Source organism: Globicephala melas, chromosome 3 (genome assembly GCF_963455315.2).
Source record: "Globicephala melas chromosome 3, mGloMel1.2, whole genome shotgun sequence".
Classification (NCBI taxonomy): Eukaryota; Metazoa; Chordata; class Mammalia; order Artiodactyla; family Delphinidae; genus Globicephala; species Globicephala melas.
The window spans coordinates 153,173,748-153,317,926 of NC_083316.1; the positions used below are offsets into that span (position 1 = coordinate 153,173,748).

Genomic DNA, 144,179 nt, shown 5'->3' on the forward strand with positions numbered 1-144,179 from the left:
GGCATTCCCATAAGGTGAACAGCTGATTTCTCAGCAGAAACTCTACAAGTCAGAAGGGAGTGACAGGATATATTTAAAGTGATGAAAGGGAAGAACCTACAACCAACATTACTCTACCCGGCAAGGATCTCATTCAGATTTGATGGAGAAATCAAAAGCTTTACAGACAAGCAATATCTAAGAGAATTCAGCAACATCAAACCAGCTCTAAAACAAATGCTAAAGAAACTTCTCTAAACAAAAAATGGAGCTGGAGGAATCAGGCTCCCTGACTTCAGACTATACTACAAATCTACAGTAATCAAGACAGTATGGTACTGGCACAAAAACAGAAAGATAGATCAATGGAACAGGATAGAAAGACCAGAGATAAACCCACGCACATATGGTCACCTTATCTTTGATAAAGGAGGCAGGAATGTACAGTGGAGAAAGGACAGCCTCTTCAATAAGTGGTGTTGGGAAAACTGGACAGGTACATGTAAAAGTATGAGATTAGATCACTCCCTAACACCATACACAAAAATAAGCTCAAAATGGATTAAAGACCTAAATGTAAGGCCAGAAACTATCAAACTCTTAGAGGAAAACATAGGCAGAACACTCTATGACATAAATCACAGCAAGATTCTTTTTGACCCACCTCCTAGAAAAATGGAAATAAAACCAAAAATAAACAAATGGGACCTAGTGAAACTTCAAAGCTTTTGCACAGCAAAGGAAACCATAAACAAGACTAAAAGACAACCCTCAGAATGGGAGAAAATATTTGCAAATGAAGCAACTGACAAAGGATTAATCTCCAAAATTTATAAGCAGCTCATGCAGTTCAATAACAAAAAAACAAACAACCCAATCCAAAAATGGGCAGAAGACCTAAATAGACATTTCTCCAAAGAAGATATACAGACTGCCAACAAACAGATGAAAGAATGCTCAACATCATTAATCATTAGAGAAATGCAAATCAAAACTACACCAGTCAGAATGGCCATCATCAAAAAATCTAGAAACAATAAATGCTGGAGAGGGTGTGGAGAAAAGGGAACCCTCTTGCACTGTTGGTGGGAATGTAAATTGATACAGCCACTATGGAGAACAGTATGGAGGTTCCTTAAAAAACTACAAATAGAACTACCTTATGACCCAGCAATCCCACTACTGGGCATATACCCTTAGAAAACCATAATTCAAAACGAGTCATGTACCAAAATGTTCATTACAGCTCTATTTACAATAGCCTGGAGATGGAAACAACCTAAATGTCCATCATCGGATGAATGGATAAAGAAGATGTGGCACATATATACAATGGAATATTACTCAGCCATAAAAAGAAACGAAATTGAGCTATTTGTAATGAGGTGGGTAGAACTAGAGTCTGTCCTACAGAGTGAAGTAAGTCAGAAAGAGAAAGACAAATACCGTATGCTAACACATATATATGGAATTTAAGAAAAAAAATGTCATGAAGAACCTAGGGGAAAGACAGGAATAAAGACACAGACCTACTAGAGAATGGACTTGAGGATATGGGGAGGGGGAAGGGTAAGCTGCGACAAAGCGAGAGAGAGGCATGGACATATATACAGTACCAAACATAAGGTAGATAACTAGTGGGAAGCAGCCGCATAGCACAGGGAGATCAGCTCGGTGCTTTGTGACCGCCTGGAGGGGTGGGATAGGGAGGCTGGGAGGGAGGGAGACGCTAGAGGGAAGGGATATGGGAACATATGTATATGTATAACTGATTCACTTTGTTATAAAGCAGAAACTAGCACCCCAGTGTAAAGCAATTATATTCCAATAAAGATGTAAAAAAATAAAAAAATAAAAAATAAAAACACTCTTTTAGAAGTAAAAAAAAAAAACAAAAAAAGAAACTTCTCTAAGTGGGAAACACAAGAGAAGAAAAGGACCTACAAAAACAAACCCAGGGCTTCCCTGGTGGCACAGTGGTTAAGAATCCACCTGCCAATGCAGGAGACACGGGTTCGAGCCCTGGTCCAGGAAGATTCCACATGCCACAGAGCAACTAAGCCCATGCACCACAACTACTGAGCCTGTGCTCTGGAGCCCCAGCTACACCTCCTGAGCCACTTGATACAACTACTGAAACTCATGTGCCTAGAGCCCATGCTCCACAACAAGAGAAGCCACTGCAATGAGTAGCCCATGCACTGCAACGAAGAGTAGCCCCTACTCGCCACAACTAGAGAAAGCCCGTGCAGCAATGAAGACCCAATGCAGCCAAAAATGAATAAATAAAATAAATAAATTTATTTAAAATAATAACCAAAACAATTAAGAAAATGGTAATAGGAACATACATATCGATAATTACCTTAAGTGTGAATGGATTAAATGCTCCAACCAAAAGACACAGGCTCGCTGAATGGATACAAAAACAAGACCCACTGTCTACAAGAGACCCACTTCAGACCTAGGGACACATACAGACTGAAAGTGAGGGGATGGAAAAAGATTTTCCATGCAAATGGAAATCAAAAGAAAGCTGGAGTAGCAATACTCATATCAGATAAAATAGACTTTAAAATAAATAATGTTACAAGAGCAATCCAAGAAGAAGATATAACAATTATAAATATATATACACCAACATAGGACCACCTCAATACATAAGGCAAATCCTAACAACTATAAAACAGGAAATTGACAGTAAGACAATAATAGTGGGGGACTTTAAAACCTCACTTACACCAATGGACAGATAATCCAGACAGAAAATTAATAAATAAACACAATCTTTAAATGACACAATAGACCAGATATATTTAATTGATATTTATAGGACATTCCACCTGTAAACAGCAGACTACACTTTCTTCTCAAGTGCACATGTAACATTCTCCAGAATAGATCACATCTTGTGTCACAAATCAAGCCTCGGTAAATTTAAGAAAATTGAAATCATATCAACATCTTTTCCAACCACAACGCTATGAGATTAGAAATCAATAACAGGGAAAAAACCATAAAGGACACAAAGGACACGTGGAAGCTAAACAATGCGTTACTAAATAACCAAGAGATCATTGACGAAATCAAGGAGGACATCAAAAACTACCTAGAGACAAATGACAACAAAAACACGATGACCCAAAACATATGGGATGCAGCAAAAGCAGTTCTAAGAGGGAAGTTCATAACAATACAATCCTTCCTCAAGAAAGAAGAAAAATCTCAAATAAACAATCTAAACTTGCACCTAAAGGAGCTAGAGAAAGAAGAGCAAGCAAAACCAAAAGTTAGTAGAAGGAAAGAAATCATAAAGATCAGAGCAGAAATAAATAAAAGAGAAACAAAGAAAACAATAACAAAGATCAATAAAACTAAAAGCTTGTTCTTTGAGAAGATAAACAAAACTGACAAACTTTTAGCCAGACTCATCAAGAAAAGAGGGAGAGGATTCAAATCAATAAAATTAGAAATGAAAAAGGAGAAGTTATAATGGACACCGCAGAAAAACAAAGCATCCTAAGAGACTACTACAAGCAACTCTATGCCAATAAAATGGACAACCTGGAAGAAATGGACAAATTCTTAGAAAAGTATAACCTTCCAAGACTGAACCAGGAAGAAACAAAAATATGAACAGACCAATCACAAGTAATGAAATTGAAACTGCAATTGAAAATCTTCCAACAAAGTCCAGGACCAGATGGTTTCACAGGAGAATTCTATCAAACACTTCAAGAACTAACATCATCCTTCTCAAACTCTTGCAAAAATTGCAGAGGAAGGAACACTCCCAAACTCATTCTACAAGGTCACCATCACCCTGATACCAAAACCAGACAAAGATAATACAAAAAAACCCCAAAAAACAAAATTACAGACCAATATCTCTGATGAATATAGGTGCAAAAATCCTCCACAAAATACTAGCAAACAGAATCCACCAACACAGTAAAAGGATCATACACCATAATCAAGTGGGATTTATCCCAGTGATGCAAGAATTCTACAGTATACACAAATCAACCAATGTGATACACCATACTAACAAACTGAAGAATAAAAACCATATGATCACCTCAATAGAGGCAGAAAAAGCTTTTGACAAAATTCAACACCAATTTATGATAAAAACTCTCCAGAAAGTGGCCATAGAGGGAACCTACCTCAACATAATAAAGGCCATATACAACAAACCCACAGCAAAATTTTCATTTTCATTGGTGAAAAATTGAAAGCATTTCCTCTAAGATCAGGAACAAGACAAGGATGTCCACTCTCGCCACTATTATTCAACATAGTCATGGAAGTCCTAGCCATGGAAATCAGAGAAGAAAAAGAAATAAAAGGAACACAAATTGAAAAAAAGTAAAACTGTCACTGTTTGCAGATGACATGATACTATACATAGAGAATCCTAAAGATGCTACAGAAAACTACTAGAGCTAATCAATGAATTTGATAAAGTTGCAGGATACAAAATTAATGCACAGAAATCTCTTGCATTCCTATACACTAACAAAAGATCAGAAAGAGAAATTAAGGAAACAATCCAATCACCATTGCAAAAAAAAGAATAAAATACCTAGAAATAAACCTACCTAAGGAGGTAAAAGACCTGTACTCAGAAAACTATCAGACACTGATGAAAGAAATCAAAGATGACACAAACAGATGGAGAGATATACCATGTTCTTGGATTGGAAGAATCAATATTGAGAAAATGACTATACTACCCAAAGCAATCTACAGATTCAATACAATCCCTAACAAATTACCAATGGCATTTTCCACAGCATGAGAAAAAAAAAATTTACAATTTGTATGGAAACACAAAAGACCCCAAATAGCCAAAGCAATCTTGAGAAAGAAAAACGGAGCTGGAGGAATCAGGCTCCCTGACTTCAGACTATACTACAAAGCTACAGTATTCCAAGACATCATGGTACTGGCAGGAAAACAGAAATACAGATCAATGGAACAGGATAGGAAGCCCAGCGATAAACACATGCACCTATGGTCACCTAATCTATGAAAAAGGAGGCAAGAATATACAGTGGAGAAAAGGCAGTCTCTTCGATAAGTGGTGCTGGGAAAACTGGACAGCTACATGTAAAAGAATGAAATTAGAACACTCCCCAGCACCATACATAAAGATAAACTCAAAATGGATTAAAGACCTAAATGTAAGGCCAGACACTATAAAACTCTTAGAGGAAAACATAGGAAGAACACTCTTTGACATAAATCACAGCAAGATCTTTTTTGACCCATCTCCTAGAGTAATGGAAATAAAAATAAACAAATAGGACCTAATGAAACTTAAAATCTTTTGCACAGCAAAGGAAACTATAAACAAGATGAAAAGACAACCCTCAGAATGGGGGAAAATATTTGCAAATGAATCAATGGGTAAAGGATTAATCTCCAAAATATATAAACATTTCATTCAGCTCAATATTAAAAAAACTAACAACCCAATCAAAAAATGGGCAGAAGACCTAAATAGACATTTCTTCAAAGAAGACATACAGATGGCCAAGAGGCACATGAAAAGCTGCTCAACATCACTAATCATTAGAGAAATGCAAATCAAAACTACAGTAAGGTATCACCCCAGACCCGTTAGAATGGGCATCATCAGAAAATCCACAAACAACATGCTGGAGAGGTTGTGGAGAAAAGGGAACCCTCTTGCATTGTTGGTGGGAATGTACATTGATACAGCCACTATGGAGCACATTATGGAGGTTCCTTAAAAACCTAAAAATAGAATTACCATATGACCCAGCAATCCCACTACTGATCATATAGCCAGAGAAAACCATAATTCAAAAAGACACATGCACCCCAATGTTCATTGCAGCACTATTTACAATAGTCAGATCACAGAATAACCTAAAGGCCCATCGACAGACAAATGGATAAAGAAGATCTGGTACAGACATACAATGCAATATTACTGAGACATAAAATGGAATGAAATTGGGTCATCTGTAGAGATGTGGAAGGACCTAGAGACTGTCATACAGAGTGAAGTAAGTCAGAAAGAGAAAAACAAATATCGTATATTAATGCATATATGTGGAATCTAGAAAAATGGTGCAGATGAACTGGTTTGCAAGGCAGAAATAGAGACACAGATGTAGAGAACAAATGTATGGACACCAATGTGGGGAAGGGGTGGTGGTGTTGGTGCTGGTGGTGGGATGAACTGGGATATTGGGATTGACATATATACACTAATATGTATAAAATAAATAATAAGAACCTGCTTATAAAAATAAAATTAAATTAAATTAAAAAAAATTAACTCAATAATGATCAGTGATGAGACATCCCTGGCGGTCCAGTGGTTAAGGCTTCCAATGCCGGGGGCACAGTTTCGATCCCTGGTCAGGGCAGTTCTGCATGCTGTGCAGCTCGGCCCAATAAAGAAAAAATTAAAATTGATCAGTGGCCAATCAAAATTGATCAATATAAAGAACTCTAAGACTCACAACAACAACAAAAAACAAACAATCCAATTAAAAATGTGCAAAGGACTTAAACAGAAATTTATCCAAAGAAGATAAAGAAATGGCCAATAAGAACATGAAAAGATGATGTTTGCCACCAGTCATTAGGCATATGCAAATTAAAACTATAATAAAATACCATTTCATAGACATTAGGATGGCTACAATAGAAAAAAAAACAAGAAATAACAAGTGTTGGTGAGGGTGTGGAAAAATTGGAAGCCTCATACATTGCTATATTTATATAGCCGTCCAGGTCCTCTGGAAAACAGTCCAGGCCCTCTGGAAAAGCAGTTAGGAAGTTCCTCAGTAAGTTAAACATAGAATAACCATTTGACCCAGCTATTCCACTCCTGGGTATATATCCCGATGAAGTGAAAACAGGTACTCAAATAAATACTTGTACATACATGTTTATAGCAGCACTATTCACAATAGCCAAAAGGTGGAAACAGCTCGCATCAATGGATAAGTGGGTAAACAAATTGCAGTATATTCTTACAATAGAATGTTATTCAGCCATAAAAAGAAATGAAACACTGACATATGCTACAGCATAAATAAACCTCCAAAATACTACGCTAAGTGAGAGAAGCTGGCCAATACAAAAAATGTCGTATAATGTATGATTCCATTTATATGAGATATCCAGAATAAGCAAATTCATAGAGACAGACATAACCAACTGCAAGTCGCCAGGGGCCGGGGAGGAGGCAGGATTAGGGAGGGGCTGCTTAGTGGGTATGAGGTTTCCTTTTGGGGTGATGAGATGTTCTGGAGCTCGATAAAGGTTATGGTTGCACAACATTGTGCTGCTGAATGGTTTGCTTTGAAATGGTTATTTTTATGTTATGTGAATCTCATCTCAACAATAATTTCTTAAAAACTTTATTAGATGAACAAAAGAACAATCATTTCCTGAGGGTTGGAAGGTGGAGGGATTAGCAGCCCACAGTCTGCACAGGGACTGCCCCGTGCAGGGCTCAGGGAGGCCATGCAAGGGCTGGAAAAGGACTGGCCAGTTGACGGTCCTATGAGGGGGGAGGAGCTGAAGGCCCATGTCCCCTTCCCACCCCACACAGCCAGCTGACCTCCAATGTCCCATCCTGGTTGGAGCCTGTGGTTGACTCTCTGGGGAAGTGGAGGGTAATGGGACTCATACCACCCAGGAGAGAACAAAGGGAATTCCCAGGACGGGACAGCCATGAGAACCCCTTCACTGGAATGGAGCAGGACAGAAGTCTTGACAAAGCCATCTCCATAAACAAATCTACATCCCATAGAGGACCCTGGTGATGAAGCTTTCCACTGGAGAGTTTGGGAAGAATCAGCAATTAGCAGCAGGGAAAACTCCACAAATAAAACATGAGGAACTTGTGTTTAATATCAGAAAAAAAATTACAAAAAATGTTTTTAATGTAACCTCATTAAATACTTTAATTGCCCTTCTCATCTCAGATGTAACATATATTTGCTTGCCCTGGCACTAAGAAGCAAAGGTGAGAGCCAGTTAGGCACACAGTGATGGTGGTGTGGCTCTGGTGAAGAAGGTCATGGAGGTTTAGATCCCAGCACACCCTGGCTCTGTAATTCCAGGTCAACTCTTCAACCATCTTCCCTGGCTGAGCCCCGGCCCTCATTAATTTATTTGATCCAGAAGGTCAGATAAAGCACTAGAAAAAGTCATCTGCCCCTAGTGAAGCCGCTTTTAGGATTGGGGTGCCATTAGATGGGTTTTGGCCAAGAATGCAAGGAATTCTGTCTTGCTTCAGCTGTCCATTTGGGACCCCCAAGGAAGCAATGGCAAAGAAAAGCAAAACGCCAGTGTATTTTGGGTCCTGAACTCATAGGTCTGGTATGCTGGATTGGAGCCCAGAGCCTAGACTGCAGGTCTAAGGAGCTGCTTCCCTGGTCTTGTAGCTGTGAGAGAGAAGAGCCAAGGCACAGAGAAGGTCAGCACTGGATGAACAACATGCACCAGGAAAAAGAGGAAGAGCAGTGGGCTGACTACTGAGGGGACCCACCATCAAACCATCCAAGGCAGGGAACTGGCTGGCAGGAGCCATCTTTTGGGGGAGGCAGTGGCTGGGGTGGGGGCAGGGAAGCAGAGGGTCCGAGATCTCTTTCCCCTGTAGGAAGACTTGGTCCATCTTTTTCTTTCTTCTGTAACCCACTCTTTCTCACAGCTAAGGGTGTGACCTACTGGGCCTGGGGCGGTGTCAGGACCTACTGATCCTGGCCATTAGGGACATGGCTGTGGCTCCTGGTATCCTAAAGAAAGCTGCTTAGATGCAGCCCGAGAGCCGTGAAATGGGTCAGTGATTACGTCGACTCTGAGGACCTACTAACACCGAAATCTGCCATGTTCCAGTTCTGATTGGGAATCATGCTCAGCTGTGTTGTCCAAGCTCTATAGACAGGGTTGCTCTTTGACAACCAGACGACAAAGGGGTCTGTCTGAAGCCGACAATGCCGCGACCTGCAGTCTGCCATTTGTAGGAGTGTAGTCCTTTCTGCAATCCCCACAACAGAATGTCAACTGAAGAAAGTCCTGACTGAAATCCCCACGGCAAATGGCGGTCTGACCTCAGCCCTCCTCGGTCTTTCCATGTGGCCCTCCTGGGCCAGAGACCCCCCTGTACCCACCACTGCTGGCCCACAGTGGGTCTGGGGCACTTCAGCTGTGGGTGGACCTCAGCAGTCGGGGGCCCCTGGGAAAAACTGACACTTCTCCCCAACCCCAAGCTGGCATGAACCATACCTGCTCTTGCAAGTCCCATGTCCCCAAGTCTCAAAGGGACAAGAGGGCATATAAGAACTTTCCGGCACCAGCCAGCACCACCCTCCCAACACACACACACACACACACACACACACACACACACACACACACACACACACACACACACACACACACACACACACACACACACACACACAGTGAGGAAATTTTACTGACAATTCTCAGCTGCCCCAGCCACTTCTCCTTAGGGCAAATATTCTCCATCCCAAGCAGAGGTGGTGCTCCTGGGAGGGGACATAGAGCAGGGGACTCCACGTCCCTGTCTTGGGCTGAGAAAATGGCAGGAGATTCATGTTGATATGGGGAAGAGGAAGGTGGGGAAAGACAGAATCTCCTCAGTTTGAAACTGGGAGAAACCTCTCAGCTGTGTCCACATTTTCCTTACCCGCCTTGTGCTATCGTCCTCACTTACCCCAGAACCAGTCTCCGCTTTGGGAAGCCCTCAGGACTTGGTTCATGGCGCCTCGCCATGGGCCCCTGACAGTGGTTCTGCTTGTCCCCCTCTTCCACTCCAGCCGGTCCTGACCCTTCTGCCTCCGCACCTGGGGCACCAGGCTTCTCATGCTGGTCCGTCTAGTGCCCTGGAGGAACCAGGACATTCCTCTGCTTACCACCTCCCAGGGCTCCCCATCCCTCTGCGCACGAAGTCTTGCTCATCCCTAAGGTCTTCAAGCCCTGTGGGGTCTGCCCCACCTGAGCCCTCAGGCCTCCTCTCATGCCCCTGCCCACCCCAGTTTCTTTTCTTTACCCAACAACACCAGGCTCTCCCACCCTTAAGCTGGTGCAAGCACGGGCCCTAGTATGGGAACATTCGTCTGCTCTCTGCTTCATTCTTTAAGGCACAGCCCAGATGTCCCTTCCTCTGGGAAGCCTGCCCTTGCTTGCACAGAGTTCACCTTCTCTCCTTCCACTCTTTTTTTTTTTTTTTTTTTTTTTGCGGTACGCGGGCCTCTCACTGTGTCCTCTCCCGTTGTGAAGCACAGGCTCCAGACGCGCAGGCTTAGTGGCCATGGCTCATGGACCTAGCCACTCCGCGGCATGTGGGATCTTCCTGGACCGGGGCACAAACCCGTGTCCCCTACATTGGCAGGCGGACTCTCAACCACTGCGCCACCAGGGAAGCCCTCCTTCCACTCTTAAGCCACCTCCTATGTCCTTCTGTCCAGCCACCTCCTTGCTGGGCACCAGCTCTCTGCTTATACAGCTGCCTCTCCCAATCGGCCAGGCCTGCCTGGATGCAGCACAGGCCAGCTGTCAATGAGGGAGGGAGTGGGTGGCCAGGGATGCTGGTTAGGCTGTAAAGGCGCCCTGGGCACCTCCTGTAGGGGACACGCATTCAGCAGGCCTCCTTGGGGCCCCAGGTCCAGGGGGGCAGTTCATCTTGTGGATTTAAAAAACTATTCACAGCCTAATGTTTCATTCAGTGGAAATTTTTAGGACTTAAGCCCAGGAGGCAGCATCTCAAGTAACCCTGAGAAAACTGCTCTGAGGAGGCGAGGGGGGGAAACCTGGTTATATAGAAGTTTTGCAACAAAGGGCAGGTGGTCTGACCATCAAGAGTTTATTGTAAATTAAAGAAAACCAGATATCCCAAGTTGAGGAATTTAGCGCTTTTCTATATATGGGAAGATGCAAGAGTCTGAGCTCACTGAAATCATTCCTTTGATATGTGCCTCAGCTATCTGGGGCCAGTATCCTGTATTTTCACATCCTGAGTTTCCTCAGGGCTCACTGTAGGAGTGGCTGCAGTCTGATGGCTGCTAGATGGCAGGTATTCTTTCCTTCCTGATTTTCCTCAGGGCTCACCAGCTCACATTCCTGGTGGCTGCATTTGCTGATGACTATGACATCTTTTGTTTAATGATATGGCAGGAAATATTCCATTTCTCAATCTCTACTTGTGTTTGCAGCTGCTGCTTTCTTCGTGAACTGCATAGCCAAGCCCGTGGCCCCACCTTCGGCTGCCCTCTCCCCTGCCGTGGAGACCAGGGCTGGGGCTGCGGCCAACCACTTTCTCAAAGACTTCAACCCTCTGAAGTTCATCCTGGCCAGCCTCCACTGGAAACCCAGTGGAGCATCTCGTGGAGGGCTCCAGGAAGTGTGTGGCTGAGCTGGACCCTGAGGCCATGGGGGCCCTGAAGGCTCTGTGGTAATGTGGGCACCCTCCCCGTGCCAGCAGCCCCCGCCAGCCATCCTCCAGCAGAGTGGAAGTACTTCACTCCTCAAAATCCTACAAGAGGCATCTGGGTCCTATGTCAAGGAAACCTCATTTCCCACCCCCAGGAGAAGCTAGCTGTTCCTGGGCAGGAATCAGGATGATGGTCATATCTGAACGGCAGCGGGGGCTGTGGAGGCCCGGAGGGGTAAGGTACTGGACGTACCTATCACAGGGATGCTGCCCATGCCTGTCCCAGCACAAAGTATGTGTCATGACCCACCTGGGAACCCTCCCTAGAGTTGCAGCTGTACCTTCCTCCCTGAGGTGCTTCAGGTGTCTACGGCCTCTCCTCACTCTCCCAGTGGCAGTGGCTGGAGGGGGAGCACACTCAAGCTTGGCTTCTCCTTTTCAGGGTGCCCTGACATTCTCTGGCTGAGCTGAGGCTGGACTATCCCAGCCTGTGGACAAGATGCTGCCACCTACAGGCTGGGGACCTGCTGCCCAGCCCTGAGCATTCGTACCCTTCCCCTATTCTCTCAATACACATGGATAAGAGCAGCTTTGGGGTTGATGTCTTCTCACCTTTATGCTAATTCTCGTTCCTCTCCCTGCTGTGAACAATAGTGAAGGAAGAGGGGCCTCAGCCTGGGGCTAAGGCTGTGTTGGTCCCTACACCTCAGGAGGTACACCATGCCCTCAGATTATGTGTGTGTGTGTGTGTGTGTGTGAGAGAGAGAGAGAGAGAGAGAGAGAGAGAGAGAGAGAGAGTGTGTGTGTGTGTGTGTGTGTGTGTGTGTGTGTGTGAGAGAGAGAATTATAATTGACATGTGGTAGGTGGCATAGAGCCAATAATGAAAGGTGACAGGGATCAGGCAAGCATCTGTATTAAACTGGATTTGAAAATTAACGAGGAAACTTTTTCCCTGTTAGGCTCATTATTTTTTAAATTAATTAATTTGTTTTTATTGGAGTATAATTGTGTACAATGTTGCATTAGTCTCTGCTGTACAGTTAAGTGAATCAGCATTACGTATACATATATCCCCTCCCTTTTGGGCCTCCATCCCACCCCACCCCACCCTGATCTCACCCCACCCCACCCAGATCCCACTCATCTAGGTTGTCACAGAGCACCAAGCTGAGCTACCTGTGCTTTATAGCAGGTTCCCACTAGCTATCTATTTTACACATGGTAGTGCATTTATGTCAAACCTAATCTCCCAATTCATCTCACCCTCCTCTTCCCCACTGTGTCCACAAGTCCATTCTCTGCATCTGCATCTGTATTCCTGCCCTGCAAACAGGTTCATCTGTTTTGTTTCTAGATTCCACATATATGCATTAATATACGATACCTGTTTTTCTCTTTCTGACTTACTTCACTATGTATGACAGACTCTAGGTCCAACCACATCTCTAAAAATGACCCAGTTTTGTTCCTTTTTAAGGCTGAGTAATATTCCATTGTATATATGTACAACATCTTTATCCGTTCGTCTGTTGATGGGCCTTTAGGTTATTCTGTGATCTGGCTATTGTAAATAGTGCTGCAGTGAACATTGCGGTGCATGTGACTTTTTGAATTATGGTTTTCTCTGGCTATATGCTCAGTAGTGGGATTGCTGGGTCATATGGTAATTCTATTTTTAGGTTTTTAAGGAACCTCCATAATGTGCTCCATAGTGGCTGTATCAATGTACATTCCCACCAACAGTGCAAGAGGGTTCCCTTTTCTCCACAACCTCTCCAGCATTTGCTGTTTGTGGATTTTCTGATGATGCCCATTCTAACGGGTGTGAGGTGATACCTCATTGTAGTTTTGATTTGCATTTCTCTAATGATTAGGTGATGTTGAGCAGCTTTTCGTGTGCCTCTTGGCCATCTCTATGTCTTCTTTGAAGAAATGTCTATTTAGATCTTCTGCCCATTTTTGGATTGGGCTGTTTGTTTTTTTAATATTGAGCTGAATGAAATGTTTATATATTTTGGAGATTAATCCTTTGTTCATTGCTTCATTTGCAAATATTTTCTCCCATTCTGAGGGTTGTCTTTTCATCTTGTTTATAGCTTCCTTTGCTGTGCAAATGCTTTTAAGTTTCATTAGGTCCCAATTGTTTATTTTTATTTCCATTACTCTAGGAGGTGGGTCAAAAAAGATCTTGCTGTGATTTATGTCAAAGAGTGTTCTTCCTATGTTTTCCTCTAAGAGTTTTATAGTGTCTGGCCTTACATTTAGGTCTTTAATCCATTTTGAGTTTATCTTTATGTATGGTGCTGGGGAGTGTTCTAATTTCATTCTTTTACATGTAGCTGTCCAGTTTTCCCAGCACCACTTATCGAAGAGACTGCCTTTTCTCCACTGTTTATTCTTGCCTCCTTTTTCATAGATTAGGTGACCATAGGTGCGTGTGTTTTATCTCTGGGATTCCTATCCTGTTCCATTGATCTATATTTCTGTTTTCATGCCATACCATGCTGTCTTGATTACTGTAGCTTTGTAGTATAGTCTGAAGTCAGGGAGCCTGATTCCTCCAGCTCCGTTTTTCTAACTCAGGATTGCTTTGGCTATTCGTGGTCTTTTGTGTTTCCATACAAATTGTAAAAATTTTTGTTCTCATTCTGTGGAAAGTGCCATTGGTAGTTTGATAGGGATTGTATTGAATCTGTAGATTGCTTCGGGTAGTATAGTCATTTTCTCAATATTGATTCTTCCAATCCAAGAACATGGTATATCTCTCCATCTGTTTGTGTCACCTTTGATTTCTTTCATTAGTGTCTTACAGTTTTCTGAGTACAGGTCTTTTGCCTCCTTAGGTAGGTTTATTCCTAGGTATTTTATTCTTTTTGTTGCAATGGTAAATGGGAGTGTTTCCTTAATTTCTCTTTCTGATCTTTTGTTTTAGTGTATAGGAATGCAAGAGATTTCTGTGCATCAATTTTGTATCCTGCAACTTTACCAAATTCATTGATGAGTTCTAGTAGTTTTCTGGTAGCATCTTTAGGATTTTCTATGTATAGTGTCATGTCATCTGCAAACAGTGACAGTTTAACTTCTTCTTTTCCAATTTTTATTTCTTTTTCTCCTCTGATTGCCATAGCTAGGACTTCCAATATATGTTGAATAAAAGGGGCAAGAGTGGATATCCTTGTCTTGTTCCTGATCTTAGAGGAAATGCTTTCAGTTTTTCACCATTGTGAATGATGTTCACTGTGGGTTCATTGTATATGGTCTTTCTTATATTGAGCTAGGTTCCCTCATTGACCACTTTCTGGAGAGTTTTTAACATAGATGGGTGTTGGATTTTGTCAAAAGTTTATCTGCATCTATCAAGATGATCATAATGGTTTTTATTCTTTAATTTGTTAATATGGTTTATCATATTGATTGACTTGTGTGTATTTAAAAATCCTTGCATCCCTGGGATAAATCCCACTTGATCATGGTGTATGATTCTTTTAATGTGTTGTTGGATTTTGTTTGCTAGTATTTTATTGAGCATTTTTCCATCTATGTTCATCAGTGATACTGGTCTGTAATTTTCTTTTTTTTTTGTAGTATCTTTGTCTGGTTTTTGTATCAGGGTAATTGTGGACTCATATAATGAGCTTGGGAGTGTTCCTTCAGCTGCAATTTTTTGGAAGAGTTTGAGAAGGATGGGTGTTAGCCCTTCTCTAAATGTTTGATAGAATTTGCCTGTGAAGCCATCTGGTCTTGGACTTCCGTTTGTTGGAAGATTTTCGATGGCAGTTTCAAGTTCATTACTTGTGATGTTTCCTCATATTTTGTATTTCTTCCTGCTTCAGTCTTGGAAGGTTATGCCTTTCTAAGAATTTGTCCATTTCTTCCAGGTTGTCCATTTTATTGGCATGTAGTTGCTTGTAGTAGTCTCTTATGATCCTTTGTATTTCTGCAGTGTCCTTTATAATTTCTCCTTTTTCAATTCAAATTTTATTGATTTGAATCCTCTAGCCTTTTTTCTTGATGTGTCTGGCTAAAGGTTTATCAATTTTGTTTATCTTCTCAAAGAACCAGCTTTTAGTTTCATTGATTTTTTGCAATTGTTTTGTTCATTTCTATTTCATTTATTTCTGCTTTGATTTTTTTTTTTTTTTTTTGCGGTACATGGGCCTCTTACTGTTGTGGCCTCTCCCATTGCAGAGCACAGGCTCCGGACACACAGGCTCAGTGGCCATGGCTCACAGGCTTAGCCACTCCATGGCACGTGGGATCTTCCCAGACCAGGGCATGAACTCGTGTCCCCTGTATCGACAGGCAGACTCTCAACCACTGCACCATCAGGGAAGCCTTCTGCTTTGATTTTTATGTTTTCTTTCCTTCTACTAACTTTGGGTTTTGTTTGTTCTTCTTTCTCTAGTTGCTTTAAGTGTAAGCTTAGTTTGTTTATTTGAGATTTTTCTTGTTTCTTAAGGTAGGATTAAATTGCTATAAACTTCCCTCTTAGAACTGCTTTTGCTGCACCCCATGTTTTGGGTTGTTGTGTTTTTGTTGTCATTTGTTTCTATGTATTTTTTTGATTTCCTCTTTGATTTCTTCAGTGATCTCTTGGTTATTTAGTAGCATATTGTTTAGCCTCCATGTGTTTATGTTTTTTTACAGTTTTTTTTCCTGTAATTGATTTCTATTCTCATAGTGTTTGTTTTTGTCAGAAAAGATGTTTGATATGATTTCAATTTTCTTAAATTTCCTAAGGCTTGATTGTGACCCAGGATGTAATCTATCCTAGAGAACATTTCATGTCCACTTGAGAAGAAATTGTATTCTAATGCTTTTGGAATGGAATGTCCTATAAATATCAATTAAGTCCATCTGGTCTAATGTGTCTTTTAAGGCTTGTGTTTCCTTATTAATTTTCTGTCTGAATGATCTATCCATTGGTGTAAAGTGGAGTGTTAAAGTCTCCCACTATTATTGTGTTACTGTTGATTTCCCCTTTTATGGCTGTCAGCATTTGCCTTATGTATTGAGGCTCTCCTCTGTTGGGTGCATAAATATTTACAATTGTTATGTTTTTCTTGGACTGATCCCTTGACCATTATGTAGCGTCCTTTCTTGTCTCTTGTAATGGTTATTTTAAAGTCTGTTTTGTCTGATATGAGTATTGCTAGTCCAACTTTCTTTTGATTCCCATTTGCATGGAAAATCTTTTTCCATCCCCTCACTTTCAGTCTGTATGTGTTCCTAAGTCTGAAGTGGACAGAATATATACAAGTCCTGTTTTTGTATCTATTCAGCTAGTCTGTGTCTTTTGGTTGGAGGGTTTAAGGTAACTATCAATATGTATGTTCCTATTACCATTTTCTTAATTGTTTTGGGCTTGTTTTTGTACGTCTTTTTCATCTCTTGTGTTTCCCACCTAGAGAAGTTCCTTTAGCATTTGTTTTAAAGCTGGTTTTGTGGTGTTGAATTCTCTTAGCTTTTGCTTGTCTGTAATGCTTTTGATTTCTCCATCGAATCAGAATGAGATCCTTGCTGGGTAGAGTAATCTTGGTTGTAGCTTTTTCCCTTTCATCCCTTTAAATATGTCCTGCCACTCCCTTCTGGCTTGCAGAGTTTCTGCTGAAAAGTCAGCTGATAACCTTATGGGGATTCCTTTGTATGCTATTTGTGCCTTTTCCCTTGCAGCTTTTAATATTTTTTCTTTGTATTTAATTTTTGTTAGTTTGATTAACATGTGTCCTCAGCACGTTTCTCCTTGGATTTATCCTGTATGGGACTGTCTGTGCTTCCTGGACTTGACTATTTCCTTTCCCATGTTAGGGAAATTTTCGACTATAATCTCTTCAAATATTTTCTCAGGCCCATTCCCTTTCTCTTCTTCTTCTGAGACCCCTATAATTCAAATGTTGGTGCGTTTCACGTTGTCCCAGAGCTGAGACTGTCCTCATTTCTTTTTATTCTTTTTTCTTTATTTTGCTCCACAGTTTTATCCACCATTATATCTTCCAGCTCACTTATTGGTTATTTGGTCTCAGTTATTCTGCTTTTGTTTCCTTCTAGTGTATTTTTCATTTCAGTTTTTGTGTTGTTCATCACTGTTTATTTGTTCTTTAGTTATTCTAGGTCCTTGTTAAACATTTCTTGTATCTTCTTAAGCAGTGCCTCCATGCTATTTCCGAGATCTTGGATCATCTTTACTATCATTACTCTGAATTCTTTTTTGGGTAGATTGCCTATTTCCTCTTTATTTATTTGACCTTGTGGGATTTTACCTTGCTCCTTCATCTGTAACATATTTCTCTGTTGTCTCATTTTGTCTAACCTATTGTGTTTATGTTCTCCTTTCTGCAGGCTGCTGAGTCATGGTTCCTCTTGCTTCTGTTGTCTCTCCCCTGGTGAGTGAGGTTAGTTCAGGGGTTTGTGTAGGCTTCCTGGTGTGAGGGACTTGTGCCCATGCTCTGATGGGTGGAGCTGAGTCTTTTCCCTCTGATGGGCAGGGCCACGTCAGGTGGTGTGATTTCAGGTGTCAGTGAGCTTAGTACGACTTTAGGCAGCCTGTCTGCTGATGGGTGGGGCTCTGTTCATATCTTGCTTGTTGTTTGGCCTGAGGCGTCCAGCACTGGAGTTTACAGGCCATTGGGTGGAGTTGGTTCTTGATGTCGAGATGAGGACCTCGAGGAGACCTCACATTGATTAATATTCCCTGGGACCTGAAGTTCTCTGTTAGTCCAGTGGCTTGGATCTGACACTCCCACCACAGATACTCAGGCAGAAAGAAAAAAAGAAAAAAGAAACAAACAGAAAAGAGCAGAACAATAACGAAGAATAAAAAATAAAATACAATTAGAAAAATAAAAAATATATTAGGAAAAATAACAACAAAAATGGAACAACAACAGAACAAAACAGCCACAACAGCAAGAAAATAAAGAAAATTTTAAAATAAAAAATTAATTAGAAGATAAGAATAAAAAATAATAAAAACTAAACTAAAAAAAGATAAAAAAATTTAAAACTCCCTGGTGCCTCCTTTATCAGTGTCCTTGCCCCCACAGTGAGCTACAGCCAACCAACCCCTGCCTCCTCAGTAGGCCTCCAAGACCTCTAGGTGGGTTTCTGGATGTGCTGTGTCAGCCCCACCTCTGCATGTGTTTCTCTCACCAGCATCTATTCCTGAAGTTGGACTGGAGCACATGTGCCTGTGCAGGACAGCTGAGATGCAGGCCTCCACAGGCATAACTGCAGGGGCTGGTGCAGCCGGACTAGGACTTGGAGGGGGACAGCTTTCAGCCCGCCAGGACCCACATGGCCAGAGACCCTGTCAGGGGCATCACTCGGGCTGCCAGTTCCCACAAAGCCAGAGGAGGCTTTGGTGGGGGTGGGGCTCAGGCCCAGGGCCCACTCTGCCAGAAGAGGCTTTGTCGGGGTGGTGTGTGGGCTCTTGGGACCTGCAAAGCTCACATCACAGCAGCTTTGTGGGAGCTGGTACTCAGGTCCACCAGGACCCATGTGGCTGGAAGAGGCCCCAGCTGGTGCGGGGCTCAGGCCTGGGACCCACGCAGCTGGAGGGGACCCAGGGGGCGGGGCTTCAGCCGGAAGAGGCCTTGTCGGGGTGGGGCTCAGATCTGGGACTCAAGTGGCTGGAAGTGGCCTTAGCAGGATGGGGGGTGGGGGGGGTGTGTTCAGGCCCTGGACTCCATCACGCTCACCAGGGCCCGAGTAGGCAGGGGAGATGCTGGCTGCATCCTCTCAGATCCCCCAGTCCCCCAAAAGTCCCTCTCCATCCCCGCTGATACCCCACCATGAGTGGCCCCCTCTGATCATGGGAACTTCTCTCCCCCAGGCCACCTCAGGGGTGCTGGTCCTGTCCCGCCTCCACTTTTCTTCCCCTCCTCCTTCTCTTGCACGTCCTACCTGGTCACACACGGATTCCTCCCATCCCCTAGGATGTCCGAGGTCCCCCACCAGCTCGTAGGTGCTCTACTTGTGAGGAGATGCGAACTCCACATCCTCTTACTCCACCATCTCGACTGTGCCCCTGCATTCTGTAATAACTTTCAATGTGATAACTTTAAAACTTTAACTTTTATAATCTATAAAAATACTGCATCACTATTTCTGTACACCTGAAACTAATATTTATAATATTGTAAATCAACTATACTTCAATTAAAAAAATTTTTTAAAGTAACATATAAACTTAACTTTGCTTTCAGTGATGGTATAATCAGCAGAGAGGAACTATTTCAAGTAACACAAAAGCACAGTAATTTGGAACTCTGCATCCTGTACCCCAAGGACAAGAAGAACTGTAAAAACGGAAGTTTTCTGGTTGGTGTCATTGCCATACTGAGGTCATTCTTTGCATATTCTAAGTCAAATGAGTAATTATGTTAGTGTCATTGAAACCTGAGATTTCTGGCAAAGTTGAAAGAAGATACTGATATGAGATGATTAGAGTAAAAACCTTATAGCTCAAGATTTGAACTGGAAGTATAATTTGAACTGGAAGTATAATTATCCTGATGTATTTTATCCTTAGGGGGAAAAAACCCCTCTTATCTCTGTCGCCTAAAAGGACCAAGAAACTGACTAATCCTGTAACATGACTAATGAGAACTGTGGCCTCTAGATAACATTTCCCACTAAAGGAACCAAGAATCTTTGGAGGAATGCCTAGTTCCAGGCCTGAAGCAGGAAATGTGAAAGATGAACCTGGAACATCTTTCCATACAGAATAGAAGGAGGCTACCAAACACTATTGGGATTGTGCCAAAAATACACAGGGACCAGTCTGAATAAAGCTCCCACTGGCCAAAGATGGGGTAACTTGAACATCAGTAGTGGTAGTAAAAACAATGGATGAAATTCACTAAATATGTTCAAATCCATATGATTTTGATACAGGGGAAAATAGTCTATGTGGTAACCATTAGAGACACAGGAAATTAACTCAATATTCTGAAAACTGGTATTTTTTAAAAGAATGCTTATCACTTTGAAATATGTACTGAAATATTTACAGATTAAAAGATATGATGTCTGGACTTTGCTTTTAAATAACCTAGGGTGTGCACAACATGTGGGATAGTTGAAACAAGATTAGCTATGTAATGGTAATCAAAGCTTGGTGATGGGTGAATCGAGTTCATTCAGTTGTTCTCTGGACTTCAGTATACATTGGAAACATTTCAAAATACAAAGTCAAAAAAATTAAAAGATTAAAAGTGAGAGAATATACACAACACATATAACTGATAAAAGGTAAGTATCCTGAGTATGTAAAGAATTACGTATCAATCAGAAAAGGACAAAACCCTCAATAGGCATAAAATCATAAGAGGAATCTGAAATATAATTGAAACCACAATGAAATATTATTATATCCACAAGACTGCCAAAACTTAAAAATCAGACAAAAACAAGCATAGGCTAAGTTGTGGAACAATGAAAAAACAAAGTGCTCGTGGGAGAGTAAATGGGAACAAACACTTTGAACAGAGTTAAGCATACCTAGTAAGTCAAACATGTGCATGCTCTATCACCTAACAATTCCAACACTCAAGTTTATACTCCAGAGAAGTTCTTGTACTCCAGGACCTACCAGAATTCTCAGAGCAGAATGATTTGTAAGGGTTGGGGGAACGTGGAAGAAAACTAGAAACTCAAAGACACTTGCAAAGAATGAATAAATATATTTTGGAATATTCACACAATACAGTATCATACTACAGGGAAAACAAATTAACTACAGATATTACAACTGCATGCATTAGCATGAATTAATCTCAAAAACATAGTGACCAAAGAATTCAAGTTGCAGAAAAAATCATACAAAATGATTTCATTTATGTATTTTTGAGATAATTCATATACCATAAAATTCAGCCCTTTAAAGTGAATTCAGAGGTTTTAGAATATTCAGTGTAGTGCAATCATCACCACTACCTAATCTCAGGACATTTATATCAGCCCCAAAAGAAACTATACCCATTAGAAGTCACTCTTCATTGGAGAAATGTTTATTCAAATCCTTTAACCATTTTTAGATTGGGTTGTCTTTTCACTGTTGAGTTGTAAGAGTTCTCTACATAATCTGGAAACTAGTTTCATACATGATTTGCAATTATTGGGTTGTCTTTTTTTTTCCTTTGAAGCACAAAAGTTTTTAATTTTTAGAAATTTATTTATTTTTGGCTGCATTGGGTCTTTGTTGCTGCTCGCGGCCTTTCTCTAGTTGTGGCGAGCAGGGGCTACTCTTCATTGCAGTGCACAGGCTTCTCATTGTGGTGGCTTCTCTTGTGGAGCTCAGGCTCTAGGCACGTGGGCTTCAGTAGTTGTGGCAGGCATGCTCAACAGTCGTGGCTCATGGGCTCTAGAGCACAGGGTCAGTAGTTGTGGCGCACAGGCTCAGTTGCTCCGCAGCATGTGGGATCTTCCCAGACCAGTGCTTAAACCCGTGTTCCCTGCATTGGCAGACGGATTCTTAACCTCTGTGCCACCAGGAAAGCCCAGAAGTTTTTAATTTTGATAAAGTCCAGGTAATCTATTTTTATCTTTGGTTGCTTGTGCTTTAAAATGTGTCTTATCTAAGTTAATTATTGCCTAATCTAAGGTCATGAAGATGTTTACCTATGTCTTTTCCCAAGGGTTTTTGTAGTTTTAGCTTTTACATTTAGATTTTTAAAATTCACTTTGAGTTAACTGTATATGGTGTGTGGTAGAGGTTCAACTTCATTCTTTTACTTGTACATATTCAGTGGTCTAGCACCATTTGCTGGAGACACAATTCTTTTCCCTATTGAGGTGTCTTGGCACCTTTGTTCAAAATCAGTTAAACAATGTAAGAGTTTATTTCTAGGCTCTCAATTCAATTCCATTGATCTATAAGCTTTCCTTGTGCCAACACCACACTGTGTTGATTACTGTAGCTTTGTAATAAGTTTTGAAATCAGGACGTTTGAGTCTTCCAAATTTGTTCTTTTTCAAGATTAGCTGTTGGGGTCCCTTAGGTTTCCATATGAATTTTTAAGATCAGTTTGTAAATTTCTGCAACAAACAAAAAGCCAATGGGATTTTGTGAGGGATTGCATTCACTCTGTAGATCAATTTCGGGAGTATTGCCATCCTAACAGTATCAAGTTTTTCAATCCATAAAAATGAAATGTCTTTCCATTTACTTAGGTCTTTTTTCCATGTTTTATAGTTTTCAGTGTACAAGTCTTGCATTTCTTTTGTTAAATTTATTCCTAAGTATTTTATTGCTATTGTAAATGAAATTGTTTTCTTAATTTGGAATTGTTCATGGCTAGTGAGTAGAAATACAATTGATTTTTGTATACTGATCTTATTATCCTGTAATCTTGCTGAACTTACCTGTTAACTGTAACAGCTTCTAAGATTTTCTTTGTACAAGATTATGTCACCTCCAAATATGGTTTTACTTTTTCCTCTCCAATCAATTTCACTGTTATCTGATTCATCAGCATACATTCGTTCATGGTATTCCATAATAATCCTTTCTATTCTGTAGGGTTGGTAGTAATGCATCCTTTTCATTTCTGATTTTAGTAAATTGTTTTTTGTTCTGTACAGTATGGTTAAAGGCCCATCAATTTTGCTGATCTTTCCAAAGAACAACAAATGCCATATGGTTTTACAAACAATAAAAAATGCCTTTTATTTCATTTTCTTGCCTAATTTCCCTGGCTAGAACACCTAGTAGAATGTTGAATAGAAGTGATAAGAGTGCACATTTTTTTTTTCTTCCTGATCTTAGGGGGAACCTACCATTAAGTAGGATGTTAGCTGTGGGTTCTTTGTAAATGCCTTTATCAGGTTGAGGAAGTTCTCTTCCATTCCTCGCTTGGCAAGTGCGTTTTTATTTTTAAATGAAGCATTGTAAAATTTTGTCAAATACCTTTTCCATGTCTAATGTGATAATCCTGTCATTTTGTCCTTTAAACTATTGATATAGTGTATTACATTAATTGGGGATATTAAGCCAAGCTTGCATTCCTGGGATAAGTCCCATTTGGTCATAGTGTCTGATCTTTTAACATTTTGCTGGATTGTTTTGCTAGTTTTTTAAGAATTTTGCATCTATATTCATAAGTGACATTAGTGTGTGGTTTTCTTTCCTTGTGATAGCTTTGTCTGGTTTTGATATTAGGGTAATATTGGCCTCATAGAATGAGTTAAGAAGTGTTCCTTCTTCAGGTTTTTGGAAGTTTGTAAAGAATTGATATTCTTAGAATTCCACCAGTGAAGCCATCTGGGCCTGGGCTTTTCTTTCCATAGTTTTTTTTCATTACTAATTTAACCTCTTCACTTGTTTTAAGTTTACTCAATTTTTTCTATTTCTTCTTGAGTTGGTTTTGGTAGTATGTGTCTTTCTAGGTATTTGTCTATGTTATTTAATTCATTAGCATAGTATTCCATAATAACCCTTCTTCTGTAAAGTTAGTAGTAATGTCCCCCTTTAATTCCTGATTTTAGTAATTTGGTTTTTTTTTTTTGCGGTACGCGGGCCTCTCCCATCGCGGAGCACAGGCTCCAGACGCGCAGGCTCAGCGGCCGTGGGTCACAGGCCCAGCCGCTCCACGGCATGTGGGATCTTCCCGGACCGGGGCATGAACCCACGTCCCCTGCATCGGCAGGCGGACTCCCAACCACTGCGCCACCAGGGAAGCCCAATTTGAGTGTTTTTTGATTTTGCTGATCTTTCCAAAGAACTAACTTTTGTCTTGCTCCTTTCTCAATTGTGTTCCTTTTCTCCATTTCATTATTTTCTTTCTTCTGCTTGCTTTGGGTTTACTTTGCTCTTTGTCTTCCAGTGTCTTAAATTGGAAGGTTAGGATTTTTGTTTTGGTTTTAATAAATCTATGTATTTATAACTATAAATTTCCCTTTAAGGAGTTTTTGCTGCATCCCACCAGGTTTAGTATGTCTTTTCATTTATTTCAAAGTATTTTCTAATTTCACTTTTGAGTTTTTAGACCCATTGGTTTTAGGTGTATTGTTTAATTTCCACATATTTCCAAAGTTCTCAACTTTACATCTAACTTCATTATGATTGGAGAATAGACTCTGTATGATTTTAGTTCTTTTAAATTTTGAAGCTTGTTTTATGATGTAGCCTATGGAATATTGAATAACGTCCCATGTGCACTTGAGAAGAATGTGTATTCTGGTGTTATGTGCTCTACACGTTAGGTCTAGTTGCCTTATAGTGTTGTTCAAGTCTCTTATTTTGTTGATCTGCCCAGTTGTTCTATCCACTGAGAGCAGGGTATTAAAATGTCCAACTGTCATTGTTGAATTGGCATCATTCCCTTCCAGTCAGTTTTTGTTTCATGTAGCTTGGGGTTGTTTATCATTGGTGTTGCTCATCATTATAGACTGCGCCCTTTTATTTCTAACATATTTTGTTTTCAAGCCTATTTTATCTATTAGTATAGCCACTCCAACTTTCTGATAGTTTATTTGCATTTGCATCCTTTTCCATCCTTTTACTTTCACTATTTGTATCTTTAAATCTAAAGTGTCTCCTGTACACAGCACATAGTTGGATCATGTTTATTTTTATCCAGTCTGATCCCTTATTTTTTGACTGGATTAATCCATTCACATTTAATGTTATTATTAGACTTAAGCCTACCATTTAACTTGTTTGTGTCTCACGTCTTTTCTGTTCCTTTATTCCTTATATACATTTTTTTGCATTGACTATTTTCTAGTGTAACATTTTCTTTCATAATTTTTGCAGTTTCATAATTGAGTTCACAGTTGAAAAAGTAGACTCAAATATCCAAATTGCTCCAAATATTCTTCTTTTCCCATAACTGAATCAACTACTGAAAAAATCATTAAAACATTTTTTTGGATCCATATCAACAAAGTGTTTTTATATGAACCTATTTAACATTTTAGCAAAAGGTTATCAATTTCTCTCCAAGTTAAGAACTTTTCTGCTCAAGTTAAGTACTAATTCTTGTGTCAACTCTAGATTAAATCAAATTCAAAGGGAGGGGTATTTACATAATTTCAAAAGCAACTCTAAGCTTATTCAATATCAACTAAGTGTTTTTCAAATTTTCCTGATAGCTTTTGCAGCAAATTTACAAAATGCTAATTACAATGAAAATTTATGTCAGAAACTATGCAAAATCAGCATTTCTGGATCCGTATCATGATGCTTCAATTTCAACATAAATTTTTGTACCTATCTGTGAAGGTGACAAGCTTTTCTTTTCCTTGGAGTTTTAATTTTGGTTTACTCATATACAGTGTGATATCAGCAAGAAAGTGTGTATTACACTGACATGTTTTGCTCTTGATTACTGAATACTTGGCATTCCTTTTGTTGCAAGAAAATCTGAAACTGGAATAGAAACGTAAATCATTGTTAAAAATTCTTAATTCAACCAATGAGCATTAGTAAGGAAGACAAGATTGTTAAATTGTCTTTTATCACAAACTGGTTATGGTTCCTGGATTTGAACCTATATACTGATCAATTTTAACAATAGTGACACTTTTCAAAGAGTCTGTTTCAGAAAACTTATTTGCAATAAGCATCACTAGGTGAAACAAAACAGTAAGAGAAATCCAGGCTCATTAAAAAATTCCAAGAGATCCAGATTTTTGACCTAACATAGCAGAAGCACTTTCTGTAGTGATAGTAACTTTTTTCTTTGTATCTAGCAAAATTCTTCTGCAGATGTCAAAGATGCAAAAACATGCCACAAGTGATTTTTTTTTTTAGGCTGAGAATTCATATTTTTTTGTAAAATTGGAACTCCTTTAATACAAAGCATACAAAGTATTAACTGGGCAGTGTCTTTTACATCACAGCTCATCTAAAGATAATATAGTTTCAGTTTTTCAATTCTGAATCAACTAATCTTTAGTACTATTAGAAAGGTCTTATATTCTATAGGTAATTACTGGCTTAACTGAAGATATTTCATTTTTGTAAAACACTGTCTTTTGTCATTGTCTTAATCCACCCTCCACAACACTGCTAGAATGACCTTTCTAAACACAAATTGGGTAATGCTACTCCCATTTAAAACCCTGTGTGGTTCTTTACCACCACCTACAGGATAAAGTTCATACTTTAGTACATGGTTCAAAGTTCAAAGGTGCCCACCGTGTTCCAGACACTCCACTAGTGCACTTCCCACTGAAAGACCCTCATCATGTTCAAAATCCATTCCATTCATAGCTATACACATTTCACAAAGGCATTTAATACATCTCCTATTATTCATCCAGTAAACAAGTTCTTAGTCCTTCAAAACCAGTTCTACAGTCACCTGGAAGGCTTTATAGACCCATGTAGACAGAGATTTGCTCCCTCCATACCTGGTGTATCTTCAGCACATTATAACACTAGATTATAATGACCAATGAACAACCTGAAGTCAGAGAACATCTGATAAATCTCTATTTCCAATCTAAACATAGTGTCTGACAAGAAGAAATTCTAAATAAGTATTGATCAGTATGGTGACTAGGAAAAGTAGATTAAGGACAACTCTGATTCATCGCAATGGACTAATTACATATAGTCCTCCCACTCATCAGGTCTGTTCAAAGTCACCACTAGCAAGCATCATGTTAATGGGGAGGGGAGATGGTAACTCCCTATATAAAGCTCAGAATGTGAGCATATACCCCTCACACCTACATCATTGCCCTGAGAAGGAGCCACCTGCATCAGTATGAATATTAAAAGGAAAGCAAGTCCTGCATTTTACAGCTTTCTTCTCCTTGAATTTGATCACACCAGCGTCCCTTTTCAATGTCTTTCATGGATCAGGCTTTCAAGAATTACACAAAGCTTGGGAAAAAATAGTACTAGCAGGACTGCCATGAAGCGGAGATACTGAAATCACCAGGGCTATAGGGTTGGCAGTCAAAAGGCATTAATAGGGCTTCCCTGGTGGCGCAGTGGTTGGGGGTCCGCCTGCCGATGCAGGGGACGCGGGTTTGTGCCCCGGTCCGGGGGGATCCCGCATGCCGTGGAGCGGCTGGGCCCGTGGGCTGTGGCCACTGGGCCTGCGCGTCCAGAGCCTGTGCTCCGCGGCGGGGGAGGCCACAGCAGTGAGAGGCCCGCGTACCACAAAAAAAGAAAAAAAAAAAGCCATTAATAAATTAATGAAGCAGTCATGCTGAGTTGGCTCTCTGGGACCCCACAGCTTAAATTCACTTTGCTAGTAAGCCTGAAAAGTATATGGCAGTAGGAGCTCTTGAGACACCACCTCCAGTCACATTGGTGTAGCGAACAAAGTGTCTTACAACAGGCCCAAAATAATTTAATAGCTTTTGAGATTAGAGTGAACTGAAGTGTGCAGTTCAAAGAAAATGAGAAAATGGACATCTCCCTACTCATTTGATTTAAACTGTCAATGTTGCTAAAGTAACTGCAGAAACTGGTCTTCAAGTCACCTGGTAATCCAGCAGTCTTCTCAATTCCTAGCTATAGACTAGCTGGTTAGACTCATTTGAGGAACAATCTATTTAGAACATTTTTCATTATTTGGAGCAAATTATTAACTTACAGAAATAGCCTAAAATTCTTGTAAAATTCTAGTAAAAACTATCTTCTAAGGACTCTTATAATATATAACCTGTATATTAAAATTGCCTTTAAAGTATTTATGAAAGCTTATTTTAAACTCAATTTAAATTTGAATACATAAATAACACTCAAAGAAGGGAATTCTCAATATATATAACATTTTTACCTAAAACCTGAAAACTTTATTGCATATATATTTCAGTTCATGTTTCCTTAGATACTTGTTCCTCTACAGAACTAGAATTTATAAATATGGGCATATTTCATTAACTTCTACAACATTTTTTTGGCAATCATAAGGAAGAACAAGACTTCTGTTAGAGAGATAAAATTATATATTAAGGATTAGGTAGAAAATGCCTACTTTAAAAACTGGACATCTCAGCAAACATTCATTTTATCTAATTGTGCTGTGATTTTAAAGGATTTTTTTTCCAGCATCTATATAAAAATTTACATTTATTTGTTAAAGAAGTAGTTTCTAAAAATAGACTCAATGCTCTGAAGAGTTGGGAAGTCAGACAATTTTAAAGTTTATATATACAACAAACTATACATGTAACAATTAAAACATTTAATGAATTAATATAACCCCACCAATACAATGTTTGCTACTGTATTAAAAGCATTTATTCAAAATATGTCAACCTCCTTCCAAAGGATGAAAGACACATGAGCCCATTTCTTATACTATGAGGTACATGGTAACAACAAAAAAAATCCTAAATACAAAAGGATCATCAGTTGCCTAAATATAAAATTGAACTTTGGCAAAGATATGAGTGTTATACAGAATACCACAGCCAATAAGGAGATCCTTAAGTTTACACCATCTCCCTATATCATAGCACTGTCCCCGTTCACTCTTCCCTTTCAAAGGGTGAGTTATAACCCTGTCCCAGATGACTCAGAATTTTAAATAGGTGGTTTGCTGATTAACACATATTTTCTCAAACCTCAATACTACAGCTATACAAATTACACTTTAAAAATATTTGAAACAGGTAATTGAATTTATTGGTTGACTATGAGTAGGAAAATACATCGGTAAAGAAAAGAGACCCTGTATATAAATATAATACTAGCTAGTTACAATTTGACCAAGAAGGTTCCACTGAAAAGAAGAGTAAAAGCCCTTGTTACCACCAGTCCATATGTCATATTCAGTTTCCCATTACCCTTATCGAAGAGCTGCCTAGGCAAATGGGACATTCTTTGAGCTTAGTGCAGATAATGTGCTGGGTTTTGTTACATGAATGGTAAACAAAACTTAGTCCAGTGCATTACACAATTTAATGTATTGTAAATAAAGACTAGATATTCTATTTTAAACACTACTTCAACATACTGGTTACTAAAATTTATGTAACCAAAAAGAAGAGCAAAGTGAACATCTCAAAATACTGTTTACAAGTAGGGGAGAAACACTTGCTAAAGGTTTTCTTTGAAATATCTGCAGCATTTGTACCGGGTATTCTTATTGGTTCATTAAAAGAGCAAATTGCTATAACTGCTTTGCTTAGGTTGGCTTTTATACTTATATAGCATGACCCCAAAACCTTAAAAGTCACTATGGAAACGAATTCTATAAGTTTAAATAGTAAAAAATGGAATACTAAAATTGGAGTTTATTATTGAAAACCGGAAATCTTTTAAGAGCTTTGAAATTTTAATTTCAACATTTAGAAGTGCATTCTACCCAATTTAATAATGTCCTTAGGTTTCAAAGTGCTAACTCAAAATAAGTTTTCCTGGCTGTCACCAAATCAAGTAAAAATAAAAGCACATTTCTTGGAGATGTTCCCTGCCTATCTTCTAGGACTATTAAAGTTGCAATCAACAATTTATTTCTACAACTTTAGTTTAAATTATGCCATAAATTAATTTTGATGAACATTGTTTAAATTCTTAAAGCATAAATAATTATCACTAATACAGTAAACTGTACTTCAAGAGATTTACAAGGAACTGAGCGCCTCCAAATTTCTGATCATTAAAAACAGAAAATATACCCCGAATTTTCTGTAAAACATTCATAAAATGGATTTATCCAGTAAGAATACTGAAATTACATTATGGCAACACCACATTAAATATATTTGTTACAGAATTTTTGAAGAAAACCTATACTGTGAAAACATACTAGTTTTTATTGCATTTTAGGGAGTACGGATTATTGGAAATTATTCAGGACACAGAAGATACTTAAAACACAAAATCTTGCTTATCAGTCTATTTTGGTGTGACCATTTATTCCCTGTAGACTTAAAATATTTTTCTCTCTTTTAAAGGTTACAGTTGTAAATCTACACTCTTGGTTCAATTTATCACTATCTAATAAGGTGGAGAAGCTGTTCAAACTGACCCACAGAAGGTAGTCTGCCACAGAATGCAGTCTGCCTAGAAGAGGCAAGAACAAATATTTTCAAGATGTAACAGGCCATTATATCTTACTATGCTGCCCCCAAATTCAAATATTTTGTAGACAGTAACAAACACAGATGAAAACATTTTATGTAAAGCTCAAACCTTTAGCATCTAACAAGTGCACTCTAGTTCCAGCATCTATGAAAAGAATATATCCTCCATAAACAGAGTAAGTGCTTCTCCCCTTCCCCTTCCATAAAGCTCTCTGGACCTGTTATTATATAATGCAGATCATAAGAAAAGCAGTTTCCTTCATCTCATCAGTCCAACCAGCTCCAGCTTGCCCTTGCTGGAAATTGTCATGATGCACATTACCAACACAGTGTTTAGGATAAATGAGTAAACACACCTTTTATTCACACTTTACAAACAAAACAAAAAACCCAAAAAGAAACCCCATAAAAGTTATGCATTGGTTCTATATCAGTAATACCAGCTTTCCAATGTACTGACTATAAACTGGATGTGTTCGGTGCCAGCACAACTTAAAACAAAAAGCAAAAAATAAAAAACCATCACAACAAAATGTTTAAAAAAAAAAAAAAAAAAAAACTTCAAAGGAAAAACCAGGTCCCAGACAAAGATTCAAGATCAAAACCTTTTGGAGAATTTTTTCTTTTTTTTTAAAGAAAAAGAAAAAAAAAAAAAAGAATCATTTACTTAAACAGTATGAGATTTTATTTTCTCTTAAAAACAGAATAAGCACATTTAAGTGCTAAACATTTTTCATAAAATTTTAAGTCATTATCCAAAATGACTCACTCTCTGTATAAAAACTGTTACTAACATTCAACAATTTCTTTTCTTAATGCTCACATACATGGTGTCCTTTTGCTCCCCTGCCTGCAGTTGAAACAAAAGCAGTTAGACCAAGTTCCCTGTGAATTCATTTGATTTTTTTGAGAGAATGAATGAATGAGAACAGAACATATAGGAGTTAACTTTGCAAAGTTAGAGCTGGCTTTAATCTCTACTAACAGCACTATGGGCAAAATACAAGGTATAATATAACTTTTATCTTGGTTGACATGTTAAAATGACTTAGTCACTTTTAAAATGATCTGAAGTATTGTCTTAGGGACCTGTTTTGAAAATACATCTCATTTATTTTATACTGCTTCATAAATGGAAAATTACTTCTTTTTTAAAGGAATGATTTCTAAAAAACATGGAAACTAAGGAATACATAGAAAACAAAAAGAATTCACATGATACTAGTACTCTGGGTGATGAACAGCACTGTGCAATGACACCAAGAAGCAGTGCTTGGGTCTGGTGAGTAAAGACCCAGGGACCCACCCTATGAACATGTTCCAAAATGTGATATTCAATGCTTCACAATGGAAAAAAAGCCACAGCCCATACAAAAGCATTTTCATAAAACTCTGACAAATGTTAAACAGTATTTAAAAATATAAAAGAGGATGCACAGATTTTCTCTGCATGCACAGGCAGTGCTTGGTGAGAACAAATTCAGGCAGGCACAGTGGAGATAGGACAGGAAGTGTCTCAAAAAGGAGTTAAGAAGCTGTCCCTAAGCAGCTGTAATTCTGTAACTTAAAAAAGCTGAGGATTTAAAAATATCAGAATGTACATATATCAACCATTACATTCAGTCCATAATGCCTACAGATCATTCACTGCTCAGCTTATCTGTCCTGGTAGATAGTTTTTTGTAAAAACCCAGGAATTCATGGGTAAGTTGCCTCTGGTCCAAGAAAATGTCCTAAACTTTAAACAGATTTAGATTTAAAGAGCAATGTTCTCAATTTAAAAACAAAGTAGTACAAAAGGGCTAACAAAACCCTAACAGTGCAAATCATCAGCAGAGAAAGTCTGTTGCAACTTCTTTTACAAGCTGGCCTTTATAACACATGAAACAGGTAAAAAAAACTTAGCCTTAGATTACAATACAATCATTTCCAAATCTGATTTTTTTAGTACAAAATTTCATAAATCAGGTCTTCTGTGGATCATATACAATCATAAAGGCTAAATTTAAATTCTATATTTTACAAACAAGTCTGAAAAAGGAGGGAGTAAAGTATGGAAGAATGATCTCTGGATGTTATTACTGGCCTCAAAAAAGTAGTGCTACAGATTTCTGTGCAAAGAGAATATGCTGTTCAAACATTTTCCTATTTCAAGGCATGAAAATATTATATTGGATAGAAGAAACAGGAAAATTACTTGTAACAAATTAAAGATAGGTGCAAACACACCAGTCCCTGTCTAACAGTATATAAAGCATATCGGGCTCAGAATTTGTCTGTTTGCTAGCACCTGGCTTTCATACTATATCCTTATCAAATAATCAGATTGAAAACTCAAATCATCATTAAGGAAAAAAAATCCCTAGTGGCCATACCTCACTCCCCTATATTCAGATTTTTTACGAGTTTACGAGTGAAACTGAGGTCATCCTCTGAAGGTACTTGACTACCTCCTGCCAGGAAGGTGAATGCCGTTAACTTGGGGCAGGAAAGGCAGTAAGAGCTCCAGTTGTGCAAAAAGTGAGAAGTGGTCAGAGGGGATGAGTGGGTGTGGGCAGCCGCTGATATTGTTCTCAACTAGCCAATGGTGGTCCAGAGGTCCCAGGATGCCTAAAGTGTTCAGCTGAGGTTTAGAATAGAAGATGTAGTCAATTATACCCTGAAAAACAGAAGGCAAAAAGAAAAAAAAGACAAGGCCCCACATAAGATAACACTTGAACACTGAGAACTTTCAAGACATATCCTTAGAGTCAAACAAAGAAACTTATTAGCCTGTAGGAAAAGGCAATACTACATAAACCAAATGGCAACCCCAAATGTGAGAATGAAGAAAGTTTAGGGATGATAATCATTCTTCCTCCTATCTGGATCTTTTCAAAATCTTTAACAAGACCTAAAGAATCCTTCATGATAGGGCCTCTGCTTCTCTTTCCTAACTTAATTTGTGACACTTTTCCTTGCTCACTACTCCACTGCCATACTGGCCCTTTTTGGGGAGTAGGGAGGTGCGGTGTGAAGTGGGTACATTCCTTGTAGGCGCCAAGCTCTTTCCTGCCCCAGGGCCTCCACACATGTCTGGAACACTTTCTTCTACTTGTCAACTGGCTAACTCCTTCTCAACCTTCAAGTGCCAAGTTTAATCACTTTCCCAAGGCCTTCCTGAATCCTGCCCTCACCCACTTAATAGCTCCTACCACCTCTGATTCTTTTCCCTTGCTAACGCACTCCCCCAAGGTGTAACTATATACTCATTTGTGTGGTTGAGATCTATCTCTCCCACCAGAACATGATTCCACGAGGGCCAGGCTGTCTCTGCTCTCAACAACCTCAACAGTACCCAGACACAGCACCTGGCACACAGCTAGGTTACTCTTGGTTTGCTCCCTTCCTCCCTATAACTTCAGACTCTCCTTTACATGCTCCTGGCCAAGAACATTTAAGCATGTTCAAGAGTCTTCTTCCTAACTTTCTATCAGGAACAGGAACAAGAGGAAAAAAAAAAAATCCCTAATCTCTCCCACCTTTTAGTTATCACCCTCACCTCTTCTTCAATCAACCTGCTTGAAATAAGAATCTAAAAGTTGGTTTTTCCTACCTCATTGCTCAGTTATTCTCCAACTCATCATATTCTAGTTTCTCTGACTACTAGCTCTCAAGTGAAACAACTCTTATCAATATCTTTCTGAAGCTTAACACACACACCTCTTTCCCTAGAAAGGCTTTCTTTCCTTGCATTTAAGTTCCTATACTGTCCTGGTTTTCCACCTCTCTGGTTACTGTCATTTACATGTTAGTTTTCCCCAGTCTACTCCAGTCTCTCTTCAACTCTACACACTCATCTGTTCCCAGGGTTAAATCATTATCTACAGTACTGTGGATCCTCCAAAGCCAAATAAAAAAAAATTGTCAGTTTTCAACAGTTTCTCAAAGGAGTCTAAACAACCTCCCCTCTAAAATTAAGAACCAGTTAACACAAGTATTTACACTATTCTAATAGACAATCTAACCTGAATGATTATTTTCTCAGCAGGTTAGAAATGGAAAATTAGGATTTTAGAGAGCGTAAATGCAAAAGGTGGCTAAAAAGGACAGTTGAACACAAGTCCTAAACAACCACAGATAATAAAAATGAGGAGAATTACTAAGGAAAAGGCTCCATATTGTAATCCATTAATTGTGTAACAAGGCATATAAATAATATATATATTAGAAATTTTAAAATGGCTAATAATAAAAGACATTTTGGTTCTCAAGTAGTACAGTTTCAGTTAAACTGAAATAGAGATGGAACAAATTTGACAGCAAATTAAATATGATGGCCCTGCATATCCAGCTGTTAGTAATGAGCCTATAAAAAAAAAAAATTGCCCCAAAAAGGTGACAGTTAACTCAGGATTTACTATCATTATTTCATCTGATTTCTTACCTTGGAAATGATTCTAATAGGTATCTATAAAGTACGGATGGGACTCTAATCACATGGAATTCTACATTAAAAGTAATAAAAGAGGGCTTCCCTGGTGGCACAGTGGTTGAGAGTCTGCCTGCTGATGCAGGGGACACGGGTTCGTGCCCCAATCCGGTAAGATCCCACCTGCCGCGGAGCGGCTAGGCCCGTGAGCCATGGCCGCTGAGCCTGTGCATCCGGAGCCTGTGCTCCACAATGGGAGAGGCCGGTAATAAAAGAATGCTGCTGTCAACTAGTTCGAGATGGCTTAATTCCATTCTGAGCATTAACATTTAAAGCCATCATAAAGTTATAAGACACTTTAAAGAAATGAAGGCTTTAAAAGTTTATTATCTCAAAACTCACCTTAAAATCAAACGTGTAATTTGTGTAAGGCATCAGGCCACTCTCATAGGCACTCTTTAACTTGAAACCATGAGTGATCCTTCCATTGGTTGTCCCATTTTTCCCATTACAGCTGAAGTTTGTAAGACTTTCATTATATCTCAGTTCCTTAAAGTCTTTATGATTTGTTTCTACTCCACCAGTGCTCAAATATTCCACAACACCTATAATGAAAATAAAATGTACTTTTTGCACTGTCAAGTATAATACACAGTGTACAACACATAACTAAAAACATAATTCGGTAGTAAAGTTTTAAATCACACATATTCCCACTTTCTAAAATGTTTCACTGTTTTTCACATTTGCCAAAACTTGTATAAACCCATTTTTACATGGTTTTAATCATAGTATACTGAATATTCTATACTGTATCACATGAACTGATGTTCATATGTCTTCTCAATTATTTTTTTTTAATGATTGCATAATACAACTGGGCTGATGTATAGTATTTGTTAAGCTAGTTCCTTATTTTTTTAAATTCATGTTATTTCTACCTTAAAAAAAAAAAGAATACTATAATCAACATCTTAGTATGTAGGTTTCTGCTATGCTTAGTATAAAATACCAAGATTAGGATTCATCGTGCCTAAATATACATTGGGTTGGCCAAAAAGTTCTTTCAGTGTTTTCCGTAAGATGGCTCCAGTAGCACTTAAGTTCATTCGAAACAATTTTGTTAGATTGTGACAGCAGTCATATCAGTGTGCATTTAAAAAGAAACTTCTCAAAATTGGTGAATTTTTGTGTAGCCATTTTAATACTGAAGATGGAAGAAAAAAAGCAACGTTTTCAGCATATTATGCCTTACTATTTAAACAAAGTTAAAAATGCAACTGAAACGCAAAAAAATTTGTGCAGTGTATGGAGAAGGTGCCGTGACTGACTGAACGTGTCAAAAGTAGTTTGCAAAGTTTCGTGCTGCAGATTTCTCAATGTTTAATGCTCCACAGTCGGGTAGATCAGTTGAAGTTGATAGCAATCAAATAGAGACATTAATTGAGAACAATCAACGCTGTACCACGCGAGAGATAGCCAACATACTCAAAATATCCAAATCAAGCGTTGAAAATCATCTGCACCAGCTTGGTTATGTTAATTGCTTTGATTTTTGGGTTCCACATAAGTGAAAAAAACCTTCTTGACCAACTTCCGCGTGCGATTCTCTACCGAAATATAATGAAAATGTTCCGTTTTTAAAACAAATTGTGATGGCTGATGAAAAGTGGATACTGTACAACCATGTGGAATGGAAAAGATTGTGGGGCAAGCAAAATGAACTATCACCAACCACACCAAAGGCCGGTCTTCATTCAAAGAAGATGATATGTATATATAGTGGGATTGGAAGGGAGTCCTCTATTATAAGCTCCTTCCGGAAAACCAAACGATTAAATTCCAACAAGTACTGCTCTCAATTAGACCAACTGAAAGCAGCACTCGACAAAAAGCGTCTGGAATTAGTCAACAGAAAACGCATAATCTTCCATCAGGATAATGCAAGACCGCATGTTTCTTTGATGGCCAGGCAAAAACTGTTACAGCTTGGCTGGGAAGTTCTCATTCATCAGCCATATTCAATAGGCATTGCACCTTCGGATTTCCATTGATTTCAGTCTTTACAAAATTCTCTTAATGGAAAAAATTTCAATTCCCTGGAAGACTGTAAAAGGCACCTGGAACAGTTCTTTGCTCAAAAAGATAAAAAGTTTTGGGAAGATGGAATTATGAAGTTGCCTGAAAAATGGCAGAACGTAGTAGAACAAAACGGTGAATACGCTGTTCAATAAAGTTCTTGGTGAAAATGAAAAATGTACACACACACACACACACACACACACAGAGCCAACTCTGAAAGAGTTACAGAGCAACTTCAGCATCCCTGGACAGTATTTTTCCAATATGCGAAGCATACGATGGGTTCTGCAAATATTTAACTTTCATTTAATTAGTTAACAAGACTGGACATTTTCCCATGTGTTTGCTATTAAAATACTGTATTTTGCAACATGGAAATAGGTCCTAAGATCTGCATTATTTGACAAGAGTCTCTCTTGGCCCCTCAGATACTTTGTAGCTAAAACGAGGATGCAAGGCATGTAGAGAAATTGCCGGTAATCCCCAGATGGCTTTGAAAGAAGAATTATGGATCTTAGACACCTTTATTTCCCCGAATTTTTTTTTTTTTTTTTTTTTTTTTTTTTTTTTGCGGTACGGGGCCTTCTCACTGTTGTGGCCACTCCCGTTGCGGAGAACAGGCTCCGGACGCGCAGGCTCAGCGGCCATGGCTCACGGGCCCAGCCGCTCCGTGGCATGTGGGATCTTCCCGGACCGGGGCACGAACCTGTGTCCCCTGCATCAGCAGGAGGACTCTCAACTGCGCCACCAGGGAAGCCCTGAAAACGAATTTTAACATAGTTTCTAACTTATTATCTATTCTCTCATCTATTGTGATAGCAGTGATGTGCTACTGAATTTAACCACTCCGAGCGTGTGAATGTGTGTATGTGTGAATGTGCGCATTCTTGCATGCATGTAAGTCCAAGGAAAAGTATTCTTGTGTATGTATGTGAGAAAGTATAAACAAGGAGCCAAAAGACAAAAAGAAATACTTAGTTTGATATTACAAGGACTATGGCTTTTACTCACTGTACTAACTATGGAAAAGTATTTAAGAATAAGGCTTTCTGTATTCTTCTACTTTGTGATTAAAAATCAAGATTCTTGATCTTTTTTTGTTAAAATCACTTGCCTGATCTGTGTAAATAAAAAAAAATCTCAATTTCCACCTGAGGTGTATTTTTCTAATCAAGCCCATCAAAACTGGAGATCCTTTAATATACGGTCAAATTTAAACTGGATTTTATTACCACATGCTGGAATCCCAAAGAGTCTGTCTTAATAACCTTTTCAGAGTGTGCATTACATATAACCTGGGGATAATGAAATACAATTATATATTCTTTAATAAGTTACTTCAAGTTATCACCTACGTGTTTACTGAAGATGATTAACATCCTTCCTCCTGAGGTTTTTCATAATACCATTTCATTTTCAAAATGGTTCCCCTACTCCACAACACATTTTTTTTAACCTGATTCATAGCTGCCACTATAAATTGAATTTTCATTTTGACTAAATTTGGAATTATAAGAAACAACACATTACAAAAACATTTTAAGTCAGTAAGCATTCTATATAAAATAGCATTGTTTTGTTTTGTTTTGTTTTTACCAGAGTCCGGCAAAGAATTAAGATCTGCACACAACACCAGTGGAATAGTTCCAAATTCTCCCAATGCACTGGACTGGAGGCTTCTCGAGGCTTTATCAATGATGTTCTTCACTTCTGAGAGGAACATCATTGTTTGAACCAACTTCACATCAGAGTATTCAGGGTCCCAGTGCATATGAGCATTAGCCACGAGAATAAGTTGTTTTTCTGTTCCAAGATGTGGCTTTCCAGCTATATTAGACAAAAAGAAAAGAAACAAACAAAACCTGTCCATAACCCCATATATGCTCACAGGGTCTGAAAGCAAGTAATATCTCAGAATCTTGGGAATAATAAAGAAGTCTAAAATTTAGTTAACAATCTCCCACCTGATGACTGAATCTACCCTACAACAAACCTGAGAAATAGACATCTAACCTCTCGGTTGAGTACTTCCAGAATAGGGTATTCACTACTTGAACAGAGACAGCCCATTCTATTTGGGACAGCTTGATTTTTAAATAGTTCCATCTCCTTAAAACTTCTGGTCTTCTAGATGTCCTAAATTGAGCATCATAAAATTAAATTGACACCCTTTTTCTTAAGATATGTTTAAGATAGTCATTAAGTTCCATCTTTCATCTTTCTATCCCTCAGATTAAATATCCCCATTTCCAACTGTTCCTCAAGTGACAGAAGTTTCAGTTCGTAGCATGAAGGTCACTCTAAACACACATTTAATTTGAAATAAGTGGTCCATTTCTCCAAAACTCAAGACCTTTAAAATAATGACTAAAAAGGTCAGGAAGAGAAGTCAGCATACAGAATATCCCTGTTGCCAAGAAATTATGTAAGTGTATGGAGTTCTTCTCTCTGAGCAGTCATTTTAACTAATATTTACACTTCAGCATTTTATGTGAAAAATTCTTGAGGAGAAAAGAAAGCTGTTTTTTTCCTTTGGCTTTAAGCCTTTTAAGATTTGACATAGTTTTCTGGGCAATGCTTCCTCATCTTGAGCTTTGCGGTAGAGATAAATGGATATAAGGTTTTAGAATCTAAGATTTAAATTCTGAGTTTCTTCAGGTGTTAGACAAGACTATTAATATGTAACAAATTTTTTGTTTTCTATTAAATTTTGGAGGTCAATTTCATAGGAAGTGGAAAAGTCACTCACATGACATTTCAATCAATTCCTTTCGAAGTTCTAGCAGTACAGCAACTCCAATGTTATCTTTTGTCATGACTCTATTCAGCATAGCTTCAGACCCTTCTGAATTTGCCATTGCTAGCTGATTAAATTCAACAGTGTGTTTCTGAACCAAAGTAAATCTAAAACAAAAACAAACACACACACACAAATATAAAACTGAGAATACCAAGACATTAGCTTTGTGGAAAATGCAATTTTCCCCAACTTCCTTAACAGATATGATGGCATGTAAATTACATTATGGAAAATAATAATCCACACTTAACACCAAGCTTCCCATGTCCATTTAAGTTGTTCTCAGTCTGTTACGGATACAAATAACATTTTGATAAACTTTTACAACTTAAGAAAATGTAGTCATCTTCTGTTTAGGTTTCACATTGGAAAATTCCATCTTATAATTTTAAAATAATTCTCTTCCTAAGTACACGCTTAAGAATCTCTCCACCATCCCAGAGGGAATGCAATTACAAGGTGTTTCAAGTAACAACTGGAGTTAAACCCTAGCAAACACCTGAAGAAACAGCAGCACTTTCAACATGCCCTCCAAAACACTATTTCTGATGAATCAAAACAAAACCCTCTAAGTCAACAGTACTGTTTTCTTGAGTAATAATGAAACGCCTCATTCTCTTATTTGCCAACTAATTTCCATTCCCTTGGCCCCCATCCTGCAAACAGAGAAAGTTTTCTTTTTAAGAAATAAGATGACTGGGAATTCCCTGGCAGTCCAGTAGTTAGGACTCTGCACTTCCACTGCAGGAGGCAAGGTTCGATGCCTGGTCTGGAAACTAAGATTCTGCATGCCACGTGGCTCAGCAAAAAAAAAAAAAAAAAGAAAAGAAAGGAAGAAAGAAGATGACTTACTTTTCTGTCTTAAAGAATATTGCACAGCCATCAACATGTTTTCTTTCTTGTTCTGACATTGTCCTAGCTCTAGATTTAGGACTAAAGAATCCATTATAGCCACGTTCTTTCAGTTCTACCAGAAAAAAACTGTAATACTGTTCTGTTTCAACCTCCTGAAAAATTGTAAATAGCAGAGTTATTTCATAAGACAAAAATCAGTCCTATGCATTACCTTTATATGTACAGTTTAAGAACTTAAAAGAATTTCAAAGGACTGATCTGCAGAATGAAGAATTACATTTTTTCGATGTAATTTATCTGAAACCAATCAGAACACCTACCTGTCATTTTACAGGTACCAGTTGATAAGGTTAATTCTTTATTGTTTAGGAGTAAAGAATAGAAAGACATATACCCCTATGCATATATTTTTCCTTATATTTTAGAATTGGCGTAGAACAAAAATCAGAGAGGTAACAGGAACTCCACAGATCAAATTTCACACCACAAGGAGAGTGACTTGCCCAAGGTCATGTAAGTTATTATGAGAGTTGGACTGAGAACTCAGTTACTGTGCACCAGGTTCAATGCCCTTTCTACTTTGACCTAACTATTCAATTACCACTGGTAGTAAAGCAAAATTATACCTTGATAGTGTTACAATTTTAGTAACATTGTCACCCAATTAAAAAATAGTGTACAGGAGCATCAGGGCGGAAAAAGTAAACATTTAGCTGTCATAGCAAACACTTAAAACCCAGCTTAACCCATCTGCTTAATTTGGCAGCACACTGCTACAAAGCACAGCAGGCAGTGAATGCTCCCAGAATTCACTAAATACAGAAAAAGTCCATATTTTAATAACTGCTAAAGCTAGGACTTCATATGTGTCAGTGTAATGCGTTCCCAAGCTGTTCCTTGCTTGATCAATGTTGGGGCATTTCTGCAATTTAAACAAGTGCTCTTCTGATGACTTACCTGAAGACTTATGACATCAGCATTGCAACTCAAGATTTCTTGAATAATGGCCTTTTTCCTGTAGTCCCAATTTAGTGCCCATGATGGACAGTAGCCATATAACTGCCGGGTCGCATATTTATCACAAAGAACATTATAGCACATGACAGAAAACAAGGCTGTAGGAAAGATAACTTTACTTATTCACACACGTGGCAGAAAAAAAAAAACATAATTAATTTCAATAGTTTTCACTTAAATGCTAAGTTTGACTTTATTTATTCAATATATATTCACTGAAAAACTACTATATGCCAGACATGGCATAAGTAATGTTAGAAAATAAATGAAGGACAGATACGTGAACAAATTATAATATAAATAAATAATGTGTTTCCTGCTACAGAGGTACACACAGAAGGTTCAAAAACTAACAGAATACGATCTTAAGTCCTTCAGCCTCTAAGACCAGGGCTCCTCATTTCTATGTTCCCTCCACCACTTCAACTATTGTTAATGTAGAATGTGGAAACCCGACAGGTAGTTTTCTTAACAGGCATCTCTACTTTTCTTCTACAGAGCAACTACTATTAATTCACATGAAAGAAAAGGGGTATTATAGACCAAATCCTGTTGCACACATCACAGAAGTGCTCAAACTATTTTCATACAATTTTAAAAGGAGATTAGAGGTCATTAGTTCAATTTCTCTTTTAAGTAGGTGTTTTGGCTATCTTAAACTTTTGTATTATCAAATACATCTGGAACACAGTACAGTTTGGAAACTTACAGTATAGAAAGATTTTCATGTATTTATTATAACTGAATTTGATCAATACTTTAGAGCAGAGTTCCTCAACAGCAGCACCTCTGATCTCTAGCCACAAGATGCCAAGAGCACTTCTACCAGTTGTTAACAATCAAAAAATATCTCCAGGCATTGCCAAATGTCTTCTGGGGCATAAAATCGCCTCTGGTTGAGAAGTACTGCTTTATACCAAACTTTCCGTAGCATAGTAAAGAGGCCAGGTAATCAAGTCTTCGTTATTATCTCCCAAACCAAATCAACCTTAAGCATTCTACTGTAACACTGCCCAAAATCTAAAGCATACCAACAATACTATTAGGTTTACAAAGAAAAAGTAAAAATAAGATTTAAATAATTAGGCTACCAACCAGTTGGCCGTGTTCTGTCTGGTTCTTGTAACATAATCCAAGATCTTGGAGGTGGTTGTTCTGTTGAAACTAGTTGAATATAAAACACAAAATTAAACAATATTCTTACATGTCTTTCTAAAAAAAATGGTTTAATCAAATGACCACTTACTTCTTTTTGCAGTACCTGCCAAATTATCAAGCAAATAGTTCAGTAGCCTTCTTGTTCCATCTGGTTCCAGATAGAGGTTCAATATATCCTGGGTAAGTGGATTTCCTGGAAATGTTTTTTAAATAGGTAAAATGAAACCAAGACAAATACTAAAATATTTCAAAACTGAAAAATATACCAAAATTATCAGATCATCTATAACAATGTATATTAACTATATATATTAACCATATATAACTGTATATAAAAAACTATATTAACTCAACATACCAAACTAGAATATTATTTTTTTTCAGCTTTTGATGTGAAGAATAAAAAAGATTCATACCACATTCTACAGAAGTATCCAAAAAATGATTATTAATGTACTGATGTCAATCTAGAAGATATCTAATAGTGCTCTGCATCTGACCCTGCCTCATCAACACTTTCATAATGATCAAAAGAGAGTAAAACTGGATTGGGGAAGAGTTGGAAGAAGGACTAGGCAAAGGAAAGGTGAGAACCAATATAATGAATCACAGAATCAAAATTTAAGAACGCTACAAAGTTAATAAGAAAACATCCTAATGACAAATGCTGTCTAGCACTTAGATTTTTTAAAATTCTAATGAATAAAGTAACAGGATGGGACAGACCTGGTTTAAGATTAAGCCACTAATGAAGGGGAAAACCCCAGGGCAGTGATCCAACAGTAAATTCAATCACTGTTTCGTAAGTGCCAAAAATGAAAGCTAATGCAATGATTTACATGTATTGTTAATAGTCTCAAATTCTCTCAGAAGGACTTCTTATGTACAAGGAACAGCATAGTACACTGTTTCAAAAGCAAAGTTCCTACCCATGCTCCATTTTAAGAAAGACTAATAAATTCTATAGATGGAAGATAGGTAAAATGATGAGAGATCTTAGCCATTCCAAATTTAAAAAAAAAAAAAGGTATGGACTATAAGAATGATCACCACACAGAGAAAAAAGTATTTTTTTCCTTTTCTCTTGTGAAAGAGTAGACTCAAAAGGCAGAATGAGGACCAAGCTCAGAATAGAAGTGTTTGTTAAACATTAGAATTATTTAAGATGAAATGCCCTGACCTGTGAGGTAGTGAAGTATCCTTCATTAAAAGCTGGATTACACGGATGGGAAGAATCCTAAGTTAGGATTTTAAGAACTGTAAAGGTAAAAACATGCTCCTATAAGTGCAAGGTATATATTTGTAGGAAGACAAGTAACAATAGTATCATTCCCCATATGTGTACAGTTCTTTACAGATACCAGAGTCCTAAAATTTTCATTTAGTCACAATCCTATGAGATAGGTAGCTATAACCTCAAAGTTACCAGGACCCTGTTAAGGATATCTTGAGAAAATGAAGTCAACCAAAAAACTTCTCAGTACCAGGTAAGCATCCCATTCTAACTAGACCTACATTACTGCTGTTATTTTTACTACTTTCTAGTGCAAAAAATATTTAAAGGCAACTGCTGAGTACTTATAACTATGTGATCCTCCCTTCTAAGATCTTTCTATAAAATTAAAAACCATCCCCAAACCCAAACATCTATTTTTGACTCTCTAATAAATGCATGAAGCCAAATGGTATATTTCCCACAACATCTGCTTGTTCTTTGGAATTCCTTTAAATTTAATCTACTTTTCATTGCCTGGAAAAATAATACACATAGGGTAAACTTAACAAGTACAATACAATTCTGGAATTAAAACATGATACTGAGTCTCAGAACTAAGGAACAAAAGTGAATGAGAGAAGTCGTTTCTGGAAAGATGAAGTAAACATACTTTTCCCTATTTCTCCTGCTGAATACAACTAAAATCCCATTAATTATGTGTAAAGAAATGTAAGACTCTGAAATGTGGTAAGAAGGCAGAATGTTCAGAGACTTCAGGACCTGAGGAACAACACAGTGGTGAATTCCTTGGGTTTACTATTTGTCTCATATATCCCAGACACAGAGCTAAGAAGCCAGCAACACAGAAACACCTGTGGGTACAGAAAAAAAATTCCAACAAACGCCAAAGGGCCAGGAAAGGGCAGCCTAACAAAACAAAACTTTTAGATAGTAACAGCTCTACTACAGCTAAACACCAAAGAAACATACATGGCATCCTCTCTACTCATGCCAGCAAAGACCAAGCAGGGAGCTTAGACTTACACCCTTATGAGGAAGTAAGGAGGTACCCCAACACCCCTAGCAGGGTAGGGTCAGAGAAGGCCAAGAAGGTAGCTGGGACTTTTATCCCCTCCAGGCAGTAACAAGCACCTCCTCCTCCACCCTGTAGTGTCTGCAGAGACCAAGAAGGGAAGCCTGGACTATCACCCCAACCCGCAGTAATGAGGTGCTCCTCCACCTCCCTTCTGGAGATGACGTCAGAGGAGGCTGAGTAGAGTCAAGACTTTTACCATCTCCCAACAGTAATGAGGTCACCCCAATGCAGTGACTATGGAGACCACATAAGGAGCCAAAACTGCCACCTGTACCCAGCTGACCCTCAGGTGTCAACAAAGGCTAAGTGGAATCTTAACTCCTACCTCCCCTGGCAGTAAGGAGATGGTGTTCTCCATTTTCCCTGCCACAGCAGTGATAGAGAAAGCCAGCAAAAAAGGTTTAAATAAGATCCAGAGTCTTATAACATAATGTGAATATGTCCAGCTTCAAGTGAAAATCACTAATCATACCAAGAACCAGGAAAATTTCAAACTGAATGAAAAAGATAATAGATTCCAATACTGAGATGATAGAAACATTAGAATGATCTGAGCAAAACAGAGAAGGCATGATAAAAATGCTTCAATGAAAAATTACAAACATGCCTGAAATAAAATGACAAAAAAATAAGAAGACTCAGTAAACAAAGTTTTGGTAAACAAATGAAATGTAAAAACCAAATGGAAATATTAAAACTGTAAAATAGGATAAATGAAATAAAAAACTCAGTTGGATGGGTTCAACAGCAGAATGGAGGGTCAAAGGAAAGAATCAGCGAACTGGAAGGTATAACACTACAATTATGCAATCTGAACAACAGAAAGGAAACAGATTGAAAAAAATAAATGAACAGAGAGCCTCAGGGACCAGTGGAACTACAACAAAAAATTTAACATTCATGTCCTCAGAGCAACGGAAGCAGAAGAGTACAGGGCTGAGGAAGTACTAAAGAAATGGTGAAAGTTCCCCCAATTTGGCAAGAAACCTAAACCTACAGATTCAAAAACTTCAAACAGGACAAACCCAAAGGAATCTATACCAAGCAACATCATAATTAGACTTCTGAAAACTAAAGACAAAGAAAAAAATCTTGAAGGCAGCCAGAGAAAAACAACCTTATCTGTAGGGGAAAAACAATATGAATAACCACAAATTTCTCATCACAAACCAGTAGAAAGTGGCATGGTATTTTTCAAGTGCTGAAAGAAAAGACCTGTCAACCCAGAATCCTATATCCAGCGAAAATATCCTTCGGGAATGAAGGAGAAACAAAGACATTTTCAGATGACAGAGAACTAAGACACTCTGTTGCCAGCAGACCCTCCCCTAAGAGAACCATTAATGAAAGTTCTCTAAATGGAAAGGAAATGATAATAGAAGGAACCCTGGAATATCAGGAAGGAAAAAAAAAGATTATGGTTTAATAAAAGGGGGGGCAAATATAATAGGCTTTCCTTCTCAAGTTTTCTGAATCTTGTTTGGCAGTTAACTGGGGGAACAGGCAAATAAAAGGTCATAAAAAGAGCTATGGTTTTTATATGTCACTCAAACTGGTAAAGTAGTAACACCAGAAGACTATGATAAATTAAGTTTATATACTGAAATACCTAGAGCAACCACTGAAAAAGATAATTCAAACACATCACAGACAAATTAAAATGGAAATGTAAAAAGATGCTCAAATAACCCATAGGAAAGCAAGAAAAAGAAAACAGAAAAACAAAAGCAAGGAGAACAAACAGAAAACAAAAAATAAAGTGGCCGATGTAAGCCCCAATAAATCAACAATTATAGTAAATGTAAATGGTCTAAATAGACCAATTAAAAGACAGAAAATTGGCAGTGTGGATTTAAAAACATGACCCAACTATATGCTATCAACAAGAAACCCACTTCAAATATAACAATATAAGCAGGTTGAAAGGAAAAGGATGGAAAAAAAATCATGCAAACATTAGTCAGAGGAAAGCAGGAGTGACTATATTAATATCAGATCAAGTAGATTTCAGAGAAAATCACCACACTGCGAGTGGCCTTATGTAATGATAAAGGGCCAATCCCCCAAGAAGAATTAGCAATTCTAAATGTGTATCTATCAAACAACAAAACTGCAAAATATTTTAAGCAAAAACAATTCCATCCAAAAACTGATGGAACTGAAAGGACAATAGAGAAGTCTACAATTACAGCTGAAGACGTCAACACCCCTCTCTGAAAAATTGATAGAACCAGACAAAAGTCCACAAACCATCAATCTAATAGATATCAGACAAATATATTAGATCTAACTATTTATACATCATCTACACAGTAACAGCAGAATACAAAACTCTTGCCCAATGCCCAAGGGACAAATACTAGGATAGATCATATCCTGGGCCATAAAACCAAACATCCACAAATTTAAAAGAACTGAAATTATGTAGAATGTACTCTTCAACCACAATGGAATGACACTAAAAATCAGTAACTGAAAGACAATAGGAAAATGTGCAAACACTTGGAAAATTCTGACTGATCCATGGGTCAAAGAGGAAGTCTGAAGGGAAATTTCAAAATGCACTGAGCTAGTGAAAATAAAATTTGTTGCTGGACACAGCTAAAGCAGGGCCAAGAGGGAGAGTTACAGCACTAAATGCATACATCAGAAGAAAAAAGTCCCAATTCAATAATCTAAGCTTCTACCCTAACAACCGAGAGAAAAAGAGTAAAATAAACCCAAAGAAAAAGCAGCATAGAAATACTAAAGAGCAGAAATCAGTGAAACTGAAAACAGAAAAATGGAGGAAAAAAATTTTAAAGCTGTTTCTTTGACAAGATCAATAAAACTGACGAACCTTTATCCAAGACTGATAAAGAAAAAGAGAGACAAAAATTACTAATATCAACAACGAAAGGGAATAAGGGTATCACTACAGACCCTACAGAAATCAGAAGGATAAGGGAATACTATAAACAACTCTACATACATAAATTTAACAACACAGATGATATGGGCCACTTCCCTGAAAAACACAAATCATCACAACTCACCCAGTAGATAATTTAATAGCACTACACCTAGTAAAGGAAATGAATTCATAATTTTAAAACTACCAGAAAAGAAATCAACCCAGACTGTTGCACTGAAAAATTCTACTAAACATTTAAAAAAGGATTAACTCTAATTCTACAGAATCTCTTCTGGAAAACAGAAGATGAGGGAACACTTTCAAATTCATTTCATAAAGCTAATATCACCTTGATACCAAAACCAGGCAAAGTGAGTATAAAACAAACAGAAAACAAAACTACAGACAAATATCTCTCATGAATACAGTCAAAAATCATTAAAATATTAGCATACACTTACCAGCAATAAACAAATTGTACACCATGATCAAGCGGATTTTATTCTAGGAATGCAAGCCTGTTTCAATATTCAAAAATTAATTATCAGGCTAAAGAAGAAAAATTATATATCACATATCAACTGATGGAGAACAAACATTTGACAAAATTAAATACCCATTCATGATTTAAAACTCTCAGAAAAAGAAGGATAGAAGGAAAAATCCTCAAATTGATAGGGCATCTACAAAATACCCATGCTAACATTATACTGAACAATGAAGACAGAATACTTTCTAAGGTCGGGGAAAAGGGGGGATCTCTGCTCTCACAAGTCTTATTCAACATAGAGCTGCAAGTTCTGGTTAGTGCCATAAGGCAAGAAAAAGGAAAGAAAAGCATACATATTGGAAAGAAATAAACTTCTCCCTATTTGCAGGTGACTAATTTTCTACATAGAAAAAAATTTTTTAATTACTAAAAAACCTACAAAAAATAGAAAAACCAACTCCTAGAACTAGAATTGGGTTCAACAAAGTAGAATGATACAAAATCAAGCCTTGGTAAATTTAAGAAAATTGAAATAGTATCAAGTATCTTTTCCGGCTACAACGCTATGAGACTAGATATCAATTACAGGAAAAAAATCTGTAAAAACTACAAACACATGAGGCTAAACAATACACTACTAAATAACCAAGAGATCACTGAAGAAATCAAAGAGGAAATCAAAAAATACCTAGAAACAAATGACAATGAAAACACGACGACCCAAAACCTATGGGATGCAGCAAAAGCAGTTCTAAGAGGGAAGTTTACAGCAATACAATCCTACCTCAAGAAACAACAAATGTCTCAAATAAACAAACTAACCCTACACCTAAAGCATTAGAGAGGAGAAGAACACCAAAAAAACCCCCCAAAGTTAACAGAAGGAAAGAAATCATAAAGATCAGATCAGAAATAAATGAAAAAGAAATGAAAGAAACGATAGCAAAGATCAATAAAACTAAAAGCTGGTTCTTTGAGAAGATAAAACAAAATTGATAAACCTTTAGCCAGACTCATCAAGAAAAAAAGCGAGAAGACTCAAATCAATAGAATTAGAAATGAAAACGGAGAAGTAACAGCTGACACTGCAGAAATACAAAGGATCATGAGAGATTACTACAAGCAACTATATGCCAATAAAATGGACAACCTGGAAGAAATGGACAAATTCTTAGAAAAGCACAACCTTCTGACACTGAACTAGGAAACTGAAAATACAAACAGACCAATCACAAGCACTGAAATTGAAACTGTGATTAAAAATCTTCCAACAGGACTTCCCTGGTGGCGCAGTGGTTAAGAACCCACCTGCCAATGCAGGGGACACGGGTTCGAGCCCTGACCCGGGAAGATCCCATATGCCGCGGAGCAAGAAAGCCCGTGCGCCACAACTACTGAGGTCCATGCGCCTAGAGCCCGTGCTCCACAACAAAGAGAAGCCACTGCAATGAGAAGCCCGCGCACCGCAACGAAGAGTAGCCCCCGCTCACTGCAACTAGAGAAAGCCTGTGCGCAGCAACGAAGACACAACGCGGCCCCCCAAAAAAATAAAGAAGTTAAAAAAAAAAATCTTCCAACAAACAAAAGCCCAGGACCAGATGGCTTCACAGGCAAATTCTATCAAACATTTAGAGAAGAGCTAACACCTATACTTCTCAAACTCTTCCAAACAATCCCAAACTCATTTGTGGAGGGAGGAACGATCCCAAACTCATTCTATGAGGCCACTATCACCCTGATACCAAAACCAGACAAAGATGTCACAAAAGAAGAAAACTACAGGCCAATATTACAGATGAACATAGATGCAAAAATCCTCAACAAACTACTAGCAAACATAATCCAACAGCACATTAAAAGGATCATACACCATGATCAGGTGGGGTTTATCCCAGGAATGCAAGGATTCTTCAATATACACAAATCAATCAATGTGACAAACCATATTAACAAATTGAACGAGAAAAATCACACGATCATCTCAATAGATGCAGAAAAAGCTTTCGACAAAATTCAATACCCATTTATGATAAAAACCCTCCAGAAAGTAGGCACAGAGGGAACTTACTTCAACATAAGAAAGGCCATATATGACAAACCCAGAGCCAACATTGCTCTCAACGGTGAAAAACTGAAACCATTTCCACTAAGATCAGGAACAAGACAAGGTTGCCCACTCTCATCCCTATTATTCAACATAGTTTTGGAAATTTTAGCCACAGCAATCAGAGAAGAAAAGGAAATAAAAGGAATCCAAATTGGAAAAGAAGAAGTAAAATTGTCACTGTTTGCAGATGACATGATACTATACATACAGAATCCTAAAGATGCTACCAGACAACTACTAGAGCTAAGCAATGAATCTGATAAAGTAGCAGGATACAAAATTAATGCACAGAAATCTCTTGCATTCCTATACACTAATGATGAAAAATCTGAAAGAGAAATTAAGGAAACACTCCCATTTACCATTGCAACAAAAAGAATAAAATACCTAGGAATAAACCTACCTAAGGAGGCAAAAGACCTGTACGCAGAAAACTATAAGACACTGATGAAACAAATTAAAGACGATACAAGCAGATGGAGAGATATACCTTGTTCTTGGATTGGAAGAATCAACATTGTGAAAATGATTATACTACCAAAAGCAACCTACAGATTCAATGCAATCCCTATCAAATGACCAATGGCATTTTTCATAGAACTAGAACAAAAAATTTCACAATTTGGGGCTTCCCTGGTGGCACAGTGGTTGAGAGTCTGCCTGCCAATGCAGGGGACACGGGTTTGTGCTCCAGTCCAGGAGGATCACACGTGCTGCGAAGCGGCTGGGCCCGTGAGCCATGGCTGCTGAGCCTGCGCGTCCGGAGCCTGTGCTCTGCAACGGGAGAGGCCACAACAGTGAGAGGCCTGCGTACCGCCAAAAAAAAAAATTTTTTTTCACAATTTGTATGGAAACACAAAAAAACACGAATAGCCAAAGCAATCTTGAGAAAGAAAAACGGAGCTGGAGGAATCAGGCTCCCTGACTTCAGACTATACTACAAAGCTACAGTAATCAAGAGCGTATGTTACTGGCACAAAAATAGAAATATCAATCAATGGAACAGGATAGAAACCCACGCACATATGGTCACCTTATCTTTTTTTTTTTTTTTTTTGCGGTACGCGGGCCTCTTACTGTTGTGGCCTCTCCCATGGTGGACCACAGGCTCCGGACGCGCAGGCTTGGCAGCCACGGCTCATGGGCCTAGCCGCTCCATGGCATGTGGGATCTTCCCAGACCGGGCACGAACCCGCGTCCCCTGCATCGGCAGGCAGACTCTCAACCACTGCGCCACCAGGGAAGCCCAGTCACCTTATCTTTGATAAAGGAGGCAAGAATATACAATGGATAAAAGGCAGCCTCTTCAATAAGTGGTGCTGGGAAAAATGGACAGCTACTTGTAAAAGAATGAAATTAGAACACTCCCTAACACCATACATAAAAATAAACTCAAAATGGATTAAAGCCCTAAATGTAAGGCCAGACACTATAAAACTCTTAGAGGAAAACATAGTCAGAACACTCTATGACATAAATCACAGCAATATCCTTTTTGGCCCACCTCCTAGAGAAATGGAAACAAAAATAAGCAAATGGAACCTAATGAAACTTAAAAGTTTTTGCACAGCAAAGGAAACCATAAACAAGACCAAAAGACAACCCTCAGAATGGGAGAAAATATTTGCAAATGAAGCAACTGACAAAGGATTAATCTCCAAAATATACAAGCTGATCATGCAGCTCAATATCAAAAAAAACAAACAACCCAATCCAAAAATGGGCAGAAGACCTAAACAGATATTTCTCCAAAGAAGATATACAGATTGCCAACAAACACATGAAAGGATGCTCAACATCACTAATCATTACAGAAATGCAAATCAAAACTACAGTGAGGTATCATCTCACACCTGTCAGAATGACCATCATCAAAAAGTCTACAAACAATCAATGCTGGAGAGGGTGTGGAGAAAAGCGAACCCTCTTGCACTGTTGGTGGGAATGTAAATTGATACAGCCACTATGGAGAACTGTATGGAGGTTCCTTACAAAACTAAAAATAGAACTACCATACGACCCAACAATCCCACTGCTGGGCATATACCCTGAGAAAACCATAATTCAAAGAGTCATGTACCACAATGTTCATTGTAGCTCTATTTACAATAGCCAGGACATGGAAGCAACCTAAGTGTCCATCAACAGATGAATGGATAAAAATGTGGCACATACATACAATGGAATATTACTCAGCCATAAAAAGAAACAAAATTGAGTTATTTGTGGTGAGGTGGATGGACCTAGAGACCGTCACATAGAGTGAAGTAAGTCAGAAAGAGAAAAATAAATACCATATGCTGACACGTATATATGGAATCTAAAATAAGAAAAAATGGTTCTGAAGAACCTAGGGGCAGGACAGGAATAAAGACACAGATGTAGAAAATGGACTTGAGTACACTAGGAGGTGGAAGGGTAAGCTGGGACAAAGGGATAGAGTGGCATGGACATATATACACTACCAAATGTAAAACAGATAAGCTAGTGGGAAGCAGCCACATAGCACAGGGAGATCAGCTCGGTGCTTTTTGTCCACCTAGAGGGGTGGGATAGGGACGATGGGAGGGAGGTGCAAGAGGGAGGAGATATGCGGATATATGTATATGTATAACTGATTCACTCTGTTATACAGCAGAAACTAACACACCATTGTAAAGCAATTATACTCCATAAAGATGTTAAAAAAATCAAATAGTGACAATACCAAACACTGATAAGGATGCAAAGAAACTGGATCACTCATTTATTACTGGTAAAAATGTAAAATAGTACAGCAGTCTGGAAAACAACCTGGCAGTTTCTTAAAAAAAACTGACCATGAAATTAACCTATGACCCAGCAACTGCACTCCTGGGCATTTATCTTAGAGAAATAAAGACTTACATTCACACAATAACCTGCACACAGAATGTTAACAGCAGCTTCATCTGTAACAGCAAAATACTGGAAACCACCCAGATGTCCTTAAATAGGTCAATGATTAAACAACCTGTGATACATCCATACCAAGTAATACTACTCAACAATATAAAGGAGCAAACACCCACAACCTGGGTGAATCTCCGAAGAATTAACCTTGGGTATGGGGAGGGGAACCCAATCTCAGAAGGTTACACACAGCATGATTCTATTTATATATTATTTTTTAAATAACAAAATTATAGAAATAGATAACATATCAGTGGTTGTCAGAAGTTCAGGAGTGAACTGGGGCAAGAGGAAAGCAAGTGTGCCTATCAAAGGGCAACATGAGGGATCCTTTGGTGATGGAACTGTTCTGTACCTTGACTGTATCAATGTCAATATCCTGGTTGTGATGCTGTACTACAGTTTTTGTTTTGTTTTTTATTTTCTGGCTGCAGTGGGTCTTCGTTACTGCGCGGGGGCCTTCTGTAGTTGCAGCGAGCGGGGACTACTCTGTTGTGGTGTGTGGGCCTCTCATTGCGGTTGCTTCTCTTGTTGCGGAGCACAGGCTCTAGGTGCGTGGGCTCAGTAGTTGTGGCTCGCGGGCTCTAGACTGCAGGCTCAGTAGTTGTGGCGCACGGGTTTAGTCGCTCCTCAGCATGTGGGATCTTCCCGGACCAGGGCTTGAACCTGTGTGTCCTGCATTGGCAGGCGGATTCTTAACCACTGTGCCACCAGGCAAGTCTATGTAGTATAGTTTTGAAAGATGTTATCACTGGGGGGAAATTGGTAAAAGGCACATGGATTGTTCCCTGAATTATTTCTTGCAGGTTCACATAAATCTCTTATCTCAAAATAAAAAAAAAGAATACACTATCTAAGGTTCTAGTCCTATCTTTCACAGTAGAACAATTTTGAAGAACATGGAAAAATGTAAAAAAAAAAAAAGGGACGCATGCTAGCCCTATGCAATCAACTTTAAAGAAAATGATATGAACTGATTCATGAGGCAGAAGTACTTTGGCTCTGTACAAATGGATAAAATAGCAAATAGACATGATTTTTGAACTAAGTGATACATTTTCTCTTCCAAATAATTAACAGGTGCCATGAGAAATCATTAAAGAAGTTTTCAGAGAGCAAGGAAAATGTAACTGTTTTAAGAAGTAGCTAGCACAGCATTAAAGTGTAAGTTGCAAAGTCAGGAAAATAACATAGGATTTGTCTTAAAAAGGTGAAATCAAGTGAAAAGACTGCTATTGCAGACAGACATGTAACAATGTCCAACAGAATAGCTGAGATAAACGAACTATCTCGGTGAAACTATACTTCCAAGAAAGAAACATAAAGGCATAAATGTTGAACAGTAAAGGATTTTTCTGAAGTGGAAGACCAAGGACTAATCAAAAACAAATGTGCCATAAAGACTTCCCTACCTGGCCCCAGCGTTTACTTAAATCAGTGTGAAAATTTGTGAGCAATGACCCTAACTTCAAATAAAGTTTGTAAATCCTTAGAGAAATGAATACAGATTAAGGTTTGTAAAATATATACTGTAAGATTACAAAACCTTGAACCAGAGGGACACACAACAGTAGCTGCCTCTGGGACGAAAAAGAGACTAGAAGAGGAACAAAGAGGGCCTTAATGTTCTGTAATGTTCTATTTCTTTTGCATTAAAAAATGGACACAAAAGTGAAAAAATATTAATTGTTAATTCTGGTAGTCTGTATATGAATTACACTTTGCCACATTTTATATATTTGTTTTTCAAATTTCAAAATAGGAAAATAAGAATAAATTAGACTTATCATAGGGAGATACAACAGAAAAGGCATTTGCAGCTCACATTTCCCTGACTTCCATTTTAAGAGGCCTCAGCCAGTGTAGCCCATACAGACAAAAACTTTCCAAAGAATGATTTATAAAGCTGATGTTTGTTGAACATGGTTTTACATATATTTGTAAATGTATTGTTTGCAATTTCCATTTGTTTTTGTGAACAATACCATTACTTTTATAATATGAAATGGATTTACAGAAATAAAACCTCACTTTATAACTGTATTTTTAAGAAATAAAAGTACATTTCCTGAAGACTTCATCATGTGATTTTTTTGGGGGGCCACACCACATGTGGGTGTGGGATCTTAGTTCCCCCACCAGGGATCAAACCCATACCCCCTGCAGCAAAGGGCAGAGTCATAACCACTGGACTGCCAGGGAAGTCCCCCTGTGATCTTTTTTAAGGAATCAATTATAGAGTAAGCTGGATACATCTACAAGACTGGTGAAGAACCACAATGTGATAAAAAAATTTATAGGTTTTGACATATTATTAAAATGGGACTTTTAACCTTGCTGGTTTAAAAAAATATTTCCCAATAGTTCTTACTAGGTTAATTATGTCTCCGAGTTCTAAAATATTAGTAAAGTCCTTATAAATCAATTTTATTTTTGAGTTTTAAAGAAATACTTAAATACTGGTCTTTATTAGAGGATCCAAACAGATCAAAATTTTCTACTTGCTTTCTGCATTTTGTGAGAATCTCCATTTTTTGAGATTTGAACATAAAACAAACAAACAAAAAAAGCTGTTTTACAGGATGATGAAATAAAGTCTGACGTCAGGAATGTATCACCAAAACATAGAGGTGACTAAAAGAAAGGCTAGAAAAGCAAGGCTGGGCTAGGAGCAAAAAATAAGAAGAAGACTAGCAGACAATCTATAGGTGAAAAAGAAAGAAAACCATTGGACTGTATCTAACAAAATGATGAACTCTGGGGAAGAGTGAACCTGCAAATCCCTGGCAAAAGGATTCCCTTTAATGGCTTCTTTAGACTCAAAAGACATACATACAAACCACAAGAAGCACAAATATGGGAAGTCATACCTTTCAGGCCTAAAGTCTGCAACTGAAACAGTTTTCCCAGCTCAAAAGGTAGAACTCGTAACAGGTTGTTATTTAAATGGAGTTCCCTGTTGATGTAAAAATTCCAGGAAGTCAGAAGATATATTAACCTTTAACTAACAGCTAAAATCAACAATATAATTTCTAGGAATATAAGATGTAAGTTCCTAAGAATACAAAATTTAGTATTATATGCCAATGTCTAGTATAGTGCTTCTTAAATCATATGTGGTTAAAAAAACAAACAAAAAGACACAACAAAAAAACCCCAAACTGCCACAGACCAATACATTTGTAAAACATAGGAAAAAAATCAATTACTATAAAAATGTGATGAGAAAAAAAAAGACCAACAAAATATAAGCCCCAATTTTTTTAAGGGTATTGGATTCAAAAGACACTTGCTGTGTATCTCACTGCAGGCTGGTGACACACTTTGAAAATGGCACAGTCCAGATACCACCCTGAGAGCAGAACTGGTCTAGCATACATGGAGGTCTAATACACATGTTTAAGAAAGTGGAAATGATAAAGCAGCCTAACATGTGAATTGTTAAAAGAAAATTTAAATGATCATATAGTACCAAATCAAAATAGTTTATGGTAGTTGCACAATATGTTTATGATTAATAATACTAAAGTTTTACTTTAGAAATAATGGCAGCTATATTAATAACTACTGATTATTTTAATGATTTGTTTTGTATAGAAAATATAACTATGAAAGGAATCTTCAGTAGGAAAAAAAGAAAGACCCAATATTAAGATATTGGCAATGTCCTATGATAAGTTTTTTTTTTTTTTTTTGGTACGTGGGCCTCTCACTGCTGTGGCCTCTCCCGTTGCGGAGCACAGGCTCCGGACACGCAGGCCCAGCGGCCATGGCTCACGGGCCCAGCCGCTCCGCGGCATGTGGGACCCTCCCAGACCGGGGCACGAACCCGTGTCCCCCACATCAGCAGGCGGACCCTCAACCACTGCGCCACCAGGGAAGCCCCTATGATAAGTTTTATTTGTCAATGTTTACATGTGAATGTGAACTACTGATACTTCTATAGCCCTTGGTTCTTGGAATTTAAATGAAGCTTGGTTACCACTGAGTAAACCAGAGGTTCGTGAGGCCATAAACTGAATAAGAAAAACTCACTCTGAATACTTGGTTCCTGTTTATTTCCAAATATATCACACAGGAAAGGAGGTCCTTTAAGTAAATTTGGTTCAGGGGATTAAAAATAGTCATGGTATACACTCAATAATTAAGCCTAAAAAATGTCAAAGGGCTGGAATGGAAGCAATAGAGGTAAAGAAACTCTCACAAGGTCCTTATTCCTTTTTACTATGCAGCAAATGATAGAAGGCAGCAGAAAAGCCAGTGGAATTTTAAAAAAAAAGGGGGGGGGGTAATATGAAATGGGGCAAGATTTTCTATTGGGATTAACATAATAGCTGGAAATTAGCTTTATATTCAATCTGGGTAGATCTCATCTATCTTATAAAACAGAGGTTACACCAATTACCATTTACTAATACAATATGTACCAAGCAGTGTTGCTAGTAGTTTCTTAGTCATTATCTCAAATATCTCTAATCTCATCCTTAGTTGGGTCATTATCATAGCAACTTCATGGATGAAGAAACACTCTGCAAGGTTGTAAGAAGCTTGCCCCAAATCACACAACTTGTAAATGACTGAGTCAGGTTTCTAACCTGAACTCTGTGTGACTCCACATCCTATCAACCTCCTATAGCCCACACTATAGGTCCCCATATTCAATCACTAATTCTAGCTTCTTTCAAGTCCTGGCTTTGTTACTGTCATGCATACAAGCCCTGGGATGGCCAAAATGGGATCATTAATTGTCAATGGCTTCCTGGATCCCATATTAAGGATGGTATAGGGCCCCAGAATTTAGTGGGGGAAAAGCATCTCAACTGTCTGTCACAGGTGAGTGAATATATGGGATAATACAAGTGCCTTCTATTTGTTTGCCCCACTTTGTCCAAAAATTTTGTTTCAAAAATAAGGTATATTACACAAAACAGCAATAAAGTAAATTTTAGGCAATGGATCTAAATGACTTATTTATTAGCTGACATTCAATTTTCCCAGAAAACTTTACCTGAAGAACATAGTCATGTTTAATTGTGTTCAAATACCATTAAATTGACAATGTCGTTTCCCAACAAAGTGGTGTTTCCTAACAATATAATAATATATTCTTTTAGGGGGTATATAGCTATGTACTAAGTTGAATCTGAATACCTGAGTGATACCATGTTTCCGAGTTCTGCCGGTAAACTCCGGATTTTATTAGAGGACAGGTCCAGATACACCAGATTGTGAAGCTTGGCAATGTCTGAAGGAATGCGGGACAGGGAATTGTCACTTAGATACAAAGCTGTCAAGTGAGTTAGTGACCACAAAGATGAGCTTAAGCTTCTCACTTTTCCTGTAAAAGAAGAAAAAAATGGGGTAAGAATTATATAGTGTTCTATACCAAATGTAAAATAGATAGCTAGTGGGAAGGAGCTGCATAGCACAGGTAGATCAGCTTGGTGCTTTGCATCCACCTAGAGGGGTGGGATAGGGAGGATGGGAGGGAGATGCAAGAGGAAGGAGATATGGGGATATATGTATATGTATAGCTGATTCACTTTGTTAAACAGCAGAAACTGACACACCATTGTAAAGCAATTATACTACAATAAAGATGTTAAAAAATTATATAGTGTTCTCTACAGTTTGGTCCCTGGATTAAGTAACATTTTAGATATTTTATTGAGTAATAATTTTTTTAAAATAAATTTATTTATTTATTTTTGGCTGTGTTGGGTCTTCGTTGCTGCACATGGGCTTTCTCAAGTTGTGGCGAGTGGGGGCTACTCTTCATTGTGCTGTGCGGGCTTCTCATTGTGGTGGCTTCTCTTGTTGCGGAGCACGGGCTGTAGGAGCATAGGCTTCAGCAGTTGTGGAGAGGGGGCTTCAGTAGTTGTGGCTTGCGGGCTCTAGAGCACAGGCTCAGTAGTTGTGGCGCACAGGCTTAGTTGCTCCGCAGCATGTGGGATCTTCCTGGACCTGGGCTCAACCCATATACCCTGCATTTGCAGGTGGATTCTTAACCACTGCGCCACCAGGGAAGTCCCATATTGAGTAATAACTTATCACACAAAAAATTGTGAGAAAGGGGTCAATAGTAGAAACCTTACCGATTCTAGAACAATTCACTGCTATGATTAAGTTATAAACTCTCCACTTGGCAGACTAAAAAAAAAAAAAACCCATTTAAGGCAATATATCAATATTTAGATTCCAATGTTATTTTTAAGAATACAATAGTTAAGACTTTATCCTTTAAATTAGCCTCAGCTATGACAAGAAAAAGCATGAATAATTTATAGTAATGATACGTCCAATATTTCAACATGAATCATTTGGACTTATGCAAAAAAAAATCAAATCTAGTATCTCAGAGGCTATTCATAATCTATACTCCAGAAAACAAGAATTTTGCCTAAAAACAGAAGATACGTGAGATATTCTCAGCTTAGCAAACTTTTAAAACCAAGAGTACCAAAGTAATAATTTCATCAATAATCATGTAATTAGACAAATCTGTACTGTATAATTAAAAGGAAAAACACCTGCCCAGAAGCATTTCAGATATTAAGTCATAACTATACATAATCAAACAGTAACAGACATAGGATTCAAGAGGTAAGAGTTGTAACTAGAAACAATAATTTCTTTCAATGCAATATTAAATCTGTACTTTGGCAGTTCCTGGTAAGATGACAATTGTTTCTAAATTCACCTAAGAATTTTCCCCATAATATTTTTTTTTTTTTTTTTTTTTGCGGTATGTTGGCCTCTCACTGTTGTGGCCTCTCCCATTGCGGAGCACAGGCTCCAGACGTGCAGGCTCAGCAGCCATGGCTCACGGGCCCAGCCATTCCACAGCATATGGGATCTTCCCGGACTGGGGCACGAACCTGTGTCCCCTGCATCGGCAGGCAGACTCTCAACCACTGCACCACCAGGGAAGCCCTCCCCATAATATTTTTAATAGTGCAGGTTATAGTCTGAGAGAGAATGAAACAAATGGATGTAATGAAAATGTAAGTCTTTGAAAACTGATTTTCTATTGGCTGAAAAAGCAGTCTAGAGACTTCTAATCAAAATGGAATAACAGGGACCAAATTTACTATCCCACCTGAACAAGTATAAAACCAGACAATATACATGAATCAACAAATATCAGAGATCAATCAGGAGATTGATCCAATAGGCACAGGAGAGTGATCCCTGAAGGATGAAAAACAAACAAGACAGGCCAACAGCAGCACAGGGAGGGGATTCCAGGGAAAGAACACTGATCTCCCGCAAGTTCAGGACACAGAGAGAATGTCCAGGGAAGCCAGGATGACTAGAATTTACAAAGGCAGAGTACCAGAGAGGAGAGAGATGAACAGAAAGGTCTGGAGATTTGAGGTTCCCCTCAAGTTGTCAACTGAGTACTGATCACCATATGTATGCGAGAAATTGCCTGAGCCAGAGGAAAAAAACACCCAAAAGGAGTAAAGGTAACAACCCCTAGGTTCACACATCACCCAGGTTCACACATCACTCAATAAGGTAAAATTCACAATATCTGGCACCCAATTAAAAATTACTAGGTATGCAAAGAAACAGGAAAATATCATCCATAATGAAAAGTCAGTCAATTAAGACCAGTCCAGAAAAGATAATGATGATAAAATTAGTAGACAGACATTAAAAGTTACTTTAATTACATTCCATATGGTCAGAAGCTAGAAGGCTAAACATAGTAACTAGTGATACAAGATAGCACACTCAAATTGAATTTCTAAAGTTGAACACCATGGTTAAGAGGAAATGGGGAATGACTGCTAATGTGTTGAGGGGACAGTGAAAATGTTCTCAAATTGACTATGGTAATGGGTGCACAACTCTGTAAATATATAAAAACTACTGAATTTGCACCTTAAGTGGGTGAATTGTGTGAATTATACTGTTACCAATTACAGCTGTCACCAAAAGAGAGGCAGACAGACACACACATACAGAGACAGAAAAATTTCCACATTAATGCACTGAAGGAAAAATGTCCTATTGACCTAGCAACCCAGAAAAAAACTTTCAAGAGTGATGGCAAACTGCAAAATGAAAAGAGCTATGGAGATGGATGGTAGTGATGGATGCACAACATTATGAATGTATCTGATAAAAAAACCTTCCCACAAAGAATATTCTAGAACCAGAAGAGTTCATTGGCGAATACTACCAAACATTTAAGGAAGAATTAGTATCAATTCTACACAAATTCATCCAGAAAACTGAAGAGGACACTTCCCAACTCATTCTATAAGGTCATCATCATCCTGACACCAAAACCAGACAAAACTAGTACAAGAAAGTTACAAAATGACATCCTCATGAACGTAAATGTAAACTGACAAAACAGATCCAACAATATATTAAAAGGATAATGACCAAGTAAGATTTGTGCCAGAAAATGCTAGGTTTGTTGAACATTCAAAAAATATAATTTAAAAAATGTTTTCTCAGAAAAGAAAATCATCTAAATAAATGCAGGAAGAGCATTTGACAAAATCAGCATCCATTCCTGATTTTTAAAAATCTCATACCAGCTGATTTTTCAGCAGCAACTCTACAGGCCAGAGGGGAGTGGCACAATATATTTAAAGTAATGAAAGGGAAAAACCTACAACCAAGAATATTCTACCCAGCAAGGCTCTCATTCAGATTTGGAGAAATCAAAAGCTTTACAGACAAGCAAAAGCTAAGCTTTACAACAAACCAGCTTTACAACAAATGTTAAGGGAACTTCTCTAGGTGAAAAATAAAAGGCCACAACTAGAAAGAAAGTTATGAAAATGAAAAAGCTCACCAGTAAAGGCAAGCATACAGTAAAAGTAGGAAATCATACACACACACAATCCTAGTAGGGAGGCTAAAAAACAAAAAGTAGTAAAATCACTATGTCCACAATAAGCAGTTAAGAGATACGCAAAAAAATAAGACGTAAAATGTGATATCAAAAACACTAATTGTAAGGGGAGGAGAGTACAAATGCAGGGTTTTTAGAATGCATATACACTGCTATACAAACCTCATGGTAACCACAAACCAAGTATCTATAATAGATATACACACAAAAAAGAAAAAGGAATTCAAACGTAACACTAAAGACAGTCATCAAATCACAAGAGAACAAAAGAAGGGAAAAAAGACCTAAAAAACCGAATCTAAAACAATTAACAAAATGGCAAATAGAATATACATATCAATAATTACCTTAAACGTAAATAGACTAAATGCTCCAACCAAAAGATACAGAGTGGCTGAATGGATGCAAAAACAATACCCTATATACGCTACCTACAAAACACTCACTTCAGAACTAAAGACACACACAGAATGAGTGAATGGAAAAAAGGAATTCTACCCAAATGGAAACCAAAAGAAAGCCAGAGTAGCAATACTTATATCAGACAAAACAGACTTTAAAATAAACATTGTTACAGAAGACCAAGAAGGACATTACATAATGACCAAAGGATCAATCCAGGAAGAAGATATAACAACTGTAAATATATATGCACCCAACATAGAAGCACTTAAATATATAAGGCAAATATTAACATACATAAAAGGAGAAATCAACAATAATATAATAATAGTAGGGGACTTAACACCCCACTTACATCAACGGATAAGTCATCAGAGAGAAAATCAATAAGGAAACAGAGACCTTAAATGACACATTAGACAAAACGACTTAACTGATAAATATATAGAGCATTCCATCCAAAAACAGCAGAATAAACATTCTTTTCAAGTGCACATGGAACATTCTCCAGGACAGATCACATGCTAGGCCACAAAACAAGCCTTGGTAAATTTAAGAAAACTGAAATCATATTAAGCATCTTTTCTGACCACAATGCTATGAGACCAGAAATCAACTACAAGGAAAAAAAATGCAAAAAACACAAACAATATGCTATTAAACAGTCAATGCACCACTGAAGAAATCAAAGAGAAAATCAAAAATACCTAGAGACAAGTGAAAATGAAAATGAAACTGAAAACACAATGATCCAAAACCTATGGGACACAGCAAAACCAGTTCTAAGAGGGAAATTTATAGTGATACAAGCTAACCTCAGGAAACAAGAAAAATCTCAAATAAACAACCTAAACTTACACCTAAAGCAACCAGAGAAAGAACAAATAAAACCCAAAGTTAGTAGAAGGAAAGAAATCATGAAGATCAGAGCAGAAATAAATGAAATGGAGACTAAAAAAATAATAAAGATCAATAAAACTGAAAGTTGGTTCTTTGAAAAGATAAACAAAATTGATAAACCTTTAGCCAGACTCATCAAGATAAAAGGGGACAGGGCCCAAATCAATAAAATCAGAAATGAAAAAAGGAGAAGTTACAACCGATACCACAGAAATACAAAGGATCATAAGAGACTACTATGAACAACTATATACCAATAAAATGGACAAGCTGTAAGAAATGGACAAATTCTTAGAAAGGTGTAATCTCCCAAGAATTAACCAGGAAGAAATAGAAAACATGAACAGACCAATTACCAGTATTGATTTTGAATCAATAACTTTAAAACTCCCAACAAACAAAAGTCCAGGACCAGATGGCTTCACTGGTGAATTCTACTAAATTTTTAGAGAAGAGTTAACATCTAACCTTCTAAAATTATTCCAAAAAATTATAGAGGAAGGAACATTTCTAATCTCTTTCTATGAGGCCAGCAACACCCTGATACCAAAATCAGACAAAGATATAACAAAAAAAATTACAGGCCAATATCACTGATGAACATAGATGCAAAAATCCTCAACAAAATAATAGCAAATTGAATCCAACAACACCTTAAAAGGATCATACACCATGATCAAGTGGGATTTATCCCAGGGATGCAAGGATTTTTCAATATCCACAAACCAATCAATGGGATATACCACATTAACAAACTGAAGAATAAAAACCATAGGATCATCTCAATAGATACAGAAAACACTTCTGAAAAAAACCAACATACATTTATGATAAAAAAACTCTCCAGAGGTTGTGGATATAGAGGGAACTTACCTCAACACAATAAAGGTCATATATGACAAACCCACAGCTAGCATCATACTCAATAGTGAAAAACTGAAAGCATTCCCTCTAAGATCAGGAACAAGACAAGGATGCCCACTCTTGCCACTTTTATTCAACATAGTTTGGAAGTCTTAGCCACAGCAATCAGACGAGAAATAAAAGGAATCAAATTAGAAAGGAAGAAGTAAAACTGTCACTGTTTGCAGATGACATGACACTATACATAGAAAATTCTAAGGATGCCACCAGAAAACTACTAGAGCTCATCAATGAATTTGGTAAAGTTGCAGGATACAAAATTAATATACAGTAATCTGTTGCATTTCTATACACTAACAACAAACTACCAGAAAGAAATGAAAGAAACATCATTTTGCATCACATCAAAAAGAATAAAATACCTAGGAATAAACTTACCTAAAGAGGCAAAAGACCTGTACTCCAAACAACTATTAGACCCTAATGAAAGAAACTGAAGACAACAAACACAGATGGAAAGATATATCATGTTTTGGATTGGAAGAATCAATAATGTTAAAATGACCTTACTATCCAAGGCAATCTACAGATTCAATGCAATCCCTATCAAATTAACAATGGCATTTTTCACAGAACTAGAAAAACAAATTTTAAATTTGTATCAAAACAGAAAAGACCTCGAACAGCCAAAACAATCTTGAGAAAGAAAAACAGAGTGGGAGGAATTATACCCCCTGACTTCAGACTATACTACAAGCTACAGTACTCAAAACAGTATGGTACTGTGACAAAAACAGACACATAGATCAGTGGAACAGGACAGAAAGCCCAGAAATAAACCTACACACTTATGGTCAATTAATCTATGACAAAGGAGGTAAGACTACACAACAGAGAAAAGACGATCTCTTCAAAAAGTGGTGTTGGGAAAACTGGACAGCTATATGTAAATGAGTGAAATTAGTACATTCTCTAACACCATGTACAAAAATAAACTCAAAATGGATTTAAGACCTAAATTTAAGACCAGATACTAAAAACCTCCTATAGGAAAACATAGGCAGAACAATCTTTGACATAAATTGCAGCAATATTTTTTGGGGATCTGTCTCCTAAAGTAAAGGAAATAAAAGCAAAAATAAACAAATGCAACCTAATAAAACTTAAAAGCTTTTGCACAGCAAAGGAAACCATCAACAAAACAAAAAGACAACCTACTCAATGGGAGTAAATATTTGCAAATGATATGACCTATAAGGGATTAATATCCAACATATATAAAAAGCTCATAAAACTCGATATCAAAAACAACCAACCCGATTAAAAAATGGGCAGAACTGATTAGTTTTCCAAAGAGGAAATGAAGATGGCCAACAGGCACATGAAAAGATGCTCAACATCTCTTATCATTGGGAAATGCAAATTAAAACCACAATGAGATACCCCTCACACCTGTCAGAATGGCTATCACCAAAAAGAACACTAATAACAAATGTTGGTAAGGATGTAGAGGAAAGGGAACCCTCCTACACCGTTGGTGGGAATGTAAACTGGTGCAGCCACTGTGGAAAACAGTATGAGGTTTCTCAAAAAACTAAAAATAGAATTACCAGATGACCCAGCAATTCCACTCTTTAAACACTAATTCCAAAAGATACATGCTTCTCAATATTAATAGCAGCATTATTTGCAATTGCTAAGACATGGAAGCAACCTAAGTGTCCATCAACAGATGAATGGATAAAGATGTGGTATATAGATACAATGAAATACTGCTCGGCCATAAAAAGGAATGAAATTTTGCCATTTGCAGCAACATGGATGGACTTGGAAGGCATTATGCTAAGTGAATAAGTCAGAAAGAGAAAGACAAATGTTGTATGATATCATTTATATATGGAATCTAAAAAATATATCTAGTGAATATAACAAAAAGGAGGTACACACTCACAGATATAGAGAACAGACTAGTAGTTACCAGTGGTGGGAGGGCGGGGGCGATATACGGGTGGGAGGTACAAACTACTGGGTGAAAGACAGGCCACAAGGATGTATTGTACAACACGGAGAATATAGCCAATATTCTATAATAACTGTAAATGGAGTGTAACCTCTAAAGATTGTATAAGAAATTTGAAAAAAATTTTTAATAGAAATAAAATAAAATGAATCCTCTTGTACACTAAAAAAAATTTTTTAAACTCTCAGTAAGCTAAGAATAGAGAGCTTCCTCAATCTTGATAAAGGGCATCTACAAAAAGCTTAGTGGTTAAGGGATAAATCCTTTCCCTAAGGTCAGAAACAAAGCAAGAGTATCTACTCTCACCACTACCATTCAACATTATACCAGAAGTCCTAGCCATTCCAAGAAGACAAGAAAAATTAAAAACTGAAAAGGGAAAAGTAAAGCTCTTTATTTGCAAATACCAAATCATCTATTTAAAAATCCTATGGAATCTATAAAAATGCTACCAATATGTGAGTTTAGCAAAGTCATAGAACAAAAGATCGATATACAAAAATACTGTATTTCTGTATGCTAGCAATGAACAATCAGAAATTGAAATTTAAAAATCATAACATTTACAATTACTGTATTATATATCAAAATTATGAAACATTTAGGGGTAAATTTGACCAAAAAAATGTGCAGAACCCATGTATACTAAGAACAACAATGCTGAGAGAAATGAAAGAAGTCCTAAGTAAGTGAAGAGAGATACAGTGTTCACAGATCAGAAGATTCAATATTGTTAAGATGTTAGATCTCCCCAAAGTGGTTTACAGAGTCAACAATCCCAATGAAAATACCAACAAGTTTGAAACTGGCATGCTGATTTTAAAATTCATATGAAAATTCAAAGGACTCAGAAAAGCCAAAGCAACTCTGAAAAAGAACAAAGCTAAAAGACCAACACTACCTGATTTCAGGACTAATTATATAAAGAACTCTCAAAACTCAATAAAAAGAAAACAACCTAAAACAGGTAAATGATGTGAACAGACACTTCACCAAAGACGACATAGAGATGGCAAATAATCACATGAAAAGATGCTCAACATGAGTAGTCATTAGGAAAATTCAAATTAAAACCACAATGAGATACCAGTGTACACCCAGAAGAATGGCTAAAATTAAAAACACTTGCCTTGCCAAGTGTTGGTGAGGGTATGGATCAAAGACATGTAACAGGAATGTAAAATGAGACAACCTCTTTGCAAAACAGTCTGTCAGTATTTTTAAAAGTTAGACATACACCTATCATATGATCAGTTCCATTCTTAGGTATTTGCCCAAGAGAAACAAAGCTATGCCCACACAAAGACTTACACGTAAAATGTTCACAGCAGCTTAATTTGTAATACCCAAATACTAGAAATCATCCAAATATGTTCATCAACAAGTGAATGATAAACAAATGTTGGCATATCCAAATAATGGAACAATACTCGATAATAAAAAGAATGAAGTACTGACCAACAAAAATGGATAAATCTCAAATTAAGTAGAGTAGACAAAAATAAAAGAGTACATACCTTATGACTTCATTTACATAAAAATTCTACAAAATGTAACCTATGGTTATAGAAACCAGAACAGTGGTTGCCTGTGTATGGGAGAGGGGATGAAGAAATGAGGGTGGCAGGGAAGGATGGATTACAAATTTAGGGGAATGATGGGTATGTTCATTCTTGAATGTGGTGATGGTTTCAAAGATGTACACACAGATCAAAATATATCACATTACTCAATTATTACATGTCAACTATACCTCAATAAAGTTGTGTAATAAAATCTATCTTGATCTAAGAAGGTGTTTTTCCTTACTGTATAATAAGAGTAGAATCTGTGACACAGACTATTTGTAAACTCAATTTGATTTACTTAATTTTCAGGTCATAAAACTGAAACACACAGCTAATATTCAATATGAATAAAGCACTTAAAATATAATAAACTATTTACTGAGAGCCCACCACGTGTTTCAGCCCCCTACACTCAAGGTACTACTTAAGAAGAAAAGGTAAAAGGACTTGAGAAATGTATTTTTATACTTCAACTTAATTGGAAGGATATAAAATTCTCAAACAATAAGGTAGCCTAAAAGAAAACCAGAAAGTCTGTGAAGAAGGGAAGGGAAAAATAAAAGTCAAGTATAAGGAATCATGTATAAATACATCAATCATACAGGGGTTGGAGACAGAAGGGAAGGGAAGACTCAGATCTCTACCATACGCCAAAAAGAAAAGTTCTGGAATAAATTTATAAACACCAAAACCCAGAAAAGAAATGGAAGAGAATATATCTAAGCATAACTCATATCCTAGAATCCAACAATGAAAGCACTGTCAGGTTTGAATTCATTAAAATTTAAAACCTCTACAGTTGACCTTTGAACAATGTGGAGGCTCCACACATAACCTGCAGTAAGTCCTCTGTATCTGCAGTTCTGCATCCTCGGATTCAACCAACCTTGGATCGTGAAGTACTGCAGTGTGCATTTACTGAAAAAAACCTGCATATAAGAGGGCCTATGCAGTTCAAACCGGTAATTTCAAGGGTCAACTGTATATGGTGGAGATGTCAACATGTTCGGCAGCCAAAGAGATAACATCCATTAATTCAGCCAACTTTCAGTGACTAGTATGCTGGTGTGGGGACAGAATGGTAAATAAGACAAAGTTCCTACCCTCAGGATTTTTTATGTGAGCTCCATAATAAAAAATAAAACAAAAAGTATGGGCTTCCCTGGTGGCACAGTGGTTAAGAATCCGCCTGCCAATGCAGGGGACATGGGTTTGACCCCTGGTCTGGGAAGATCCCAAATGCCGTGGAGCAACTAAGCCTGTGCGCCACAACTACTGAGCCTGTGCTCTAGAGCCTGCGAGCCACAACTACTGAGCCCATGCACCTAGAGCCTGAGCTCTGCAACAAGAGAAGCCACCGCAAATGAGAAGCCTGCGCACCGCAATGAAGAGTAGCCCCTGCTCGCTGCAGCTAAAGAAAGCAGCGCGAAGCAACAAAGACCCAACACAGCCAAAAATAAATAAATGAAATAAATTTTTAAACAATAAAACAAAAAATAAAGCAATCAGCAATAGGAAAACGAACAACAGATAAGAACAAGTAAATCAATCAATAAAAAACAAAGGATCAGTAATTTTAAAAAGTTCATTTCAGTAATGAAAGAGATGCAAATTTAAATAAAACACTTCTACCTATGAAAATAGCAAAGAAGATTAATACCCAGTAATGACAAGGCTAAGGGGAAAAGAGATGCACTCATGCATTATGGGAAAAATACAACCATATTTTAAACCATATTTTAATCCTGTAGTAACAGCTACTAAAATTTTAAATCTGAATATTCTTTGCCCCACCACAATTCCACAATTAGAGGTTTACCTTATGAAAATGCTATTCAAGTATGCCAAGATATATACTGTTAGTAGTAGGGAAAAATTTGAAATAACATAAATGATCATTAATAGGGCATACTTGAATTTTGGATCACACATACAATGCAATTCTGCAGCCATTAAAGAGGATGCAGTAGAGCTATATACATTGATATGGAAAGATTTTTTTAAAAAAAAAAAGTAGGAAAAAAGCAAATTTCAAAGCATATTATAGTACTCCATTTTTGAAAAAAATTTCGTTTAAAAGATCAAAGGTTGGGCTTCCCTGGTGGCGCAGTGGTTGAGAGTCCGCCTGCTGATTCAGGGGACACGGGTTCGTGACCCGGTCCGGGAAGATCCCACATGCCGCAGAGCAGCTAGGCCCGTAAGCCATGGCCGCTGAGCCTGCGCGTCCAGAGCCTGTGCTCCACAATGGGAGAGGCCACAACAGTGAGAGGCCCGTGTACCACCAAAAAAAAAAAAAAAAAAAAAAAAGATCAAAGGTTATAGAAGCAAAAGAATGTAACATACTGTAGAGAAAGATAAATCTCTACTAGTAGAACTAGGTTATCCAAGAAATTAAGGTTCCTAATTTTCTGGTAGAGGGCAATGAACAAGGAAGACAACTTTTGAGGTTCTGATATCTATTTACTTCTCCATAAACTGAACATATTCATGAGCACTCAAAAATTTGCATTCAAGTTTAAGCAGTTTAGTGACTTGAGAAAAGCTGGGATTATCCTGGTCTAGGTTAAGAGCCCTGTTTTGATAAGTAATTTCATTCTAAAGTGCCCAGAATCCTTTATTGCTAAATATCAGGAGACAGAAAGAATCTAATTAGTGCTCTCTGAAATGAGAAGGGTGATTAGCAAGCACTAAAGAGATCAGGTGTAATCACGGTTACCTACAGAGAGATCACTACCTCCACATTTGCAGATTCAGAAAAAAACCCGAAATCTTGACTAAATCTCTAAAACTCTGACATCGTAGAAGAAATAAGAATTACAGTTGATCTTCATTACTCCTGAATTCTGTATTTGCAATTTGCCCACTCCTTCAAATTTATGTGTAATTCCCAAATCAATTCTTACAACGATTTCACAGTCATTCACAAATATGCGCAGAGTAGTAAAAATTGGAGTTGCTCAAGTTTCCAGCTGAGGTCCAACAAGGCAACACTCTTTCTTCTTGTTGCAGCTCTCACAATGTAAACAAGTATCTTTTTCACTATTTAGTGCCACAGTTTTTGCATTTTTGTGCTTTCTAAGTGATTCTGATGTATAAAATGGCCCTCAAGTGTAGTGCTGAATGCAAGGCTGTGTGATGTACCTTAGATAAAGCATCCTTCAGGCACAAGTTACAGGGCTGCTGGCCATGAGTTTAATTTTAATGAGTGACAATATACATTAAACAAGGTGTCTTTAAATAGAAACACACAAAACAGCTTAAGTATTGATCAGCTGACAAAAATGTTACCACCAGAGGTTCATAGGAACCTAACTCTTTATTTCCTCTGGGAGTAATGGTTCAGTATTTGCTAACTCAGGTAGTTATATAGAACATAACTACAGCGAATAATGAGAATCAACTATAATTGGAAAAGGTGGTAATTTGAATTTTTCTCCAGTCACAACTCCTGATGAAGTTCAAGACTAGGATTTCAGGCTCCTAGCAAGGGAAACTGCAACCTCACAAAAGGAAGACTCTGTTGTAAGATTTGGAAAGAAACTAGATTAAATTACACAAAGGGTGCTAAGGAAAACATCTGGCAGATTAAATATAGCAATAATGCTTAGTTTAAAAATAGCAGCGTTGACATGGGAGGAAATGAACTTAATGCACCAAGTGTTAAGTTCATATGAGTTAACAAATGGAAGTTTCGATCGATAAAGGAAAACACAATTACAAAGGTACATACACATCTGTTGAACTGTGGTGGGAAGGAATTCATGTCCTCATAGCAACAGAGAGATGCAGCTTGTTTAAATTAAACAGATCTAATAAGTAAAAGATTATACCTGAAGGTAATAAGCCTAGAACCTGAGAATGGAAAGACTAAGGCCAAATATTAGGAAGAAGACAAAAAGTGAGAGAAAGGGGAGAATGTTAGTTCAAAATAAAATGACCACCACAGTGTGATGTAGAAAAGAATGACACATTCAAAGTCAGGGGACTTACATTTTACAGTTCTGTGCTCTACCACTAAGTAGCTCTACCACTTAATAACTGCCCTTAAGAAAAGAAGATGTTTAGGGGCTTCCCTGGTGGCGCAGTGGTTGAGAGTCCGCCTGCTGATGCAGGGGACACGGGTTCGTGCTCCGGTCTGGGAGGATCCCACATGCCGTGGAGCGGCTGGGCCCGTGAGCCATGGCTGCTGAGCCTGCGTGCCCAAAGCCTGTGCTCCGCGGTGGGAGAGGCCACAGCGGTGAGAGGCCCGCGTACCACAAAAAAAAAAAAAAAAAAGAAAAAGAAAAGAAGATGTCTTTTTGCAAAGCTGAGTCACTAACATCTAAACTAGTTAATCTTACACTTTTCTTAAAAACATAACATTTTTTAGATGAACATGCTTATTAAATAATACAGCACCATTAAAAAAAATTCTATCACCCAGCATAACTACCATTATATCACATTCATATTGTTAATATAAAAAATAAACAGGAATCAAAATGGACTGAACTATACATGCTTCTTTAATTTGATTTAATAAAAGGAAAAATGAAAAACTAATGGAACTATATAGACCTTCAAACTTTTTTTTCTTTTTCTTTTGCTACAAAAGATTTTCTAAAATCCCTCTAAGTTTAAGAGAAGTTCTAAAACACATTAAAGGTTAGAGTCTTTATAGTTTTAACTGCATGCTTCACTTTTAAACTTGACTCCCTATAATAAAACAGAAAGAGATCATCGTTTTACATTTCTTCCCAACGAGTCATTACATTACTTCTGTCAAAATTACAAACGCATATACCATTTGACCTACAAATATATCAGCAGAAATACAAAATAACCTACAAGGTTATTCACTACAACACTGTTTGTCACAGACTGACCATCAGTACTGTACCACGGAAATAAATTACAGTAACATGTGATAGAACATTATGGAGCTAAAAACATATAGGAAAGCTATCTATATACTTATTTAGAAATCGCTCTAAAACATGTTACATTAAAAAAAAGAGCACAGTGCAGAAATATGTGTATAATATACTACCTTTTGAATTAAAAATAAGGTATGGAATAAGAATCTATGTTGTATATGCACAGAAGGATTCCAAAGGGATGCAAAAGAAATTAATAAAGCTGTATGTGAATGGCCACATGCCTGTGCATGCTAGGAGGTTTAACAGGGGGATGAGAGACTTCCACTGTATACTTTTTTATATTCTCAAATGTCCCCTCTTCCTAAGATGTGGTTAACTCTGCCTTCCTCTGACTAACATCATTAACTCAGGAGTCAGCTATTCTAAGGATGCTTTCCATGATTTCCCCTGTTTAAGACAATCTTAAAGATGATAAATGGTTCAAGCTTTCTCCCCTGTATTTATCATGGTTTGATAATTACCTTATTGTGGGAATTTCCTCCTATAGCCTGCTGGATTCCTGAAATCTTATATCCCATCAGAAGTTTCAGAATAAATGAATGAATGAGTGACATGTAAGTGATTCCAATGAGTTCATGATGGCCTCAGAGCCACCATTCAGTATCTGTTATCTCTACTTGGGTTTCCCTCCTCCCCTGTTTACCCACCCCCACTATGAACTTCCATATAGCAGACACCAGGGTTGTCCAGGGGGTGGGGGGGGGCAGATGCACAAGCTGATAACATAACTAAAGCTACCTGACTCTGGAGCTACACTTCTCACATTACCAAAACAGAGCCAAATATAATATTTAATTTTTTAAAAAAATCAGAAGTATTTGATCCAGAATTTGAGAGACATGGTCTATCACTCTCCTATGGAAAAACAGTAAGAGTGAATACAGATTACTTTCATGATAAACTCAAGCTTTCAAAATGTTGGAAAATGTCACAAAGTAGAAAAGACTAATATGCAGCCTACAGCCAGGGCACCTGATTCAAAGATCATTTAATGACCAAGGAGTCCAGACCCAAGCCCCTATTTCCTGGAAGGTTCCTGGATGTGGCTCTGGTTAGTACATTCTCCTTGCCCTACACTGTTACTTCAAGAGCCTGGAACAAGTAGTTGTTCTGGAATACAGATATATCTCAAAACCAGGTAACCAGTGTTGCGCCCATACAATGAAAAAGCAGTAAGACCACCACCAAATGAGGAATCTGAGAGTTGTTTGGTATCTGCAGATTCTTTAAGCAGAATTTTCAAATCTGTGCACATCTGGATTTCAGTTTCCTATAACAAGAGAGTAATTTGTTGTTGACCAATCATCCCACTGGGGGAAAGAAAAACTAGGTAAAAATAGAAGAACCCCCCCCCGCCCCAAAATGAGCTCAAAAGCAATGGAGGACTACAGAGGCAGCAAAGATGTGAGAGACAAAGAACCTGGAGGAAAGGGAAGCAAACAGAAGTAATGAGCAAGACACATCCCACCACATTACTTCTGGAAGAATATGTTAAATCACAAGCAGTAATGAGCGAGACACATCCCACCACGTTACTTCTGGAAGAATATGTTGAATCACAAGCAGCAGAAGCAAGTAGATGAGGTGAAAGCTGGGGCTGAAAGACTGAGTTGTTGAGCACAACTTTAAGTCCTCTTACACATTTGGGAAGACAAAATGGGAACTGAAGAACCACCAAGTAGTTAGACTCTGTTAACCATCAAGATTCCAGTTGGCATCTATAAATGGAATAGGGTTGACCCTGCAGTAAGTCAACTCTTACAACCACTGAACACCAGGCTTAAATGAGATGAATGAATCCCTGATTAGATTAGGGTCACCCACCCATTCCTATCACAACTGCCTGACAAACACAGAAGCAAACTCACTCCTAAGAAAGAGAATACCATCCAGACCATCAAATTATTCTACCAATTCATATATAATTGCTAGTATTTAATAAAAATTACAAGACCAAGGGAGTGAAAAACAGAAGAAAAAGAGAAACAACAAAACAGAACCCCTAGGAGATTCAGATACTGGAGTTACCAAACACAATTTTTTTTAAAAATTGATATAGACTTATATTTTCAGCAAGATAGAGTAATATGGACTGGATTTACCCTCCCACCTAAAACAACGAAAAAACCGGACAAATATATGAAAAATTGAGTTTCAGATACTGGACACCAGGCAGCACAGTACAGTGATCGTTGATACATGGGGAACAAACAAGGTGCGCCCTTAAGACTGTTCCAGTTTACTGCTACAGTTTCCAGAAAGTAATGCAGGGAGACAGAAACCAGGTGGAGTCTGGCGATATTATGTAAGTTGAGGAGATAAAGCTGAGAGTCCAAAGATGCCAAGGTGGCTATAGTTCACAGGGCAGAGGGCCAGAAAGGAGAGACTAAACAGATAGAAAGCTCTGGAGATCTGAAGAGAATACTCCCACCCACCCAGCCACTTTATCACAACTGGGAGGAATTTAGTGCAATTCAGTAATGAGTGCAAAGTGTCCACAGTAAGTCTGAAAGTAGTCTGGGCCCCAGAGAGTCTCCAAACTGAGCAGCCAAGGCCCCACACTGAGAAAAAAAAGCTCCAAAAATGGAAATAAAATTAAATAGGATAGGTATAAAAAGAGATGAAGGGAAAAAAAGGTCCAGATAAAAATGAGAGAAGGGAACAGAACCAGAAAGTTTCAGAAAACAATTTCCCACATTGTGAACACTCTGCAAACAAACAAAACACAGAAGAGGGAGCTCGGAAGTTAGAAAAAGTATCCTGAATCACAACTAGAAGTTCAGAAAAACTAAATTTAAATAAAAATGAACAACAGAAAAGTTTTAAGGTCAAATCCCGTAAAAGTAGTTATATATTTTTAAAAGATAGTATAAGAAAAAAGAGTGTAAGGACTAGAATAACTCCCTATAGGCAACAAAAACATAACACAAACACACTCCAAAAACTATCACCTACAATTTCAAAATGGGCTGAAAGGTATTAAGAAATGATAATGCAATAAAAGAACATAAATCAGATTTAGAAAAACTCAGTAAAGGAAAACTAAACTACAAAGAACTTAATAATGCATAACCACACAAGAGAACACTTTTAGAAAAGAGAAAAATTTTTTTAAATCACAAAGGAAAAAATAAAAAAGGATTAAAAAACCAATCACTTTCTTATATACCAGAGATAAACAAATGGAATTTGACACTAAAAACACAATACCATTAGCACCTCCCAAAATGAAATATTTAGTTATAAATCTAACAAAATATGCACATGCTCTATATGAGGAAAACTGTAAAACTCTGATGAAAGCTATCAAAGAACTAAATAAATGTAAAGATATTCCATGTTCCTGAATAGGAAGACTCAACTTTGTCAAAATGTCAGCTCTTCTCAACTTATCTATAGATTCAATGCCATCTCAACTAAATGCCCAGCAAATTATTTTGTGGATACTGACAAACTAATTCTAAAGTTTATATAGAAAGGAAAAAGATACAGAATAGCCAACACAAAATTGAAGGAGAGAACAAAATTTGGATGCTATCTGACTTCAAGACTTACCATAAAGTTACAGTAATCAAGGCTGTGGTATTGGCAAAAGAACACATAAATAGATCCATGAAACAGAGCCCAGAAATAGACCCACATAAATACAATCAACTGATCTTTGACAAAGGAGCAAAGGCAATGCCATGGAGAAAACTCATTTCAACAAATGGTGCTGAACAACCAGACATCCACAAGCCAAAAAAAAAAAAAAACAACAAAAAACTAACCTTACACTCTTCATAAAAATTAACTCAAAATAGATCATACAACTAAACATAAAACACAAAACCATAAAACTCCTAGAAGATAACACAAGAGAAAATCTACATGATTTGAGTTTGCAATGACTTTACAAACACCACCAAAAGCACAATCTGTGAAAGAAATAATTAGTAAACTGGACTTTATTGAAATTAATAACTTCTGCTCTATGAAAGACACTGTTACGAGAATGAGAAGACAAGTCACAGGCTGGGAGAAAACACTTGCAAAGACATAGCTGATAAGGAACTGTTATCTAATTTATACAGAGAACTCTTAAAACAAGAAAACAAACAACCCAATTAAAAAATGGGCAAAAGACCTGAACAGACACTTGCCCAAAGAAGATACGTACACAGTAAATAAGCATATGAAAAGATGCTCTTAGTCATATGTCATCAGGGAAATAAAATAACGAGATACCACTACACATACCCACTAGAATGGGCAAAATCCAGAATAACAATGTCAAATGCTGGAGAGGATGTACAGCAATAGGAACTCTCATTCATTGCTAGTGGAAATGCAAAACGATACAGCCATTTTGGAAGACAGTTTGGCAGGGTTTTTTTTTTTTACAAAATTAAACATATTCTCACCATATGATCCAGCAATCGTGCTCCTTGGCATTTACCCAGGAGTTGAAAACTTACATCCACACAAAAACCTGCATGTGGACATTTATAGCGGCTTTATTCATAATTGCTGAAACTTGGAAGTAACCAAGATATCCTTCAGTAGGTGAATGGATAAACTGCGATACATCTAGACAATAGAATATTACTTAGCACTAAAAAGAAATGAACTATCAAGCCATGAAAAGACATGGAGGAACTTAAACTCACATTACTAAGTCAAAGAATCCAATCTAAAAAGTCTACATACTGTTTGATTCCAAGGATGTGGCATTCTGGAAAAGGCAAAACTATGGAGACAGTAAAAAGATCAGTGGTTGCCAGGGGTTCAGGGGGAGCAAAGTAGGAAAGAACAGGCAGAGCACAGAGGATTTTCAGGGCAGTGAAACTATTCTGTATGATATGACAATGGTGGATACGTGTCATTATACATTTGTCTAAACCCCAAAATGTACAACACCAAGAGCGAATCCTAATGTAAACTATGAACTTTGGGTGATAATGACGTGTCAATGTAGGTTCATGGATTGTAACAGATGCACCACTCTGGTGGGGGATGTTGACAGTGGAGGGGTCATGCACTGTACTTTATGTCAAAGGTGCCTGTAAACCGAAAACTGCTCTAAAAAATAGTCTAGTAAAAAAAAAAAAATTAAAAATCAGCAGTTGCGAGGGGCTGAAAGTGGGGGGAGGGTCTGCCTACAATGGAGCAGGGGGAAGTTTTCTGGGGGGAATGAAACCATTCTATATTGTAATTGTGATGGTGGTTACACGACTGTCTGTCTGTACTTGTACAAGAATGGTACAACAGTAAGGGACTGAACTTACTGTACTTTTAAAAAATTTTTTTATTTTTTTGCGGTACGCGGGCCTCTCACCGCTGTGGCCTCCCCCATCGCGGAGCACAGGCTCCGGATGCGCAGGCCCAGCGGCCATGGCTCACGGGATCCTCCCGGACCAGGGCACGAACCCACATCCCCTGCATCGGCAGGTGGACTCTCAACCACTGCGCCACCAGGGAAGCCCTGTACTTTATTTTTAAAAGTGATTCTGAGACAAATATGGAAATACTCAAATTCAGAGAATAAATCTCTCTGAAAGAAAAATTAAAGCAAGGGATCAGAACAAATACTAAAATTATAATCCAAGGAAACTTTCCTGAAATTAAAAGAGAAAAAATTGAAACTACACACTGAAAGAGTATATTATACCTGAGAATATCAAGGCAGAACAACCTATACCAAAATATATTCAAGTAAAATTACTTATTTTAAGGGGAAAAAATCCTTTGGGCAAATCACTAATGATGAAAAAAAAATCACACTGTCATCAAGCCTACAGCAAAACTGGGGTAACATATTTAAGACACTTAAGGAAAGAATTCACATTTCCTTAATCCCAAGGAATTTCATTAAACCAAACTGACTCTCAAATATAAACTCTCAAATGAGTTTCTTGCAAGTTGTTATCAACTTGCAAGAAACTCAGAATATTGTTCCCATGAGCCCTTTCTAAGGAAACATCTACAGAACAAGCTTCCAGAAAACCAAAATGATTAGGAAACAAATGAACTGGTAGGAGGTACTGAATATATAGTTACTTGCAAAACTAATTCTAAATGGGAGGGTTTATGCAAGTTAAATGGGAAAGCTGATAGTATGTAATGGCTACATACTATGACAATGTAGATTAAGTACAGCTATTTAATTGGGCAGGTGGATAAAAACTCATATTACTGGCGGTATTTTTAGTTCTGTTATTGTAAGATTATTGTGCAATATGGGATAAAGCAATTAAGTAATTATGGGATACTCAAACTCCAGCATCCCATGACCCTGAGAACTGGGACTCTCAGTATGAAAGAAGATATAGATGTAATTATAAAAAAGGTTAATTAAAACTCCTGTTATTCTGAATTTGAGTCAAAAATAGTATATTTTCTTAAGATATTTTAATTTTAAATATACAAATATATTTTATAGCTTTAAAGATATTTTATCATAAAAGTACGTATATATTTTTTATCACATCTTTCATCATAAATGTATATAACCACATACATATATGTCAAATTTCCTAGCACTGTCCAGTGAAAAGACCTACAATGACCAACCCAGTAGCAATGAGCACTCCTAGCAATAGATATTATGGTCTTGAAATAGCATTTCCAAGTAAAACAACCAATTCTTCCTTGGGAAAAAATTACATACTTCATGTTTGAGGCAGGAAATACAAGATGAGGCAAGAAAATCTTGCCATTTAATCTTTCCAGATAGCAAGGAAACTACCAAAGACAACTAAGGTTACATCAAAGAACCCAGAAGTCATTTAATGAATCTCTCCCATTTGCCAACAGCAGGACAATTTTAAGCAACAAAGTAAGAGTAATCATGACAACTCATGGCGTATGTTTGAAACCAAAATATACTAGTTAATAATGATACTTTAAAAATCTAATTGGTCACCCTCAAAGGACAATAGTTTATCCTGAAAACTAGTAAATAAAAGGAAAGAAATAAGCATTCTTTTCTGCCTTTCCTATACAAATTGTACCTTGAGTAATCAATTAGTAAATGAGGGAGTAAATCAACTATACTCCAATATAAAATAAAAATTAAATTTTAAAAAAATGAAGGAAATTATCTCTTTACAGATGCAGCTCACGTAATTAAAAAAAAGACAGAATATCGCTATTTTGCAACCCTCAAAGAATTAATGGCTCTAGGCACTGCACTGAACATCAGTAGGAAAGAAGGCCTTTTTACCTTATCTGCCTCCTGAAGTAAAAGGACAATACCACATACACAACACAACCTTCAGTCCTGTCAAGGGTCTTAAATTCTGAGTCTGATCAAGCCTCTGCATCCTGCTGCCCATATGGATGAGAAATATGTTGAAATGCATGTAGCAAAATATAGACTGTGGGGTAACAACAGGTCAAACTGCTCAGGTTCAACAGATAAGTTGTAAAGAAAAGGATGGAGGGGGAACATGTAAATTAAGACACATCAAATAAAAAAGGGGGGGACTAAACTAAAATGCTTAGGTGTACATAACTTGGTGTTAAAACTATAAGGAAACAAGTGATTACTATAAAAGTCAGGGTAACAGTTACTTTTGGGGAGCAGGGAAGGGCTTATGATTGGCTGTGGTGTGGAAGGGGTTCTGGGATAAGTGAAAAACTTCTAATTCTTGACCTGTGTATTATAAGGCTTCTGGCCTTATAATAATTCACTAATATATCTGTGTGGTTTTCTTGAGGATTTTTTTTTTTTTTTTGACTGCAGCACGCAGCTCTTTGGGGGGTGGGGTGGGGGAATCTTCGTTCCCCAACCAGGGACTGAACCCCGGCCCTCGGCAGTGAGAGCTCAGAGTCCTAATCACTGGACAGCCACGGAATTCCCGGCTGTTATCTCTGTTTATCTCTGTTTCATTTTATCTCTGTTTCATTTTACAATAAACAAGGTTTTCTTTAAAAAGTAAATGATTAATAGTCATTTGGCTTATCTGGTTACCTCCAAATGGCACAAGGATCTAACCACCCATCTCCCTAGAACCAGAAGAGTATATTAGATTACTGCAGGTCCAGGATTCAATGACCTCAAATCCCTGGAACTTTATATCACAGATCTTAAGGAACTGATGCTAGAGCATATTCATGAAATAACTGTCTTAGCATGAAATGAACTCAGCCTTGAAAATTTCTACACACAGGAGTTTATGTATTAGGGATTGACTAAGACAATAAAGTGACCTTCCTGATAGTGGCTTTAATTATAAGGTCTTGTTCCACAGACCTATTCAATCAATAGTTTATCCTCCATGATACTTGGTAAAGATAAGACTTTGTTAAGAATGTTACTTTAGAGGAATCTCTCCTCTTCCTTCCTATCTTGTACACAGATTTCTTCCCAAAGTTTAGAGTAAGCAGAGAACAGTGACTCAAAATTGCCAAGGAGTTCCCAACATGAGGTAGAGGGAGGAGAGAGCGAAGAATCCCCTTAACCTCAGACATACAATCTCACTGACCCAAGTGAGCACTTTCTAGATTACCTAAACTTTCTAGAAGCAAAGGACTTGTAATTCAAAAACTGCTAATACAGACTGAAAAAAAAGAAAAATATAGTTAAATACCAATGCGGCAGAAATTAAAAGGGGAAGTTGGAGTGGTGACTGCCTGTGCTTCAAAGGCTCCCCTGACATAGAAAATCAAATTTGACAGGAGAGGCAAAAGAAGAGAGAAATTTCACTCTCCATCACACCATACCAGCTCTCCAAAAATCGAAGAGGGAGAAAAGGAGAGACCCATGTGGGCACCAACCTCTACTATGGCTGCAGAGGAGGGTGTTTAGGTTTACTCAATAGATTAATCAGAACTTTTAAGCTGACAAGGGAGAAATACTATCATCATTACTTCCTTTTTGCTTTCTGTATAGCACCCTTCTGCTTAGACTTAGCAGTTATATTTTGTCTATTAGTTATTTACACTGGTTTATTCCCTTCTTCTCACTCCCTAATATGCCATAAGCTTCAGAATGAAAGAGGATATGTTTTTTTCATCTATATATTTTCCATATGCCTAGTATAGCACCTGGCAAAATGTTTTACACATAGCATATACTCAGTATGTTTGCTGCATTAATTAAAAAAGAAAAATCAAGGGCAGTCAGGTGAAAGAAGAGAAAACTTGATCTGTATTATTTCAGAAGGCAAAACCAAGACAAACTAGAAGGAAAGTATGGGGAGGCCAACATGAACACAAACTTTCTTTAGCACTGGTTGCCTTGAGAAGTAATAATGTCCCTTTGCCACTTTTGAAGACTGAATTAAAGGCAGAAGGGAACTTTGAGAGCTGTTCCAATCGCTTTTAAGATTTTGTTTCTGAATAAGGCTGTCCCCAGAGACTAAGACTGAAAAAGCAAATGAAGAAAATAAGGAGAAACAAATCTATCCCAGAACCTATAATAGAACCGGCATTTCCCACTTCATTGGAAACCTGTAATTTGATAATGTAAAAGCTCTATCCTACTTTATTAGAGAATTAAGTATCAGAACAAACCTTTGTACACTAGGCATTTCACATGTGTTATTTTCATTCCATCCTTGATATTATTATCCCCATTTTATAAAAGGACACTGATAGTGAGAGAATAAGCAATGAATGGGTTTTGAACTTTGACACAAACCATGTTCTTTCTACTGAAACTTCCAGCTTCTAAGATAAATTAGCACTGGTAAAACATAACATTGCTTTCCTTGTGTATTAGCATTAGAAAACAATTTTCTACCATATCTTAACTTCCATGCCATAAATTTTTGCTTGCATGTCTTACCACTTATTTCAAGCTCCACCCAATGTGATTTCTTTCCATTTGCTGCTTCCTCAGAGGACATAATTGTGTACATCCTCCGAGGGTCAGGGGGCTCATATTTTTCTTTGGGCATGCCTGTTGAATTAAGAAAAGAAACCAATCAATACCCAGAAGAATCAAATAACTGAAAATAACATCTTTTTTAAAAGTAGACACCCATATTATATCTCTAAACACAATTTCCCACTAAAAGGAACTAGGAGCTCCTTGGAGAAATGGAGGATTTCACGTCTGACATAGGAAAAATACAAACAAGTCTGGACACTAAGAAAGATGCTGTGGCTGTGAAGGACACAGGAGCCAGCTTGAAGAGGTCCCACTGGCCACAAACATGACAATCTGAACATCAAAAGAAAGACTACATTTCAAACTGCATGAATCCAAAACTTAAACAGGAGAAAAAAAAAAATGCAGTCACCCGAAAATTGGAAAATAAAGGGAACGAATCAAGCATTTATCCTGCATTTCTGGCAGAAACTAGATGAGGAAATGTTCTTAACAGAATTCTAGCTAATAAATGTAAAAAGAGTTACATAATTAGAAAAAACACTATTTCACAATCGCTAATGAAAAAATGGATGACCATCAATGGTTAATAAAAGTATTAGGTGAAAAAAATCCAATGAAAAAATTTTAAATAGATAGATCAGGCTGTAAGACCTCAACCCAAGGATCGATCTCAGTATTAGGACAACTAGACTTACATGCCAACACTATGTATGCCCTTGCCCCTTCATCCAAAAAATTAAAAGTAAAATTGAACCTGAATCAAATCAGCCTCTCTAGATCTAGTACCAGTTTACACTAAGTAAGGGAGACAGAGGAACATGTTAAAAATAACACGAGGCACAACAATGTGAATATACTTAACACTGCTGAACTGTACACTTAAAATGATTATTAAGATAGTAAATTTTGTTATAATTTTACCATGATTAAAAAATTTTTTCTTAATTTTAAAATAATGCCACAAGAATACAGCCAGCCAGACACAGACCATGGAAAGTTCAATATGACAGAAGACCCAGTTTCTTCAACAAATGAATGATATGAAAAAGGAGGAGTAAGAGGAAGTTGATATTAAATGACTTAAGAGGCACAACAATCAAATGAAATGTATAGACCTTGTTTGGGTCTGATCTGACCAAATCAAGTGTAAAAAACATTTTTGAGAATTGGACAAATTTGAAGAAGAACTAAACCTAAGTTGATATTGGGACTATTGTTCATTTTGCTTGTGGTTATTTTTTAAATTCTTATTCTTATAGAAACATTCTGAAATATTCAGGTGAAATGAAATCTCACTTCCTTGCATATTCTCCCAAACGCCTTGCTCCAGTCTCACTTCACCTTATGTGTTTGGATGAGCCATAATCTGCTTTAACCAAGTCTCTACCTACTCTGGATACCTACACAGCTAAATAAAGCTGGAGAAAAACCTACCATCATGTGAATTTAAAGTAAGCCAGTCAGCAATCACTTACGTCAAATGGACTTACTGTTGAACGGGTTCGATGTTTTAGTTTTACAAGAAGAAAAGTTATGGAGATGGATGGTGGCGAAGGCTGCACGACATTATGAATGTATTTAATACCATTGAATGCTACACTTAAAAATGGTTAAGATGGTAAATTTTATGTTATGTATATTTTCTACAATAAAAAAAATGGAAAAAAGTTAAAGCAACTTTCATTATGCTATGCTGCTCCTCTAATGATGAGAAGTAGAGCTATCTTTCAAACATAGAAATGGTTTTGACCATGTAGTCAAAACACAGGAGATAAGTAATCCTGAAAAGCTTTTTGAAGAAAGTAAAAATATAAATGGTGAGACTAATCATCTGTATAAGAAACAGCACGTTTTTGTTTTGTCAAATACTGTTAATAAAACTGTTCTCCTACACGTTAATTTCTCCAAAACAGAAATACAGTGCCTGAAGTTTTTAGACTAATACAAAAAATACCTAACAGAGAAAGCTATACAGTCAAGAACTGTTCCTGTTCCATCTAGAGGACAATATGGTGAAGCAAGTGCCCATTCTGAATCATATGAATATACCAGTAATAACAAAATGCTGTGTAAGGTTACCAGAGCTTGATGACAACATCCCTTAAGATTCCTTAAGATCACCCAAATGCCACTATTCTGACTAGATTTTACTTACGACCGTGTGATCTTCACTGGCTTTTCCAAACAGAATTTAATAATGGTAAGCTGCTCTCTCCAGCTGAGGTTAGTATTTTGAGTTACTATTAATTATTAATCATTTGACTTCTTAGTGAAAGTTCAGAAGTCTGATTTACCTCTCTCATGTGAGCTTATTTAGTGTGAATCAATGTCCGGAGTTTGATTACACTTCAGAGAATAAATACAAGTATTACTGAACTGAAATCTGAAATCCAAGCCCTAGACCTGGGGTCATTCCATCAAAGAGTCATGATTTCTGCCTAAGCGGCCAACCATGCCCTTTCTTGGTTTTCATGACATATGATGTGTTGCCTTAAAACTTAAGAGACAGCTCATTACTTGAAAGCAGTGAGGAGATCTTCTTTATTTTCCAAATCCCTGACAGTGCAGATTAGGAAGTGGGGGGAAAAAAGAATATGATAGAATAAAAGAAACGGCAGCAAATTAGACAATCAAGCCCTTCTGAGGAGCCTATCTGCCCAGTGAGCAACCCCACCCATTTTTCTTGGAGTCCAACCGAACATAGTATTGGAAACTAAGTAGAGAAAAGGATATAAGAATACAAACAATTTAGGATTTTTCCCAAGGCTTGAAATCAACAAGCAGATCTTACTCTCTAAAAAATACAGTATGCCACTGCAGATTACTACCTAAAAAGAATAAAATGTTTCCAAAAGAGGCTTGAAAACTGTCAAGTAGAATTAAAAGACTTTTAAAAAATAGGTAGGCCAGAGTCAGCAGGTATACAGCCCCTGACTATTCAATCTCTAATTCCTCCAGTCCAGTGCCAAACATCACTACTGATCCTGGCAGCATAAAATCTGTCCCTGATCTAGATCTCAGAGAAACAGTTTTTCAGTATCTTAGAATAATTATTTACCTTAAAGAAATACAGGACATTATTTACCAGCAGAGAAAGATATGCTTTCATTATTAAACATTTTATGAAATGGCTTAAAAAATACACAGGGGAGGGGGGTAAGAGGGAAGACGCAGGGGGGCGCAGGGCGGGGGAGAGACCATAAGTGCAAGTCAGCCACCATTTGAGGCAGCTTTTAAACTAAGAAAATTGGTACTAAAGAGAAAGATTTAAGTCTTTATCCTTTCAGTGGGTACTGTAAATAGTCATCAAATAGCCCCAGGTGAAAACGTGTCCTATTTTACAAAAGAATAAATGAAGAATTAAAGAATTAATAAAAAAAACAAAAACAACATCATTTCATAATTCCTAATGAGCCTTTTTAAAACAGGATTTATAAACTGGGTTAAAACCATTAGATGACTCATTGGCACTGGCATAATGCTAAGGTAACACCACCACCCAGATTGTTTTTTAATTATAGGGTAGAAAATGTTCAAGAGAGGAATAAACTGTTACCCCCTTCATCAATCTTCCCAACACTAATGGAGGCAGAACCAGATACTGTGGGTCTTTGGATCTGACAGAATATGAAATACACACCAACAATGTTTATGTTGATTAAGAGCTAGAGGAACTAGCCAGATGACACCAAAGAAGCAACTGGAATGCAGGACTTTCTGCAGGGTAAATGGTCTGCTACCTTTAACAAGCTGGTGTCAGGACTATTCTAGACTTAAAGAGAATTAAGGGATATATAGAATGAGATGCAATGAATGGTCCCTATATAGGATCCACAAATCTGCAACAAAGGACATTCTGCGGACTGTTCGAGAAACATTTAATACCTAGTTCATATTTTGAAATATTAATGAATTATTATGAGATCATGTTATTTTGGCAATGTACAAAAATACATTTCTTGTTAAAAGGCACTCTGAAGTTAAATAATTTATTTTAAATTGTATTGGCCAGGTTTTTTTCCAAGGGAAATGAGGCTGAGTTATAGCCAATCTTAACTGACAAGATAAAATGCTAAATTCCTCTTTTCCTTTCCTTGCTTGTTACATTTTCTCCTCCATCCTTGGTGCTTTACTTCTTTTACATATACAAAGGAGAAAAAAAGGAAAAGGCGCAGAGGAAAGGAAGGGAGGGGAGAAGGAAGAAATAAACTCATGTGCAGAAAAATCCTTTTATTTGATGATCAGGAGCCTCACAAAGCTACAAGTTATGGAATATATGAAAAGGTAGTGCCACTAGCCTTGTTGCCAATTTACTTCTTCCTATCCAAATTTTCACTACGTCTTATCCAATTTTTCACTAAATCCCACTGATTTTTACCTCTTCAGGACTTCTAAACCTGTCTTCTCCATTTTCACAGCTACTGAAGTTAATTTACACCCTCATTTCTCAGCTACAACTTTTAAACAACCTTCTCTATACCTTCCTGATAGATGCCTGCTCATGTCACTCTCCTGCTTAAAAATCTAAGATGGCCTTTTCTGCCTACCTAAAGTCCTCTACAATCTGGATTTAGGCCAACTATTTTCTCACTCATCTTCAGCCACTGACACACAAGTTACCCTATAAAGTCTTAAATTAATCAAAGCAAACCTACTTCTAAGGCATAGTCTTTCAATAACACATGCTAATCCCTTCACCAAAGGAAACCTTCACCCTAAACTCCTACTCACCCGCTTCACGGCAACTCAGGTTAGATGTCAGAGTCCCTGTAAGCCCTTCCCAACAAAGGCACAAATTCACTACTCTTTCCTCTGCACACCATACATTTACTACAGCATCTATCACCCCAGTTTGTATCTCCCAGTGTCTTGTGTAAGACCTAGCATGTTGTACTAATAAACTGGTCTAAACATTCCTTCATGACTCAAAATCAGGTTTTCAAAGAAAAATCCAAAAAAAACAATTCAATACATCCAAACCATGCTTCCTTAAGGGAGCTTTCTTTACAGAATCATTCATTCAACCAATATATACTAAGCACCTTCTGCCTCTATGTGCCAAGCCCTCTGCCAGGTTCTGGGAATAAATAATAAATAGGAAATACGTACATGATCTTGGATCTTAATCTACTGGGGAGTGCAAACAAAAATCTTACGACGGTGTAATCACACTACAACCCTTTTTACAAACATCACTCTAATTTAGGACTTCTTCCCTACCCCTCATAAACACAGGAGTTTATCATTCCCAGCTTTGAGCTATCCTGAACCTTGAAGATATTTCTAATGTTATATTCTTTAATCCCACCTTAATTTTTTTTGACATGTCTCATTCACCTACTCTAATATAGGGTCTTTGCACTTACATTTTAAATATTTTTATATTTTCAGAGCCTGGCAAATAGTGTTTGGTGAATACTTATAAGAATTAAGGGGATAAGTTGGGACAGTAAAAAAAGCAAACATTGTGTAAGAGGTAAGTATGCTAACAGAAGCAGTGCCCATGTTACCAGGAGTAAGAAAAACTAACATAGGCCTCTAATCTTGAAGGCAAAATCTAGAGAAACCAGACAGAAAGGACCTAAGTGACCAAAGGCTGAGAATATTCGCTCTAGGATAGGCTGGGATATGAAGCAAAGGGACAAACTTAAAGGTAAAACTGTATAAACATAATCTTAGTGACATGCTATGGCAAAATAAGAGCAAACCTCAAACAGGTGGGGGTAATGGCAAAACTGTGTTGGAGTGCCTATCTGCCATACTCTAAACTAGGCACATAACAGCTAACATGTTTTGAGCACTCTCCAACTGGCAGGCCCTTCACATGCATTATCTCATTTAACCCTCAGGACTCCTATGAGTAAATACTATTGTATTATTCTCCATACATAAAGAAAGAACGGTCCAGAAAATAAGTCATTTACCTGAGATCACAGAGATCCTACTGGCACAACTGTGATTTTAACCCAAGTCTGATCCAAAAGTCTATGCTTTCAACCACTATGCAATAATTTACTGGTAATTATCTCGATTTAATTCTCATAGCGATCCATGAAGCAAACACTATCCTCATTTTATTTTAGATGAGGAAACTGAGACTCTGGGTTTAAATAACTTGCCCAAGGTTGCACACACTTAGTAAGTAGTAGAGCTAGGATTTGAACCTGGGACAATCTAGCTGCAAAGCTGTACTCCAATGCCTCACACAAGTCTAGAATTCTGTCACTGATGAAACCAAGATCTTGTGTTCATTCTCCAAATATTATGTTGCTAAGACCATGAGCCCCTGAGTTTCCTTCTCAGATGTATCACCTTTCCAAACTACTCTTTACCTGTATTCTCTACTCCCAAACTCTGCCTAATACTTAACACAACAGACCTCAAATGCTATCATCTCAGGACCCTTATACTCAAGTACCTCAAAGACCTTTCAATTGTGTGGGTTATATCTATCAACATTTACCATACTAGAAATTAGAAATAAGGAATTTTAAAATATGTATTACTCATTAAATATAATAAAACCTATCACATGTTAACATTTTTATGAAAAGTAACTACTTTCAAGAACAAAGTAGGGCTTCCCTGGTGGCGCAGTGGTTGAGAGTCCACCTGCCGATGCAGGGGAGACGGGTTCGTGCCCCGGTCCGGGAAGATCCCACATGGCGCGGAGCAGCTGGGCCCATGAGCCATGGCTGCTGAGCCTGCGCGTCCGGAGCCTGTGCTCCGCAACGGGAGAGGCCACAACAGTGAGAGGCCCATGTACCGCAAAAAAAAAAAAAAAAAAGTAAAATTTTGTGAGAAGAGTGACACTGTCTTACATTTTTGCAAATCTTTAAGGTCTGACATGCTAGAAGACAGCTGGATTCACCTATCTGCTCTGAATTCAACTGATCAGATATTACATATCATTTTGTCATTCTCTGGAAAACTCCACTGTATACTCATAAGAGGAAGAGAATGAAAAAGGCAAATAATCTTAGTAATATTTCTAAGAACTTAAGGTTTCTGTAGCCACCTCCTCCTGCCTCCCAAAATCTCAATTCCTTAAATCCTTTTCTCAAGTAGAATAAGAATAAATTTAAGTCCATATTGGTTTAACTAAAATTTCCAATCAGTAAGACCTCTGCGAAAAAAAATTTTTAAATTATGATAAAATATTCCTCCAAAACAGAGTCAAACAGCAGATGTAGTAGTTAGTCTAAGCTCTAAAAGAAGACCGGCAAACCCATCTGCATCCGCAGTGCCCAGCCAATAACCAACAGCCCATAAGAGTTTACTAGACTGCTGTTAAAATGCAATTCTAATCATGTGCCCGTGCCTAATAACACAAGTGAATATAAAATACAGTCAGAGAGAAGCCTGAGTGTACTGCAACACCACAGGAAACTACCAATTTTGAAGGTCAAAAATGGTCAAATACTAGCAATTTCATTCAACTCAATAAATTAACTCAAAATAGAACTATAAAGATACACCAAGTATAGGTCATCCACAAATTTCAATTTAAAACACAAACACTTCTTAGCTTAAAATTTTTAATTTCTATAAGTATGGAACAAAAGAACATATTAGGACAATTTAGATTTATGATCTAGCCAGCAAAGCTGAGGGTCTACTAACATTAAGTCAAACCATGATTTGTGTGATGAAACATCACCGAGATCAAAAAGGAAAGGAGAGGGAGCCATCAATATTAAATCTGTTCTCTTAGTATGAGACAAGCAACAGCCGTCTAGTTTACACCTTCAGCAATGATGGCTACCAACAGAAATCTTTTCATTTCTTTCTTATCTTTTGCCAGTTACCATAATCTATTTGCTCCTCCCACTCTTACAATCACAGTATTCTAGCTACCCTTATCTAGTTGGAATTTTGGCCTTTTGAGGCATTCAACATTTATTCTAGCTGCTAATTCATGTATACAATCATTTTGGGAAGTTCTAATATAGTAGCAATGAGTTTTGACCCACTAGTCTTTTTTTCCCCTAAAAACTGAGAAAGAAAATTATTCATGAAATGCTGACCTTATAAATCATCAAGAAGCCTTTAACAACTCTAGAATATTTCTCTCACAGGGCTTAAATGAACTCTCTGACCCCAGTTTCTTGGCCCCGCCTCCTTCATCCAGCCTTCACATTTTTACTGTGTCTCCTGAAAAAGTATGTCACACACACAATTTCCCCACCCCTATCCACCTAAACTCTCAATGAATCCCTATTATATACAGACGAAAGTCTCAACACTTTAAGAAAAAGCCTAAGACTATTCAGACTGTTTCTGGTCACTCCTCCTGTCCCTTTCATCTTTGCATCCTATGTTTCACAGCCCAAGTTGTACGTAACTTGACTTTGCACATGTTCTTTCTTCTCACTAAAAGGTCCTACTCAGTCTAACAAACCTCTATTCAACCTTCAAAGCTCAGCCCAAAGACCTCTGAGATGACCCCCTCAAGCTTCCCAAGCAGAATTAGTTGCTCCTTCTTTAGCATGCCCCAAATGCTTTGTGTATTTCTCATTACTATATAACTTGATGAGCACTTTATTGGTTTATCTGTTTTTCTCTCCATACCATTATAAACCCATTTAGAATAAAAGAGCATAAGCCCTATTAGAGGAGCAAGTCTATTATGGTGCCTGACACATGGGTGTTTCCAGTATTTTTGGAACTGAGTTTTAGCCCTATTTTAAAATGCTGTGTTCAAGTATAATCAGTTCTGCTGTATCACTTATTCTGAAAATAATCTGTTCCAACGTAACCGATATATTAGAAAATTTGAGCTTAACACAAAATTCCCATTTGCTTATGTGTGATTTTTTCTGTGGAAAAAACTAGACGAAGGTAGAAACCTGCCCCCAGCTGAACTGAGCTGCATAGAAATACACAAAATACACACACCTTAAAACACCTACCAGCTACATCAGTTCACTCTGTGTGTGTGCACAAGAGCTGAGCCACACCCACCCACCTCTGGTGTTACTGTAACATTCCATTCGATTTCAGGTAACTCTCCTTCCACCACTGTACAGTAACTCACAAGCAGCAACCTTTCTGATGCCCATTAACACAAGCAAACCAGGTCTTTTTCAAGGTAAAGTGACACATTTATTGTAGTATTTATGTATACCATAACCATTTAACATGTGTAAAACTATGCTACCATTTTTACCAGGTTCCTTTTTTTTTTTTTGCGGTATGCGGGCCTCTCACTGTTGTGGCCTCTCCCATTTCGGAGCACAGGCTCTGGATGCGCAGGCTCAGTGGCCACGGCTCACGGGCCTAGCCGCTCCGCGGCATGTGGGATCTTCCCGGACCAGGGCACGAACCCACGTTCCCTGCATCGGCAGGCGGATTCTCAGCCACTGTGCCACCAGGGAAGCCCACCAGGTTCCTTTTTATTAAAGTAAGTCACTGACAAAGTTTTGAGTGTTGTGCTTTAGTTCCACTTTTCCCAAAAGGCCTGTAGTTTTTACTGCACAATTTTCCATATCATGGTGATTTTTAGGAACTCACATGTTGCTTTACAGCAGAACTGACTATATAAATTAACAGCTGTATGAGGAGTTCTTAGGTTTTAAGAAATTTTCAACATTTCAATTCCAATAATATACAGGAGAAAAAACTCTGCCCTCTCCCCAATTTCACAAAATGTTTACAGTCCATATCCTCACAGACCATTAGGACAGCCATAACCGTTAAGCTTGGTGGCTCTCATTTCTGGTGAGCAGAGAGTTGATTTTTCCAGCTTAAGCTCTACAGTCTGCCTAAGCCTAACTCAGAAGACAAGTTCTGAATGCCTGAACTTTCACATGTACCATTATATGGGTTTCATTTTTTTTATTGCTCTTAACTTTTTTCCAAAACATTTTGATTTTAAATTACCCTGTATTATAGAGCAATTGAACCGAGCCCTCAAGCCCACTATAAAATGGATCAGACACAAAAGACCCTATATCCAAGTTTAAAATAGATTCAGAGTCACTAACTCCACAGTATCTCAAATGTGACTTTTTTATATGTATGGCTCCACTTAATTCTCCACACTGATGCCCAAATGATCTCTAAATCACCTTGTTCCCCTATGAAAAATATTTTGGCTCACTCCTTTGCTACAGAATAAAGATATAAACCTCACTTTTAGCTTAGTAAGTATGGTTCTTCAAAATCTAGGATGGACACACCTTTGCAGGCTCATCTCCAGTCTCTCCAGGGAGAGATGAGAGAGTGTCTCATCTCTCCCTGTTTCAGTAACACATCGATATTGGCCTTACCCCAACACTTGGCACCTCAGTGCACCCACAGTTCCTTTTGTCTGAAATGACCCCATCTCTCCAGTTTGACAAACACCTATTCCGTGCTCTTTTCTGTAAACTGCTCCCACACATTCTACAAATTTCATCGTTCTCTACTGTTCTCCCCACAGCACTCTGTACACCTACTAAGACTACAACAAGAAGACAGCAAATGAGTGTTATTCACTTTTTAATTCCCAGGGTCTAACATTATGTCCAGCATATACTATTCCTTGCACATAACTTACCAAGAAAATAAAAATGGATGAGGGAGAGGTAAAGCCCAGAGAAGGGTAAGATTAAGGCAGTCTAAATGAGTCCCCATCTTACATGCAAATAAACACTTTAAAAGCAGTTTCCCAACCAGTATACCTTCCATATGGGAAAGTTACAAGTGTGCTGAAGACGGCCCTCACCTCTCATGGCCCAAAGGCTACAGCTGTGAGCAGCCTTGACCATTTATTCCAGGATGCCTTCCATATATTATCCCTTTCTGTTGCACTATGATATGAAAAAGGTTTATGCTTTAAATATAAAAAAGGCTAATATGAACGTGGTGGAATGCCTACACATTAACCAAAATAAATGCATTATTTATGAACCATAAGTACAGAAGCAAATGCCTTTATTTGTAGCCAGGACCAAATTCTGTAACCAACTCATATCTGTTCAAGAGTCTGAAAAGTTTTACTTTGCCACCAAGGTTTAAGAAACCTGAAAATACCTACAAATCAAACAGGCATTCAAAAGAGCTTCCTCATCTACGTTACCAATGATCAAGACACTTCTGAAACTATGCAAAATATTCTGAGTCTCACAGGAAACTTTGTCTTTTGTCACATCCTCGTTTTTTGACCATTTCATTAAGTATCTTATTCACCTACTGAGAACTGACCAGACTCAACTACCTCAAATAACTTCCAGCCATTAAAACGCACTCCGCCCTCCCAAAAAAACTAATCTCCATCAAGTACCTCACTCCCATGTGCTCTCCCATTTACACAAAACCTGGTCCTTTCCCTCTTAACTGTAATATCTTGGGCAAGTCACTTTAACCTTTCTAGGCCTGTTTCCTCAACAGCAGCTATTCAAATATTTTGTTTAAAGCAAGTTGACTGGACTAGATCACTGGTCTAAAAATATTAAGCAATTTTTATTCTACAAGTCATCACATTCTAAAGACTGCGATAATTGCTCTGATAGCAATTATAAAACAAGTCTTCAAAACCTTGTGATCAATGGACACAGCTCCTAAAGCCTACAAAACTGTTTTGGGATGATAAATTCTAGTGCACTGTGAAAAACACAAAGTGCTATTATATGCCATTTTATTTTTCACTTGTTCATATTCACTCTCTTCCTCTCCAAAATTAAAACCCCCAGACACAAAGAGGCAAGATTCCACACTACCACTAATGGGGCAATCCACCTGGAAAACAGGTAAGTATGGGAACTCATGTTAAAGGAGATTATTTAAACGTCAGCTTAACACAATAACAAATCCAAAAAGGAAAAGCAAGATGACCATTCACAATGTTGTCATTTGCAGTAACAGTTCAAGAAGAGGTTACAGGTGTTCATTAGCAGGCTCTTAGGGGAAGCTGTAGGAGAAAAAGTCAAAAAAAAAATTTCCAAAGAAAATAATGATTGGTGTTTAGAAAAAAAGAAAAGAGATACGATTCAGGTTATTACACAAAACTTAAAGTAATTAGAACTATCTCTGAGTCCTCAGCAATATCATAAATCTCTTCATCTGGTGCTAAGGGTTTCTTTAACCATGTCATTCCCATCCCCCCACCCCCCAAAAAATTTGTGTTAAACTGAATTTTAAATACATTTGCGGGAGGGGGTAAACAGTTGGTTTCCCGCTTTGCGGTAACTGCGAAGTTCCACACTCCACTCCGCGCAATCCCACACCGCCACTTCTCCAAAGTTGCCACCCATCCCAGCCAAGAGTCCCGGACACCAACTCCCCTCCTCCGGGTGACCAGAGCCAGGGTCGACAGCCAGGGCATCCCCCAACCCTGGCGCCCCCTGCGCGGCCCCGCCCCCGCCGTCAAACAACACCCCCCAGCCCCGGACTCGGCGCGGGGGCGCGGTCCGGGGACCAACTGGATGGCGACAGCCGCGCGTCTAGGGACCCCCAACAGCCACCATCTCTTCCAGTCTTCGGGCCCGCTGCACGCAAAACTCAAGGTGTTCTTGCTCGAGTCCCCCGCGCTACGGTCCCGGGGACACGACCGAGAGGGGCCCGTGGGCAGCAGTGTGGGGAGCAGCGCCCAGCCGGGCCTCGGACTGGTCTCGCTCACCTCTTGGGGTGCGCCGCCTTCCTCCGCCGCTGCCGCCGCCTCCTCCCTGTGAGTGCAGCGGGGTCTGACCTGTGGAACCACCATACCAGTCCCGCCCGCTGCTGCAGCGCCGCCGTCGCCGCTCCTCTGCCGCCTCAGCCGCCGCTCTTTGTTCTCCCTCCGAGATCCACCGCGTCAGCCGCCCTCTTCAGCCGCCTCGATGGGCTGCCACTACGGCCTCCCGGCCTCTCGGCCTCCGGCCTCACCCTCCTCACTGCACCCACCGCTGCCTTCCCCTTCGCGCAGCCGACGCCGCCGCCACCGACGCCGCCGCCTCCTCCTCCTCTGCGCCCCCCTCGTTTTCATTGAAAGCAAACAAGCATCATGGCGGCGGCCGCCGTCCCACCCCTTCCCCCTCCCCCCACCCACCCCAAGCCTGCGAGCGCCGCGACCGACGCTGCCGCTCCAACATCCCGGCCGCCCATTGGCCGCCGCCGCCGGGCGCGACCATTCAGCATCCGGGGAGGTCGCTCTCCGCTCGTCCCTCTCTTCCCCCACCCCCGCGATGGGGAGCAGTGAGCCGGCCGGGCGCGCTCCAGGGTCAGACCTCCCTCTCCTCTTCCCGCTCTCCTCGCTCGTTTCCTGCCTTGTTGCTTCTACTTTCTCATCTTCTTAACGCTCCTACGCTTTTCAACTAGCTCTTTTTTTTTCCTTTCTTTCTCTTTTTTTTTTGTCTCACGCTGTTCATTTTTGTTCCTCTCTTCCCTCAATTTCCTTGATCTTCCTCCCTTTCGTGTCGCTTATTACATGGAAACAGGGACAAGCTCTCAGACTTTTGACCCTTAGCCAGTATCTTGAGCTGCCTAAAGACAAGACATGCAGTCGTGAACAGTGACTTGATTCATCCTGCCTCAGATATGAAGAAAAAACTAATTAATGGCACGTTTCGGTCCATTAATGGTCATTCAGTCCAGTAAATTCAGGGACAATTCTGGTGGGATCCTAGCCCGGAGTAACTGTCCGCAGCTGTGTTCAAAGAGCAAGATGTTCTATTCAGGTGGAGATTGAAAATGAGCAGAGAAAGGATTGATGATGCTTGCATGAGTGCACATTAGTTGACTGGTGGTCAAGGCCCTGTGCTGGGACCAAGGCAAAGAGATGAATCAGGCCCCGGCCTGCCCTCAGTAAGCTCACAGCCTAGGGACAAGAGAAACTCAACAGACTGTTAAAACTCATTAGAGGTGCATGAGGACAGGCATGGCCTGAGGAAAAAGGAATAGCTGTCCACTCACCTACATGGCAAACTAGGATGGGCTCCTGGCTCTTTCCTGGAAAATCAACTCTGAAGAAATGAGAGTGAAACGGGTTCCAGGAACTAACAATAGCAAGAAAATGAGACACCCTCTCTTGCTATACTGGGCTAGAGGATATGGGAAATGGTTGGCTGCTTTTGGGGCAGAGGAGGGCTAGAAGGGCAAGGAAAAGATTGAGACCGTAGGACTCCTGGGCACAGAAGCTTTTCAAACGGTTGCTAATCAGGGAAGGGAGGGGTTGCAGAGACAAGGGAGGAGCAGCCAAGAAATAATAGTGCAGCCTTGGGGCAGGGTCCTGGTACTACCTCAAGGGATACACATAACTATCTTTGAACTCTTTACAGAACTAAAACCCCCAACAAATAGAAGATGTCAGCATTATCATTCCAGAGAAGACCACTTGAGGCCAGATTAAAGGAACCAGAGAAGCTCATCAAGAGATTACCAGAGACCAGATTAAAGGAGTGAATGCCCTGCACACACCCTAATCTTATCAGCAACCCTGCCCTTGAACCATTGCTATAAAACTCCTCACCAAATCCTTCCAGGTTGGGACACACAGTTTTTCAGGGGCACAACCCTGCTGTGTCCCCCGTTCGCCTGGCAAAGCAATAAAGCTATTCTTTTCCTCTTCACCCAAAACTCCAAGATTCAATTCAGCACCAGTGCACGAAGGCTGAGTTTTCAGCATCAACGGTCCAGTGCTCTAGTGTCAGAGGACACTAGACAACAGCAGGGTAACATGAAAGCCCAGGAGAGGTAGGGGGTTGCTAAGAACAAGTGCAGACTGACTGGCTGCCTGTGGGCATCCCTCCACAGCCTCCAACCCCAGGCTTCTGAATACTGGGGTTGTGCAGTCCCTGTGCTCTACAAAGTCTCACCAGACTGAGGGAGGAGCCAGTGGCACTCTCTGCACCCCATGAGAATGCTGTGCCCTGGCAACCTGTGCTCCAGCCTGGAGAGAGGGGTGAATTTTTGTAATTCATCTGCCCAGAAGGAGCTACTTTTTGTGATTGGTACCATGTGTATGGGGGCAGGGAAGTCCAGTTGCATAACAAAAAAACTTGCATAGAACCATGAGTTTATTACATCTCATTATTCTAGTGCTCCAGGTCTCACTTGGGGTCTCTCATGCCTCTACTGAGATGGTGGCTGGGGTTGGATTCTGGCACCTCCATGTCCCCAGCAAGCCCTCCCTTTGTAGTGTTTTATCCTCCCACTTTTCTTTGTGGCTTCTCTCTAGCAGGTTATCCTGAACATCTTTCATGGCAACCCAGGGCTCCAAGAGAGAGGAAGTGGAAGACCCTTTGAAGAATGTCACTTTCTCTGTATTCTATTGGTCAAAACAGTCACAAGCCCAGTCCAGATTTAAGAGAAGAGGACGTAAGCAGTGCAGGAGCTGCATGCACATAAAGGGAAGGAGAGACTTATTTGGGGCCATCTCAGTAGACTAGCTACCACAGAGAAGGAACCAATGGTGGCCCTGCCTGTGCACATCCTCTTCTTTCTGAATATCTGAAGAGAACCCCACCAAATGCCTTTCCAGATCCAGATCAAAGTGCCCCTCATATTAGGCAAGACTTCCCTGTGTAAGTTATAAAACCCAAACTCAAATAGGCTTGATGAAGAAAGAGGTCATTTATGTATTCAGGTATCACATAACTGAAAAGTTCAGACATCTTAAAATATCAACAAGAATCAATCCAGGGGCTTCCCTAGTGGCACAGTGGTTGGGAGTCTGCCTGCCGATGCAGGGGACACGGGTTCGTGCCCCGGTCCGGGAAGATCCCACGTGCCATGGAGCGGCTGGGCCCGTGAGCCATGGCCGCTGGGCCTGGGCGTCCAGAGGCTGTGCTCTGCGGCGGGAGAGGCCACAGCAGTGAGAGGCCCGCGTACCGCAAAAAAAAGAATCAATCCAATCTCACTCTTCCACCCTCCAGTCAGCTTTCCTCCCCACTGGCTTCACAAGGACTGTGCAACCAGGCAGGAAAGATGGCCACTAGCATCTACAGGCTTAGATTCTAACAGCTCCAGCTGCAAATGCATACCTCATTTTATTGTACTTCACTTTATTGTGCTTCAAGGATAGTGCATTTTTTACAAATGGAAAGTTTGTGGGAACTCTGCATTAAGCAAGTCTATTGGCATCAGTTTCCATCAGCATTTGCTCACTTCATGTCTCTATGTCATGCTTGATAATTCTCACAATATTTCAAACTTTTTCATTGTTACTATATTTGTTACGGTGATCTGTGATCAATGATCTTTGATGTTACTCTTGTAATTGTTTTGAAGCACCACGAACTGGGCCCACGTAAGACAACAGATTTAATAAGTGTTGTGTGTGTTTTGACTGCTCCACTGACCAGCCTTTCCTCTGTCTTTATACCTCTCTTCAGTCCTCCCTAATTCCTGAGACACAACAATATTGAAATTAGGCCAGTTAATAACCCTACAATAGCCTCTAAGTGTTCAAATGAAAGGAAGTGTCACACATCTCTCACTTTAAATCAAAAGCTAGAGATGATTAAGCTTAGTGAGGAAGGCATGTCAAAAGCTGAGATAGGCTGAAGGCTAGACCTCTTATGCCAAACAGTTAGCCAAGCTGTGAATGCAAAGGAAAAGTTCTTAAAGGAAATTAAATGTGCTACTTCAGTGAACTGATGAACGACCAGAAAGTGAAACGGCCCTGTTGCTGATATGAAGAACATTTTAATGGTCTGGATAGAAGATCAAACCAGCCACAACATTCCCTTAAGCCAAAGCCTAATCCAGAGCAAGGTCCTAACTCTCTTCAATTCTATGAAGACTGAAAGAGGTGAGGAAGCTGCAGAAGAAAAGTTTGAAGCTAGCAGAGGATGATTTACAAGGTTTAAGGAAAGAAGCCGTCTCCATAACATAAAAGTACAAGGTGAATCAACAAGTGCTGATGTAGGAGCTGCAGCAAGTTGTCCAGAAGATTTAGCTAAAATAATGAATGAAGGTGGCTACACTAAACAGATTTTCAATGTAGACAAAACAGCATTATATTGGAAGAAGATGTCATCTAGGACATTCATAGTTAGAGAGGAGAAGTCAATTCCTGGCTTCAAAGCTTCAAAAGACAGGCAGACTGTCTCATTAGGGGTTAATGTAGCTGGTGACTTGAAGTCAATGCTCATTTACCATTCCAAAAATCCTAGGGTCCTTAAGAATTATGCTCAATCTACTCTGCCTGTGCTATATAAATGGAACAACAAAGCCTGGATGACAGCACACCTGTTTGAATCACAGTTTACCGAAAAAACTACTGTTGAGACCTACTGCTCAGAAAAAAAGATTCTTTTCAAAATACTGCTGCTCATTGACAATGAGCACCTGGTCACCCAAGAGCTCTGATGGAGATGTACAACATTAATGTTTTCATGCCTGCTAACACAACATCTATTCTGAAGCCCATGGATCAAGAAGTAATTTTGACTTTCTAGTCTTCTTATTTAAGAAACAGATTTTATAAAGCTATAACTGCCATAGATAGTGATTCGTCTGATCAAGGCAAAGTCAATCAAAAACCTTCTGGAAAAGTTTCACCATTCTAGATGCCATTCATGACTCATGAGAAGATGTCAACATATCAGTATTAATGGAAGTTTGAAGAAAGTTGATTCCAACACTCATGGAAGACTTTAAGGGGGTTCAAGACGTTAGTGGAGGAAGTAACTGCAGATGTTATGGAAGTAGCAAGAGAACTTGAATTAGAAGAAGAGCCTGAAGATGTGACTGAATTGCTGCAATCTCATTATAAAACTTAATGGATGAGGAGTTTTTTCTTATGGATGAGCAAAGAAAATGGTTTTTTTAGATGGAATCTACACCTGGTGAAGATTCTTGAAATGACAACAAAGGATTTAGAATATTACATAAACTTAGTTGATAAGGCAGCAAGAGTATTTGAGAGGATTAACTCCAATTTTGAGAGAAGCTCTTCTTTGGGCAAAACACTATCAAATGGCATTGCATGCTACAGAGAAATGGTTCATGAAAGGAAGTCAATCAATATGGCAAACTTCATTATTGTCTTATTTTAAGAAATTGCCACAGCCATCCTAGCCTTCAGCGATCACCACCCTGATCAGTCAGCAGCCATAAACATCAAGACAAGACCCTCCACCAACAAGAAGATTATGACTTGGGCTTTCCTTGGTGGCACAGTGGTTGAGAATCCACCTGCCAATGCAGGGGACACGGGTTCCAGCCCTGGTCCGGGAAGATCCCACATGCCTCAGAGCAACTAAGCCCGTGCGCCACAACTACTGAGCCTGCACTCTAGAGCCCGCAAGCCACAACTACTGAAGCCCGTGCGCCTAGAGCCCATGCTCTGCAACAAGAGAAGCCACTGCATTGAGAAGCCCATGCACCACAACAAAGACCCAATGCAGCCAAAAATAAATTAATTATTTTTTTAGAAAAAGAAGATTATGACTTGCTGAAGGCTCAGATGGTTAGCAATTTTTAGCAGTAAGGCATTTCTTTTTTTAAAAAAATTTTTTTTAAGTCTTTATTGAATTTGTTACAATATTGCTTCTGTTTTATGTTTTGGTTTTTTGGCCGCGAGGCACGTGGGATCTTAGCTCCCCCACCAGGGATTGAACCCACACCCTCTTCATTGGAAGGTGAAGTCTTAACCGCTGGACCACCAGGGAAGTCCCAGCAGTAAGGTATTTCTTAATTAAGGTATGTACATTTTTTTAGACATAATGCTATTGCACACTAAATACACTACTGTGTAAACATAACTTTTATATGCACTGGAAAACCAAAAAATTTGTGTGACTCACTTTAACGTGATATTTGCTTTAGTGCAGTGGTTTGGAACTGAACCCAAAATATCTCTGAAGTTTGTCCATATATAGTTTTTTTCCCTAAGATTAAACCACCTTATTCATTGTGATAAAAATAATTTGTGGTCATGGTTTAAAAAAAAAAGACTAAATTACAGAAAGGCATGAATAAGAAAGTGGAGGTCTCATCCCTGGCCCGACTCCAGCCACACTCCTCAAAGATTTGAATTGTTTACAAGGCTTTGGCCTTAAATAACAAAATAAAATAAACAAACCAAAACATTCTCAAACATGCGTACCGAATAAGGATATTTACTGACTCCCATCACTGAAAGTCCAAATGTAGGGCAGCCTTTAGGGCTGTTTGATTTAAGGCCTACAGGCAGATTAATCATTGATACTGTCCTGGACAAAAAATATTTTGTTACTTTGCTGCTTATTATGGGATATAGGGTGTTGGAAACCTGACTTGAAGTAATTTAAGCAGAAATAGGAGTGTATTGGCTCAGGATAATACTAGCTTCTCTAATAAAGATACAAAATTTCTTGCTCATGTAACCATTCAGCAGGTGATTTTTCTTCCTACTAGTGACTCAGGGGCCTTTCCTCTTATGGCTCTGTCATCCCCTAGGACAGGGGTTCTCATTCTGGGGTCCATGTACCCCCAAGAGATCTGTGGATAGAAATCAGGGAGGGGTGCAGCAAACCCAGATGGGTCAAGTTTAGCTTTTCCTGCCATTTTGAGTCTAAATAACAAACCACAGTAGGATGTGACTATAACCAATGACAAACCTCAGCCTGATATTTTCATATCCTCTCACAATTGTACAATAGAGATCATTTCCTCCAATTTCATTTTTTCTTTTTTTAATTGAGGTAAAATTTACATAACTTAAAATTAACCATTTTAAAGTGCACAATTCAGTAATATTTACTACATTCACAATGTTGTGCAACCATATCTCTCTCTATTTCTAAAACAGTTTCATCATCCTAAAGGAAAATGTTAGGTATATCTAGAAATATCATTTTCACTCATTTACGACTTTGAAAATGTGGTAGATATTAGACCCACCAGTAGAACATGCATTTAACATGCTATTTAAATGCATAAATACTATTATGTCATAACACTTAAAATATTTTGGTAACTATTTCAATATAACTGGTTTCCTTTGTAATCCTCTGTATTGGGTTGGCTAAAAGTTCATCTGTTTTTTTTCCTTAAGGTGGCTCTGGTAGCTCTTAGTTGTCTTCAACTTCATTTGAAACAATTTTGTTAGGTTGTATGTGACAGTTGTCATATCAGAATGCATTTTAAAAAAGCTTCTCAAAATTGGTGAATTTTTGTGTAGCCATTTTAATATTGAAGATGGAAGAAAAAAAGCAACATTTTTGTCATATTATGCCTTATTATTTCAAGAAAGGTAACTGAAATGCAAAAAAAGATTTGTGCATTGTATGGAGAAGGTGCTGTGACTGATCGAACGTGTCAAAAGTGATTTGCGAAGTTTCGTGCTGCAGATTTCTCACTGGACGATGCTCCACAGTCGGGTAGATCAGTTGAAGTTGATAACGGTCAAATTGAGACATTAATTGAGAACAATCAACGTTTTACCACCTGGGAGATAGCCGACATACTCAAAATATCCAAATCAAGCACTGAAAATCATTTGCACCAGCTTGGTTATGTTCATCGCTTTGATGTTTGGGTTCCACATAAGTTAAGTGAAAAAAACCTTCTTGACTGTATTTCTGTATATGATTCTCTACTTAAACATAATGAAAACTTTCCATTTTTGAAACAAATTGTGACGGCTGATGAAAAGTGGAACTGTACAATAATATAGAATGGAAGAGATCATGGGTAAAGCGAAATGAACAACCACCAACCACACCAAAGGCCAGTCTTCATTCAAAGAAGGTGATGTTTTATATGTGCTGGGATTAGAAAGGAGTCCTCTATTATGAGCTCCTTCCAGAAAACCAAACGATTAAATTCCAACATGTACTGCTCCCAATTAGACCAACTGAAAACAGCTCTTGACAAAAAGCATCTGGAATTAGTCAACAGAAAACGCGTAATCTTCCATCAGGATAACACAAGGCCGCATGTTTCTCTGATGACTAGGCAGAAACTGTTACAGCTTGGCTGGGAAGTTCTGATTCATCTGCCGTGTTCACCAGACATTGCATCTTTGGCTTTCCATTTATTTCAGTCTTTACAAAATTCTCTTAATGGAAAAACTTTCAATCCCCTGGAAGACTGTAAAAGGCACCTGGAACAGTACTTTGCTTAAAAAGATAAAAAGTTTTGGGAAGATGGAATTATGAAGTTGCCTGAAAACTGGCAGAAGGTAGTGGAACAAAATGGTGAATATATTGTTCAATAAAATTCTTGGTGAAAATGAAAAATGCGTCTTTTATTTTTACTTAAAAACCAAAGGAAATTTTTGGCCAACCCAGTATTTTATTTAATGCTTTTTTTAATTAATTTTTTTATTGGGGTATTGTTGATTTACAATGTTGTGTTAGTTTCTGTTGTACAGAAAAGTGATTCAGTTATGCATATACATATATCCACTCTCTTCTAGACTCCATTCCCATATAGGTCATTACAGAGCACGGAATAGTGCTATACAGTAGGTTCTTATTAGTTATCTTTTATATATAATAGTGTGTATATGTCAATCCCAAACTCCCAATTTATCCCTCCCCCCCTTATTTTATCATTTTAAAAAACATTATTATGAACAGGGTGTCTGCCAAGAGGCTCATATCATAAAAACTGTCAAGAACTCCTGCCCTTGGTTTGGAGACCTCTGTATCCACTGGTAAAGAGAGGAGAGATGCAGAGAAAGCACAAATGCTTCTTAACTAGCTCAACCTCAAGTCACTCACAGCACTTCTCCTCACACTCAATTGGCAAGAGCTAGTCACATATCCCCACCAAATGTGAAGAAGACTTGGGAAAGGTTTTCACAAGCTTGGAAATAACTTAATTCCATCTGAGCAGCTGCTTCTCAGCAACAATGGAAGGAAAAAATGAATTTTTTTGAGCAGATAAATATCTCTGCCACCATCCACCCCTGTGACTACCAAATATCCCCATTTATGCTTCTTCCAACAAATGGCACCTATTCTTCCTGTCCCCAAAGAAGGCCCCATCCATTGCTGCAACCTTCCCCTTAGTCCTTCTTCTTTCCTGCTGCCTAGAATGTGGAGCTGCTGTCTTGGACCACGAGAATGAGGCCCATGATATCAGAATAAGAAAGGGAGCTGAAAGAAGCCTGGTTTCTGAACATTTCATGGAGCAGACACCACACCAGTTCTAGGTTGAATCCTCCAAAATCATGGTAATATTTGGCAGGAGATAAGATTGATGCCCTGCCATTCAGAAACCAGAAGCTTGCTGGCAGAAAGTAGATTGAGAGTGTTGCTTTACAAACTAAGTTGATTAATTTAAAAATGGCCTCAGATTCATTAAGCCATGAAATTGGGTAATGAGCAGACCACAAAGGCAGATGATGCAAGTCTTAAAATTTAAAAACTATGTCCAGGCAGACCTTTGGCTATGGGTACTGTCACATGGAACTAATAGGATGAGAGTAGACTGGAAGCCTACTAGGTTTTTTAGGGAAATGTCAAAGAGACCACCTACAGTTCTATAATCTTTTAACCCCCAAAGATGTGCCCAATCTCCCACACATGCACCAGCAGGAAGCAGATGCCTTAATTCCCAAGTCTTATGTGACCATGAAAGAAAATATAACTGCCAGAAGGCAGGGACAAAGCTTTAGAAGCCAGTGGACAAAAGACTGCTAGGTGGGCTGATCAATAACACTACTTCCAGAGAAGGGAGACTGTGGTGTTCCTAGAAAACCAAGTGGGCAAGAACCAGTGACTACTGTATGTCTACCATCCTCCCACTTTCTGAATTAGACTGTGTTTGTTTGTTTGCTACAATTGTCCTATTCCTACCTACAGTTATATGTTCTGTGTGTTGGAGGCAGTCGTCTTTTAGTTCCCAGGTTATTGGACCACAAGAAGCCACATTGGGACCTGCTGGCTACTCTGAGCTACACTGGCCTCTATGTTGCCCCCTTGGGGAGAGTGCTCTGTGTATGGGAAGAAGGGTGCACATGGATATATAGGAGGCCAAAGAGAGAAGTTGTACCAGGACTGCAGGGTAACTCTTTTTCCAGCACAAAGATGAAATTTCCCACCCTCCCTTTACTTGCCAGCATTCTTAGAGTTGAGTAGGAATAAATATCTAGAAAACCCTCTGCTTTACTCTCAACAGAAAACAAACCCTCCGAGTAGGGAGGGGCAGACACCTGGCTAAGCAGAGGGAGGGAGAGAATCTGAGGTCTAATTTCCTCTCAAAGTGCTTTCTCCCGTCCTTCTTGATTTTATCCTCCCCTACACTTAAAAAAAAAGTATAAATTTCAGATGCAGCTGTAGCTGATGCCAATTTCTGAGACCTTTGAAGATTTTGAAGTTTTTTTTTTTTTTTCCTTCACAGGAGTCCCCTTTCCCCTTAAAAAAAACTTTTCATTTTGAAATAATTATAGATTCACATGAAGTTGCAAAGAAATGTGCAGGGGGTCCCATGCACCCTTCACCCTACCACCCCTGATATTTACATCCTGCAAAACTACGGAACAATATCAAACCCAGAAAACTGACATTAGGTACAAACCATTGAGTTTATTCAGATTTCACCAGTTAGTATATGCACTCGTGCGCATATGTGTGCATGCATGCGTGTGCATGTGTAGCTGTATGCAACTTTGTCACATGTGTAGCTTCAGGGAACCAACACTGTAATCAAGATACTTAACCGTACCACCACTTCAAGTCTCCGTTGTGCTCCCCTTTACAGTCACATCCTCCCCTCCACAGCCAGCCCTGGCCTGGTTAGCCACTAATCTCTATAATTATGTTCTTTTACAAATGTTATATAAATAGAATTATGCAGTATGTATCCTCTTGAGATTAGTGCAGTATAATTTCCATTATGTTCATCTGAGATGTTGCATGTTATCAATAGTTCCATCCTTTTTATTGCTGAATAGCATTCCATGGTATGGATGTGCCATAGTTTAAACATTCGTCAGTTGAAAGACATTAGGGTCATTTCTATTTTGGTGCTATTATGAATAAAGCTGCTAGAACATTCATGTGGAAGTTTCTGCATAAAAACAAGTTTTCATTTCTCTATGCTAAAAGCCCAAGAGACTAATTGCTGTTCATATGGTAATTTCATTTTTAGTTTAATAGAAACTGCCAAACTATTTTCCAGAGTACCTGTATGTTTTAATCATATTACCTTGAGTGGTGAGGCCAGACACAGGTCAAGAGAGAAAAAATGGTTAATCAAAGTTCAATAGGAGAGAACAGAGCACTTCACACAGGGCCACACAAGGAAGTACTAGGGTCAGTTAGGAGGCAGAGGGACGGGGGAATTGTGGGCAAACATATTTATTGTGGTTTCTGCAGGAAGGAATGGTTCAGGCAAGGTAAGCAGGTTTAGCACTGGATAATTTGAGTAATTTCAGTCAGCCCTGGGGCATAGGGTCTGTCCTTGGTTGTATGGTACCCGGCCTTGGGGTGATTAGGGCAGGTGTATAGTGTCTAATAGTATGAATGAAAGCCCAGTAAACTCAATAGTTGGGAGTATGGGCTTAATTGGCTGCTCAAGAAGGAGAACTGACCAACCTCTAGCCAGGGCCTCAAAACTGGGTCAAGACAGCATTTTTAAAAATTATATTACACTGTATTATTTTACATTCCCACCAGTAATGTATGATGGACCCAGTTTGTCCACATCCTCACCATCATTTGTGTTATTACTATTTTTATTTCTGTCATTCTCAATGGTAGGTAGTGATGTCTCATTATAGTTTTTTGGGGTTTTTTGGGGTTTTTTTTTGCGGTACGCGGGCCTCTCACTGTTGTGGCCTCTCCCGTTGCAGAGCACAGGCTCCGGACGCGCAGGCTCAGCGGCCATGGCTCACGGGCCCAGCCGCTCCGCGGCACGTGGGATCCTCCCGGACCAGGGCACGAACCCGTGTCCCCTGCATCGGCAGGCGGACTCTCAACCACTGCGCCACCAGGGAAGCCCTCATTATAGTTTTATTTGGCATTTTTCTAATGATGTTGAACATCTTTTCATGTGCTTATTTTCCAACTGTATATCTCATATATCTTTATCTTTGATAAAATGTCTACACATTTCTTTTGCCTATTTTAAAAATTGGATTGTCTTTTTAATGTTGGGTTTGAGGAGTTCTTTGTATATTCTAGATACAAGTCCTTTGTTAAATATGTGATTTGCAGATATTTTCTTCCAGTCTGTAATGTGTCTTTTCATATTCATTAATAGGGTCAATTTCTCAACAAAAGTTTTAAATTTTATGAGGTCCAATTAATCAAATTTTCCTTTTATGGATCATGCTTTCAGGTAAGAACTCTTTGCCTAATCTAGGTCTTGAATAGGTCTTCTCCTATTTTTTTCCTAGAAGGTTTACATTTTTCGTGGTCCATGGTCCATTTTGAGTTAAAATTTGTATAAAATTGGAGGATTAGTTCAAGGTTTTTTGTTTTTGCTGTGGGTACCTACTTGCTCCAGCACCACTTACTGAAAGGCTCATCTCTCTCTCTTTGAAATGCTTTGTTCCTTTGTTTAAAAATAAATGAACATATTTGTGTAGGTCTGTTTCTTCATTTTCTATCTGTTCAATTAATCTATATGACTATCCCTCTGCCAATATTATACGGTTTTTATTACTGTAGCTAATAGTAAAAGCTTAACATCTCAAAGAATGATTACTCCTACTTTTCTTTTTAAACTTTGTTTTGGCTATTGTAGGGCCTTTCCTTTTCCATCTAAAATTTTGAATAAGGCTTTCTGTATCTATAAAAATAAAGTTTGTTAAGATCTTGATAGAGATTGTGGTAAATCTGTAGATCAGTTTGGGGAGAATTAGCATCTTTGCTGTGTTGAATCTTTCAAATGTTGAACAAGGTGTATATATCTTCAATTATTTATGTCTTCACTGATTTCTTTCATCAACATTTTATAAATTTTACCATACTGATCTTGTGCATGTTTTGTTAGATTTATACCTAAGTATTTCATTTCTTTGGAGCAATTCTAAATGGTATTTTTAATTTTGGCTTCCACTTGTGTGTCATCAGTATATAGAAGTACTTTTTCATGGTAACTTTGTATCCTGCCATCTTACTGAACTCACTTATTCTAGATGATTTTTATACATTCCTTGGAATTTTGCAACATAGACAATCATGTTGTCTGCAAGTAGAGACAGTTTTATTTCTTTCTTTCCAATCTGTATGACTTTTTTTTTTTTTTTGCCTTTTCTTGCCTTGTCACAGTGTTTAGAAATTCCAGTATTATGTTGATTAAGAGTGGTGAAAGCAGACATCGTTGCCTTGTTTTCTCAGTCTTAGAGGAAAGGTCATGCCATTAAGTACGATGTTAGCTATTGATTTTGTAGATGCTCTTTGTGAGGTTAAATCCCCTTTTATTCCAGAGAATTTTTACCATGAATGGTTAGGTAGTTGAATTTAGTCAAATGTTTTTCCTGCATAAATTGGAATAATCATATGACCTTCATCCTTGATTTTTGAATATTTAACCAACTTTTATAACTGGAAAAAAATCCCACTTAGTTGTGGTGTATCGTCTTTTTATATGTTCTTGTATTTAATTTGCTAAATTTTTCTTGAGGACTTTTGCATCTAAATTCATGAGGGATATTGGTCTGTAGTTTTCTTTTTTGTGCTATCTTTTCTGATGTTGGGATCAGAATAATACAGGCTCATAAAAATAGTTGGGAAGTGTCCTTCCTCTCCTATTTTCTGAAATAGATTAAAATCAGTTATTAATTATTTGAATGTTCGGTAAAATACTCCAATGAGAGAATGTCTGGGCTTGGAGATACTATTTTTTCCATCCTTTTTCTTTGAACCTACCTCTGTCATCATGTTTGAAATGAATTTCTTATAAACAACATATAGTTGTGTTATTATTTTTTAATCTACTCTTCCAAATATCTGTCTTTTTTCCCAAAGCTCTATCTTTTAATTGGTGTATTTAGACGATTTACATTTAAAGCAACTGTTGATATATTAAAAGTTATAACACCCAGTGGTGCTATAACTTTTGCTTCATTCATAAAATATAATAAAGGAAACTCATGAGGTGAAGGATAATCTATTGTGCTTACTTCTGTTTACTAATTTTATTGTTCTTTATTGTTCTTCTTTCCTTTCTGAGGGCTCTCTTCTGTCATCATTTCCTTTCTTTCTGGAGAGCTCTTTTTAGCCATTCTTTAAGGATAGGTCTGCTGGCAGTAAATTCTGTTAGATGTTCTTTATCTGAGAATGTCTTTATTTCCTCCTATTTTCTGAAGGACAGTATCACCAAATTTATGCTTCAGAGCTGACAGTTTTTCATTCATCACTTGAAAAATTTTGTGCCACTTCCTTCTGGCCCCCATGGTTTCAGAGGAGAAATCCACTGTCATTTGAATTGCTGTTCCTTTGTAGGTAGTACATTATTTCACTTTAGCTGTTTTCAAGATTTTTTCCTCTGTTTTTAGTTTTCAGAAGTATAATTATGATGTGTCTTGGTGTAGATTTCTTTGGGTTTCTCATATTTTGGATTCTCTCTGATTCTTGAATCTGGAGGTTTATGTCTTTCACAAAGTTTGGGAAATTTTCAGCTATTGTTTCTTTGAATGCCTTTTTGGTCCCACATCTTCCTCCTCTCCTCTGGAAACTTGATTATATGGATCCTTTAATATAGACCCACAGGTCCCTGAGTCTCTGTTCATTACTTTTTCAGTCTAGTCTCTGTTGTTCAGATTGTCTTCAAGTTCACTAATTTTATCTTCTGTCATCTCCACTCTACTGTTGTGTCTATTCAGTGAGTTTTTAAATTTTGGATGTTGCATTTTTCAGTTCTACAATTTTCATTTGATTCTTTTTTAATAACTTTTTTCTTTGCTGAAACTTTCTATTTTTTCATGTGTTTCCAGACAATTTGTGATGGATTGTTGAAGGATTTTTTTATGCCAGCTGCTTTCAAATCCTTGTCAGATAATTCCAACATCTGATTCATCTCAGTATTGGCCTCACTTGATTATCTTTTCTCATTTGGATAGTGGTTTTCCTGCCTCTTGGTATGACAAGTGACTTTCTATAGCACCCTTCCATTTGGGTTGTTATGTGAGGGAACTCTCAGTCCCATTCAATCTTCCATGCTATCAGGCAGTCACCAGGTTTGTCTGTGGGTTCTGTCTACTTTTGTAGACTTTAGTTCCAATGACAGTTTAGTTTTCTGAGCCCTGCCATGCATTCTGGTCAGCTTTGTTCTTCTGGTACTGCTGGGCTCCTGCTCAGCACTGGCTGGTGCCGTCTGTGGGGGCAGGAGGTGCTTACTGGGCTTACCTGCTATTTCTGGGTGTCTACAACAGAAGATACTGGACCTGGGTCACCTTAGGCCACCAGGTGAAGGGCAGGGAGGCATAGCTTTTTTCCTGGTGGTGCCATTGCAGGGCCAACTAGTCCCTGGTTGTAGAGTGTTATCCAGGACACACCAAGACTTTGCTGCTGCTGCAAGCAGATATCACCATCATCTGTGCACTGGTTGTGGCGTGGAAGCTGGTGTAACCAAGGGGCTTTGCTGATCTGCAGCTCCTGGTGGATCACATGGTCCATGTTGTGGTACAGGGTTTTAATCTAGTTTGAGGTTTTAATCAAGTTTCTCAGCTTTCCTCACTCCTGGCTTATTGTTTTGATTATCTGGAATGTAAGTCAATTATGATTCAAATATCTGCTTTCTAGCTTCCAAATTTTTATTGATGTTTTTCCCTCTCAATTCTCCCCCTTTTCTTTTTGTGGGTTTATTTACCTCTTTTCATCCCTTTATTGTGGTTTTCATGGCAGTGAAATCAAATACATACAGACAGTACTCTATCCAAACAGAATTCTTACAGTTATAATCTCCTATAAATCTAAGGTCATATTCTTTCCCAATATTGCTCATTTCTGTTTCTAGCTTCTTCCCCCTTAAAGGTGCATTTGTCAGAGTTTTGTCTATTTTACTGGCATTCAAAAAATAGTTATTTATTGGGGCTATTTTTGTTTCTTATTTCATTGATTTCTTTTTAAATTTTTATTAATTTCCTCCTCTTACTCTTGGTATTTATTTTATTATTTATTTTCTTTCTAGAGTGAATGCTTACCTCATTTGTTTTAAATTTTCTGGATTTTATAAAATTTCATAAGATTGTTGTGGGTTTTTTTCCTGTGTTTTCCTTTGGTTGTACTCTATATCTTTTAATATATAATATTATTATTAATATTACTTTATAAATTAATATTTCACTCTATGTTACTCCTTTTAAAAAATAGTTACTTGTTAAATTTTAAAATTCTGGTGGCGGGGCTTCCCTGGTGACACAGTGGTTGAGAGTCCGCCTGCCGATGCAGGGGACGCGGGTTCGTGCCCCGGTCCGGGAAGATCCCACATGCCGCGGAGCAGCTGGGCCCGTGGGCCATGGCCACTGAGCCTGCGCATCCGGAGCCAGTGCTCCGCGACGGGAGAGGCCGCAGCGGTGAGAGGCCCGCGTACCGCAAAACAAACAAACAAACAAAAAATAAAATTCTGGTGGCTTTGGAATTCTAGTAGGTATGAGAGAATAAGGGTGGGGCAGGAAGAAGCTCTCTTTTTGTAATTATATTCTCAATTATTGCTTCTTGGTAAGAAAGTACTCTGCACAATTGCTATATTTTAAAATTTACTGAGGTGCTCCTTATGGCTGAGTAAAACAATTTTGGTAAGTGTTCCGTGAGTACTTGTAGGCAGTGATTGTTTCTGTGAGAGAGACTCATGCTTGTATATAGAAAATAAGAAAAAGAATTTTCACTGCCACTCTTGAAAAATAACTAATATTCACTGAGTGCTTATTTTGCGCCATGCACTATTCCAGGGTTTCTCAACTTTGGTGATACTGACATTTTGCGCTGGATAATTCTTTGTGCATGGGAGCTGTCTTGTGCAATGTAGGATGTTTAGCAGCATCCCTGGCCTCTACCTACCAGATTCCAGTAACAGCTGCAGCCTCCTTCCCCAAGTTGTGACAACCAAAAATGTCTCCAGACGTTGCCAAATTTTCCCTGGGTACAAAATTGCCCTTGATTGAGACACATTGTTTACATTTATGAATTCATTTAATCCTAATCACAAACCTACTGCTACCCCCATTTTACAGATAAGTAGCTATAAGCCTAGCTTCTGTAAACAGAAGCCCAGAGAGGTTCAAAGTAACTTTCCAAAGTCACAGGGCTATTAAGCATTATTTGTAATTGCAGAAACCAAAACAAAGCAAAACCAAATCAACCTAAATGTCATTCAATAAATTGTGAAACGTGCATACAAAGGCATTTTGAAAAACGTAATTACTTGATTTATTTACAATGAGTAAATCTCAAAAACCACACCGAGAGAAAAAAGCAAGTTGTGGACATCTTTTAGGTGAGGATAAAAAATGCAATATGAGGATTCTAATTAGTTTTTCCTCAAGTGCCAGGTGGCTCCTGTTCTTCCGTTCGCATGTACAGGGAAGAAACAACCAGTATATTGTGCACAGGGCTTGCTGGCTGGCAGCTGCCACCACAGAGCTGACTTTGTCCTGGGAGAGGGCAGGTGCCCCGGCCTTGGCCAGCCTGGTACTATTGGGCCCCACAGACAGCTAAGCTCCCGAACTCCCCCTGGGTTGGGTGGGCTTGAGGGTCCCAGGAGGTTCTGCTGCAGCCCAATTCACACACTCCCGAATCCTCTGTGGAAATCTTTAACTGTCAACACTCTCTTTCCTTTTTTTCCCTTTTCTTTTATTGAGGTATAATTAGCAAATAACATTATATTAGTTTCAGGTGTACAACATAATGATATTTGTAGATAGTGCAAAAGGATCATCACGATAAGGCTAGTCACCTCTATTCTCTGAGTCTTATTTTCCCCATCAGTGAAACAGGATGAGGATATCACATGTAAGGAGTTTTGGGGAAAATTAGAAGAGATACTGTGTGTAACGAGCCTATCCCATGTCCAAGAAGGGGACTCACTGGTAACCTCCCTTTAGGAGCGCGTGTAACTCACCCTAAGACCGCCAGGTGGGGCCATTGACATCAGTGAAGAAGAGCAACCAGCACCAAAGTTGGGTGGGCATCTGCATCTCCTGAATTGCTTTTGTTTTTTTCTTTTAAAATACTAACTCCCCAAGGGAGACAGAATCAGAATCTTTTTGGGGGCTAGGGCATCTGTATTTTAACAAGTGATTTTAGTCCACACTACGAAAATCTGAAACCCACTGATTGAGCACGTGGGGTGGTTTCCCTCCCAGAAACTAGCACCCAGCAAATATAGGTATACTTTACTGAGGGATTAAGATGTACTTTAAAAACTTGAAAAATTAGGGAGGGTGGGAGGGAGACGCAAGAGGGAGGAGAGATGGGGATATATGTACATGTATAGCTGATTCACTTTGTTATAAAGCAGAAACTAACACACCATTGTAAAGCAATTATACTCCAATGAAGATGTAAAAAAAAAAACTTGAAAAATAATTTGCAAGCCTTTCAAAATTTACATAGTGGAAATAGTCAACCTATATTTCCATAATTCTATGTGTATTTTTATTTTGAGTAAACTGATAGAAGTTTGCAGTTTTAAATTTTTTTCTTACCCCGATTCAAAATGTATTGTCATTTACAGAGGAATGGATAAAGAAGATGTGGTACATATATACAATGGAATATTATTCAGCCATAAAAAGGAAAGAAATAGGGCTTTCCTGGTGGCGCAGTGGTTGAGAGTCCGCCTGCAGATGCAGGGGACACGGGTTCGTGCCCCGGTCTGGGAGGATCCCACGTGCCGCAGAGCGGCTAGGCCCGTGAGCCATGGCCGCTGAACCTGTGCGTCTGGAGCCTGTGCTCCGCAACAGGAGAGGCCGCAACGGTGAGAGGCCCGCGTACCGCAAAAAATAAATAAATAAATAAATAAAATAAAAAGAGTGGATATATGTATATGTATAACTGATTCACTTTGCTGCACAGCAGAAACTAACACAACATTGTAAAGAAACTATACTCCACTAAAAATTAATAAAAAAAGAAAAAAACCAGAATGTATTGTCATTTAATATAACCTCTTTTTAAAAAAATCTGCTAGGGTTAAAAAATAAAATAAAAATCTTTGCTTTAAATATGTCCTGTAAAATTATTATAAATCAAGTGAAAGGTGACAATGCCAGAAACATACCATTAACTTGCACTACTAGGTTAGGGTGGACTGAGGGATGTTTCCTGTGCAGTATGTACTTTTCTTTCTTTTTTTTAATGTATGATCGATCCTGTTGGTATTTTCATTATCACATTTCTCAGAGCTAAGAGGGTATGTATATTCTGGCTACTTGGGAGGGAAATAAATTAAATTTCCACACTGAAAAAACCCAAAAAACGGAAAAAACAAAAAAGGCTCTCTCTTGCTTTGGCTCAGGACCTTCAGGCCCACTGTCAGAGGGTTGATGGGATGACCCCATTAGAGTCCATTTCCTGGCTTTGATCTTGATAGTCCCTCCAGGACTCCGCCTTGTGCACATCCTCCAGGCTTGTACAGCATGAGTGGTAAGGAGCATCTTGGACAGCAGCCTGCCCTTGGTCATAACCCTGTTGGCAACTGTGGCCAAGGCGCCTGGATAAGTAATACTTCTCATGGAACATTTGATTTCTCCTAGGAACACTACTTAGCAACATGAACTAAAGGAAGACTGGTCAGGAGGTGCTGAAACAATCCAGGTTAAAGACCATGGGACCTGAACACAGGTGTGGTAGGAGAAGGGGAGAGGGGACAGATTCAGGAAGTATTCAGAATGTGGAGGGGGAGATGAGGGAGAGGGAAGACCAAAAGCCACCCTCTTCCAACTGGGCTCCGAGGACCAATAGCATTGGGGATTTGTCAGAAATGCAGAATTTGGGGCCTCCCAGAACTACTGAATCAGAACCTGTATTTAGGTGATTTATGTGTACCTTAAAGTCTGAAAGCCCTGGTCTAGAGTGCTGACTAGTTTTCTGGCTTTTGTGACATCACCCTGATAGAGGATGCAAGAGGAGAAGCAGGAGCCAGCAGTGAGCAGGGGGTTGGGGGTGGGGGAAGATTATGTAAGTTTCATTTGGCCCTATGGGATTCAGGGGTGCCTGAGGACGCCTGGGTGTAGTGTCTGGGAGGATCCTGGGAGTAGGTCCGGATCTGGCAAGAGGTGCAGGGTGTGGGAACTGGGAGCATACCTGTGATGGCTAAGTCCTGAGTGCAGATGAAATCCGTCTGGAAGGGTGGGTAGCACTGAAGGATTTCCCCAAATCCATTTGCTTCTTATTCCCACCGCCACCACCCTGGTCCAAGAACGTCATCTTTACCAGACGACTGCCATGGCCTCAGGTATGTCCCAGGATCCAGTCTTAACCTCTCCCATTCTCCCCACTCCCAGCAGCCAGAATAAGTTTCCCAAACGCAAATGGTTCCTACACATTTCCCAGGAGTCTACCCGTGGTTTCCTATTGATCTAAGAACGAAACCCAAATGTGCTACCAGATCCTCAGCACATGCAACCTGTCCCACTCTGCCTGGACCTCTCCCCTCAACAAGCAGCACCAGCCTCCTACCTTCCTGCTGCATCTCAGGCCCACTCAGGAATGCCAGCAGATTTCTGTAGCAGGCTCCTTCCCCACCTCCCCACCTCAGAGAGGCCTCAGCTCTCATCTCCATTCTCAGCACACTGATCATTCCCTTCATCACCATGTCAAAGTTGCCATGGTATATTTGCTCCTTCCCCTGCTTGTCTGTCTCCCCCACAACTGTCAGCTCCAAGAAGTGAGGATGGTGGGTGCTCTTTTCTCCATGAGTGCCCAGCATACACTAGTTTTTCTGCCAGTGTTGAGTGATTCACTGACATGTTCCAGGATCCAGAGAAATTCCAGGTTCCTGTGGTAGGAGTGGTCAGGAAATGATCCCTGGAAGCCCTTCCTGAGATAAAGCTGGAAGTAGGGGACAGAAGCTCAGGGTTTTAGTAAGCTGTAGTTTGTAAGTACAGACTATTTCAGGCGGGGTCAATTGTGAGATGAGATGGAACTGTGCTTATGGAGAGAGAAGAGACTGACCTATAAAGGCAGAATCATGGGAATGACTGGAGGGGTTCAGGGATGTGAACACAGAGGGCCTCAAACACTGGGTGACCATGTCGGGCCCAGGAAGCCCCAGAGGCCTCTGAGTGGGATCCAGGTGATACTCCTGGGCCACTCCGATGCCCTGCCTCCTGACCTGACCATGCCCTTTGGGTGAGTCCACAGCACAGCTCTGACCCTGCTGGCCCAAGCTCACCTTGGCTTCTGTGCCCCTGACTCCTGTCGGCCTTCCCGACTCTCAGACCTCCTGTTCTCCAGGTCAGTAATTACAACTGCTGCAGAGGTTTGCCCTTTCCCAGCATGAGCCCATCCAGCTCCTCCTTCCACAGCCCAGTGTCAGCAGTTAGCAACCCTGGGCTGCTTCCAGCCTGCTCCCACCTGCCTGGTCCTTTGGCTGCTTTATTGACTCCTTGAGTTCCAGTTTTCTTGTCTGTAAACTGGGGTGAGAATGTCTTCTCCCTGACAATGAGAAATGCTTCTCTTACCTTCCATACTTCAGATCTTCTGGGCCAGTGAGGAGGGGGCCTGCTGGGGCTGAGCCAGGACCACAAAACAGTTCCCATTAGCCCTGAAATTTGACCAGAGACATTCCTTTCTTCTTGCACAACAGCTGGATGGGGTGGCCCCCTTTGTCACCCTCTCCCCTTAGCTCTGTCGATTCTTATCTTGAGTGCAGGGCAGGGCCTTGGCTCAGGGCCCCAGGTTCTCCTCCCTCCTGTTAGTCCTTGCAGCCCACCTCCATCTCTGCCAAAAGCAGAGTGTGCCAGCTGCCCAGGGCTTCCAAGCTGAGGTTGGTGCATGAAGAACAAGACAAGACCCATGATAACCTGGAACTACGCAGGGATGGAAATTCTGGGAAACAGTTTTAGTTTGGCTAACTCGACACGATACAAATCTATCACACTTCAACACAGAGAAGCCACTGCCTTGGTTTCCCTCCAGTCACTTGGGCCCTTGGCCTCCATGCCAATTCACAGGTCTCCTGATCCGGACACAGTCACACAGACTGAAGATCCGCAGTAATCAGGGCCCGTCATCAATTCTTGGTGCACAGCGGCATTCTACCTGTATCTATACTCCATATGCTTTCAAGGAAACAATGCTCTGAGGAAGGCAACTGAGGCCATTTTCCCAGGCAGGCTTACTTCTCTGAAGAAGAGGTCCAGACCTGCTGTAACCTTTTCTTATGAAAATGTTCCCTCTTTTTCTCTGGAAGAGTTAAGTGAGATGATTGCAGTTTCTTCCTTAAATGTGTGGGACAATTCACCAGTGAAGCCAACTAGGCCTGCAATGTTTTGTAGGAAGGTCTTAAATTATAGATTAAATCACTTTAATATTTAAACTCTTCATATTTTCTATTTATTCTTTCTATTCTTTCTATTCATTCTTTCTATTTATTCTTTATTCTTTCCATTTTGCTAAGTTGTACTTAGCACAACTTATTTTCGGTTGTGCTTTTTTCAGGAATCTATTGTATCTAGATTTTCAAATTTATTGTCGTAAAGTTTTACATAACATCTTATGATATTTTTAATGTCTAAAGAATATGAGATCCTGCCGTTTGTGACAATGTGGATGAACCTGGAGGACATTATGGTAAGTGAAATAAGCCAGACACAAAAAGACAAATATTGCATGACATCACTGACATGTGGAATCTAAAACTGTTGAATATATAGAAGCAGAGAGAATAGTAGTTACCAGAAGCAGGGCGGTGGTGGGGGAAATGAGATGTTGGTCAAAGAGTACAAAGTTACAGTTAAGTAAGATAAATAAATCAAGTATGCACATTATAGTTAATCATACTGTATTGAATACTGAAAAATTGCTAAGAGAGTAAATTTCAGGTGCTTTCAGCACACACACACACACACACACACACACACACACACACACACACGGGTAACCCTGTGAGGAGAAGAATGTGTTAATTAGCTTAACTGTAGTAATCATTTCACTATGATTTGTATATCAAAACATCATATTGTATACCTTAAATATACATGATTTTTATTTATAAAAAAGAATATGTTGTAACATTCCCTTTTTCGTTACTTGTTATTTGTGTCTTCTTTTTTTTCTTAATCAATCTCTCTAGGTGTTTATAAATGTCATAATCTTCTAATAGCTAATATTTTCGGTTTCTAAATTCTCACTATGTGTATGCTTCTTTTATATTCATTCATTTTTTCTCCTATCAGTATTATTTCCTCCTCCTATGTTCTTTGAGTTTAATTTGCTATTCTTTGCATTTTTGAAAGCCTGCTTATTTTCATTTTAGTGGGATGTTTATATGGAGCAGAGGTCTAATGTGTGTGTCAAGCTAGCATTTTTAACTAAAAACCTAGGTTTATTTATAATATATAAAACTGGAAAATAGTTAATTACTCAGCCTTAGGCCTAACTCAAGGTCACAAATATTTTCTCTTGTGTTTTCTTGTAGAAGTTTTATACTTATGCATTCTACATTTAGTCTCAGATCCATTTTTTGTTAATTTATGTGTAAGATGTGAGGTATATGTTGAGGGCTTTTTTCTTCCCAATATGAACATCCCATTTTTCCAGAAACATTTGTTGAAAAAAACTATCCTTTTTTCACTGAATTGCCTTCACATATTTGTCAAAAATTAGTTCTCCATACATGTGTGAGTCTAATTTCTCAACCCTATTATGTTCCATTGGTCTATTTCTCTATATGCAAATACCACACAATTTTGATTATATAGCTTTGTAACTAGCATTAAAATCAGGTAGTGATAGTATTCTAATTTTGTTCTTCTTTACCAAAGTTATTTTGACTATTTTGTGTGATTTTAATATTTTCCTAAATTTTACAATTTTTTAAATTGTCAATTTCTACAAAAAAGCCCTGCTGGATTTTAAAAAAAATATTTATTTATTTATTTCGTTGAGCCAGGTCTTAGTTGTGGCAGGAGGGCTCCTTAGTTGTGGCATGTGGGCTCCTTAGTTGTGGCAAACGAACTCTTAGTTGCGGTGTGCATGTGAGATCTAGTTCCCTGACCAGGGATCGAACCCAGGCCCCCTACATTGGGAGCGTGGAGTCTTATCCACTGCACCACCAGGGAACTCCCAGCTTGCTGGATTTTAATTGAGATTGCATTGAATCTAAAGGTTAATTTTAGGAGAATTAATATGTTAATCTGCAATAGTTCATTGCTAATATATAGGAATAAAATTGACTTTTGTATTTGGATCTTGTATCCCACAACCTTGTTAAATTCATTTATTAGTTCCAGTAGCTTTTTTATAGATTCTACCAGATTTTACTTAGATAGACAATCATGTGGTCTCTGAATAAAGACTTTTACTTCTTCTCTTCCAATCTGGATTGGTTTTATTTCTTTCTCTTGCCTTAATGAACTGGCTAGAACCTCCATAGTAAGAAATTGAAGATTTTAAAGGAACATTTTTAATGGCAACAAAAAAGTGAAATACAAATAAATCAAACAAAAGATGCATGACACCTGTACACTGAAAACAACAATACATTGCTGACAAAAAATTTAAAAGATCTAACTAAATGGAAGCATATACCTTGTTCATGTGTAGGAAAATGAGTTGATCTATTCAGTCAGTCATTACACCAGAAGAAATATATGGGTGTCAAATAAGCATGTGAACAGTTGCTCAACCTCATCAGTCATTAGGAAAATGCAAATTAAAGTTATGATGTGATGCCAACACTCACCTAACTGAATGGTGTATTATAAGGACTTGACATCTTTGAGCCTCATGGGAACCAAAAGGCCTAACTGTGAATTCCCTGCTCTTGTCAGACATGCCCCCATCCAGAGGGAAAAGCTCCCCACCCAGCTAGCTCCTCTATCAGCTAGACCAGCTACACCCCACCCAGTCCACAGCCTAAGCGGTTTCATCTCTCTGCTAGCCCATGAAGTTATTCAAACAAGCCAATCACAGCCTCCCACAGGAGCAAAGGGTCAGTCCACCCTCTTGTCACTACAAATCCTGTGTCCCACAGCCCCTGCTGGTTCACTCTGCTCCTGAGTGCAGGCCCCATGTGGTCCTGCATGGCATATGACGTCCTCTTCCCCTGAGCTATGAGTATATGTGACTAATAAACTGTTGTCTGTCTCATCTGTCCAGTGTTAGGTGTCATGTGTTCGGCCAGCTCATGCTATTTGAGGTGGGATTCCCTCCCTTGCCAACAGGATGAATAGGAGACAATCTGAACAAATGGCTAGAATTAAAAAGACTGACCATACCAAGTGTTGGCTGAGATATGGAGACACTAGAACTCTCAAAACTGTTGGTAGGAATGTCAAATGGTGTAATAATTTTGGAAATAAGTTTGACAGTTTCTTAAAAAGTAAGATATGGGTGGCATTACAGAAAATGGTAGAGTAGGAAATTCTGGGGGTCCATTCCTCCCCCAAAACACTGAAAAAACTTGGCAAAAATTTCTAAAAGCAACCTTATCAGAACTCTAGAAAATAGTCAAATATTTACAGCAACCAAGAAAAAACCTAACCAAAAGAAAGGCCACTGAAACATTATGGGAGAGCTTTGTGGCAGTTTAACATACCCTTTCCCAATTCCCTCCTTGGAGTGGCAGTAGTTGAAAACAGCAGTCCGCATTCCCAGTGTGGTATCCAGGAACAGAGTGAACCCTGTTCCCAAGGATGTATGTTTGCCTGTTTTGACGTATCTATGAGGTTCCCTGAAGGACAAATGCAAGGGACTTGCCTTTGTTTTGCCAACTTCAAACTCTCTGGGTGGAGAAGTGGCTGCATTGAGGATATTCATCAAAAACATTGAAAGGCAAGTGAACCAAGTTGCTATCACCTGAGGAAGAAAATAACAATTGGGGCAAACAATAGACATGCCAGAAACCTGGGAAGAAAAGTTGGAAGATGAGATACTCTGAAGAATAAGGGCTTTGAAAAGCTCCCACATATAATGAGGGACCTAAAAAACCTTGTGTATACCCAAGGAAAGATTTGTGCTTAGAAAATTCCTGAGAAGACCCTAAGCTTTTACCTCTTGATGACCTTAGGCTTCACAAAAGCATGAAGTGAAGGCCAAGATGAAGTTGTAAATGACCTTGCTAAGCATTGACAGGGTGCCTCAACACAGAGACAATCTGCAAAGACCTGAACAGTATTTTGTTCTTTTTTCTTCTCTCTGTCTCTTTCTCTCTCTCTCTCTCTCTCTCAGCTCAAGGCATCTGAAAAAATTTCTACTGAACCACTAGCTGATGCCTAACTTAAAGAAACAGAGACTTGAGAGGCCACACATAACAAAGAATACAGTTTTTACAAAAGTAGTTTTAAAAAGTCACTAAACAAACAAGCAGCTGAAACTCACAGCAAGCAACAACAAAAAATCCTGATGAAGAGGTAGAATCTGATTTCCAGATTACCACAGCATAGTATTTTAAATGCCCACTTTTTTAAACAACAACAAAAAAAATGAGTCATTCAAAAAACCAAAAACTATGGCCTATTAACAAGAAAAAAAATTAACAGAAAGTGTCCCTGAGGAAGCATACATATTGGAATTACTAGAAAAATACTAATTTAACTGTCATAACTATACTCAAAGGAAAATAAAAAAAGAAGGAAACTATGGACAAAGAGTGAATGGAAACCAGGAGAAGGATGTCTCAACAAATAGAGAATATTGATAAAGAAATAGAAAATATAAAAAGGAACCAAATAGAAATTTTAGAGATTGCTTTAGACTCAATGTTTTTGTCCCCCCAAAATTCGTGTTGAAACCTAATCCCCAATGTGAGGTGGAACTTTTGAGGAAAAGGAGTGCCCTCATGAATGGGATTACTGCCTTTATAAAAGAGACCTTGGAGAGCTTGCTTGCCCCTTCCACCATGTGAGGGTATAGTGAAAAGATGGTAGTCTGTGAAACAAAAAGTGGGCTCTCATCAGACACCAAATCTGCTGACACCTTGCTCTCAGACTTCCACCCTCCAGAACTGTGAGAAGTATATTTTGTTTGTTCGTTTGTTTTTGGCTGTGCTGCGTGGCTTGTGGGATCTTAGTTCCCCCACCAGGGATCGAACCCATACCCCCTGCAATGGAAGTACGGCGTCCTACCCACTGGACTGCCAGGGAATTCCTCCTAAATTTTTTTTGTTTAAAAGCCATCCAGGGGCTTCCCTGGTGGTGCAGTGGTTGAGAATCTGCCTGCTAATGCAGGGAACACGGGTTGGAGCCCTGGTCTGGGAGGATCCCACATGCTGCAGAGCAACTAGGCCTATGAGCCACAACTACTAAGCCTGTGCACCTGGAGCCTGTGCTCCGCAACAAGAGAGGCCGTGATAGTGAGAGGCCAGCGCACCGTGATAAAGAGTGGCCCCTGCTTGTCACAACTAGAGAAAGCCCTCGCACAGAAACGAAGACCCAACACAGCAAAAATAAATAAATTAATTTAAAACAAAAGTACTAATGCCACCGTGGATGTGAGGATTAAATTAGTCAATGCTTAAAAAAAAAAAAAAGCCATCCAGTCTATGATATTCTGTTATGGCAGCCCAAATGGACTTAGAGATGAAAAGCACAAAACCTAAAATGAAAAATTTACTAGTGGGGACCAAAGCAAATTTGAGCTAACAGAAGAATAATAAGAGAACTTAAAAATAGTTCAAATAAACTAAATGTCTTACAATTAGAAAGAAAACAGAATGAAGAAAAATTAACAGATCCTAAGAGATCTATGGGACACCATAAAGCATACCAACATATGCATCATAGAAGTCTCAGAAGAAGAGAGAGTAAGGAGCAAAAAGAATATTTGAGGAAATAATGGCTAGAAACTTACCAAATTTAATAAAAACACGTAAATCTACACACCTGTGAAACTCAACAAATTCCAGGTGGGATAAACTCAGAGATCCACACTGACACACATAATGAAAATGTTGAAAAACAAAGACAAAGAGAGACTCTTGAAAGTAGCAAGACAGAAGTGACTAGTCACATATAATGGAACCTCAATAAGATTAATGGTTATTTCCCATTAGAAACCATGGAGACCAGAAGGTTGACATATTTAAAATGCTGAAAGAAAAGAAAAACTGTCAACCAAGAATTTTTTATCTAGAAAAATATAGTTTAAAAATGAAAGAAAAATTAAAACGTTCCTAGATAAAGGAAAGCTGAGGGAGTTCATTGGTAGTAGAACTGTCCTACAAGAAATGCTAAATGGAATTCTTCTAACTGAAATGAAAAGACATAAGCAGTAAGTCAAAGTCATATGAAGAAATAAAAAACACTGGTAAAGGTAACTACATAGGTAAATATAAAAGGTAGTATATTTGTACTTTTTGTTTGCATCTCCTCTTTTTTTCCCTATATGATTCAAAATACAAATACATAAAACAATGGTTATAAATCTATGTAAGTGAGCACACATGTATAAAGATGCAATTTGTGACAATAAATAAATAATAAAAGGGGAGGGATGGACATATACAGGAGCAGAGTTTCTGTATTCTGTTGAAAAGAAGTTGGTATTAATTAAAACTAGGTTGTTATAACTTTAACATGTTAATTGTAATCCCCAAAACAGCCACTAAGAAAATTAACTACATGGTGTACGGAAAAGGAAATAAAAAGGGAATCAATAGTAGACTACAAAACATCAATAAAGCACAAGAGAAGGCAGTATTAGAGGAATTGAGGAACAAAAAAGGTATGACATAAGGAAATAAACAGAAAAATGGCAACATTAAGTTCTTCCTTATCGTTATTACTTTAAATGTAAATGAATTAAACTCTCAAATTCAAAGGTAGAGGTAGCAGAATGGATTTTTTTAAAAAGTGATCTATCTATATGCTGTCTACAAAAGACTCACTTTAGATCCAAAGACACACATAAAAATTGAAAGTGAAAGGATAGAAAGAGATATTCCATGCAAATAATAATCAAAGGAAAACTGAAGTGACTCTACTAATATCAGAAAAAATAGACTTTAAGTAAAAAAATTTTACATGAGACAGAGAATGGCATTATATACTGCTAAAAGTTTAAATCTATCCAAAAAGATATAACAATTATAAACACCTATGCACCTAACAATAAAGCTCTCAGGCATACTGTATAAATAAAAATACAATACAATAATAGTTGGAGATTTCAATACACCATTTTCAATAATGATAGAAATGTAAGCAAAACAAAAAGACAACCCTCAGAATGGGAGAAAATATTTGCAAGGGATTAATCACCAAAATATACAAACAACTCATGCAGATCAATATCAGAAAAATAACTCAATCAAAAAATGCAGAAGCTCTAAATAAACATTTCACCAAAGAAGACATACATGGCCAAAAAGCACATAAAAAGATGCTCAACATCTCTAATATTAGAGAATTATTAGAGAAATGCAAATCAAAACTACAATGAGATATCACCTCACACTGGTCAGATGGGCCATCATCAAAAATGCTACAAACAATAAATGCTGGAGAGGGTGTGGAGAAAAGGGAACCTTCCTACACTGTTGGTTGGAATGTAAATTGGTACAGTCGCTATGGAGAACAGTATGGAGGTTCCTTAAAAAACTAAAAATAGGACTACCAGATGACCCAGCAATGTCACCCTTAAGCATATACCCAGAGAAAACCATAATTCAAAGAGATACATGTACCCCAATGTTCACCACGTCACTATTTACAATAATCAGGACATGGAAGCAACCTAAATGTCCATCAACAGAAAAATGGGTAAAGAAGATGGGTACAATGGAATATTACTCAGCCACAAAAAAGAACAAAATAATGCCATTTGCAGCAACATGGATGGACCTAGAAATTATCATACTTAGTGAAGTAAGACACAGAAAGACAAATATCATATGATATCACTTATATTTGGAATCTAAAAAGAGGGTAAAAATGAACTTAGTTACAAAACAGAAGTAGTCACAGATGCAGAAAACAAACTTATGGTTACCAGAGGATAAGGGTTGGGGGATAAATTGGGATATTGGGATTGACATATATACATTACTATATATAAAATAGGTAACTAATAAGAACCTATAGTATAGCACAGGGAACTCTACTCAATACTCTGTAATGGCCTATATGGGAAAAGGATCTAAAAAAAAGAGTGGATATATGTATATGTATAACTGATTCACTTTGCTCTACACCTGAAACTAACACAGCATTGTGGATCAACTATACCCCAATAAAAATTGTAAAAATAAAAAGATATAACAGTTATAAACACATATGCATCTAACAATAAAGCCCCCAAACATACCAAACAAAAATTGACAGAATTGAAGGGAAAATAGATAGTTCTACAATAATAGTTGGAGACCTCAATACACCTCTTTCAATAATGATAGAAACATGAGACAGAAGATCAATAAATAAATAGCATACAGTTAACCCTTGAACAACCTCAGTTTGAACTGCATGGGTCCACTTATACGTGGATTTTTTTTCACTAAATGCATACTACAGTACTACATGATCTGCAGTTGGTTGAATCCATGATGTGGAACTGCAGATACAGAGGGCTGGCTGTAAAATTATATGTGGATTTTCAACTGTGTGGAAGGTTGGTGCCCCAACCCCTGTATTGTTCAAGGGTCAACTATACTTAAACAATAGTATTAACCAACTAGACCAAGGAGAAAATATACATAACAGTCCATATAATGACAGCAGAATACAGTATTCTCAAGTGCACATGGAACATTCTCTAGGACAGAGAATGTCCACATGGAATGAAACTAGAAATCTATAACAGAAGGAAAATTCACAAATATGTGGAAAGTAAACAACATGCTCTTAAGCAATAAGTTAAAGAAGACATTACCAAGGAGATTAGAAAATACTTTGAGATAAATAAAAATGAAAACACAAAATACCAAAACTTATGAGATGCAGTAAAGGCACTGCTCAGAGAGAAATTTATAGCTGAAAAGAAACCTACATTAGAAAAAGAAGGTCTCAAATCAATAACCTAACATTCAACCTTAGGAAGTGAGAAAAGAAACAAAGTAAAACTAAAGATAGTGGAAGGAAGGAAATAATAAAGATTAGGGTGAAGTGAAATGAAACAGAAGATACAAAAACAACATAGAAAATCAACAAAACCAAAAGTTGTTTCTTTGAAAAGGTTAACAAAATTGACAAACCTGTAGCTAAATTAGCTAAGAAAAACAAAGACGCTGATTATTAAAATCAGAAATAAAAGTGAGAACATTACTACCAACATTACAGAAATTTAAGAGATTATAGAAGAATACTACGTACCATGAATACTATGTATGCCAACAAATTAGATGAAATGGACAAATTCCTAGAAACACAAACAACTGACTAAAGAAGAAATTAAAAATCTGAATAGACCTATAACAAGTAAAGAGATTGAATTAATACTTAAAAACCACCCAGCAAAGAAAAGTTCAGGACCAGGTGTCTTCACTGGTAAATTCCACTGATCATTTAGAGAAGAATTAACACCACTTCTCAAACTCTTCCAAAAAAATAGAAGAGAAGGGAACACTTTGAACTCATTATATAAGGGCAGCATTACACTGATACCAAAGCCAGATAAAGATATAACAAGAAAAGTACACACCAATATTTCTTATGAAAACAGATGCAAAAATCCTCAACAAAGTACTAGTAAACCAAATTCAGCAGCTATTAAGAGGGTTTTACACCATGATCAAGCAGGATTTGTCCCAGGAATGGTTCTGTATGAAAATCAATACAGTACACCATATTAATAGGATAAAGGATAAAATGACCATCTCTATTGATGCAGAAAAGGTGTTTGATAAAATGTAATACCTTTTCATGATAAAAAATGCTGACCGTACAGTAGTACAAAAGACTAGGAAGAGAAAGGAACTTTCTCAAATTGATAAAAGCCATATATGGAGACCCAACAGCTAACAACATATTCAACAGAGAACTGATCCCAAAGATCTGGAACAAGACCAAGGAACTTGTTTTTGCTGCCTTAGTCAACATTATACTAGAAGTTCTAGGAAGAGAAATGAGACAAGAAAAAGAAAAAAAGATATGCAGTTGGAAAAGAAGTAAAACTCTCTCTATTCACAGATAACACTATCTTAAGTGTAGAAAATCCTGAAGAATCAAGAAAAAAAAACATGCTAGGACTAAAGAAAAAAAAAACCTCAGTAAAGTTGCAGGATACAAAACACCCCCAAACAAAAACATACAAAGACTAGTTGCATGTCTGTATACTAGCCTGAACAATCTGAGAAGGAAGTTAAGAAAAATAATTTTATTTACAATAGCATCAAAAAGAATAAAATACTTATGAATAAATTTAATCAAGGAGGTTTAAGACTTGCACACTGAAAACTACTAAACATTGTTGAAATAAATTAAAAAAAACATAAATAAATGGAAAGACAACTTGTGCTCATGGGTTAGAAGACTTAATATTGTTAAGATTGTGATACTACCAAAAGCAATCTAGAGATTCAATGCAATCCCTATCAAAATCCTAATGGCATTCTTTACAGAAATAGAAAAAAAAATCCTAAAATTCATATGGAACCACAAAAGACCATGAATAGCCAAAGCAATCTTGAGCAAAAAGAACAAAGCTGGAGGCACCACAATTCCCCATTTCAAAATATGTGATAAAGCTACAATAATCAAAACAGTATGATGCTGGCATTAAAAACAGACATATAGACCACGAAAAGAATAGATAGCCCAGAAATAAGTCTAAACATCTACAGTCAATTGATCTTTGACTAGGGTACCAAGAATACAAAATGGGAAAATGATAATTTCTTAAATAAGTAGTGTTGGGAAAATTGGATATCCACATGCAGAATAATGAAGTTGGATAGTTATATCACTCCATACACAAAAAGTCAAGCCCAAATGGATTAAAAACTTAAACGTAAGACCTGAAACCATAAAACTACTAGAAGAAAACATAGAGGAAAAGCTTCTTGACATTGGTCTAGGCAATGATTTTTTGGAAAATGACACCAAAAACACAGGCAACCAAACCAAAAAGAAAGTGTGATTTCATCAAACCAGAAAGCTTCTGCCCAGCAAAGGAAACAATCAACAGAATGAAAAAGCAATCCATGGAATGGGAGAAAATATTTGCAAACCATATTTCTAATAAGGGGTTAATACGCAAAATAAAAAAGGAACATGAACAACTCAATAACAAAAAACCAAATAACTCAATTGAAAGATGGACAAAGGATGTGAATAGACATTCTCAAAATAAGACATAGAAATGGCCAACAGGTATATGAAAAGATGTTCAGCTTCACTAGTCATTAGAGAAAAGCAAATCAAAACCACAGTGAGTTATCACCTTATATCTGTTGAATGGCTATTATCAGAGAGATGAAAGATAACGACTGTTGGTGAGAATGTGGAGAAAAGGGAACCCCTGTGCACTTTTGGTGGGAACATAAGTTGGTATGGCCTTAATAGAAAACATTACGAAGTTCCTCAAAAAATTAAAAATAGAACTACCTTATGATCCAGCAATCTTTCAATTTTGAGTATATATACAAAAGAAATGAAATCAGAATTTCAAAGAGATATCTGCACTGCCATGTCCATTTCAGTATTATTCACAGAAGCCAAGTTATGGAAACAACCTAAATGTCTATCAACAAGTGAATGGATAAAGAAAATGTGAGATATATATATATACACACATACAGATACCTATATATATATATGTCTCACATGGAATATTATTCAAGCCGTAAAAAAGAAGGAAATCTTGTGATCTGTGACAACATGGAAACATGAATGAACCTGGAGGATATTACTCTAAGTGCAATAATCCAGATATAAAGACAAATACTGCATGATCTCACTTACATGTAGAATCTAAAATAGTTGAACTCATAGAAGCAGAGAATAAAATGGTAGTTGTCAGGAGATGGGGGATGAGGAAATGGGGAGATGGTTGGTCAAGGAGTACAAAATATTAGTTATGCAAGATATATAAGTACTAAAGTTCTAAAGTATAACAATGTGACCATATTAACAACACTTGATTGTATACTTGAAATTTGCTGAGAGGTTAGATCTTAAGTGTTCTCACCACACACAGACACAGACACACACACACACACACACACAATGCTAACTATCTGAAGAGATGGATATGTTAGCTTGAATGTGGTGATTATTTCCCAGTGTATATCAAATCATCAAATTGTATCTAAATTAATCATCTTAAGTATAGAAAATTCTTAATTTTCAATTAAACCTCAATTTAGAAATTAATTTTTAAAAAAGAGAGTGAAAAGACAACCCACAGAAGAAAATATTACAATTCATATATCTGATAAAGGTCTAATATCCAGAATATATAAAGCACTCTTATAACTCAACAAAAAGGACAAACAATCCAATTTTAAAAATGAACAAAGGGGCTTCCCTGGTGGCGCAGTGGTTGAGAGTCCACCTGCCGATGCAGGGGACATGGGTTCGTGCCCCGGTCCGGGAAGATCCCACATGCTGCGGAGTGGCTGGGCCCATGAGCCATGGCTGCTGAGCCTGCGCGCCTGGAGCCTGTACTCCGCAATGGGAAAGGCCACAGTGGTGAGAGGCCTGCGTACCGCAAAAAAAAAAAAAAAAAAAAAAAAATTAAAAATGAACAAAGGACTTGAATAGACATTTCTCCAAAGAAGAAGAAGGTATACAAATGGCCAAGAAACACATGAAAATATGCTCAACATCCCTAATCATTAGGAAAATGCAAATCAAAACCACAATGAGATGCCACTTCACATCCACTAGGATGGCAATAATAATAATAACAACAGAAAATAACAAGTGCTGGCGAGTATGTGGAGAAATTGGAAAATGATGCGGTCACTGTGGAAAACAGTTTGGTGGTTCCGCAAAAAGTTAAATGTCATACAGTAATATGGCCCAGCAATTCCACTCCTATGTATATACCCAAAAAAGTTGAAAACAGGTACTCAAGTAAATACTTGTACACTAATGTTTATAGCAGCATTATTCAATATGGCCCAAATGGGTAAATAACCTAATGTCTGCCAACAGATGAATGGATAAACAAAAGGCAGTTTATGAATACAATGGAATATTATTCATCTAAAAAAAGAATGAATTGCTGACACTTGCTACAACTTGGATGAACCTGAAAAACATTATGCTAACTGCAAGAAGCCAGATACAAAGGATGACATATTGTAATCCATTTTAATGAAAAATCCACAATAGGCAAATCCATAGAGATAGAAAGCAGATTAGTGGTTGTCAGGTGAAAGTGATTAATGGTTTCCAGTGGCTGGAGCCAGGGAAGAATGGGAAGTGACTGTTAATGGGTGTGGGGTTTTCATTTGAGATGATGAAAAAGTTCTGGAACTAGATAGTAGTGATGGGTGAACATTATAAATATACTTATTGCTACTGAAATGTATGCTTTAAAATGGCTTAAATGGTAAATTTTTGTGTATTTTACCACAATTTTTAATAAAAGTAAAATACGAATCTATCTTATGATACGTCCCTTCCATGATCAGTAGTCAGGGCTCAAGTCCTTGTTCCTCCACTTCCTTGTGGAAGACCCTGTACATGACCCATCTCTTAAGTCTCCTCTCTGAGACCCTCAGAGATGACAAGTGTGATCAGCAGAAAGCTCTGTAAGCCTTAAATCCATACTTAAATGGGACATAAGGGCCCAGAACCCTGACAGTAGGGTTTGAAATCAGATTATGGGGTAAGAATCGAGGAAGCTGGAAGTGCAGTCACCTGTGCACGCCTGTAAGGGTTTGGCCTCAGTGTCCTGTTCTAGAAGTCCCAGAGGACACCGTAGAGAGAGACAACCTGGTGAGGGCTGGTTCTTCATGTCTGTTTATCTTCAGTGCCTGCTCCCCAGAGCCTGACCCCAAAGACACAGATCTGGGTTAGCATCTCAGCTTTACACATGAAACCAGTAAACTTAGTGAAATTACCAATCTCTTGGAGCCTCAGTTTCCTCATCTGTTTCCCATCTGACATGGGGATAATAATATCTACTGTGGACTCATGTTTCCTCTGTATCCTCATGTTTCCCATTTGACATGAGGATAATAATATCTACTGTAGACTATGGTGAAGAAATGGTGAAGAGAGATTTTATGCCATGCCTCATTCTAAGGTTTTGAGGTAGCAGGATAACTTGTGCCAAGGACCTAAACCAGTAAGTCTACTTTATTCTGTTCCCTCTCCCCTCTATGGGCCCTCACTCCTCCCCTCCTTTTCCACCCAAGATTTCAGGAGAGGGTCTGACAATCTCACCCTTGTGGGGAAGGCCTGTCAGAGTTCCAAGACTGGCGGAGAAGGGCTCTTGGGAGAAATGGGGCAAGGACAGGGCTTCCCAGTACCCCTGAAAGCCCAGCTTTGCCCTATTGAAAGTCGCTGTGCTGGATTCTCAACAAGGGAATAATCACAAGCCACTCCAGGCTCACAATCCATTTCCAAGGAAGTTATATTTGTGGCCAAGACAGCATGGTACCAGCTTGGAAAAACCTCCAGCTCCTGCTTCCCAGCAGGGCTGCCCCTTCCCCAGACGTGGCAGCACTCTCACTCTCCTGGCTCTCTGCTGCCATGGACCCCAGGCACACGTGCCTTCGTGTGGCTGTAATCACAGTGCATTGCTCAGGCCTCCAAGTTGCGACACAGCTCTTAGCACTTTGCTTTCCAACGCCATCAAGCCAAAGTATGTAAGTCAAACAGCCACGCCTTGCTGTGAGAGGTTCCCCCTCTTTTGGATTATTTCATCAGAGTAAATTCCCAGAAGTGAGATTCTTGGGCTAGAGGATATGAACAAACATTTTTACGGCTCTTGCTGCTTATTGCCAAATTATCTTCCCATATGCTTGTACACTCTCACTATCAGTAATTGAATATACTTGGTTTCACTACGGTATTACTGACTTTGATTCTTATTTAATTTTTCAATTTTTTTGCAAACAGCTTTATTCTTCCATTTTTAGAAATAAAAATTGCTTCTTGTAATATTCTTACACTATGGATGAATAAAGAGGCCACTGGTAATTAGACATCTTACAGAAAATAACTAAAATCCTAAAATCCCCTATATACCTCATAAGGACATTTTCCTACATAAATACCATTATGACACTAAGTAATCAAGAAGCCTTTGGTGTCATTTAATGCCCAGTCCACGATCATATTTCCCTGTTGCCTCAGAAATAAAGTCTCTTTTCTTTTGGGAAGAAAAGATCTCACACAAAGACCATACAGGATATTTGGATGTTATAATTCTTAATTTCTTTTAATCTATAGTGCTCCTCACCCTTTTGCTTTTCTTGCCTTTGATTTACTGCATGAGCCAGATGAGTCATCCTCTAGAGTGTCCCCTCCTTCCCAATTTGTCTGGGCTGCCTTGCAGTGTCATTTAACTGGAATCTTTATCTCCCCCTCAAGGCTCAGATATGGTCCTGACTGGCAAGGGGGCCCAGAGCTGGGAACAGGCAGGGCAGGATGTGACCCAGGTTTCTTGCTTTCTGCAAGGCTCCTCCTTGAGGTGCAGGCTGGGTCATGTATCACAGCTGGCCCTGGCATTGGCTGCCCTCCACAGTGGCGATCGAGGAAACCTTCGGTGTGTAAACATGCCCCCCTAAGGCTGCCCTTAAAAATTTCTTCTAGGGCTTCCCTGGTGGCGCAGTGGTTGAGAGTCCACCTGCCGATGCAGGGGACACGGGTTCGTGCCCTGGTCCGGGAAGATCCCACATGCTGCGGAGCGGCTGGGCCCGTGAGCCATGGCCGCTGAGCCTGTGCGTCCAGAGCCTGTGCTCCACAACGGGAGAGGCCACAACAGTGAGAGGCCCGCGTACCGCAAAAAAAAAAAAAAAATTTCTTCTAGAAGGACACAGCATGACCAACAGTGTCTGGCTCAACAATTGTTTATTGGCCACTGTCCCTTATGAAATGTAGAGGCTAGTGTGTTGGCAGCTATGCCCGGAGGCAGTCCAGTAGAGGTGGCCAGATAAGGTTCCCACTGGAGGTGGAGATGTGGGCTCGCTGGCACAGAGGTAAAAGTTGCGGCAAGGCAGTGGAGGAACCAGCCATGGAGCAGGTAGCGAAGAAGGAGTCAAAGGGGTTTAGAGATGCCCTACAATAATGGAGGAGAAACCATCTAACCCAAGGAAGGGAACTGCAGAATCTTACCCAGACCACAAATATCCATCAGTAGGAGAAACACTCCACCAGCCAGTCGGTCATACTGGGGAGTACAGCAGCCATTAGATGAACGGCAGAGAAGCATGCACTAACATATACTCCACTCGACAAGACGGTTGATGTTGAAAAAATCAAGCTGCAGAAAAATAGGAACAGATTATGCTATTTATAACATACACACAGAGATGCTTGCATATGCTACAGGTGGATGCACGCGTCTGTAAATGCATAGGGAAGACCAGCAAGGAGAGTCAGCAAATCCAAACAGTGTTACCTGGGGCCTGAGATTCGGCAAGGGGCAAGTGGTCAAGGAGTCTTGGCTTTACTGAAATAATTTCATTTGCATAAGAAAAATGTATTCATGTATTACCTGAGTATTTTAAATTAATTTAACAATATAAATGGCAAGCTGCTCAGAGATTTCGTGGTAGCTGCTGTTACCTCAGCATAGAGGCTGCCAGGACTGGGGATGCTCCAGGGGTAGAGGAAACCAGGATGGACAGCTCCCTGGACCCCAGACCCTGGTTAGCACCCCGAGCACTGGGAAATGCAAACAAGGACACGTGCCAGGCTCCCAACACCTGTCCAGGCCTGCAGCAGGCCCTCCTGCATAGTGACTGGGGCTCTTGCCCTAGGCCTTCTCTCCCTGGCTTTCCTCCCAAGGATAAGGACACTGGGGACTGAGGGGTCTAGACTCTGGCTGAGTGTGTGCTGGGAAGGGCTCCCCAGTCCACCTGTGCCATGGAGAAGTCTCGAGGTGACTCTAACCCTGGGCTGGGGACACTGGTGCATTGGCTGCCACAGGCCCGGTCTAGGGTCACTCTTCCAGGTCCAGTGCACATCGAGGTTGTGCCCAGGGTGTAAGGAGGTGCTACCAACCCCAAGCCAACACCACCACCTTGGTCAGAACAGACCCAGATCTGGCCTCAGGGACACCCGTTGGAGGCAGAGCCTGGGGAGAGATTTCCTCCCTCACAAGAAGGTATCTTCCTTCCTGATTCATGCTCTGGACCCTGGACCGCAGCTTGAAGTGGGTGCTCCTGCGGCTCTGGAGGGCTGGGGCAGGACTAACTGAACAAATGAAGCTGCAAAGTAAAAAAGAAGAGAGAGCCCAGGTGCTCAGCATCTTCTCAGGCCCTCTGACAACTTTGACACTGAAATTTGGTTTCCGTTCACTCCTGTGGCTTGAGTCTTGTGGGGGGACATCTGTTCCTCACATCTAAAGTGGCCCATTGTTAAACTGCCCTGCAGAGAGGAGGTGCCAACTGGCCCCCACCAGCAACTACATGATATATATAAAATACTTCGATATGAGGCGGGAAGTAGGGCATGATAACAGAGTAAGGCTGATTGCTGTCGCTTGCATCCCCTGGTCCGCCCCTTTCCAGGAATGGAACTGTACAGACACTGCCAGTGGGTGCCCTGTCCACAGCCAAGGCCTATCCTAAGGTCACATGGCACGCCCAGGTCTCGGTCTATGAGGTCATTTGATTATTCCAGACATATCTCCGCCTCTGGGTAGGGCAGGCCTGAGATGTTGAGGAAGTGACCCCCCCCCCAGGATGAGAGTGGGGGTGTCAGTGTCCCAGCCTCCTTGCCGCTCAGTGGGACCTCTCAAAGAGTGTGCCTCCAAGTGTCTGGAAGGTCCCCAGGGGACTGAGCCCCAGCAGTAGCCTGCTCATTAACACACTGTTTATGGATGTTTCTCCCTTCCTCACTCCCTCAGAGTGCTTCCCACAAACTTGCACCCAAATAACCTACTGCAGCACTCAGTTAACTATTAACACTAGTACACAAATCCTTGTCTCAGAGTCTGTTTCTGGGGAAACCAAATGAGACAGCAAACTTTGGTAAATGGCTCCCCGTCTCAGTGCCTCAATATCCCCATCTGTAAAGTGGACATAATGAAGTACAGGTGCCCCAGTGTCAATTCCTCCTGCTTCAAGTCATGGTACTCCACTTTCACTTGGGGAATCACCATGCCCCATGGGTCTTAGTGGCACCTTTGATCATGGGCCCAGCCTGCCGTGGCCTCGAGGAGCAAGGGCCAGGCAGGCATGGCCAATCGGAGCAGCCCTCCTGGGCTGTGAATCTTGTGGGTTTTCTTTCTTTCTTTTTTTTGAATCCTGTGGGTTTAAGGAGAGAACAGACAGCCCAGTGCCCTGCTGAAGCTACCTACTCCAGCTGGCCTGGCTCCTGCTCCTGCCCAGCCCTGGTTCCAGCCATCCCACCACTCTGTACGCTGCCCCTTAGCCTTCCCACCAAGCAAGCCTGGCTCCCATGTATGGAAACACCATCCCTGGTCCTCTGCATTTCTGGGGGCCTCCAGGGGCATCTTACATGTTTGAGCCTGTGACTGCTGAGTGACACTCTCTCCCAAGCCCTCACTAGCAGTTCCCACAGGTACTATGGCCCCCGTGTCTTCAGTGACTGATGTGTTTGCAGCCTCCTGTTTTGATTCCTGTCTTGCCTCACTGGGTACCTGTAACCTGAAAAGCACGCACTTTAGTTCTCACAAAATGTCTCTTGAAGACTCAGCCTCTGCCTCTCCCCACAGGAACCCCAAAGACCTGTACCTCCTGCATCCTCCACTCCCTCCATCTGCACCCTTCTCTCACGCCAAGCCTCTGCAACCCCAGAAACTAAGAAAAGTGCAAATAAGACAGCCACCCATGCAAATAAGTGCACAAGGCCCCTGGCCAGCAATTCAGCTGACAGCTGTGCTCTGTATCCTAGTTTGGGCTCATCCTAGGTGACACACGAGACATGCGACTGACCCCATACAGTCCCTGGCACATGGAAACGTAATCACCAACAACAACTCCAGCTTCATCAACTCTACCTTCTCCCTCCAGCACCTTCCACCACCACAGGCCCCCCCCACCTTCATTTGCCAATTAGTATAACACAAGCAGTGGGAAAAAAGAGATTGCTTGTCGATAAGGAAGAGATACAGTAATGTGTGGCACAACTATTTCATGGAAGGTTAAGCAGCTTAGAAAAATGAATTAAATTCAAGACAATTTACTTGGAGGGACTTCTATGGTAAACTTTTCCATGAGAAAAGCAGGACACAGAGAAGGAAATGCAATATCCCACTTTTGTAAAGTGAACAAAACAAAAGAAACAACAAAAAACCCTGGGTGAGTAGGACCTTCAATATGGTGGAGGAGTAAGATGTGGAGATAACCTTCCTCCCCACAAATACATCAAAAATACATCTACATGTAGAACAACTCCTACAGAACACCTACTGAACACTAGTCAAAGACCTCAAACTTCCCAAAAGGGTCTTGATGCCTTCAGCCAGCTGTCAGGCCTGAGCATCTGAGGTGGGAGAGCCGAATTCAGGACATTGGACCACCAGAGACCTCCCACCCCCACGTAATAGGAATTAGTGAGAGCTCTCCCAGAGATCTCCGCCCCAATGCTAAGACCCAGCTCCACTCAACAACCAGCAAACTCCAGTGCTGTACACCCCATGCCAAACAACTAGCAAGACAGGAACACAACCCCACCCATTAGCAGACAAGATACCTAAAATCATAATAAGGTCACAGACACCCCAAAACACACCACCAGACGCAGTCCTGCCCACCAGAAACACAAGATCCAGCCTCATCCACAAGAATACAAGCACCTGTCCCCTCCATCAGGAAGCCTACACAGCCACCGAACAAAACTTACCCACTGGAGGCAGACACCAAAAACAACAGGAACTACAAACCTGCAGCCTGTGAAAAGGAGACCCCAAACACAGTAAGTTAAGCAAAATGAGAAGACAGAGAAGCACACAGCAGATGAAGGATCAAAGTAAAAACCCACCAGACCAAACAAATGAAGAGGAAATAAGCAGTCTACATGAAAAAGAATTCAGAGTAATGATAGTAAAGATGATCCAAAATCTTGGAAATAGAATGGAGAAAATACAAGAAACGCTTAACAAGGACCTAGAAGAACTAAAGAGCAAACAAACAATGATGGACAACACAATAAATGAAATTCAAAATTCTTTAGAAGGAAGCAACAGCAGAACAACTGAGGCAGAAGAACGGATAAGTGACCTGGAAGATAAAATAGTGAAAATAACTACCACAGAACAGAATAAAGAAAAAAGAATGAAAAGAATTGAAGACAGTCTCAGAGACCTCTGGGACAACATTAAATGCACCAGCATTCAAATTATAGGGGTCCCAGAAGAAGAAGAGAAAAAGAAAGTGACTGAGAAAATATTTCAAGAGATTATAGTTGAAGACTTCCCTAATATGCGAAACGAAATAGTAAATCAAGTCCAGGAAGCACAGAGAGTCTTATACAGGATAAATCGAAGGAGAAACATGCCAAGACACATATTAATTAAACTATGAAAAATTAAATACAAAGAAAAAATATTAAAAGCAGCAAGGGAAAAGTAACAAATAACATACAAGGGAATTCCCCATAAGGTTAACAGCTGATCTTTCAGCAGAAACTCTGTAAGCCAGAAGGGAGTGGCAGGACATATTTAAAGTGATGAAAGGGAAAAACCTACAGCCAAGATTACTCTGCCCAGCAAGGATATCTTTCAGATTCAATGGAGAAATTAAAACCTTTACAGAAAAGCAAAAGCTAAGAGAATTCAGCACCACCAAACCAGCCTTACAACAAATGTTAAAGGAACTTCTCTAGGCAGGAAACACAAGAGAAGGAAAAGACCTACAGAAACAAACCCCCCCAAATTAAGAAAATGGTAATAGGAAGATACATATTGATAATTACCTTAAATGTAAATGGATTAAATGCTCCAACTAAAAGACATAGACTGGCTGAATGGACACAAAAACAAGACCCATATATATGCTGTCTACAAGAGACCCACTTCAGACCTAGGAACACATACAGACTGAAAGTGGGGGGATGGAAAATGATATTCCATGTAAATGGAAATCAGAAGAAGGCTGGAGTAGCAAGTCCCATATCAGACAATATAGACTTTAAAATAAAGACTATTACAAGAGACAAAGAAGGACACTACATAATGATCAAGAGACCAATCCAAGAAGAAGATATAACAATTGTAAATATTTATGCACCCAACATAGGAGCACCTCAATACATAAGGCAAATGCTAACAGCCATAAAAGGGGAAATCAACAGTAACACATCATAGTAGGGGACTTTAACACCCCACTTTCACCAAAAGACAGATCATCCAAAATGAAAATAAATAAGGAAACACAAGCTTTAAATGACACATTAAATGAAATGGACTTAATTGATATTTACAGGACATTCCATCCAAAAACAACTGAATACACTTTCTTCTCAAGTGCTCATGGAACATTCTCCAGGATACATCACATCTTGGGTCACAAATCAAGCCCTAGTAAATTTAAGAAAATTGAAATCTTATCAAGTATCTTTTCTGACCACAACACTATGAGACTAGAAATCAATTACAGGAAAAAAACTGTAAAAAATACAAACACATGGAGGCTAAGCAATACACTACTAAATAACAAAGAGATCACTGAAGAAATCAAAGAGGAACTCAAAAAATACCTAGAAACAAATGACAATGAAATCTCAATGACCCAAAACCTATGGGATGCAGCAGTTCTAAGAAGGAAGTTTATAGCAACACAATCTTACTTCAAGAAACAAGAAACATCTCAAACAAACAACCTCACCTTACAACTAAAGCAATTAGAGAAAGAAGAACAAAAAAACCCCCAAAGTTAGCAGAAGGAGAGAAATCATAAAAATCAGATCAGAAATAAAGAAATGAAGGAAACAGTAGCAAAGTTCAATAAAACTAAAAGCTTGTTCTTTGAGAAGATAAAGTTGACAAACCATTAGCCAGACTCATCAAGAAAAAAGGGGAAAAGACTCAAATCAACAGAATTAGAAATGAAAAGGAGAAGTAACAAATGACACTGCAGAAATACAAAGGATCATGAGAGATTACTACAAGCTACTATATTCAAATAAAATGGACAACTGGAAGAAATGGACAAATTCTTAGAAAAGCACAACCTTTCGACACTGAACCAGGAAGAAATAGAAAATATAAACAGACCAATCACAAGCACTGAAGTTGAAACTGTGATTAAAAATCTTCTAACAGGGCTTCCCTGGTGGCGCAGTGGTTGAGATTCTGGCTGCCAATGCAGTGGACACGGGTTTGAGCCCTGGTCTGGGAGGATCCCACATGCCGCAGAGGAGCTGGGCCTCTGAGCCACAACTACTGAGCCTGCGCATCTGGAGACTGTGCTCCGCAACGAGAGGCTGCGACAGTGAGAGACCCGCACACCACCATGAAGAGTGGCCCCCTCTCGCCGCAACTGGAAAAAGCTCTCACACAGAAACGAAGACCCAACACAGCCAAAAATACCTAACTAAATAAATAAATTTATAAAAAAACCAATCTTCCAACAAACAAAAGCCCAGGACCAGATGGCTTCACAGGCAAATTCTATCAAACATTTAGAAAAGAGCTAACACCTATCCTTCTCAAACTCTTCCAAAATATAGCAGAGGGAGGAACACTCTCAAATTCATTCTATGAGTCCACTATCACCCTGATACCCAAACCAGACAAAGATGTCACGAAAAAGAAAACTACAGGCCAATATCATGGATGAACATAGATGCAAAAATCCTCAACAAACTACTACCAAACAGAACCCAGCATCACGTTAAAAGGATCATACACCATGATCAAGTGGGGTTTATCACAGGAATGCAAGGATTCTTCAGTACACACGTATCAATCAATGTGATTCACAATATTAACAAATTGAAGCAGAAAAGCCATATGATCATCTCAATAGATGCAGAGAAAGCTTTCGACAAAATTCAACACCCATTTATGATAAAAACCCTGCAGAAGTAGGAATAGAGGGAACTTACCTCAACATAATAAAGACCTTATATGACAAACTCACAGCCAACATCATTCTCAATGGTGAAAAACTGAAACCATATCCACTAAGATCAGGAACAAGACAAGGTTGCCCACTCTCACCACTATTATCCAACATAGTTTTGGAAGTTTTAGCCACAGTAATCAGAGAAGAAAAAGGAATCTAAATTGGAAAAGAAAAAGTAAAACTGTCACTGTTTGAGAATCCTAAAGATGCTACCAGACACCTACTAGAGCTAATCAATGAATTTGGTAAAGTAGCAGGATACAAAATTAAGGCACAGAAATCTCTTGCATTCCTATACACTAATGATGAAAAATCTGAAAGTGAAATTAAGAAAACACTCCCAATTACTATTACAACAAAAAGAATAAAATATCTAGGAATAAACCTACCTAAGGAGAAAAAAGACCTGTATGCAGAAAACTACAAGACACTAATGAAAGAAATTAAAGATGATACAAAGAGATGGAGAGATTTACCAAGTTCTTGGGTTGGAAGAATCAACATTGTGAAAATGACTATACTACCCAAAGCAATCTACAAATTCAATGCAATCTCTATCAAACTACCAATGGCATTTTTCATAGAACTAGAGCAAAAAATTTCACAATTTGTATGGAAACACAAAAGACCCCGAATAGCCAAAGCAATCTTGAGAAAGAAAAACGGAGCTGGGGGAATCCTCCTCCCTGATTTCAGACTATATTACAAAGATACAGTAATCAAGACAGTATGGTACTGGCACAAAAACAGAAATATAGATCAGTGGAACAGGATAGAAAGCCCAGAGATAAATCCATGCATATATGGTCATCTTATCTTTGATAAAGGAGGCAAGAATATACAGTGGAGAAAAGACAGCCTCTTCAATAAGTGGTGTTAGGAAAACCGGACAGCTACATGTAAAAGAATGAAATTAGAACACTCCCTAACACCATACACAAAAATAAACTCAAAATGGATTAAAGACCTAAATGTAAGGCCAGACACCATCAAACTCTTAGAGGGAAACACAGACAGAGCACTTTATAACATAAATCACAGTAAGATGTTTTTTGACCCACCTCCTAGAGAAATGGAAATAAAAAATAAACAAATGGGACCTAATGAAACTTAGAGGCTTTTGCACAGCAAAGGAGAGAATAAACAAGATGAAAAGACAACCCTCAGAATGGGAGAAAATATTTGCAAATGAAGCAACTGACAAAGTTTCATCTCCAAAATATACAAGCAGCTCATGCAGCTCAATATCAAACAAACAACCCAATCCAAAAATGGGCAGAAGACCTAAACAGACATTTCTCCAAAGAAGATATACAGATTGCCAACAAACACATGAAAGATGCTCAACATCACTAATCATTAGAGAAACGCAAGTCAAAACTACAAAGCGATATCATCTCACACCAGTCAGAATGGCCATCATCAAAAGATCTACAAACAATAAATGCTGGAGAGGGTGTAGAGAAAAGGCAACCCTCTTGCACCGTTGGTGGGAATGTAAATTGATAAAGCCACTATGGAGAACAGTATGGAGGATCCTTAATAAACTAAAAATAGAACCACCATATGACCCAGCAATCCCACTACTGGGCATATACCCTGAGAAAACCAAAATTCAAAAAGAGTCATGTACCAAAATGTTCATTGCAGCTCTATTTACAATAGCCCAGAGATGGAAACAACCTAAGTGCCCACCATAGGATGAATGGATAAAGAAGATGTGGCACATATATACAATGGAATATTACTCAGCCATAAAAAGAAACGAAATTGAGCTATTTGTAATGAGGTGAATAGACCTAGAGTCTGTCATACAGAGTGAAGTAAGTCAGAAAGAAAAAGACAAATACCGTATGCTAACACATATATATGGAATTTAAGGAAAAAAATGTCATGAAGAACCTAGGGGTAAGACAGGAATAAAGGCACAGACCTACTGGAGAACGGACTTGAGGATATGGGGAGGGGGAAAGGTGAGCTGTGACAGGGCGAGAGAGAGGCATGGACATATATACACTAACAAACGTAAGGTAGATAGCTAGTGGGAAACAGCCGCATGGCACAGGGATATCGGCTCGGTGCTTTGTGACCGCCTGGAGGGGTGGGATAGGGAGGGTGGGTGGGAGGGAGACACAAGAGGGAAGAGGTATGGGAACATATGTATATGTATAACTGATTCACTTTGTTATAAAGCAGAAACTAACACACCATTGTAAAGCAATTATACCACAATAAAGATGTTAAAAAAAAAAAAAAGTCATGTACCTCAATGTTCATTGCAGCAGTATTTACAGTAGCCAGGACATGGAAACAATCTAAGTGTCCATCAACAGATGAATGGATAAAGAAGATGTAGCACATATATACAATGAAATATTACTCAGCCATAAAAAGAAAAGAAATTGAGTTATTTGTACTGAGGTGGATGGACCTAGAGACTCTCATACAGAGTGAAGTAAATCAGAAAGAGAAAAACAAATACCATATGCTAACACATATATATGGAATCTAAAAAAAAAAAAAAAAGTTCTGACGAACATAGGGGAAGGACAGGAATAAAGGCACAGATGTAGAATATGGACTTGAGGACACAGGGAGGGGAAAGGGTAAGCTGGGACAAAGTGAGAGAGTCACATGGACATATATACACTACCAAAAGTTAAATAGATAGTGGGAAGCAGCCGCATAGCACAGGGAGATCAGCTTGGTGCTTTGTGACCACCTAGAGGGGTGGGACAGGAAGGCTGGGAGGGAGGCGCAAGAAGGAGGAGATATGGGGATATATGTATATGTATAGCTGATTCACTTTGTTATACAGCAGAAACTAACACAACATTGTAAAGCAATTATACTCCAATAAAGATGTAAAAATAATTAATTAATTAATTTAATTAAAAAAACAAAAAACCTGGGTGTGTGTCTGATTATAGAACGTGGAGAGAAAGGTAAGAAAGGTTAGATATCATATGGTTAGAAATGGATGCCTGTTTGGGGAGGGAGGTGGGAGAGGGAAGAAAGGGCATGAGGAACATAGCCTCTGTGGAACACTAACAGCTCAGCAAATTCCTGTAGCTGTGCAGGGAGGTCCTGTCACACACAGAGGGACTCTCCGTGGCCCAGGTGGGACAGGGTGAGGAGCTGCTTCAGATCCTCATCTGGGCTGCAAGGGTGAGGGAGGTGGCATCAAGACAGATCCAGGACATGAGAATGCCCATCCTCTCTG

General features: G+C 38.8%; 1 protein-coding gene across 5 annotated transcripts; it reads right to left on the minus strand.

The window, feature by feature from the left end:
* Positions 1–28,999: 28,999 nt before the first annotated feature.
* CNOT6 (CCR4-NOT transcription complex subunit 6) lies at positions 29,000–95,811 on the minus strand. Of its 5 annotated transcripts, XM_030844839.3 has the most exons (13): positions 95,454–95,811; positions 82,805–82,918; positions 59,577–59,631; positions 58,633–58,819; positions 56,352–56,437; positions 42,837–42,941; positions 42,686–42,754; positions 41,531–41,688; positions 40,571–40,725; positions 39,668–39,822; positions 38,515–38,745; positions 35,239–35,441; positions 29,000–33,084 (listed from the first exon to the last, which is right to left on the minus strand). In XM_030844839.3, exons 4-13 carry the CDS (start codon positions 58,644–58,646, stop codon positions 32,872–32,874), a joined length of 1,389 nt encoding a protein of 462 aa, XP_030700699.1. In that variant the 5' UTR covers positions 58,647–58,819; positions 59,577–59,631; positions 82,805–82,918; positions 95,454–95,811; the 3' UTR covers positions 29,000–32,871. The 5 variants fall into 5 exon arrangements, with proteins under 5 accessions (XP_030700699.1, XP_030700696.1, XP_030700697.1 ...); XM_030844836.3 differs by lacking the exon at positions 59,577–59,631 and having other exon boundaries at positions 42,852–42,941; XM_030844837.3 differs by lacking the exon at positions 59,577–59,631 and having other exon boundaries at positions 29,000–33,048.
* Positions 95,812–144,179: the final 48,368 nt, after the last annotated feature.

What these genes read in the sequence shown, in the direction of transcription:
- CNOT6 (XM_030844835.3), bottom strand. Translation starts at nt 82,916, where the DNA reads ATGCCCAAAGAAAAATATGAGCCCCCTGACCCTCGGAGGATGTACACA. An exon ending in GGAAACATGGTATCACTCAG is followed by an intron (nt 56,438 to 58,632) that starts GTATTCAGATTC and finishes TTACATCAACAG; the next exon opens with GGAACTCCATTTAAATAACA. An exon ending in CTGATGTCATAAGTCTTCAG is followed by an intron (nt 40,726 to 41,530) that starts GTAAGTCATCAG and finishes ACAATTTTTCAG; the next exon opens with GAGGTTGAAACAGAACAGTA.